At 45.6% G+C, this 144179-nt stretch overlaps 1 protein-coding gene across 2 annotated transcripts; it reads right to left on the reverse strand.

Annotated features, from left to right (window-relative positions):
* Positions 1 to 25168: 25168 nt before the first annotated feature.
* On the reverse strand, positions 25169 to 92146 carry lrfn1 (leucine rich repeat and fibronectin type III domain containing 1). 2 transcript variants are annotated; one of them, XM_029001664.1, is made up of 4 exons: positions 91769 to 92146; positions 57596 to 57649; positions 28551 to 29937; positions 25169 to 26767 (listed from the first exon to the last, which is right to left on the reverse strand). In XM_029001664.1, the coding sequence occupies exons 3-4, from the start codon at positions 29915 to 29917 to the stop codon at positions 25912 to 25914; spliced, it is 2223 nt and encodes a 740-aa protein (XP_028857497.1). In that variant the 5' UTR covers positions 29918 to 29937; positions 57596 to 57649; positions 91769 to 92146; the 3' UTR covers positions 25169 to 25911. The 2 variants fall into 2 exon arrangements, with proteins under 2 accessions (XP_028857497.1, XP_028857498.1); XM_029001665.1 differs by lacking the exon at positions 91769 to 92146 and adding an exon at positions 84265 to 84357.
* Positions 92147 to 144179: the final 52033 nt, after the last annotated feature.

The raw sequence follows: 144179 nt of genomic DNA on the forward strand, positions 1-144179 counted from the left end.
GGTGGCTGTATTCAGCATTATGATGAAGATGATGATGATGACGATTAGTGATGTCATGCTGCCTTTTCCAAAAGCCCTGATGTCTGAGGTTCGTTGGTATTCCAGGTGTCTTGGTCTCCATCCTCCCACACATCTGCCGTTGCCCGAGGCGGATTTCGGTGTAGCTGCTGCGTTGTGGACGTCATATTTAACCTTTTTTTTTGTTATTATGAGCTTGAGGTCACGACTCGGACCGGGCCGCCCTTTTTCTTCTCGAGATGCTCCACGTTCTGGCAGAATTTTACTGATTTAACAAGCCGCCCAGGCTCTTCTGATTAAATGCAGCCCGGCACGGGTGTCAGGTCTGTGGTTCCCTTTAGATGAAATCCAATTCCATGTGCAGGTAAAAGGTTTCGTGGCCATAAAAGCAGAAGTCTGGGCTTATTAGAAAAAATACAGAGCAGCGTGTGACACATCAAGCCACCGTCCCATCATCATGCTGCTGGGTGGCTTTCATCTCCCAGGCTGACCATCTGAACTTGAAAGGCAGTAATATGATGGAAAGGGACGCGCTGGAAATTTGCCATTCGTTCAGGACAGAAAGGACAGCGGTGGCAGCGGTGACACGCTGATCAAGATGCAGCTGAGGACGTCGAGGCCTCCAGAACCTTCCAGGCTCACCGCCATCCATCAGGATAACGAAGGCGCAGATGTTCAGATGTTGTAGCTGTGTGGTAGGAGCTCATGCATGTTGAGCGTTGTGTGTCTCTCGTTCGTCACTGTTATTATCATATTATACATCATGCAGGGTTTCTGCTGGAATGGATGTAGACGGGTCTGGCTGTCGTCCTTCATATCCGATGGAGGTCCTGACTCTCTGATCTCAGGATGTCCCCTCCACCTCCTCTTAGATCTTGCTGCTCTCACATCAGCCACATCAGTGGGGTTTGAGGGTCTATGAGCAAATTGTACTGAATTCATCAAACAGATTCATTAAAGTGGAAACATTTGATGCTAATACAAGATCATTCCAATCGTTCTCTGGTCTTCTGTAATTACAGATCTGTTCAGAACAAACAGGCATTTAATGCTGATCTAGGTTCATCATTATGACGTCACCAGTCACACACACGCGAAGTCACTTCAGATGTTCTTATTGTCCTGGTTTTCTGTGAAAATGGAGCAAAACTTCATTTCTCATTTCTCACTCTTTGCTGGGCTGGAACGGAAGATCTGGAAAAGCCCCAGGGAGTCGGGAATCAAAGGAAGTGAGACTGGAAAGGAAAGGGAACTGGCAGCCGTGCGATGTTTAGAAAATGTCCGACTTCCAAACCTCCCAGGGCTCCGTGCACACATCCCGTTTGTTTTAATGAGAGCGCATCTCTGTGTGCTGGATGTGGTGGGAGGTTCATTAACATTCGTTGACTAGAGGCTCTTTTGCCAGGAAACAGAACCTAAATTAGTTCTAAAGCCTCGGTCATAATTCTCAGACATCAAATGGCCAAAAGCACCGGCTCTCATGCAAACTGTTGTGTGCAGTGTCCCAACTGTACAACCGTTTTTTTTTTTAAGTTCTTCAAGGCTCCCACGCGTCCTGGAGAATATTTCTGACTGGATTTCCAGTTATGGAGATTGAGAGAAAACATGAAATGTTGTAAGATTGGAGAGTCCAGGTCCATGACCTCAACCCTGTGAGAAGACCCCCCAAACAAACAAGGACAGCACATGGCCTGAGTGTTGTTGGGGTGGATGATCACTGTATTCCAGTATCAGGGCACAAACATCTGATCTGAAGGACACTCTGATTGGTCTGTGGCAACCTTTTTGGGAGTCACATGTCCAGTATAAATGAGCTGGTTCTTCTCCCGGCTTCTGGGCTCTGAAATAGTGAAGTGATTGTCATTGTGAAACACAACGAAATGTGTCCTCTGCTCGCAACCCATTACCAGTGTGTGGGGACGGGGAGCAGTATGTGGACCTTGGCAGATCGGGATTCGAACCGGCAACCTTCCGATTACTGGGCCGCTTCCTTAATCGCTAGGCCACCACTGCCCCAGGGGTACAATAAATGGAGTCAGATTAACAAGGTCAGCGCAATCTCTGATGTCCCTTCTTCATCGCTGAGTTGCATTACGTTCCCGTGTTTTTTACAACGTCATAAAAAATTCATGTGATGTTCTGGCAGATTGATTTCGTCTCATATTTTCATTCAACTGAGAACAAACCACAGAGTGGGAGTTGATCAGCTGGTTGTGAAATTTTTTATTAAACAAGGTTTATTTTCGGAAATCAGCCATGTTACCGTTGTCTCTTGTACCAGTTCTAAGGCTGGAGAAGAGTTGAACTCTGACAGAACTCAGACCTCAGCCATTCATCTCACGTCTAAAGAAGCTGGAAATTTCCTCCTAGGTCCTCTCGAGTGCAAATTAAAATGCTGCAGAAGAGATTTAACTTTACAAAAATCCTGATGTAAGCCAGTTCTCATTCCTGTAAATGTAAAATTCATCCGTGTTGTCATTTTTTGTGCTATTTTACTCCATTGTCCAGCTTTTTGGGGAAGTGTCATGCAGGTGGTGGTGGTGGCTTTTTTTTTTTTTTTTTTGGCAATGATGAACATACATCTTACATACATGTCTTTTCTCACATATTCTCACATTCCAAACACAGATTTGAAGAATGTGTGAGGAATGCTGGGGTGCTGGGAGAGTAGTGATGTCAGTGGAGAATGCAGCATATGTTTCATAATTCATGTTATGTAAAAAAAAAACTATATTCTGCTTTGTCTATTATGGCTTGATTAGCATGAAAGCGAAGTGAAGTGATTGTGAAACACTGCACTACAGCACACAGTGACGCAACGAAATGTGTCCTCTGCATTTAACCATCACCCTGAGTGAGCAGTGGGCTCCATGACAGGCGCCCGGGGAGCAGTGTGTGGGGACGGTGCTTTGCTCAGTGGCACCTCAGTGGCACGTTGGCGGATCGGGATTCGAACCGGCAACCTTCTGATTACAGGGCCGCTTCCTTAACCGCTAGGCCACCACTGTCCCAATGCAACTCAAGTTTTCTGCTTTTGGAACGCATGATCACATTAGCATGTGTTCTGCATTCTGCTGGTGTTTGCAATTAACTTCTTAGCCTTGATTTTTGGAGAAAAAAAATCCAATTAACGGCATCGTTGTATGAAGTGGAATTGTGCTGCATAAAAATGTCCAGAAAAGGTCTGAGTTGAGATGCGCTGGCTCCCTCACCACCTATCATCCTGATCAAACTAATTATCATCGGACCATTAATGTACAATCATGGAGCAGCAGGTATGAGGGTATCATGCATTAAACCAGGGTGGTGAAAAGGGAGTCGGGTTTTGGGGACCAAAGCTGGTTTGATGAAATTATGCAGGTGATGCAGGATGTAGAGGCTAAGAGGGGCAACTTCATCTTCCCTCACCTCACCTTTCCTCCATAGAACATGGATGTTGGAGAAACATGGGCAAAGATTTACATTTACAGTATTCACCAGACGCCCTTATCCAGAGCGCCTTACAGTCAGTAGTTATGTGGACAGTCCCCCCCTGGAGACACTCAGGGTTAAGTGTCTTGCTCAGCGACGCGATGGTAGTAAGTGGGATTTGAACCTGGGTCTTCTGGTTCACTAGGCTACCACCACCAGGCGTTTTGTGGAGCAGGGTGTCTGTCTGCCTTCTCTGTAACGGTCAGTAACGGTGGCGTGAAAGAAGAGCGGCTGCTCAGAAGGAATAAAATAATCCAGACACAAGGCACGACTCTCCAAGAAAGGCTCCACGAGTGGAATGACAATTGGGATGATGGAGTAGGCGTTGGGGGAACCGGGTTCTGCCACGTGTCGCACGCGCGTGTCGATAGATCCCGGGTATAGGTTTCAGGGCCACGGTGTCGGTGAACAGCACTTCTCAGGAGGGTATTAAAGGATTTCCACACCGATTTCAAAATTTGTTACATCGTCTTACCCATAGGTAATCCTGTAATCCACCATTTCTCTTCATTTACTGCGAGTTTAACACGTTTGAGCGGAGATGCTGGGTGGCCGGGGGAGTGGATTAAAAATCCCCTAATTGAAAATGTAAAAAGTGAATTACAAATTAAATTCACTAATTAAAAAAGAGAATTATGAATCTGGACATGGAAAGGGGCCTGCAGATTCGTATGTACGGGTCTTTACACTGACCGTTTACACCAAAGTGTAAAGTCTATTTAGCACGATGAAAGGGAGCTTTTATGTGACGCTGTGAAGTGAGTGAAATCCTTTACACTTGAATTCTTCCACTTTTTCTGGAGAGTTCGGCTCCATTTCATTGACGCTGAAATCCTGACTCAAACAGAAATGTTGTGTGTGCGGTGTGTGTGCGGTGCAGGGTCGTGTTGTGTATGGAGACGATCGGATCAGCTGATAAATGAAATTCAAATTCAAATTCAAATTTTATTTGTCACATACACAGTCATACACGTATGATGTGCAGTGAAATGCTTTCTGCAACTGCTACAGACCACAGTATTGCAAATGTTGCAAGTAAACAATGAACCAATATGCAAATATTGCAAACATAACCAAGTATTACACTTTTACGTCTTTAACATAAAATATGTGTAACTGGTAGGGTGAAGGTGTGCAAATGAGTTACAGTTTTTACAATGTTTAAAGAAAGAGAGAAAGAGCCATAAAAGAAAGAGCAGTCAACATTGTCAACATTCTGTCAACATGATTGTTAAATTCCATCCGACACCATGGTGGACTGCCGGATTATTTTAATAAAAGCAATAAAACACTTTCTGTATTCAGGCCACCATGTTGGAAATGGTAATTGCTCTGAGAAAGTATTCTAGGTGACCTTTTTATTTTTGTGGAATGCTACCTCTGACATGGTTGTGCACGTATTTTACTTTTTATTTGAATATGTTTGTAACTTTGAGTTTAAGATCCAGATATCAGTGTGTTTTCATTCAGATGTGTAAATGTATAAATTTGGGGAAATCTGGGGAAATTAATCATTAAAAATTTGCTATAAATCGTTTAAGAAATAATCGTTTTTGCCCAGCCCTAATCTTAATGCTGCAGTAGAAGTCACCTGATGGTGCAGATGTTAAATGAAACCTCGAGTTCTGTGTAATGGACTAGTCTGGCAGTAGAACTGGGTAATTTGGTGAACTGACTGGGTTCTAATTAGTCCGGGTAATTAATCACTTGTCGGTGGCACTAAGCCTTTCTGTCACTCTTCCATCATTCAGAACTCATGTCATTTGTCACGTCTGATGACCCGTGGGAAATCTCTTGTCTGAACCCAGCTGATAAGTATTTTTATTTGGGCTTCGTTAATCGTTCTGCACCAATAAAATGATGCTATCAGAATGTCTATTATTAAAATATTAAATAGTGAAGCACTAAATGAACAACAGTAATTAATTAAAGGCAGTTTATATTGCTGATGCAGAATTTTAAATCTTAAATATGACCACTGTCAAGACAGTGACAGTGGTCGAGCACAACTTTATTAAAAAACAAAACGAATTAAATTGAAAAGGGGACTGTGGTCAACATTCAGAGTAAGAGTTCCAAGTCAGTCTTCCGAGTCAGTGTCAGAGTACCAAGTCAGACTCCCAAATCAGAGTTCCAAGTCAGTCAGAGTACCAAATCAGAGTTCTAAGTCAGAGTTCCAAGTCAGTCTTCCGAGTCAGTGTCAGAGTACCAAGTCAGACTCCCAAATCAGAGTTCCAAGTCAGTCAGAGTACCAAATCAGAGTTCTAAGTCAGAGTTCCAAGTCAGACGTCCGAGTCAGTGTCAGAGAACCAAGTCAGACTTCCAAATCAGAGTTCCAAGTCAGAGTTCCAAGTCAGACTTCAGAGTCAGTGTCAGAGTAAGAAGTCAGAGTACCAAATCAGAGTTCTAAGTCAGAGTTCCAAGTCAGAATTCCGAGTCAGACTTCAGAGTCAGTGTCAGAGTAAGAATTCCGAGTCAGAGTTCTAAGTCAGAGTTCCGAGTCAGAGTTCCGAGTTAGAGCACCGAGTCAGAGTTCCAAGTCAGAGTTCTGAGTAAGAATTCCGAGTCAGAGTTCCAAGTCAGAGTCCCGAGTAAGAATTCTGAGTCAGAGTTCTGAGTCAGAGTTCCGAGTCAGAGCACTGAGTCAGAGTTCCAAGTCAGAGTTCCGAGTAAGAATTCCGAGTCAGAGTTCTGACTCAGAGCACCGAGTCAGATAACTGATATGAAGCACAGACTCAGGTGGAGGTGAAGGGTATTGCTGGGGGCTGATATGGTCAAGTGATGTTTGCGTATTAGGAGCCAAGTCAAAAGACAGGCCTGACAACCTCTGCAACATCTATATTAATACAGTTATCACAGCACTTTAAAATAGAAATAAGTGTAGAGAAAAAAGCAGGCAGGGAAATAAAGACCAGATCCTTTAGGCCACCTTCCTTCTTTATGATAAATGAACTTATCTGGGATTTTTTTTTAATCTAGGGATTGATTCTCGGCTCTGAATGTCACACTGAACTGAATTTGGTGGTAGAAGGTCATGAAGCAGACTTTCAGAAATTAAACCATCAATATACCTTTGGCTTGGCCACGGCACTGAACACAGGGTCAAAGGTTAAATCTGTGTGTGGGTTGGGTCAGAGCCAGGGGTTAAATCCAGAGTTCTGCTCTGAAAACAGCAGCCGACTGATCGCTCTGCAGGGTGGCAGTAGCCTAGTGGGTACGAACCAGAAGCGTTCAAACCCCACTTACTACCATCATGTCCCTGAGCAGGACACTTAACCCTGAGTGTCTCCAGGGGGGGGACTGTCCCTGTAACTACTGACTGTAAGTCGCTCTGGATAAGGGCGTCTGGTAAATGCTGTAAATGTAAAATTTAAAAAGCTCCTGCTGCTCACAGCTTACGATAACAGAACACTCTGGGCGGACTTTGCATAAGCGGCGTAAAGGTAAAGTAGAAAAGTTCCACCTGACCTGGGAACTCCGCCGCTGTACGGCTTCACGCGGCTTTACCTGCTGCGGGCACCGGATTCTGCGTTGTGCTCCAGTGGACATGACTTTAATTATAACAACATCCTGCCTTCTGATTTGCATGGGAACCGTTCACCTGGCAACTTTTCATTCCCAGGTTAAAGCCAGTTGGGTCTGAAAAGGACAGAAGAGAAAAAAGCTGAAAAAAGCCTCGTCAGTACTGACCAGGGGATCCAGACGCATGATTCCCATACAGGACAGAAATGTTTAGGCAGTGGCATCCCAGCATTAAAGAAAGTGTACCCGTAATTGGAAGGTTGCCAGGTTCGAATCCCGAACCACCAAGGTGCCACTGAGGTCCCCTTGATGAAGGTACGGTCCCCACACACTGCTCCCCGGGTGCCTGTCATCGCTGCCCACTGCTCACCAAGGGTGATGGTTTAATGCAGGGGACACATTTCACCGTGTCACCGTGTGCTGTGCAGCAGTGTTTAACAACAATAATCACTTTACATTTTCATTTACATTTACGGCATTTACCAGACGCCCTTTTCCAGAGCGACTTACAGTCAGTAGTTACAGGGACAGTCCCCCCCTGGAGACACTCAGGGTTAAGTGTCCTACTCAGGGACACGATGGTAGTAGGTGGGGTTCGAACCTGGGTCTTCTGGTCCATTTACAGCATTTACCAGACGCCCTTATCCAGAGCGACTTATAATCAGTAGTTACAGGGGACCGTCCCCCCCTGGAGACATTCAGGGTTAAGTGTACTGCTCAGGGACACGATGGTAGTAAGTGGGGTTTGAACCTGGACCTTCTGGTTCATAGGCGAGTGTGTTACCCGCTAGGCTACTACCAGCCTTTCACTTTGTAGATACCAGTGTGGTTTCTGCATTTTTGAACGTCGTCTCTGGTCTCATTCTACCTCCTGTGACAGGGGGTTCCCAGCTAAACCAGTGAAATCGGGCTGTCAGACCTCAGGGGCTGTCGAGGTGCTGACTGTCGGCTGCCCGTCACATTTTAATTTGGGTCCGCGGAGACGTCCGGATTCTGCCGCGGCGTAATGAAGCCTCTGGAGGAGAGACGGTGGTGGTGGTGGTGACAGGCCTGGAATGCAGCGGTCACGCTCCTGCTCCACCACCACCAGTAACTGTTAGCAGCGGTTCCTGCTCAGCGCTGCTTTATGAATCCTAATCGTTAGGAGAGATGAGGGATACGGGCAGATATGAAATGTCATCTCATTCTCGGGGTCAAATAAACAAACATGGCAACGGTGCAGAAATGTGGCCGCCTTAATTAGACGCGGGTGTTGGACGGGTGGTCTCTGCCTGCATGCGTTAGGTGTGAATGTTTCAGTAAGTGGGCAGCGACGGGGTTATTATCGGCACAGAGGGGAGTGCAGTGTGTAAAACTCACGTCATCGTCATCGCCATCATCAGCAGCAGCATTTTCACCACAGCCACCACCGCCGTAACAACTGCAGCTTCGGGATCTTCAACTGACCATCCACCAGTCACTCTGTGCAGCTTTGGTCTGCCATCTACCTCACTTGTCACTTTGTCAATTTAAACTTACCTCTGTTGCACTACATGGGTTTGCACTCTCCACCATGTGCCCTTATTTGTATATGGTGTTTTAAAAATTGTATATTGTGTTTTTTTTTTTATTGTATTTATACCTTTGTATTCAATGTTACTGTTTTGTATTTAATGTTACTTGTATGGGTCTGAGAGTAACGTAATTTCAATTCTCTGCATGTCCTGTACATGTGGCAGAATTGACAATAAAGCTGACTTTGACTTTGACTTGACTTTGAAGTGGACCAGTAATGTCCACCATGACACTGGACTACACTCTGGACTTCTCCACCTCGACAACTGTAGGACTTATTTTTTTCTTATGGTACAAATCGTCACCAGCCCTGCGCCGACACCATTTGCTGGCTCACTCTACCCTGGAAGGGGGTCCCTCTCCGTAACTACTCCGGTCTGCTCAAAAGGACTTCACGCTTCGTACTGATATCCACTGACGTTTATTTCTTTAATACGGGTCATGAAACGCTGATGGAACACCGTGAAAACTAAAATAAACAAAGTCAATATTTCAAATTCACATTCATCACAAAAATAAACAAAAACTGCACATTCCAGATGTAACAAGGCAACAATAGCTTCGTAAAATAATATTTACCGTGTGCGCCTGTTTGACCAGTACTAGAATGAACGTTCGTTTCTTTATCGTTCCTCTCTCGTATTTCTCTGACTTCTCGCGCTGTCACGTAACTCGTACAGCTATAACTTTATCTAAAGCACAGGTCATTTTACAAACAAACACTTTTAATTACGATGCCATGTTGCTCATTGCGTTAAATGATTGTGCAATAATTAATCCAAATCAACAAAAGAAATGGCATAGCTTACTGACTTCCTTCTATGGTCCATTATAGCATCACTCCTTCCCAACGTTTCTTCCTTTCTTTCTTTCTTTCTTTCTTTCTTTCTTTCTTTCTTTCTTTCTTTCTTTCTCTCTCCTAGAGGTTTTTTTCCTGTGGAGTTTTTCCTTGGGGTCAAGTGTAGGGTCTGTCGAAGCCCATTGAGACATACTGTATGTGGTTATGGGCTTTATGAGAAATAAATGTTGTTGTTGTTTTACGTCCCAACTTCCCACGTCTAGATGGCGCGTCTAGATGGCGCGTCTCCTCTGGCGCGTCTCCTCTGGCGCGTCCTCTGCTCCACGGCCCCTGGTTTGTCAAGGCCCATTAATACCCCCCCGTGACACTGATGAATATTCCATCAGGCTTGTTTATTATGCATCAAGCGGCGCGGCGCTGCTAATCAGGCCGAGCCAGTTATCCTAATCAAGGCCTAATTGACAGGACATGGACTGTGCGGAGAGACCTTCTCCGGGCTCCGCTGCAATCAATACCACTTTACGGCAGGAAGATCAAAAGATCATGTGGAAGGCACGAGGCGGGATGGCGGCTCGGACCCGGCGGTGGGAGTTGGAGACGTTACTCGCCTGGACAGAGGCGTCCACTTCTCAACTGACCGGAGAGGCCTGTTTGTACGCCATCTGGTCCTTCTGGCCGTAACTAAATCGCTCCACGCCGTGAGCAACATGGCTGATTAAAAATGAGAATGGCCGCGTTCACGCTTCCGCCCCGGGACACGGGACACCTCGCCAGGACACCTCGCTCAGCCTCTGCTGAGAGCACCACGGACCTCCGGCGTGGGCGGCTCTTTCATCCTGACTGCTGGAGACGAGCAGCCCTGCATTGTTCTGGAGACGAGAACCTGCATGGGCGGTTTTAATTGATAGGTGATGACTAGCTGCCATGCAGTGACAGTAATGCCCAGCCTTGAAGGAGCTGTGATGAATGTCCTTTTAAATGGTCTACTTGGAGCTTGATTCCCAGGAACCATTGGTTAGCCTCATTGTGGAACCTTTTTATGGATATTTACCCGTATGGATAAGTTGTATTTGCAGCATTTCTATTCAGACTTTTATTGTATGGAGCTTCTGCTGTGTTAGAAATTGTAGATATGAAGCTGAGTTTGAACCTGCATGATTCTCCTCAGTCTCTCTCCAGTCTTCTGATTATTGTCCAGAGCTTATTCTGCATGTAATTGATTCTTCAGTTGGAGCCTGAATTTCATGTCTCTGCTTAGAAAGACCATCATGTGTTACTTGGGGGAGTCTGGTCTAGAGCTGACACCCCAGAGCACCATGGGTGTCAATCAGATGGAGACCATCAGGTATCATCATGATTTGTAAATAAATAAAATATGGCAGTGATAAGAGGAAGGTGGACTTCTGGGTACCGCTGGGTTTGGTCATCTCATAATTCTTCTGGAGTTTCTGTGAATTCTTAATATGACTGTACGGATTTGTCATGGGCTGAAAATGGCTGAAACAGTCATGATCCTGCACGGCACCACAACATTTTTTAAATTAACCAATTACTTTGTCTGTAAATCAGCAGGTAGCCTAGATGGAATAAAATATCTTCAATCCGTTCGAACAGTAAAGGAAGGAAAAACATCAAAAACCTCTCAGTTGATTGAACCAACCTGATACCATGAATAAAACATAACAGGAAAGAAAGAATTGCGAAACCGGGACCTTCTGTGCTCCTCACACTCTAACACTTTGAAAGTGATTGTCACATGTGATACACAGCAGCACAGCACACGGTGCACACAGTGAAATGTGTCCTCTGTATTTAACCATCACCCTTGGTGAGCAGTGGGCGGCCATGACAGGTGCCCAGGGAGCAGTGTGTGGGGACGGTGACTTGCTCAGTGGCACCTTGGCAGATCGGGATTTGAACCGGCAACCTTCTCCTTAACCGCTAGGCCACCACTTTGTGTGTTTTGGTCGAGTCACATGCTGGTTCTAAAAAATAAAAAAAATGTTTTAAGACGATGAAGACAAGACACATTATAAAATATTATTCACCTCTGGTTCTGAGAAACATCAGACCCTCCAATCACAGCCTCAGAGGGTCATGGGAGGATCCTCCCGATGTTGTACTTTCTGCTGCTTCTCATTGCTGTATGTCGATTAACACACTTAACGGGAGCAGAATTAAGCATCATATACTCCAATTCCCAGATCCTACTGCCACAGCTGTCAGTTTGATGCTGACTGACTGCTGCTGTTTAAGCTCCTCCATTTTTACACACCGTGTCCAGAGACGCAGCCAATCAGCACCAGCATCTCAGTGCACTGAATGTATGTTGAGAAGCTCATTTATATTCCTCACACTCCTCTCCTACTGAAGAATCTTTTTTTTTCCTGCTTTCTTCCCGAGGTTGAGACATTCTAATTTATATGCAAAAAAAAAATGTTTGCATTTCATACAGTGCGTGGAAATCCAGGAGGGAAAAAGGCCCAATTTTCACCTTTATTTAAGCTGAAGTTGTTTAAAGAGAGAAAACGGAGGTCCTCTTCCTGGTAAATCGGCGTTTTATCTGAAGATTAGTGATCAGGCAGGTCTGAGTGGCCTGCAGAATGCCCTCAGAATCGCGCTGCTCATCTGTACGTTTGAAGTACTGCAGGCTGCGGGGAAACGGAAGCGTGACCCACTTTTCTGTAACACAAAATCCACCGTGACAAGTCTCCGAAGTCTGGAGGACTTTAGGAATTAGAAATGTTTCATGTGTGAAAATTAACCTCTTCCTTTTGGCGCCGTGACTTTAATTGGGAAATAATTTCCTAATAAAGCATGACTTCTGCTCGCCTTCCCAGCACTTCCCTCAAAGGTGCGCGTCTTTTGGCAGAACAAAGATACTGTGTGCGGAAAAGGGTTTTATCCATTTAGTTCAAAGATACTTATGAAGCTGCACATGGACTTGAAGGAGCTGCCTTTAAAATATCTACAAAGAAAATCATTCAGGTCGTCATTTCGCCAATAATAATGGTGCTCCATGGCCTGGAGACTCCACAGACGGGTGGGTTATTTATCCAGCATACGTATTTCGAGAGCCTCCCTTTCCGGTTTTCTGGAACAGGAATCTGCAGCTCGTAATGAGAAAGACTTTGTGAGTGAAAACGAGTGTGAAGCCATTAAAACGAAGCACTTGTCTTATCCCTGGGCTCAGCGATTATCTTCGCAAACGGCCACCATTTACAGAAACACTGAGATCTGGGGCCAAACGAGCTGCAGTACAAATAGACTGTGAATGACCATGGCTGAACAAATCAAATTTCCATATTCAAATTGAAAAGAAAAGAGTTCAGTGGAGAAACCATCCAGATGGAGACCATCAGGGATCATCATGGTTGCTAAATAAATAAACTATGGCAGTGACAAGAGCAAGGTGGACTTCTGGATCCAGCTGGGAGTTTCTGTGGATTGTTAATATGACTGTATGGATTTCTCATGGGCTGAAAATGGCTGAAACAGTCGATGCATGGCACCACAACATTTTTTAAATAAACCAATCACTTTGTCTGTAAATCAGCAGGTAGCCTAGATGGAATAAAATATCTTCAATCCGTTCGAACAGTAAAGGAAGGAAAAACGTCAAAAACCTCTCAGTTGATTGAACCAACCTGATGAATAAAACATAACAGGAAAGAAAGAATTGCTAAAATGGGACCTTCTCTGCTCCTCACACACCTTGTATGTTTGGGTCCAGTCACATGCTGGTTCTAAAACCATTGTTACACCATTACATGGTGAAAACGGACACCATTACAGAAACGCTGAGATCTGGGGCCAAGCGAGCTGGAATACAACTTAAATTTCTATAATCAAGTAACAATTCATATGGGAATTACGGCACGTACGGCTCGTGATGAAGGTGATCTGGAGATCTAGGGATCTGCTCCTCTCATCGTGCTATAAGATGGCCGCTGTCAGGAGCATGACTGGCTCTCTGAGAAGCCCCGGCGGAGCCCGGCTGAAACAGGAATTACAGGCGTGCCGTGATCACGTGACGGCGGATTAAAACCCCGCATGCTTTGGTAATGACGGCTCTCCTTGATCACATTAGAGCAGGGGGCTCAATTTCACACCGCCGCCTCCCTATCGATCGCAGCACAGCGCCATGCGGCGAGCGGAAATGACTCCGCGTGTAGCGGAATGGCAGGTGACCGCCTCTGGCATGAATAATGAACGAGTCCTGGGCCGGCCGGTTCCGCTCCAGACCTCCGTCACTGGAGAAGAGGGGGGGAAGGTGCCACCTCGCCATGACGGGGTGTTCATCAGCAACCCCATCAAGAATTATGCATGAAGCCAGATCACTCCCACGTGCGGCTAACGACACCGTGGTTAACGCCGCGGAATAATCAGCGCTCGCCACCATCAAGGGCGATTACCATCCAATCGAGTAGATACAGGACACGTCTCCACCCTGCTGCTCCACAAACAAACCTCAGGTCCAATAAACCACTTCGGGACCGTTTCCTCTCTGGAACATGCAAACAGCTGCAGACGTCCCATTTCGGCCTGCGTGGACGGAACGTGGTTGCCATCAGGAGAAGGTGAGTGTTGGACGTGGACAAGCAGATCGATTTGTTGACAGTGAGATCCCCTCCTGAGGCCCGGATTTAATATGGACGACCAATTAAGATTCAATTAGCAACTCGGTAATTATGCAAAGAGTGTCTGGCACTTCGTTCTCAAGTGAGTGAAAGTGAAAGTGAAGTGATTGTCACATGTGATACACAGCAGCACAGCACACTGTGCACACAGTGAAATTTGTCCTCTGCATTTAACCATCACCCTGAGTGAGCAGTGGGCGGCCATGACAGGCGCCCGGGGAGCAGTGTGTGGGGACGGTGCTTTGCTCAGTGGCACTTTGGCAGATCGGGATTCGAACCAGCAACCTCCTGATTACGGGGCCGATTCCTTAACCGCTAGGCCACCACTGCCCCGACTCAACAACATTACAGATACGTTCATGGTTCTAAAAGTTCTATGTTGAGCCAATTCAGTAGATCAGTGATATCGAGCAGCTTAAAGAGAATTAAGGAATGCTAAATATGCTTCTGGACTGGTATTTATCTCTTGGTTTTCTGCCTGTTCCTCATAATACCTCACAGAGAGGAGGGATAATGGCCGGTCCTTCTCCTCTGTGGAGTGACTCTGTAATATTGGTGCGATTAAGCTGCTTATCTAAATTGAAATGATGCAAGATCCGGCAGAGGAGCTGAACATGACAGGGGGAGGAGAGAGGATTTCTGCCGTGGACGATAACCGGAGAAGAAGCTCCACAGCGGCCCTCCCTTCCATCAACTTCGTTTTGATTTGAGAACACAGAGATGCAAATCAGCACATGTTAAAAGGAACTTAATTAATTAAAGACATCTGACTCGTCCCAGAAACGATCTTGAAAACTTCCAAACTGAACAGTTCAAATATATTTAATTTCACACCCTTAACAGTACATGGAAGACAGAGGTCTGAGAGGAAGTATGGAGGAAGACGCTCATTGTCCGAGATGGATGTCAAATGTAATGGCGAGACGATTTTCACATTTCACTCTGAGTCTCATGTGAGTGAGAAGATGAAGGCGAATTCAGTTGCTTCTCTGCTCCAGCAGCTGCAGAGTGTCATATTTATATATTTACATTTACAGTATTTATCCAGAGCGAATTACAGTCAGTAGTTACGGGGACAGTCCCCCCCTGGAGACACTCAGGGTGTCTTGCTCAGGGACACAATGGTAGCAAGTGGGGTTTAAACCTGGGACTTTGGGGTCTTCAGAGGTACCCACCATTGGTGGAAATGCAGTAAATGTTCTGGTATTCATTTAGGTCTCCTTGTCTTCATGTTGGTCTCCTTGTCTTCATGTGGGTCTCTTGGTATTCATTTAGGTCTCCTTGTCTTCATGTGGGACTCCTGGTGTTCATGTGGGTCTCCTGGTGTTCATGTAGGTCTCCTTGTCTTCATGTTGGTTACCTCCCGATGATTAATAATAAATTAAAGAAATTCTGCTCAAGTCTACAGAACACCAGAACCTCCACATGAATTCATATCAGAAGCTCTTCCTGTTGACTAGTTTGGATCGTGTGTGTGAGTGTGTGCTTGCTGTGTTTTGATCCAAACAAAAGGTCCATGTTCCTGAAGATTGCTGGGATATCTCCAGCTGCTCTGGTGTGGGTGAGTGGGTTAGAAAATGAGCAGGGATGTTCAGTACGTTCTGCCTTGTGAGGTTCCATGGACCAGAATGAATAAAATCTGAAAACAGCGTAACGTCTGGTGGTTTGATGATCTCATTGGATTTCAATCTTTACAGCAGCAAACATTCTGAAGATCTAATCTGACTTGCAGACCAGATGCAATGCTTTGCTGGCCCATCAGAAACTTGTCATCAGCGTTACCTATTAGAAAGCACCTTCATTAATTCAGTGCATGTGATTTTGATTCTAATGAAGATGAATTAAGTGCTTTTAGCAGGAAAGTAAAAGGTGGAATCAGATTGATTTCAATCAAAGACCCAGACGACCCTGTCCCATGGTACCTGATCAATGTCAACAGAGATGAAGTGTCTCACCCAGCTCTGAGATGCCATGGAAGGGTCAGGAAAGGGATTTGAAGGTGTCTTTTAACACCAGCTTTAATTTTAAATACTGCAGTGCTGCTTGTGTGTTAGAAGGGCTGAGCAGGAGATGGATATCTCAACGCTGCTGAATGGACTTTTCAGCAGAAAACAACCAGCCTGTGGTGACAGAGGAACATCTGATAGATGGCAGTGGTGTGTGACATTAATGGGCTGCAGCGAGCCTCGTGTTTTCTCAGATTTGTCCATCAATCACCATCTCCAGTCATGTCATTACCACAGGCTCAGGGGATTGTGTTTTACAGCACGTTCTGGCCCCTGACTGGTCAGGGTTCTTCTCACATCAGACAGCAGCGAGATGACAGTAAATCCTGAACCAGGAGCTAAAATTAAACTTGAAATGTGATTCATGTTCCAGCCGTTAACAGAGCAGCAGGAATCAGAAACAGCACTAATGGACATTACAAGCTTTTAGGAGAAAAGCAAAACCAGGATGAACACAACTGAAGCCTCCTTTTCATTCCTCCTCCTGCATTCAACACCGGAGTTTTACAGGTTCATGTTCTTTTTTCTTCTTAAAATCGCTTCTTAAGAGTTCCAAGTGCTTGAACCATCATCTCATCCTGATGATCTGTTTGCTGCTGGCTGTTGCTGAAAGGAAGTGTAACGGAAGCTAGTTTCTGCCGATTCTATTCTGGTTGCAATGAGGTGAGGAAAACTTTATTATAAATGAGTTGTAACGAATGAAGCATGTTGGTGCAGTCATGTTGGCCATGCACTTCCAAACATACAGGAATATTGGGACCACGGCCCCTCAGAGGCGGGCCCCGCCCTCCACAATCTCTGATTGGTTTAGACTATGACATGTTCCTAATTTGTCTCTGTTGCTTGAACCACAGGGAGCTTATGGAGAATTATTTTCCACCGATTTTTTTCAGTTGCACCATTCATAAATGAAGTGGCCTTCCAGACAGTAAAGTGCAAATGAAACATCACACGTGGGGGTTTAACACCGAACAAAGTCATGCAAGCTACGCTCCTACAAAGGGCCCACACTGGCACGTTTCCCATGACCTCTGACCTCCCTGTTCATATACATAACGGTATAAATATACACCAGCAAAGCGTGTGCAAATTGAAAAGTTATTCTATCTTAGTAGAATTATGCCAGACGTGGTTCGGTTTCATAATGACCTGGATAATAAACTGTGTTCCGAAGGAGAAGACAGAGACGCTGCTTTGTTGTTCTGTGCTGTAAACAGGAACACTTCTCATGAGGGTTTAAATGAACAGAAAACTGTGAAACTGTGTGTGTGTGAGTGTGTTCCCATTGTCTTGGAAAGGAAAATATAAAAATCAACAGTCTGTAATTATCAGAGACTCCAGATAGTTTTGTTCTGTGTACGTAGTTTCCAGTGGAGAGTAAATACTCAATAATTCATCAGATCATATGGATTTAGCAGATTGTGGGGAGCAGAAGGCCAGAGCAGATCTCTCGTGAAGGAAAAGCTCCGTTATTATGGAGCCGAAGTTCGGCTGCTGCAGGAGGAACTCGGCACCTCCCCACGGCTCCTCGCGGTTTGGCAGTGCTACGTGGTTCAGAAACAGGATTTGTTCCGGCTCCGTCTGGGAACTAAACGAGGCACCAGACACCAGCAGAGCACTTTCCACACTCTGAGGAAGGTTCCGTCCCCACAGCTGTTGAGCTGATGAAGTGTGAACGGTTCCTCAGACGAGAAGAGAGAGAAACAGACAACATTTTATTGTAAATTTCAGTTTATTGTAAATTTCAGTATCGGTCGTACGATGCCACCGTCTGCCGCTGCTTCTGTTTGTTTTCTCTGAGACACTGAATCAGGCGTCCAGACTACTGGCAGACCCCAGTGAAGAGACCAGGAGATACATCCTGGTTCCTGACAACTGCTAAACAAGGACATACCATGAAACAAACCAGAGGGTCACCACAGCCACCACCACCGTTACAACTACAGCTTCAGGGATCTTCAAATGGACCAGTAACATCATTATGGACACGTAATCTAGACCATGACACTGAATACATCCTGGACTTCTCCAACCCTACACTGTAGGACTTATTATTATATTGTACAAATCATCACCAGACCTGCACTGACACCATTTGCAGGCTCACTCTACCCTGGAAGGGGGTCCCTCTCTGTATCACTCCTTGAAAAATTCACCAGTTTTCTGAACAGGTCCACCAGCTACACCAGCATCCTGCTGGTAAAGTCCTCAAAATCAGTTGTGAAAATTTGTAACTTCACATCTCAATAATTCATGCGATATTATTACTGCATATATTCAGATCCGACATCACTTCACCTCATGGGATGGCCGCCCAAACAAACACACATGAGATGGTTTCATCAGGACATTTCCAGACTGGAGAGAACGCGACGTTTATTCCTTCTGATCATCCCGAGAACAAATCCTACTTCCTGAGTGGATGTGTGGAACGCCGCCCAGTATATATTTTTATTTGTCTTAATCTGTCTAATTATGGACTGGTTTTGTAATTATGCCTCAGAGGGATCGAAGAAAATGATGAAAATGTTAATTGACAGTTAACGACCATCGGAGGAGGTCGATCGCAGCATGTCTCTGAGAGTCTGTGAATTATAATGAGAACAAAGCGTGTCAGACTAAGATGTTTATTTTTGCTGCAGTAATTATGAGCGTAATCCCTGCAAATCTGATCATTTTGGTCACCCCTTTATCCCACACATATATATATATATATAAATATATATTTAAAACTCCGTCCTGGTGCAATAACAACGGCATTAAAAGTGTATGAGCGCTAATTCTGTGTGTGTGTGTGTGTGTGTGTGTGTGGAGCAGTTCTGCTTCCAGCATAAACACCATGTTTATGGCCATTATCCACCACTCACATGGCGGCGCTCTACAGAACGTCTGAACGTCCCAGACAGTGGGACGCTTCATCCCCAGCTTCATGGGACAGTGGTGGCCTGGCGGTTAAGGAAGTGGCCCCGGAATCTGAAGGTTGCCGGTACCGATCTGCTGAGGTGCCACCGAGCAAAGCACCGTCCCCACAACCTGCTGTCATGGTGCCCACTGCTCACCAAGGGTGATGGTTAAATACAGAGGACACATTTCGTTGTGTCACCGTGTGCTGTGCTGCTGTGTTTCACAATGACAATCACTTCACTTTCATCTCTCTGCTCCTGTTTCAGGATATTAAGCGCCGCTGTTTGGTTTCATTTGCAGTCTGGAAAGTTCTTGAGCTCAGGACACACGTTCCTCGTGAAGCTCAGTAAACACGTTCCTCTCTCACCTTCACATGTGTGTTTGTCTTCAGCTTCTGTTGGACTTGGTTTGTGCCTCAGCTCTTTTATTAGAAATCCGACCGAGTGATCGGCGTTTCCTTCTCCTCCCTCAGTATCCCACAAGGTGCTCAGCCCCCTCGTTCATCAGCCATTTTGGACAAGTGCACTTTGCTCCATGAACAAAACGTCAATGCTGATGACAACCTCTGAATTTTGCCGATGCTTCTTTGAAATTCCTGAGGCTCTTTTGTCTGCAATCTAAAGGCTTTTACTAAATCTGTTCATCTCTGCCTCACCTCTCGGTGAAAGCATTCAGAGCGAAGCTCCGAATTGCCAATAACCCTGAGTCGGGGAGTCATGTGGTTTTTTTGTTGATGTTGCTGTAATCTGTGACCCACCATTCCAGCATCCAGTCGCTTCAAACCTCTGGAGTATTTACAGGAGCCCAAAATCAATCTGAAGACCTCATGCACGTCCACAGATTTTAGTTCTAGTTCTGGGAAGTTCTGTTAAACCCCCACATTGTTCTGTATTATATAATCTCGCTGTCAATCGGACAAATTGAGCCCAGTCAGTTCCTCCGGCCTGCTTGGTTTAGAAACGAAGGACGGTATTTAAAGAGAGCTGCACGTGTCTCCCTTTCGCCCTACTGACTCCTGGCAACCAGCAGGACTGCTGAGGCTCTCATCCAGGTTCCTTCCTTTTAGTTCAGAGCTTCTCGTGCCACGGGTGCCCTGGGCCTGCTGGGGGCTACAAGTAGAATTCGGCTCTCCCACATTTGCCTCAGCTGGATTCATCCTAAAAGGCGTTCTGTAATCTTCCAGACGTGGATCTGCTTTTCGTAGAATATTACGCAAATAAAGACGTCCAGGGGAACATGTCGAGGTTAAATTCGATTTTATCACCGTTTTATAAGATGTTATGGTTGTAGCTTTTAATTTCTCACAGACACATAATGCCGCCGTACTGTAATTAGTTTATTTTAAATCTGTTTATTTGCACAGTGTCTGTGGTCCACGCTCATCAGTATTCGCTGTGCTGTGTCACTTCTGAGAGTCTTTTTTTACTTTTCACAACCTCGAGATGAATTTCAACGTGCAGAATGTGAGGTTTAATGAAACAGGTGAAATTCTGGTTAAAAAAACAAGAGCAGGAATCAATCATTCGCCATCGTTCACTGGCTCTCACTCATCAGCGTCACCCAGGAATAGACAAAGAGGATCAGACGTTACCAACGCGAACCAGGAGAAGGTCTCCAGCCCGGAAATTAAAATTCCGTCCGGACAGCGTCTGCAGCGATGCCAGACGGAAACCGTGGGGACGCTACAGCAAGACAGGAGGGTGGACAGTCGAATGAACATGTTCCTGGCGGTGAAGTGTCAGATCTGCTGCCATCTCAGCTGCAGGATTCATCTGCTGGTTCATGTAGGCGCTAGAAAAGTGTAGAGGATACACATTAATAAGAGCTAAAACTGATGAAGTACACAGCAGCACAGCACACGGTAAAATGTGTCCTCTGCATTTAACCATCACCCTTGGCGAGCAGTGGGCGGCCATGACAGGCGTTCAAGAACAAATACAAAATGTATAAATACATTATAATTTTTCTTAGTCTAGCACCCAACACTCTCCGAGCATGTTCTTCAATGACAAGTCTAAGCCTTATCAGGGCTCTTAGTTTGTATACTTGATATTCTATAGAAATCGAATGAGAATTGCTGGTGTCTTCCCATTGTAAGTCGCTTTGGATAAAAGCGTCTGCCAAATAAAGTAAAGTAAAGTAAGAACCTGATAGAACTCAGTGAAAATTATGAAGAGCCATTTCTCTGAGGTGGGATCTAGTGTTCACAATGCCACACTGTGTGTGTGTGTTTAAAAAAATATCTGTCTGTGATCTTCCGTTTGGTGGGCTCAGGGTTTCGTTTTTTTTTAAACAGAGTCCAGTTTTATGTGGGAAAGAGGCGTGAACTTGTCGTAAAGTCCTGGAAACCCTTACAGGCTGAAAAGGGCTGAAAAAGCCTCGTGTTAAATCCAGTTCCAGTGTGCAGTCGGCTTTATCAGGGACGCCATTCAGAGCTCTCCGGTGTGTGTGTGTGTGTGTGTGTGTGTGTGTGTGTGTGTGTGTGTGCTGGAGAATTGACTCTCTGTGTTGAATGTCTGTGCTGGGGATAAGAGTGGCAGTAACAGGCAGCTGTGCTCCACTTCAGATACGACTGCCACTGTGGGGACATGAAAGTGGCAAATGGCCCAAGAAACAGGTTTTTGTGCACAAGCATGAAATATTGAAGAAGACGGAACGTTTTTTTTTCCACAACTGGGAGTTCATTATTAATGGATTATAATACATTTCTAATATTTTGAAACGCCGTGAAACTGTGTGCATGGAAATTCAATCGGGTGTTTTCTGACTGAAGTTAAAATCTTTCATCGGCCAATTACTCTCATCAGCTACCAAGTCCTATTGATTTTTCTATCTGCAGAAAACTGCAGGGCCGGAGAGGCGCTGCCGACTGACCGGAGCCCCGCCCGGTGAAGTGACCCGCAGTCCAGCTCCATCAATCCTTCATGCATCCATTTATGGACGACTTGCTGTGCCATTTTTTCAGGGTTGAATGACAGAAAATAATATTTTACACGCGTCTGGAGTGTCCAGGTTGGATCTGGTCTTCATTTGAACATTGTGACTTTAATTGGTTCACTAGTTCACTTGTGGCAGGAATAAAAAGCCCAAATAGCCCAATTCTAGCCCAATTCTATTTCATGATTATGATTATTAGACGTTTTGCAGGGAAAGTTGGGAACCCTTCTTTGTGTGATGGATGTTGGGGTTAAAGAACCGAGCCTCTTCCCACTCTGCAGCTCCGCAGATCCTGGATCTAATAACGGTCCGCAGCCGCGACTCCGGCACCTTCCCCCGTAATTACACGGCCAGCAGCACAACAAATATAACCAATATAATGACATTTACTGGCCTGCACGCAGATACATCAAGTGCAGCAGAGCGCATTTTGGGGGCAGTCGCATGGAAGAGCGCGCCGGTCAGACCAAAACGTCCGACTAATTGACATGCGTCACTGAAACGAACACAACATCGTGAAGACTGGAGCTTTGCGAGGAGGAGGACCGTGAGTCCATCAGGCAACATGGACCTCCATCCTGTCTGGCCTTCAGCTCCACCATGTTCTGCCATAATCATTAGAAATTTACAGCCTTTAAGTATTTAATTTTAAGGAGCTGCTAGGGTGCTAGTAGCCTAGAGGGTGACACACTCCATAAGACCCAGGTTCAAACCCCACAAAGATAAAGTAAAGATAAAGTGAAGTCATTGTCACATGTGATACACAGCAGAACAGCACATGTAGCACACAGTGAAATGTGTCCTCTGCATTTAACCATCACCCTGAGTGAGCAGTGGGCACCATGACCGGCGCCCGGGGAGCAGTGTGTGGGGACGGTGCTTCGCTCAGTGGCACCTCAGTGGCACCTTGACGGATCAGGATTTGAACGGGCAACCTTCTGATTACGGGGCCGCTTCCTTAACCGCTAGGCCACCATTGCCCCTTACTACCACTTACTACCATTGTGTCCCTGAGCAAGACACTTAACCCTGAGTGTCTCCAGGGGGGGACTGTCCCTGTAACTACTGACTGTAAGTCGCTCTGGATAAGGGTGTCTAATAAATGCTGTAAAGGCTACAAGAAGGTTGCACGTCTTATGCACCTTCCCAAGTTCTCCCACACCGCCCCTCTGCTACGTTCCCTCCAACGACTCCCAGTAGCTGCACGCATCAGGTTCAAAATACTGATGCTGGCCTACAAAGCCAAACATGGAGTAGCACCATCCTACCTCACAGCCCTTATTACACCTCGCACTGCACCTCGTATACTCCGAGCCTCCAGTACTGCTCGCCTGGTCCCTCCATCTCTGGAGGTAAAAGGAAGACGCTCATCTAGACTCTTCTCCGTCTTGGCCCCTCGGTGGTCGAATGAACTTCCCCTCAAGGTCAGAACAGCTCAGTCACTGAGCACCTTCACACGGCAGCTCAAGACCTTCCTCTTTAGAGAATATTTAGATGAACTTATAACCTTCTTCTTGTCTGACGTCTGTATAGAAACTAGAACAGAGTGAATAAAAAGGTTGTATTCATAGTTGGGGGTCCTAGTGAACCAGAACTGATCACTTCATCCATGGTAACATGGAACCACATTGTAAGTCGTTCTGGATAAGGGCGTCTGCCAAATGCCTTAAATGTAAATGTTAAATGTTATAAGAAATGAGAAGGAACAGGAAGAGCTGTAACTGCAGCAGGATTCCAGTGGAAATATGTAGGAGACGCAGTAGACATGCTGAATTTGAAGGATCCATTTTAATGCTTTACATGTCGTCTACTCTTTATTTCACAAATGTGTCTACAGAATAACATCTCCGCTCGACCTGAACTTGCCCTTTCTTTTATAAGAATCTACGTTCAGTTTCTGACGCACGGCGCATGAACGTGACAGGCTGAAGGACAATTAGAAGATGACCTTTAGTTGTCAGAGTGAATCAGAATTCTGCGTATTATTAAGGCGACACATTCAGCATTGTTCAGCAGGCCAGGCCCCCGTTTCAACACCAGGAGAATTCACGTGTTGATGCACTGTGGAGAACACCGTGTCCCCGAGCGAGACTCCTGGGGGACTGTCCCTGTAACTACTGAGTTTAAGGCGCCCTGGTCAATGCTGTAAATGTAAATGGCATGAAGGGATGGAGCTGCATCATCTGCCTGCCTGCCTGCCTGCGCCCAGCCCCATCGATCGAGTCTCCTGCAGGGAGAACAGTGACTGACATTCAGGTTGTGCCAATTGAAACCTGAACTGGCAGATAATTCAATGAATCTCAGTTCGGGCGGCGGAGGAAAAGAGCGAAACCTGACCCGAGAAACGCAGAAGCGAGGCCCATCAGTCCGGGACGTTCTCAGGCCTGCACGTTTCATCTCCAGAAACGTCAAAAGCCCGAGCAGAGAGGAGAGGGATGCAGTCAGATGATAAGATGGAGGGAGGCCTGTGGGCTTTTTAACTTCAGGACGCCTGGTGGCTCTTTCAGCTACAGCTTTATAACCGCAGTGACAAGAAGATGCTGGAGGATCGAACTTCAAAATACTTTTGGGTAAAACGTTGATGATATAAATGTCAATGAAGAGGGTTGAGCACATGATATGAAATATAAAGAATCTTGCAGATTGTGAAGCTGCATTTTCTGAATCCAGACCATGACATTTTACATTAATATTATGAGCCGAAATACTGTGGACCAAATACAATTCATATAAACATCTTTTTTATGTGTGACTTTGATGATGATAGCTTATGAGTATGAAGGTTATTATTGATTATTGAACAAGCAGATCAACAGAACAGGAAGTCCATATATGGTCCAGTGAGTGGGGGGCATCAACAAGGGGAGGAGTCAGAGTGCTACTAACATTAATTAGTGCTTGATATGAAATATAATCCTTTTTTTTCTTAGTTACTCAAGGTTTACTGGCTGGATTTGGAAATGTTACTGCTGGTGAGTCAGACGTTCATGTTAATTGACCCTGAAAATGCCGAAATCCGTGTGAGCAGCACATTTATTTAAAAATAAAAATACTTTTCTGTATTGTACAGAAGTCTGTGTGCAGATGCCAGATGTGCTCAGCGGCTGTGAATAAACGCGTCCGTTCGATTAGAGAATAAAAGGACCGTGGCGAGATGCGGCACCGGGACCAGTCATTAAGATGGCTGATGTTATTTTCTCCACCTTCTGCTTTTATGATAACTGTGGGCCTGAAATGACCCATAATGCAGCTGAAAAGGAGCTGCAGACCTGAAAGAAATGTATTAGGAGACGGAGGAAAGGAAGCACGCGGTACGGTTAACCCACACAAAAATCTTTAATACCCTTACATAAGGGATAAGTGGTCCAAACGTTGATTTACTAAATTGGGGGAAATGTGATGACACGGGTTTTTAATATAAAAACCTGCGGCCAACACTAGAATATTCTGTAAAAAGTCATATAACATATGACTAACATATTTAGTACACGTACACTGATAGCTTTAATATATTTATATATGTAGTTCTTCTTGTCGTCGTCTTTTTTCTTTTTTTATCTAGACCAGCCAGATACGATACCAGTTAATATCATACAGTCACATCAGAAACGATACCTATGATTAGCGTACTGCCCCGCCACCGTCGTGGAGTCCAGCAGGTCTCACGTGTGCATTCATTTATTGTTTTTTTTATTAAGTTCTCAGCATTATATAGAGACTGTGGTGATACTGGTCCTTTCGTATCTCGTGTCGTCTGTGCAAAAGTCTGTGAAATGATCCGACAAACAGGAACAGGATGCACATGAACGCGGCGTTTCTTCTCGTTTCTTTTCTTTTTTGATTTGTTAATGAGATCTAAAAGAAATGGAAAAGTCGGCCCCACCCGTTCACCCCTTGGCATCACATGTATAAAAAAAAAAAATAAAAAAAAGAGTTGTGGTGGGGCAGGGAACAGAGAGTACAGAACCGCCGTTAGCAGCTTCCTCCATTGGTACTTAAAATAAGGCACCGCTGCGTGCGAGCTGGCCCCGCCCCTTCCTGCTTGGGAGACGAGGTGGCCTCACACCGTGCTCTCCAGCATCCACTCGGTGCTGCTGAACGTGACCCTGCGGCTGGCCGGCGGCGACGAGTCCACGTTGATCTGATTGGACGACTTGTGCCGCCTCGTCCGGGCCCGGCGCGGGTAACTGTGGCTCTGAAACAGCGCGTAGTCGCCGTCGAAGGAGAAGCGGTGCCGAGTCCGCGCCAGCTCGCCGGGCAGCAGCCCCACGTTGGCCAGCGCCCCCTTCCTGTCCTCCTTGGGGCCGATGAGGCAGAGTGACATGGTGGAGCCGGTCAGGCTGCTGTCCGTCTGCGTGTCCTCGGAGAACAGGCTGGACTGCTGAGCGTCTAGACTGGCGCGGCGCGTCGTCGGCGCCGCCTTCTCCAGCGCCAGCGGGGGCAGCTCCACCTCCAGGATGGCCGTGGTGACGGAGGGATCCTCCCTTTTCACTTTCAGCACCAGGGCCATACTGTCTTTGGTCACCTGGGACTCCGCCCCCTGGCCGTCCTCCGGCTGCAACTTGGAGGCGGAGCGTCCGAGCCGGGAGTGCGGAGCGCTGGCGCCATGCTTGGGCTTCCCGCCATCTGAGCCGCTGTAGGCCTTGTAGCGAATCATCAGGATGATGATGAAGACCAGGACGGAGGCCACAATGATCCCACCGATGATGATGATCATGGTGCCGCCCAGGAACTGGCTGTGGATGAAGCGGCACTGGCTGGTCTCCGCCGCCGTGTGGAACTGGACGCAGCCCACAACGCGCGTGGCGGTGAGCGAGGTGATGCCGTCATCGTAGACGGCGAGGACGCACAGTTCGTACTCGCGTCCTGCGGCCAGGTCGTTAATCAGAAACGTCTTGCTGGTGGACGGGATCATCCTGCGGAGGGACGCAGGAAAACTCGTTATTACAGACATTATTACAGGAAACCAGCCCCTTATTACTGTTTATTATTTCACTGTTCCTATATATATATGGATTGCAACATGAAAATTTTGTTAATTATATTTACATTTACAGCATTTACCAGACGCCCTTATCCAGAGTGACTTAGAATCAGTAGTTACAGGGACAGTCCCCCCCTGGAGACACTCAGGGTTAAGTGTCTTGCTCAGGGACACGATGGTAGTAAGTGGGGTTTGAACCTGGGTCTTCTGGTTCATAAGCGAGTGTGTTACTAGGCTACTACCACCCTAATTGGTACTTATTGATTAATAATCTGGTACTAATTGCATGTCCCAGGTTTTCTTATTATGTGAGTTTACTGTAAATTAAACTGAGTTCCTGTTTATGTATACTGTTTATTACATCTGAAGTGAAGTGATTGTCATTGTGAAACACTGCAGCACAGCACACAGTCTCACGGTGAAATGTGTCCTCTGTATTGCAGTGGGCTGCCATGACAGGCACCCGGGGATCTCGCTCAGTGGCACCTCAGTGGCACCTTGGCGGACCGGGATTCGAACCGGCAACCTTCTGATTACGGGGCCGCCTCCTTAACCGCTAGGCCATTCGATCTTGTTTGGCAGAGACGTGTGTTTTTAACCATGAATCGAAAAGAAATCTCGTAATGAACGCCGCATTCTCTCCGCTGCCTGAAACTAATTGAATGAGAGAAAACGGCGCAGAGAGGAGATTGATATGAAACGTTTGAAGTGTCGGATCCGGTAAAGCAACATTTCCACGAACATGCCTGCTTGAACTGATTCATGGTCCAGATCCAGGCAGACACACACCTGCTGCACGCATTCTCTCCATATTGTTCATGAAATTTGCATACCGCCGCATGTACGCTGCAGGCGGCAGCTGCCACTTACAGGCGTCCTGTAAGACGTCCCTGGCATCTGTGGACTTCTCGAACGGCACCACAATGGCAGCACCCACGCTAGACTAGCGAGATTAGGGGCCGCGACAGTCACGAGTCCGCAGGCAGGAAGTGGCGTGGGCGGAGGAGGGTCCAGGTGGCGAGATCGCCGCTCTCTGCCGGTCGTTAAAAGTTGATATTTTCACCCTCGTGAATCATCCGCGCTCCCTGCCGATGGAGCCGCTTCCATCCCCTGCAGCCATTTTATTGCGCCGCCTAATCTTTATTTGTTCTGGTATCCCTCATACGATTCACACATCAGGACTAACGCCGCCATGGCGTCTCCACGGAAAGGGCCTTTTCGTCCTCTTACCATTTCTCAGCCGCGAGATCTAAATGATACAGAACATTACAGGGAGAACGGCGGCAGAACATTACCCGGCTTATTTTTAGACGAGTGATTTGATCAGAGCCGAATTATTCCCCCGACCAAGAGCCTTGCTACGTTCCTCTGAAGGAAGCCAAGTGATTGTCACATGTGATACACAGCATCACAGCCCACGGTGCACAAAGTGAAATGTGTCCTCTGCATTTAACCCATCACCCTGAGTGAGCAGTGGGCGGCCATGACAGGCGCCCGGGGAGCAGTGTGTGGGGACGGTGCTTTGCTCTGTGGCACCTCAGTGGCACCTCGGCGGGTCGGGATTCAAACCGGCAACCTTCTGATTACGGGGCCGATTCCTTAACCGCTAGGCCACCGCTGCCCCGCTAGGCCACCGCTAGGCCATCCCTTTCTGTGTGATATTAAACGTCAGATGGTGCAGCTCTGAGGGAATATGGGGACATGTCTGCGGTTACCTGTACACCAGCGTGTCGTCAGCCGTGCTGTTGTACTGGATCTGGTACATGCGGATCCCCGGAATGTGGCGCTCCGAGGGCCAGTGGATGACCGCCGAAGACGACGTCACGTCCGCCACCAGCACCCGCTTGTCCTGGTTCTTGGTGTCGTTGGACTTGGAAGAGGTGGTGATGTCGGACAGGCCTGGGTCGGCCTCCCTCATGTGGCCGGTGTTGTTGATGAAGAGCGGCAGCGGCACCATGTTGATCTCCACGGCGGCCGTGGCGATGCCGGCCGCGTTGGACGCCACGCAGTTGAAGGCGCCGCTGTCCTTGAGCGTGGTGATGAGGATGTCCAGCGTCCCGTTCTCGTGAAGTATCGTGCGGGAGTTGTTGTGCACTAGCTTGCCGTCGGGGAAGCGCCAGTGGATGTCTGGCTCGGGGTCACCCATGGCTTTGCATTTGAGGGTGACACCCTGTCCCTCCATGACGTAGGGCTTTGTGACAAGATACTTGGTGATGAGTGGCGGCTCACAGATGAACTCCTCTTCCTGGATGGACCAAAAGTATTTGTCCATGAGGTGCTCTGGAGAAGCGCAGGTCTCCAGGTCGTCTTCTCGGGTCAGCCGGCGAAGCCACAGAAGCTCGCAGTTGCAGTGCAGAGGGTTCCCGCCAAAGCTGACGGCCAGGCTGGTCGGGTTTGAGTTCTTGGGGTCCGACAACACCTGCGCGTGCTGGAACAGGCTGTCCGGCGGAAGCTTCTGCAGCCTGTTGGACGTCATGTCCAGCCGGACCAGCTTGGTGAGGAGGGTGAAGGTCCCGGCCTCAATGTGGTCGATCAGGTTGTGGTCCAGCGTGAGGGTGTTGATGTTGATCATGCGGCCGATGGCCTCCCAGGGCAGGGTCTTCAGGTTGTTGTAGGAGAGGTCCAGATCTTCAACGGTGGACACGAACTCATCGAACGAAGTTGGAGCAACATTGTGGATCTGGTTGTTCCCCAGAATGAGGTGGCGCAGGTTGACCAGTCCCTTTAAATGTTCGCTTTTGATGGCTGTCAACCGGTTGCCGTCCATGTGCAGCGCCCGTAGCGCCCGCAGGCCCATGAACGCGTGCGGCGTGATCTGGCTGATGGTGTTGCGTGACAGCGTGAGGTGGACCAGGCTGGTCATGTTGAAGAAGTCTTTGCGGCGCACGACGGTGATGAAATTGTCGGTCAGCCGCAGCTCCACGGTCTTGCGGTCGATGGTCGGCGGTACGAAGAGAAGGCCAGTCTTGGCGCACAGCAGCGTGAGCGTCGGCGAGATGGTCTGGCAGATGCAGCGACCGGGGCACTGCTGTCCTTTGGCCAAAACGCCGAACACCAACACGCACAAAACCAGCCTCTCCATGGTCTATCAGCTAGCGGGACCTGCGAGGAGGGACGAGAGACAGAGAGGGACATGGTTTCAGCTTCGATTCACCACTGAAACTCTTGCAGATGTCTAACCGGCCGGCTCTCTGCTGGAACCCGTCTACAAAGTGACAGATTGGAGCCTCATGGGGACGAAATTCTTCCAGTCGAGGAAGTGGCTTCTCTGTATGAGACGTTTTTCTCCGCAGGCCAGATTACGAGGTGGCGTTCATAAAGTCGACGCGTTCCAAAATTACGCCGCTAATCCGTAATCGTTTGTTCTTTAATTTACATATGAACACCGCGGTTCACCCACGCGTTCCAGGCCCCAGCGTGAGGTACGAAATCAGCACAGACCAATAAACGGTGAAAGATGTGGGGAGTCTGCATCTGTGTGTTTTACACAAGGCAGATGGTGACGGGGGGAAAACATTTTCAAAGCCCCCTTTTGCACGAATGAAAATTGCAGCCTGAAAATGTCCTCGTCTAGGAGAGACATTTTGCCCGAATAACGTATTAGATGGCACCATCCAAACATTAACATGAAATTTACATACTAATGGCTTTCCAGATCATTTGACAGATTTTATTGTACTGCTACTGAAGAATGAACAATCAAGTTTGTAATTTAGAATAATCTAATTCATTAATCTAGATTATTACAAGATTACTTGATGTACCCGACGCTAATATATGAATATCGTAAAATGCAGAGCAGACGCAGGGCAGACATTTAAGACGCACGAAACAGAAACTGCACGAAGGTAAATCGCACGATTAAAAAAAAAAAAAAAACCTGCACACAAGCAAAATGGCAACAACAAGGGTCAAAATCTATCAGGCGGTGATGTTATGTGATGAATCCTCAGCGTTGAGGGAAACGTTCAGAATCCATGGTGCCCGTTTATTCCCATCGATTTCTGTTTGGAAGCAGCGTAAGTCTGCAGTGACAGGCACCCTGAGAAATCCGTGGGTGTAATAACCACAAATCCCGCTGGAAACTGATCTGACATAGACGCCGTTTTTTTTTTTTTTCTCCTGCCCTTTGGCATCCAACTTGGCCGCTGCCTATCGCCTCTTATCTGGGGTGGCCGGGAGGCTGTCAGGTGATCCGATATGACGACTCACTTTGCAGACAATCCCCTGTTGAGTATCTGTACTACTGTGAGTGTCTCAGCGTCCATTTCTATCTACAGCACCATTCCATAATCTAAACATAGTTCTGTGAACCTGGTCGTATAAATTGAATTTTAGGGCCTGTCTGGAATAGATTAACCCCACATATCAGATCCATCTTCCTGCTGATCGCCTCCACCGTCTTGATTTACGGCCCCTGGGTGGTATTTCCACCTTCTCCTGGACATGAGTGTTCATTCTGCTCAGACTCGTGTGATGGGACTGTGGCCATGATCAAAATGCAGGAACCAGCAGAACAAATGTTCCCCGGATCCGCCAGAAGAAACTTCTTTTTGCCGGGGAAACACTGCGGACCAGAGCAGCCACGTTCCCATGAGGAACGCCGCCTTGTTCCTTCGCGTGATTCGTCACTAAACATGTTTGTGTAATAAATAATCCGGCGTGCCCCTTCAAAGCCTCCACTCAATAAAGCTCAATCCACTTTGAATTGATTTTGATGTGTATACTGTCCTCTAAATCCGCCATTGATTGTAGAATAATTGTGATGGTTGTTCTTTTGCTAACTGAGCCGCAGAGCATATTTTCTCACGGACCATCTGTGCTCGTCCACGTCCCACTAACACTGTGGAGGAATCTCTATTGATCTGCGTGCACCTCCAGTAATGAAAGAAGGACAGAAAACATAGTTTCCACGGCAACTCAGTATTTAGGCCTTTGAATAGCAGGAGCTCCAGGAGAAGGAGGTCTTTCTACAGGAAACGAGCATCATGAACTGGCCCATAATACACATCTTCACACGTCATTCTTCACTACAGCAGAGGAGATGTGGCGGCTGTTCTTCAATCCCCAGTTTACTATACTATATTTATTATGATTTATTAAACAACTAAAAATAACCAAAACACACACAGAATCCCAGAATCCAGATTTGGGTTGTGGAGAGGAGCGGTGGGCGTGGCACCATTCTTCATGCCAGCTGTCACATGAACTCTGAGGAGCGCTGTGTGCAGCTGTAACGATGACAGTTCTTTACAAAACACACACACACACACACACACACACACGCCTCAATTAGACACGTTGGCTAATTAACGAGGAAGAATTTCATATCCAGTTCCTGATTAGATGTGTTTTCTGCTAATTAAGCAGAAAGGAATGAGACGTTGTATAGAAATTAATGAGCTCTGAGCTCGTCCCCGAGCCTGGAACTTAGTGGACAGACACACGTTTATTTAACCCAGTGGTTCATACAGGCTTTAGAGGTCAGAGGTCAGAAGAACCGGCAAGTGTGGGGAACTCAGGAACTTGTTGGAACGTTTCAATTATCGGCGGCTGTAGAAAGTGCGGGGCTATTTGGTGAGTTCGTGTCCGTAAGTGAAAAACACAGTTTGGTTTGGGTGTGGTGGCGGAGAGCGGAGAACCTTTCATGTCGCTGGTGTCTGCCGGCGTCGAGGTTCCCCGGTCGCGGCAAATTCCTACAGCTTTTTACAGTTCAAATGTCACCGCAGTAATTGCACAATTACACGAATGCGAAGACTTTTGGCTGAAGAACAGTTTCTGTTCCTGTGAAATTCGACATGCAAACTCGTGTCCAAATGAAAGAAAGATTTCACACTTATTTCCAGACAAATGTAATCCTGCCGATTCGGCAGTGCAACTTCTTCCGGTGCTCTTTGGAGGGAAAATTAACTCCCCCTCCCGCGGCGGCGCCCTTAATTACTGTAATAATCAATTCTGAGCACCGTCCTCATACTTGCGACCGGCAGCCGCGCATTTTTTCCCTCTTTAAAGACATTTGTTAGAAAGGAAATATTGTGGTCTTTACGTTAATAAGATGAAAAAACAGGCTGAAGTGATGAAGTGGCTACACACACACACACACACACACACACACACCGTATTCCTTCTAAAACCAGGAGGAGCACAACACAGTGGTAGATCATTGCTGGGCTGGATATCTCACGAAATCGTCGCAGCTAAAACACGCTAATTTACAAGAGACTGTCACATGATTCCATCATGTGACCGGGAGTAACACGGAAACGAGGTAACGTGACTCCTATATATTAGGCTGGAGAGCAGCTGCCAACTGCTCAGTCATTGAATGACGCACGCCATTCGACTCGGCCCCGAAAACCTTCAACCGAGTAAGACCGTACCTGTCCTCTCTGTTCTCCTGATCCACGAACTCCTTCCTGTCACCCTGTCCTGCCCTGTCTTGTGTCTTAAAACGCGAACGACAACATCAGTGTGGTCCACGTTCGCAGATTAACGCGGAGGAACTTACCTGCCTCCCTGCGTCCCGCCGCACCGAGGTTTCTCGTCTCCTCCTACACGTCTCTCTCGTTCTGGTCCCGGTTCGCGTGTCAGAGACAGCATTTACTTCCACGCGTTTGCGGCGCGAGAACAAGGACAGGAGGAAATAAAGACCTTAAAGAGTTAAATCTACAATTGGGGCTGATCAGTAATGGCGACGGCCCATAGTGAGAATTTTTCCCATCTGGCCGTGCAGCGTTCATAATGAGAAGGAGCTCACGCCGCATACCAACACCGACCTTTCACATTTATTTACTCGTTTACTGCATTAAACATCTGGCTCCAACACACACACACACATACACACACACACACACACACACAGACATTCCCTAAAAAGACCAAATTGGCATCAGGCAATAAACAAGGCGAGAAGGCCGAGGGCGGCGGCGGTTCAACACCAGGCCTGCAGAACATGCTGCTCCTGACCAGTGCTGTTCTCCACGGTTTCTTCAGCTGCAGCAGATTCTGATGTGTTGCTACAACGCTTCAGACGTGATTTCAGAAACACAAAGCCTGAGCAGACAAGAGCCTCCAGGGCCACTCCAGTAAAATTACTGCTCACCACAACTGAGGACGTGCTGAATTCCGCAATATTGCATCGGTTCTCTGGTTCCTCTGAACGTGGTTCTGCGTGTATCCCCTGTTCTACTGTTTTTTTGCTTGCTATTGCTGGTGCCTGTCAAAGTCACTCTGTTCTTCACTTCACCTGTTCTTGGGTTTAATGTTCTGACTGATAAGGGAGTTGGTGACCTCGCGATCAGGATAATTCCACTCTTTCCATCGACGCTCATGTTCATTCAAAGGTGAAATCTGCTTTCTTCCACCTCCACAACCTCCACCACTCAGACGCCGCCTGTCAAAATCATCCACACCTTCATCTCTCGCCACCACGACTTCCGTCTACTCAGAGGAATTGCTGCCAGATCTTTTCATAAACGCCCTGCCGACTCACTCAGACACACGTCAGACCTGAGCGCTGTAGCTCCACTGATGTCTTATAAAGGAACACCTTCGGTTTTCTGTGAAATATACAGCAAACTTTCCTCAACAGTCCATCCCGTTCCTTCTCTGGTCCATACAGATGCTCATACACGTCCTCTGGACAAACCAGATGTTCCAAACCCAAACTATCGTCCTGGTCCATCACTGCCGGAGCCTTTGAATCTATGAATTGCTTTTGGATCTTGGTAAGCTTCTCTGTGATGACAAAGCTGCTAAAGAAATAAACTGTGTAGTAACTTTATGTGTGACAAATTTAATGGTGATGAAAGATCTTGATTTATTACAGCGCTGCATACATCAAACACACATTATTAAGAAAGGATTTTATGAGACAAACATTACAAAGTACAGGATCTGCCCCACATTTGCCTGTCCCACCACGAGCCAGTACAAATTAACACAACAGCTTGGACGTGCCCATAATCTCAAGTGGCAGGAGTTTGAATTGAGGCCAGCAGAGTGGCAGATGGAGGTTCTACTGCCAAAGCAGCCGGGGGGCAGACACCCTCCCACCCTGCAGGAGAACCGAACTCCATCAACTCCACCGGCTGCAGCTCAGATATACTGCAAGCTTCCAGCGCAGAACAACATGCAAGAGAACTGGACTCCATCAACTCTACTAGCTGCGGCTCAGATATACTGCAAGCTTCCAGCACAGAACAACATGCAAGAGAACCGGACTCCATCAACTCTACTAGCTGCAGATCAGAACAACATGCAAGAGAACCGGACTCCATCAACTCCACCGGCTGCAGCTCAGATATACTGCAAGTTTCCAGCGCAGAACAACATGCAAGAGAACCGGACTCCATCAACTCTACTAGCTGTGGCTCAGATATACTGCAAGCTTCCAGCGCAGAACAACATGCAAGAGAACCGGACTCCATCAACTCTACTAGCTGCGGCTCAGACCAACATGCAAGTGAAACGGACTCCATCAACTCTACTAGCTGCGGCTCAGATATACTGCAAGCTTCCAGCACAGAACAACATGCAAGAGAACAGGACTCCATCAACTCTACTAGCTGCAGATCAGAACAACATGCAAGAGAACCGGACTCCATCAAGTCTACTTGCTGCGCCTCAGATATACTGCAAGCTTCCAGCGCAGAACAACATGCAAGAGTACCGGACTCCATCAACTCTACTAGCTGCAGATCAGAACAACATGCAAGAGAACCGGACTCCATCAAGTCTACTTGCTGCGCCTCAGATATACTGCAAGCTTCCAGCGCAGAACAACATGCAAGAGTACCGGACTCCATCAACTCTACTAGCTGCAGATCAGAACAACATGCAAGAGAACCGGACTCCATCAAGTCTACTTGCTGCGCCTCAGATATACTGCAAGCTTCCAGCGCAGAACAACATGCAAGAGTACCGGACTCCATCAACTCTACTAGCTGCGACTCAGATATACTGCAAGCTTCCTGCGCAGAACAACATGCAAGAGAACCGGACTCCATCAACTCTACTAGCTGCGGCTCAGATATACTGCAAGCTTCCAGCACAGAACAACATGCAAGAGAACAGGACTCCATCAACTCTACTAGCTGCAGATCAGAACAACATGCAAGAGAACCGGACTCCATCAACTCTACTAGCTGCGACTCAGATATACTGCAAGCTTCCTGCGCAGAACAACATGCAAGAGAACCGGACTCCATCAACTCTACTAGCTGCAGATCAGAACAACATGCAAGAGAACCGGACTCCATCAAGTCTACTTGCTGCGCCTCAGATATACTGCAAGCTTCCAGCGCAGAACAACATGCAAGAGTACCGGACTCCATCAACTCTACTAGCTGCAGCGCAGAACAACATGCAAGAGAACCGGACTCCATCAACTCCACCTGCTGCAGCTCAGATATACAGTGGTCCTCAACCACAGAACAACGCAGAACCTCATGCAGGAGATCCGATCACCATCTACTCCACCAGCTGCAGCTCAGATATACAGTGGTCCTCAACCACAGAACAACGCAGAACCTCATGCAGGAGATCCGATCACCATCTACTCCACCAGCTGCAGCTCAGATATACAGTGGTCCTCCACCACAGAACAACACTGTCACGTCCCCGTCTAGGAGTTGGGAAAAATGACAACAAACAAGGGGAATGTGTGCGGTGGGAATACACAGATCCCAGGCCCAAGTGAAATATTGTGCTTTTATTTACAGTGAGTAGTGAACAATCAACCAAACCTAAAGTGCTATATACAACAACACAACAACACACCACGAAAGGAGAGACATAACACACAAAACACACAAAAAGCCACGGCTAAACACATTAATCACTCTAACACGCAACAAAGGCTTATCTGCAACAATCCAAAACTCCAAAACTCTCCTCTCGCTTCCTCCACCTCCACAACAATGAGCCTCAAATGGTGCCTGGAATGGTCCTTAAGTAGTTCTCTGTCCTGTGCGTTGATTGGCTGCCAGCTTATGAGGGAATTGGTGGGCAGAACAATACGCCCCATATCCGGCCAGCAGACAGCTTAAAAGAGAACACGCACAACACAGAGCACCCCAAGCCATTCTACAGCCCAAAGGATGTAACAAACGCAGAACAACATGCAGGAGATCCGAGCTCCATCAATTCTACCAGCTGCAGCTCAAATATACAGTGGTCCTCCACCACAGAACAACGCAAAACATCATGCAGGAGAACTGAGCTCCATTAACTCCACCAGCTGCAGCTCAGACACTCAGCACCAACAAACCGCAATCCTCCACCACAGATCAACATGCAGGGGAACCAAACTCCACCAACTCCAAGTGCTGCAGCTCAGAACAACATGCAGGAGAACCCAACTCCACCAACTCCACCAGCTGCAGCTCAGAACAATATGCAGGAGAACCCAACTCCACCAACTCCACCAGCTGCAGCTCAGAACAACATGCAGGAGAACCCAACTCCACCAACTCCACCAGCTGCAGTGCAGAACAACATGCAGGAGAACCCAACTCCACCAACTGTAGCTCAGAACCACATGCAAGTAAAGTAAGCGAAGTGATTGTCACTTGTGATACACAGCAGCCCAGCACACGGTGCACACGTGCAAGAGAACCAAACTCCCCCAACTCCACCAGCTGCAGCTCAGAACATCTTGCAGAAGAACCAAACTCCACCAACTCCACCGGCTGCAGCTCAGACACTCACCACCAAAGAATGCAGAAGATGTGTTGGGTGAAGAACACACCCCCATAGAACTGACATCCAGAACTGCTGCTACATCCCCTCATTAGTGCCACGGCTACCAAAACACATCATGGGCGCCCATCAAGCTTTCCTCATCATCAAAAACTATGCTAATTATCAAATGTGCTGGATTTTGATTTGTTCATTATTTATAAAAAAAAGTCTTAATTAGGGCATCAAAGTCAAGGAGTGGGAATGTAATTAATGCATGTATTTTAATGATAAAGATTAAATTTATTAGCATTCCCATTAGGTTTAGTTTGCTGTTAAGCACACACACACTTGATTTGTTCCAAATCTTCCTTTTCTGCTCCTTTCATGTTCGAGAGCCTCGGTCTGGGTTGACCTCCACCTCCAGCTCCAGCTCCACCTCCACCCTGCAGAGAGGCAGCAGGTTACTTATGAAGAGTTTGGTGGGCCTCAGGACAAGGTGAGACGACTCCTGAAAGAGTCAGAGGTTGCGGCGCAGCAGGATCTTTTTCCGCTGCGTGTATTAAAGGGAACAGAACCAGCTCCATTCCGGAAATTAGCCGGATTACAGCCGCAACATCCAATTAATTCATCAGGCTCATGAAGTTGGGAGTATATCTTGCAGTGATGTTTTTTTTTTCCCCCATTAATATTAATAGATACAATGATGTTGGACTAATTAATGATGCTGATGATTTAATTGGACTCTGGCTGCCTCTAATCAAGGAGAGAAACAAGCCATGTTCTGGCCATGCCTTCAACCTGCGCTCAGATGTTTAACTCATCACCACGAGGCGTATTTGTGTGCCTGTGTTTCTCAAGTTTCACTAATTTTATACCATTTGCCTGCGAATGAATATAATAGAGAGTGAATGTGAGCGGGGTTATTTGCGAAGGTAATTTGAATTTAACGGGGGCGGCATGTTTCCTGTGGAATTTATTTTAGTTCAATTGTCCTGCGTCCGGGGCGAGGATTAGCCAGTCTTATCACACGGAGGAAGGTTGGCAGCAGAAACCAGGATTTTATTTTCAGGAGCGCCTTGCCCAGTGCATTTCGTTCAAATTGTTCTGGAGGAGCTGATGAACAGCGCCAGCGCATGAAAATACAATGCGTTTTCATGCTAATTCCTGCTGTTGTTCTTCCAGATCTGCGCTCGCATCCCTGACGAGAGTGACCGGAATGCTCAGAATTCCCTGCGCTATAAAAGTTTTTCTGGTACAGGAACTGGCACACGATTCTTCAACCGAACTATGACGTGTGAAGGGAGACGCTGTTATTGTCTTTGTGGTTCCAGGTTGATTGTCATGGTCTGAGTCTGTTTTCAAAGCGAACTGATTGTCACATGTGATACACAGCAGCACAGCACATGGTGCACACAGTGAAATTTGTCCTCTGCATTTAACCCATCACCCTGAGTGAGCAGTGGGCGGCCATGACAGGCACCCGGGGAGCAGTGTGTGGGGACAGTGCTTTGCTCAGTGCTACCTCAGTGGCACCTCGGCGGATCAGGATTCGAACCGACAACCTTCTGGCCGCTTCCTTAACCGCTAGTCCACCGCCGCCCCTTTTGTATTTCAGGTGGTGTGTCCCCGTTTCCTTTTCTTGAAGTAGAGCCCTTTGTGTTTGTCCAGTTTAAGTTTTCAATAGAGGTTTGTGGAATCTATCTCCTCCCTGGGTCCTCCCCTTTCCGTGCTCCTCAACTGTCTATCAGGGCTCACCGGAGCAGAGCACCGGTCTCAATAGATTTACTCTCACAGCACAAACATTTCATCCAGGTTCAAATAAAAAAAAAGCTACTGAAAAAACACTGAAATGCTCTCAAAAGCTCCTGCTTGGCCCAAAACACCCAGAAAATGGGCGTCCCCCAGGGCACGGCCATGTACTTCCACCTTCAACCCAAAGCTGGAGCCGCTGGCTGAGTTTCAAATCGCTGAGAACATCTGAAGTTCTGCTCAGCGCCAGGAGATGTTCTCCTCTCGGCACGAGTCAAAGACGCCGCGGGAGTGCTGGGCGTCTCTCGCTCTCCAGCAACGAAAGGAGGAGAATCATCTCACGCTGGAGCAAAACAAACACAAAAACAAATCTTTGACCAAAACTGGGGCAAAGTTTATATTTAATCTACGCGGTTTAATATGCTGGAAATAGAATGAATGGAATTTGCTGGAAATGAAAGTAAAAAAAAATACGGGCACGACTGGAATATGATGATTCATGACCAATAACCCATCCGACGTGGACGCAGGTGTTGGTGTGGATGGGGAGGGTCAGTTGTGTGGCCACCAGGCCGGTTGATCCCCTGTGGTGAAGGGAGATGACGTCAGGTGAAGATAATACCCAGTCCTCCGAGCACAATTATCTCGGTTCTTCTGCAGTTATTTTGGACTGGCATCAAGCCTTTAATGGCTTCTCGATACGCGGCGGCGTGCTGGAGTGGTGAGACGTGATGCGCCAGAGAGCGCTGCTAATGGCCGCCGGTTTCATCATCCACGGTAAAGTATCTCTGCCCGCTTTCTGTCGGGCGGAGCTTCGTGGGGACCGTGGTAGGAACGTCTCAGGCCTGCCCACTGCTGAGTGGCTAATAATGAGATCATGTGTCCTCTTATGGATCGCCGTAACACCACAGGGATCCTGTTCCGGCTTTGTTTATGTGGCTTTATTTTTCCCGGAGAAAAGAAAATGCTGTGCGGTCGCGACACGGAGCTGGAAAACATGCGGCTATATCGCCTGGCTTCGGCTAAAGAGTGCAGACCAATTACGGCAGAGCAGACAGGCAGCCGGTCGGAGGGATTCGAAGGTGTCCTCACATGTGCAGTTAGAAGAAGCTGCGCTGTGTCCTTCGGAGCCCCGTTAATTACTCGCTCACAGGAGAGCAAGTTCTGTTTCCATTAAGGCCAGATGGTGAAATAATAAATTATTCCTAATGTATCCCAGTTAAAGAAGCTGTTTTTAGAAGGAGACCACGATCCTCTCCTGGTCAAACATCTCAGATACATGCTTCGTCATCACTACAGAAGATGTGAGAGAACCTTGACAGCACAGAAAGCATCTAACTCCGTACCACAGCAGCTTCTGTATTCTGATCGGCTGAGAGGCGAGACGCCGCCAATTCTACCTTCCCATCATGTTTACAGCCACAAGGTCACATGGCATCACTGTCACCAATCCCCATCACCACCAGGCTCGGCAGATCTTACAGAAGCACCATAGCTGCAGGACTGATGTAAAAATTATATTGGAAATCATGTCTGACACTGTGCCTTGGAAGCTATTTTTTTTCATCCATGTTAGATCGTAATATTTGAGTCCAACAAAGAAGACCCACCAGATTGTAGCGATGATTAAATGTCAGGTGGAGCAGAGGGTGGGGACATCTGACCACTTCCATGACAGGCAGGTGTGTCTGCTTCTTCTCACCAATTAAAACTTCTCGAATGCAATCAGCGAGGGTCTAGCATCATCTCAGGCTTACCATGCTGCAGCTCCATCATGGTCCAGGCGTCCCTGAATTGTGATGCAATAGCAGCTTAATGCGCAACTTCATCCTGATAATTAATCTCTCCAAGTATACGACAAACTGCTCCCTGAAACGAGCTGACACTGGTCTTCACTGCTGACAGCCTGAACACCTTCTGTCCCACTTCCACCATCAAGCAGCAGCAGCACCAGTGACGGAGCTGCAAACAGGCCTGTCTGACAGAACTTCTCCTGGACAGATGGACACCTCCAGCTGATATAATTGGTGCAGGCTGGTCAGGGCTTCAGGAAGGGTGGAGTAATGGGTGTGGATGCAGCTAATGAGCGGCTCCTGGTCTGATCCTGGTCCACTTGGCAACAGAAAACCAGGATGAACTGCAGTGAGTGTCCCGATAAAGTCAGGGCTTCCAGCAAAGAGTAAAATTATTCTGACCATAGCAAATAAGTAGAGCAGGATCTAGTCAGTGAGAGTTCCACTAGCAACAAAACGACTAAAATCCACTAGCTGACAGATTTCTCTACTCTAGACGAGATGCCGGAGATCAGCCTTTTCAACCTCCACACTCCACACAGACCAAATGCACGAAAAAATTGCATAAACGTATTTACTCCACAGTAGCAACACAACACTAATATTGGCTGTCATCAGAGGAGTGAGACGTCTGCAGATTTAGGACTTCAGGGTGGAGGACTGCGCCAAAGTGTGGAAGGCTGCACGGAAGCTGTCTCTGATCGCCATGTTCTTCTGATTTCTCTCATGACAAGCCTGCTGCCGTGTGCACTGTATCCACTATTATATTCATCTGTTTATTTATTTATGCAACAATGCAGAAAGAGACCATTTTCTTGAAAGATGCACCGCTGCGCTTCATTTCCCTTCAGTAGAAGAACCTCAGCAACTTCTGCTTGTCTCTAGCACTGCGGTGGCAATTATATTATTGTGATGCATAAAACAAATTCCATTTTACACATTTTACACCTAGGGTGGTAGTAGCCTAGTGGGTAACACACTCGCCTATGAACCAGAAGACCCAGGTTCAAACCCCACTTACTACCATTGTGTCCCTGAGCAAGACAATTAACCCTAAATTGCTCCGGGGGACTGTCCCTGTAAATACTGATTGTAAGTCGCTCTGGATAAGGGCGTCTGATAAATGCTGTAAATGTAAATGTAAATGTAAATGTACACCTGATCTGTGGGTGGGTGAGTGAGTGAGTGAGTGAGTGAGTGAGTGAGTGAGTGAGTGAGTTTATAATTTTGACGTGTGACGTGTCCAGGATCTGCTCTCCCCTGTTCCAGAACAGAAGAAAACAAACATCTCCAGCCCCACGCAATCAGCAGAAGCCTTCAGCACGTCACCGTGAGTCAGTGGTGAACCAGCTGAAGGTCTGACCGCGCCGAGAGGGGCTGCCCAAGCAAAACGTCCCTCGTGACTCACACACGCCGCGTCTGAAGCGGCTTCTTCTCTCATTACGGCATAATCAGCGATGGAGTCAGAGGCCCAACGTCTCATTTTTAACATCCCGCAGCGGCGGGGCTTTAATTAGAGAAGCGACATTAAACCAACACGCACGTCTCCTAAGTCACTCTGCCGTGTTGTGACATTCCAGCCATGCTGTTAGACAATAACTGACATTCTTGCCTTAATAATCCTATTATTTGCATTTTGTGTGAAATTTGATGGAATTTGATTCTTTTGTCTGCGGAGTTTACAACATGCAGCACATCCGATGTGCAGAACCCTGCAGAACCCTAAACTGCACACGGTTCTCGTCCCTGCTGGGGGGTCTCCTGATGGACGGATCTTCATTTAGAGCATTTACACTCAGGGTTAAGTACCAGGGACACGATGGTAGTAAGTGGGGTTTGAACCTGGTACTTTGTGGCCGTTCCAGAGGTGGGTGTACTACCACCCTACTACAGAAACTCTTCCGTACCTCAGGTCGCGCTCTTCTCAAGCTGACCTGCTCCTGCCCACATTTTATTCAAAATATTCACTAAATGATGCCTGACTGATTTATATACTTATACTTAAATGAATTTACATCAGCGTTCGCTGTTTAAAGTCCATTTCACACATTAAACTCCGTACCGTAATACAGGGTGGGCCGTTTATATACACCTTAATAAAATGGGAATGGTTGGGGACAATGAACACATTTTATAAGTGGTCAGAAACTTGTAAATAACTTGTAAATAAGATAAAACCAAGCACACCATTGTTTTTCCTGTGAAATTAGGAATAAATTTGATGTGTCACATGACCCTCTTCCTATTGAAAAAACAAAAGTTGAATCCAAGATGGCCGACTTCAAAATTGCCACTATGGTCACCACCCATCTTGAAAATTTTGCCCCCTCACATATACTAATGTAGATGTTAATATCACCACCCATTCCCATTTTACTAAGGTGTATCCATATAAATGGCCCACCCTGTACAATTAGGAAAGGTTTTGGACATTAAGATTAAATGTTCCTTTCCCCCTACACATCACAGTTGATTATGGGACTGAAAGTCGCGTGAGATCATTTTTCGTTCCTCACTTCTCTTCCAGAACAGGGCCCTCCTCCTCTTGTTTTCCGGCGTTGCTGTAATTGGCAGAGACTGTAATTCAAATCACAGCTGGGAACAGCGCAGTACAAGTTCAAACATTCATCTACACATGGTTACAATCAAACAAACATCCCACTGCTAACTAAAGCCCCTCCCTAAATTTGCTAAGCCCCTCCCTAAATTGCCCACCGGCCAATCCTGCATCAGAGTGTTGAACGAGTGAAGCGTGCGTGTAAACCGTACGGCCCTCTACTCATACAGAACTCTGAAGGCATCTGGAGTCGCTGCTCATGAGAACAGAGCCCAGCTTGAAACCTCGAAATGGAGTGGATTTGAATAAAGCGGATAGAAAGCCGACAGAGGGGATAAATAATTGATATCCGCGGAGAAGATCCACAAAACAGCCGAGTCGGTCTTCTTCTAGTCCCCCTCACGGGGTAGGATGATGGGAGCTTTGATTTTGGCCAAGCTTCTTTAGCAGAAGCTCAAGGGTCTCCTGCCGTCCTGATCCAAACCAAGGGGCTCAGCACCATGCCCTGCTGCCGCTGCTACCGTGAAGATAAGGGCGAAGTGGCACTTAGTGTGAACCGCGTAGCCACACCTGATAAACGGCGGCATGCGCCGTGGGACGGAATCGCTCACACTAGTCATCTCCACACTAAACAGTTTGTTTTATGGCAGATAAAAGCCTTTTTGATAAGCTACTGAACGCCGTGGTTTTATGGAATATGGTTCACTTTAGGTCACAGATACATACACACAGTGAGAAATAGTTCTATACTAAATGATGACTGGTATTTAACTCAAGATTGGCAGGGTGGTAGTAGCCTAGTGGGTACCACACTCGCCTATGAACCAGAAGACCCAGGTTCAAACCCCACTTACTACCATTGTGTCCCTGAGCAAGACACTTAACCCTAAATTGCTCCAGGGGGGGGACTCTGGATAAGGGCGTCTGGTAAATGCCTTAAATGTAAGATTGCACACAAAAAATGCAGATGCTTGAGGGAGGGTCTGCCGGACCTACCTGACTGGCTCTAATTTGGAAAATCGATTTTTAAATGGCATGATATAACCAACTTTGCGTAACACAGTGTGGATGGAGGGAGGTATACGCGTTGCTTTTGCCGGCCTTGGCAGCGAAACAAAAAAGCTTTTAGGCACGACGAGGCAACGGCGCCCGCTTGGCCTCGCTGGCCCTGCCAATCGCAGGCTGAGTGGAGCACAATGGAGGGAGCGGTGCAGCGGCGGGCCCTTCAACGTTCAGCAAAGGGACCCAAACGGCACCCTTTCTGAGGCCCAGCGGAGCGCCGGCCCATTCAGCTGCCGCCTGCGCCGAGGACGAAGCCGACAAGGACGAGAAACTGTCGGTGACGGGTGCGATGGAGAGAGGGGCCACATGACAATGAGATGGAGGAGGTGACTGACAACCATTTCTGCTGCAGAAGAAGATTTTTATCAGACGCGCTTATCCAGTAGTCACAGTCCCCTTGGAGACACTCAGGGAGACAGTAAGTGGGGTTTGAACATGGGAATTTGTGATCCACAAGGCTACTACCACCCATTTAAACCACAAAAACCACATGAGCTTGGGTGCAGAGGTCCTATCACGATCTCCAAAGCCATAATAGAAACTCATAATCAAGAATCATCAAGGCGAGGACAGATCTGCTGAAGACCAGATCTGCTGAACATCCAAATCCGCAACATCTACCACTTTACAGGCTGGATATAGAAGATAATGGTCCTAACTGTGACACCCGACAAGACCCAGGCCTCCAGAACGGAGTCCTGCTCTCATCAGCCCCGCTGCAGACCACAGGCCCTGGGGATGTGGAGGAGCAGACGCTGCAGCTCAACACGATTTGCACCGACTCAGAAACACATAAGAGGGTAAAAGCGGGAACACGAGAAGGCGCTCGCCGCCACTCTCCACCTGAACGCACGCCGGCGCAGGAGAAGAAGGATTTTCGGCCTTTATTTGCATGAGGGGCAACTGGAGAGATTTGGTTTAAAGTGGCCCTTGTGTTCCTGTCATCGCCGTAGTGGAGTCTTTTAACCTGAAGTAGGAGCGCCGCTCCTGTGCGGAGATTATGGAGGTTCACCAGACGGGGGCGGAGTTCAGCACTCTGTCCACTTTGTCATTTTATGCCACACTTCATCTGCTTCACGTTCATTTATTATCGTGACATTTTAGATCAATCACCTCTGACCCGGCTGTTGCTAAGCAACGTCATTCAGCGACAGCTGGTCACATGACCTCACAATTACGCAGGTGAAATCTCAGCCAATCAGAAAGGTGGTAGAATAGAAAACATCTTTACACCTGGATTAATATATAACATGCAGTGATATACATATTTCATATTTCAGAGGTGGTAGTAGCCTAGTGGGTAACACACTCGCCTATGAACCAGAAGACCCAGGTTCAAACTACCATGGTGTCCCTGAGAAAGACACATTTACTTTAAGTGTATCCAGGGGGGGACTGTCCCTGTAACTACCGTTATGGATAAGGGCGTCTGATAAATACCGTAAATGTAAATGTAAATGTAAATATTTCATCGTGGCTTTGAAAGATTTTACAAGCAGCGGTTTTATAATTTGGGAATGAAATGATAACTGGGTTCCCCATCTAATTCATTATATAAACGATGGCCTGTGCTGACAGGGAGGAGGAGAGAAAAAAAGGAAGAAAAAGCGTCTGAGACTGAAGGTCACTTGAGTCACCGGCTTTCTTTCACTCACATTTAAAATTCAAGCAGCGCTGCAAAACATGTCAGAGTCCCGGCGTCGGCAGGCACATGCAGCGCTGGCGAGATTAGCATACCGCATGCCGCACGCACGAATGCCACATCCCAGCAGCAATTTGTAATTCAGACCGGCTCTTACACCGGCAACAGGAGAATGGCACCGCGGTTAACTGCCTTCAACGCTTTTCTGAGGCACTTGGTACGTCCCACCTCCCTCCCCTCCTGTCATAGTCACTGTTTTCACCTCTGGAACTGGTGAGCTGCAGCAAGAAGTTTATAAAACTCTATTCAAACCAAGAATTCAGGTTTGATCTAGACTTCACCTTAACTGTTGCAGATGGTGGTAATGGATGAGGGTGGATGAAGATAAGGGTGGATGTTGTTGATGATGGTAATGGATGAGGGTGGATGAAGATAAGGGTGGATGTTGTTGATGATGGTAATGGATAAGGGTGGATGAAGATGAGGGTGGATGTTGCAGATGGTGGTAATTGATGAGGGTGGATGTTGCTGATGGTGGTAATGGATAAGGGTGGATGAAGATGAGGGTGGATGTTACTGAATGGTGGTAATGGATGAGGGTGGATAAACATGAGGGTGGATGTTGCTGATGGTGGAAATTGATGAGGGTGAAGATGAGGGTGGATGTTACTGAATGTCATGGCTGCCCACTGCTCACTCAGGGCGATGGGTTAAATGCAGAGGACAAATTTCACTGTGTGCACCGTGTGCTGTGCTGCTGTGTATCACAAGTGACAATCACTTCTCACTTCACATGTAAGGCATTTTTTTTTAACAATTCTCTGAGTGTATTTTGAATATCTTGTTAGGCCATCAGTCGGAGATCAATCACATCCCAGTGTCCCTGTTGAACTGGGCCAGTCAAGATGATGGAGGTGAAGCTCTGCTATCTCACCTCTGTCACAGTAAACAAGGTGACGAGCTGATGAGCAGTTTTCCTAATTCTGTTACGGTACAGAGTGTAAGGTGTAAAATTGACAAAATGTCATAGTGATGGCAATGCTGGCACCAGCGTGCGTGTTTCCTGATAAATAAATTCTGTCTTTCCATGTCTTCTCAAAATGCGACCATGTCAAGAGTTCAAACCAGGAACAGAAGGCCACACTGAACCCAGTGTCACGTCCTTTCATCCCCATTCACCCTGACATAGCCAGTCAAACCGCCAGCCGACGGGTCTGCTGAGCTTTGGAACAGGACGACGATGGTCATTCTTCCTCATGTTGTTACTCCCTGCACAATAACAGGTGCAGCCTGATGCATCTCCTGATCGATATTAAGGCGGCTCTCACCCCCAGTCCAGCTTCCAAGATGAGAAACAAACGAAAACTTTCACAAAGGAATCATTAGACAGGAGAATGTTGAGGAACGTGTCGAGGAGCGTGTCGAGGGGCATGTCCAGGAGCATGTTGATGAATGTGTTGAGGAACGTGTCAAGGAGCATTCCGAGGAGTGTGTTGATGAATGTGTTAAAGAACGTTTTGAGGACCATGTTGAGGAGCGTGTCGAGGAGTGTGTCCAGAAGTGTGTCGAGGAGCATGTTGAGGAGCGTGTTGATGAATGTGTTAAGGAACCTGCCAAGGAGCGTGTTAAAGAACATGTTGATGAGCCTGACCAGGAGCATGTTCAGGAGTGTCAAGGAGCATGTTGAGGAACATGTCATGGAGCGTGAGACTAGCATGTCCATCAGATGGCCAATCCGTCCACAGCTCAGCTCCAGGTGGAGGTCCTGACGAATGGAGATGAGCAGAACAGCGTGAAAGGACACTTCCAATGCCACTGTGACTCAGAAGTCGCAGATCAAAGGACATCAGGTGAGAGAACGACCTTTATTCCGCAGTGACCAGCTTCGGACGGGCTGGATTTAAATGGGAATCAGATCTTGGAAACCTACAAAAGGTTCAACTGCAGTAAAGAACATTTCAAATGAACGTGCTCCATACATCAAGTCCTCGCCACAATGTCGCTTGAGGAATTACCAAACGCTGTATCAGCGGTCGGAGAGGCATCTCCTCACCTTTACCCGCTCTGTGACTCTGGGCCACGTTCATTCAAACGTCTGGCTAAATGCAGCGCATTCTTAATCACAAAGTGTGTGTGTGTGTGTGTGTGTGTGTGTGTGCGAGCGTGTATGCGGTGGCACCTGGACGCCGTGATGGTGCTGATTCCGTATTTATTTATTACCCAGAAACAGCTGGTGCGCAGCTCAGGCGGGAGGATTCGGGTGATGATGGTGCGGCCAGAGGAATCCTCTCAGCCAATCGCGGCGCAGAATGAATTATTTATGACCTTTATAATCATCATGGACGCCAGACCGAAGTGAAAAGAAAATGTTATGCAATATGTGGCCATTAGCAAAAAAAAAAAAAAAAAAAAAAAGAAAAAGATGCATTTAATGAAAGAGTCTTGGAGGAATAATCCAGGAAGGAGTTCATGACCGGAGTGTCGAGGAGAGGGGCGGTTTCTCCCTGGTGGCTGGAAAATTACTCTGTTTGGATAATTAATACGAAGCTCAGTTTTCCTGGAAGGAGGAAATGTGCCGGAGAGGATTACGACTGACGTTAGTGTAACTCCCAAAAGACGTTTTTTGTAATTTCTGACAGATTATGCATGTAATCTTCCAGGGTGAGACGTGAGGCGGGGTGGAACGCTGACTGGTCGCCGTGGTAGCGTCGCCACGGTAATGAACCCTGCCTGCTGCACGGCAGGTTTATTAATTATTGCCATGCGCCGCGATCATTTTAATCGTGTTTATTCTCCGGCAGATCTGGTTCTCAGCCTCTAAGAATAGTAGTCTGCTTGCTTTTTAATGGAACCTCGTCAGCAGAACGTGTCTTCAGAGTCCGTATCTTCAGAGCAGCAGGAGTCCCAACGCTGCATGAAATCAGGCCCGCTGTGTTTCTCCATTTTCTGCCCCAGCAGATGTCCTCATGACACAGAACGTCAGACGCGGAGCTATTCTGGAGACCTCCTGAGCACCTGCTCATCTGCTGCGTGACCGGGCCTCAGAAGACCACGGTGAATCTTCTCAAAGCAAGCACCCGCTCATTATAACAGATGCCGTTCATCTTTTCTTATTCCTGAAATCTGTTCATCAGCCTGAGGACACAGGACGGCCTCTGCTGTTGTTTACTACATGCAGACATTACACCATTTCATTCTCATATATCAGGAAAAGAATTTAATATCCTCCTGTCGGTGGTTTCAGAAGACCACACACACACACACACGAGATGCTCCTGAATCAACCTTCTGCACGTTTCCGCTTTTAAGTGTGATCTGTAGAGTAGCGGCTCAGGAATTTCCGTACGTTCTGCTTTGAATGAGTGAAACTGCACTGTACATTCTGCAGTCCTCCACAGATGTGCATGATGCATGTATAGTACGGCCTGCTAATCCCTCTTCTGGATTAATCTTGTGTCATAGAGCCAGATGGAACGTGTAACTACATCTCAGAGATAAAAATCTTTCACATGAGCATCGACATTTACCCACATGAATATTACATCTCCACGCTGATTTTACAACCTACAGATCAGGATCATGTCACTTCGGACACTTCAGATCACCACCCACCGCTGAGACATAAGTGAAAGTGAAGTCACATGTGATACACAGCAGCACAGCAAATGGTGCACACAGTGAAATTTATCCCATCACCCTGAGTGAGCAGTGGGCAGCCATGACAGGAGCGCGGGGACCAGTGTGTGAGGACGGTGCTTTACTCAGTGGCACCTTGATGGATCAGGATTCGAACCGGCAACCTTCTGATTACGGGGCCGCTTCCTTAACCGCTAGGCCGCCACTGCCCATGTACATGTACACGTTGGAAACTCCAGATGGATTATAGTGACGGTTCCTCACTGACCTCTAAAGCGGTACGCTCCGCCCCCGGCCTCTTAACAATCACTTTCCACAAACCACAATTATACAGACCATTTTTTCTGTTTATCACTTCCACACTCCCACCCACACAAACTGGAGTTTATCTGGATCCTCATCTACTCTGCGAGCTGGTCTCAGATGTCCTGACTGATCCTCCACCCAACGGCACCATTGTGCCTGAGCCTGAGGACAACCTGGAAGTGACAATCTGCCCGTACACTGCAGCGTCAGCACGCCGCCAATCAGGTCACGTACCAGAGAGGACCGGAAATGTAAAAATGAGAAAGAAAGACGAGTCCTGGCGGCGCCATCGTTTCATCACCGCGGTTCAGCAGGAACTTTCACTGCCACTTTTATTTCATTTCAGGCAAACCGCGGAGAGAGAAGAGGGACGACCAATGCAGAATCCGATTTGCCGTCATGTCTACCTGTCCCCCTCTCACACACACGGTGTGATGGAGTGGCAGTGGACGTTTAATGAGTTCTTTCCTCATTATCACAATTTCTCTGAAAATAACGGCAACAATCTCATTAAGTCATTAACAGCTATATTTTTTCCAATTATACTTCCTTCTATTGTTTGGCTACTTTGTTCAAATACAATTGAGAATCATTTGAAATGTAATTTATTTTCAGATCGTAATTGAGGAGAGAAATTACTGCATTCATCTTAACAGAAAATGCAAACGTTCTTTCATCTTCATCGCGATCTCCACTCGGATTCTGTAACCATCATGAAAAGACCTTAATTCTCCGTCCAGACCACTGTGGGTTCTTCATGGAAGATCTGCTGGACCTGAGAACCCAACACAGCAGGAGATTCCAGTCTAGACTCTCTTTATTCTCGGTTCTCGTTCGCTGTTAGGAACCGTAGCACTTTTACTGTCTTCCCTACTCCTCTGCCAAATGAACGAAATGTCCAAATATGTGGTAAAGAATTATGTTAGTTGAGAAGTTATAACATTTTAGGAATATGAAAGAAAAAAAGGATGAAATAAAAGCCTCTTCATGCAATAATTTCATTATAAAAGGAAAGGTTCTGAGAGGAAGTGAAAGCGTCTAATATTTTCTATATCAATCACCATCAGAGACGCTGTTCTCTAATGATTCGAGTAATTATGACATCTGATGTCACATGATATATCAGTGTGAAAAGAAGCGTCAGAAGTGTTTAGATCTCATGACACTTGATGGGATGTCAGTGGAGCAGCGCTGTGGTCTGAGATCCACGTCTTCTGCTCAATCAGTGCTCTGTAGGCTGTGCCGTATTTTACGCCAAAGTTGCCATGGTAATCAGAGAAGAGATGAAAAGTGAGCCGGGCTGCTGTGAGCAGAGGATAAAAACACAGTGAACCTGTGAAAATGATGTGAAGTGATGTTGCATGCTGCGTTCCTCCCACCACCAGCCTCACACTTCCATGGGACAGGCAGGGTGCATGCTGGGAGCACCAGTTCCTGCTCTGGCTGACCTCCGCTGATGTTTTATTGAAACCTTCCAAACATCAGGCCTTCGCCGGGGACGCCCTGCCGGAACGTTTGAACCGCCGTAAACACAGACGCCATTCATAATGCACAGCAGCCGGGAGGAAGGTGATGTGGCACCTTCGCAAACACGGAGCCAACGACAAACCTCCTCGAAATATTTACCCGCTTTCTAAGAACGCGATACAGACGTGTCAAAAATTAGAAAAGGAGAAGATGTGCTACACCCCTCTCCCATCCTGAGAACAAATGGATCTACCTTCTAAAACTGCAGCAAGCTATCTGCAGTGTGATCTATTATAACAAATACGGTGCGGCCTGAATAAAATAACGATGTAAAGATTTTTATTTCTGAAATGAAGGAGCGAGCAGGCCGCAGAGAGTGCGTGTCGCTGCCGTATTTGCATTTTTACCGCAGTAATCGCCGCTTTTGCTGCCTTGCCCCCGCGGTCTTCTGTCGTATCCTCGGTCACGTGACCATCGGGGGTGGGCAGCGCTCGCTCGCATTTTTTGCTGCCATTTTGAAGCTGTCGGCTCACAGAGGAGTGAAACCGTACAAATGTGTCCAGCCACGCGGGCGCAGAGGACTGCAAATGGGCAGCCAATCAGGGGGCTGCTGAATCATTTATGAGCTCATCTCATGTCTGAGGAACGCTCTCCTGATGTAATATGTTTCTACATGCTTTTCGCCAGCGAGAGAGAGTTCTTTGTTCGGGGTGTTGGATCTGAAAGCGCCCTGGCATCATCAGTCCATTACGGCAGTCAGAAAGTTACAGGATCATTTGGCTCCATACGCAGCGCCGTATAATGACCAGGCTAATGCACCGTAATGGAGGATAAATCTCTGAGCGCCCTGTAGACTAAACACAAGTTTTATTCGCCGCTCACACAGGCCACACTGAGCCAGGTAATGAACAGGGCGGGGCTAAATATCCCACGTAGATGCGTGGAATAGGATTTTACAGACGGGAATACCACGCCAGAGGCTAAACTTCACTGATCAGACATTCAATATATGCAATAAAAAATGCAATAATCAGAATTTTCATATTATTGCAGTGTTACAAAAAACAATACACAAAGTGTTACAAAAGTTTTATGAAATTGTAAATCTGCAGCATTTGGGACATTCATGTATCATGCTTTCATAAAAGAATGGTCAATAACATCATTCTCCATTTAAAATCAAATAAAACTGACATCTCCTGAGTCAAGAAAAATGTACATTCGATTACAGCACTATCCCAGTCCGCAGCGATATTATATACTTCACATCGGCCCTTCAAATTCGAGTTCTACCTAAATTATTTGAAAGTGTTTTTTTTTTTTTATGTGATGTGGAATTTAGCCTTCGTAAGCACTTCATAAGCACTCGTTAGCACAGAATTAGGGCTGGTGACATAACCGTCTATTTATGTCCTTGGGTAAAGTGTGAATATGGGTCACTTTAATCACTACAGACTACAGCATGTGGCCAATAGTTATAACGTCCTCCTACATTTACATTTACAGCATTTACCAGACGCTCTAATCCAGAGTGCTTTACAGACAGTGGTGACAGGGACAGTCCCCTTCTGCAAACATACAATATCACTAAGTGGGGTTTGAACCTGGGACTCTTTGGTCGTCCAGGTTCACTAGGCTACTACAACAATTCGGATGGCCAGCAGAAGTCCTCTTCTGAAAGTGAAGTGATTGTCATTGTGATAAACAGCAGCACAGCACACTGTGACACGGTGAAATGTGTCCTCTGTATTTAACTCAAATTCTATAGAAATCGAACGAGAAAAGCGTCAGCTAAATAAAGTAAAGTAAAGTAACCATCACCCTTTGCTCAGCGGCACCCTGGTGGATCGGGATTCGAAACGACAACCTTCTGATTACGGGACCGCTTCTTTAACCGCTAGGCTACCACTGCCCCATGATGAGAAGTGGGGGCTGTCCCCTAATATCAATAATAGTCCATCTGTCTGTCCAGGCCAAGGTCTGTCCCAGACATCTTTACTGCCAACTCTCCATCGTATGAACATGGTAACAACTGTTTAAAAAATGTTCATGAAGGTATAAGGTATAATACTAAACCATAACTGTATCCACCATTCTGCTTCATTAATAGTTATTTATTATCTCTGCTCAATCAATTCAATATTTCAACCATATATTTACATATTTATAAATTGACACATTGTGTTCCTACTGAAGACCCCCAACCACACCCACCCACCCACACACATACACACGCACATATACGATTTGCTTTAACACATCCAGTTCACATGACCTGCGGTACGTAGAACATGGAGCACATGGAGATGAAAGGGGTGTGTAATGGTGCAGGGGGAACACACAGGGAAGTCAGGGAACACACATTGTGTAGCGTGTAAAAATATTGAGAATGCGAACCTTTCTTCACACGATTTAATTAACTGCGAGCCCCAGGTGATGCTGAATCATGGCGAAGGCTTGTCAACACTTTGCCTAATTTAATGAACATTATTTCAGTTATTTGTCCTGCAAGCGTGAGAATGCAGCATCTAAATAGCAGCATGACCTTCTGGTCCTGTCCTTCGTGCAAACACCTTCAGGGCATTTTAAAGCCAACTTGGACTGGAAATCAACACAAAAGTACAGCAGCACTTTGCAGCAACTCAAGAGCAAACTCTGAACAGAAAATCAGCTGTCATCTAAACAATTAGTGTCGTTCAATCACACTGATACCAAGTAGAGAAGCTCAGATGTTTTATTCAGAGCACTTGTCCAATGAAGCCTGCATAATACATGATAAAAGCATTCATAATCCATTATAAATTATTCCCAACTGCTGTTTAAATCCAGGGGCTACGCTTCAACCTCAACCTCAAGCCTGCGCCGACAAACGCTTTTACAGATCAATGCACATCCAGACCGAGGCTCATAGCAGCGTTCCTCAGTCCTGCACCCACAGTGTTCTAATGATGAGGATCCAGCAGGATCTCCAGGAGCAGGACTGTGCAACACTTTTTTTTTTACACCCATACAGAATCACACGAGACAAGGATGAAAGGTGAAAAGAAGATTAAAGAACATTTGCAGGATCTAAACAGCTTCAGGTTATCACGGTTACTTCCTGGGACACAGGAGGAGAGAAAGCACTGAAGCACTGAAGAAGTCCATCAGGCCTGCACTCATCTGACAAGAATCCATCACTAAAGCGGGATAAATGCACTTACTCGGGAAAAGGTCAGACAAGGTGGAAAGAAACCGCGGTGCGTATCTTAATAAAGATCTCGTCATCTTATCAACACCGAGCTAATGGCTCAATAAAAGAAAGACGTACTGATGATCTGGACCTTCACCTCCAGAGCAGATCCCACCAGCCTCTCTTCACCGTTAACTAGAATATTACCTGCTCCTTCTGGAATGTTCTCCTTTGAAAGGATTTAAATTCACCTTTCTGTAATACATCCCATAATGCTCAGTTCCACCTGCAGAGAATCCAGTGTGTAGCCAGGTTATCTTCAACATGGAATAGCGACAGGCGGACGTGTTTAGGCAATACTGGAGATGGGATTTCTCCAACCAGGCAGGAGATTCACTCCATTCACCAAGAGCTTGATGGATTTCGCTTTCTGTTGAGAACTTCCGGAGACCATGCCAGAAGAAGTAAATATCCATCACCCTGTGTGCTGCCGTGCCGCCATCGCGTGCGTCTGCAACACCGTTGCCAGGGAAGCTCCGTGCAAACCCACTTCCAAATATGGCGACTCCAGCAGAACGCCGTGAGTCATGTCACTTACGAGTCCGAGATCATTCCAGCTCTGCTGTGGCTGCTGCAGACTGGCTGTAATTCATTCCAACAGCACGTCCTACTGCTCTACCACTGGAATGTTCTGGCAAGCTGGTGGGGACGAAAGGCTTTGTGTGGATCCACACACAGATGCTCACCCTGCTGGACGGTTTCAAGCCGTCACATCCCAGACAAGCACCGGGGCAGTGGTGGTCTAAAAACAGTTCTGCTGTGCCAATATTCAACCCAAAAATAAATAGGAGTTCAACCCATCATATTTTCCCACAAATATTCAAAAGCAGCTTCATGGGACAGAGATCAAACAATCTATGAGATCTTAACTTAAACAAGATAGCTTGTTTAAGTGGGCAGTGGTGGCCACTGAGGTGCCACTGAGCAAAGCACCGTCCCCACACACTGCTCCCCGGGCGACTGTCATGGCTGCCCACTGCTCACCCAGGGTGATGGTTAAAACGCAGAGGACAAATTTCACTGTGTGCACCGTGTGCTGTGCTGCTGTGTAACACATCTGACAATCACTACACTTTACTTTATTTGTTTATGATGGACTGAGTCAGTGGTTCTTAATTGTTCTCCTGATGGAACCAAGCCAAGCTGCCACGTTCATTTTTATGTTGAAAGTTTGAGTTGGAGACTCGGAGATCTCAGAGAGCTTGACCAGAACAACCTGGACAAGGTTCTTTTCCAGGAAAAATGCTGCTGATGGTATGATGGTCACATCAAACAGTGTTCCACTTGAAAAGCGGAGAACCTGCAGACCCCTGGCTAGACGATGAACCAGAATTAACAAGGTGAGAAGCTCAGCTTCAGGAGATAATGGTCCTAATGGCAGGTAAATAATGCTGATGTGATTGAATGGACGCTTGATGCCCTCCAGCAGTCATAACACTAAACGCGTCGCGGGGAGCGATATTAACGGCGGATCGTTTAAAAAGGCGAGCGGGGTTTAAGGGTGTGATTTGTGGAGCGTATGATAAGAGCTCAATAAAAGAAGCTGAAAGATGTTCTTCAACATAAAGCCGCTATAAACCCAGCCCACGCAGGATCAGAACCTCCACAGGCCCGACCGCTCACCACGTGAATGGCGGATGAATCCGAAACAATCGCGTTTCTCCAGAATCCCATTTGGAGTCACGGGGAAGGAGAGGTGCTCCTCACACAGCAGATGAAGGGCTCGGGGCGGAGCCTGCAGAAGAAAGAACGAAGGTGGGGGGGATCACTGGTGCTAATCCCGAGCGAAAGCGAGGCTGTGATCGATAGCGGCTCCTCTTCCTGATACTCATCTACCCAGCGTCCTATTTATGGATGCAGGATGTCATCGGGCTGTTCTGAAGCACCGCTCCCCGCGAGTTCTCCGGAGAACCGGATTAATGCTCAGCTGCGCTTTTTATCTATCAGGCACTGTGTGTGTGTGTGTGTGTGTGTCCTGAACACGTTTCTGAGAGGGACGCGCCTCCCCACTCCCAGCTTTATCAGTCCATCAGAGAGAACGTTCCGCGTTCCTGCGCGAGATCCCTTGATCAGAGAGGCGGGGTCTACCCCGGGGGACAACAAGAACTCAGCATCCTCAGGAGCGGAGGATGCTGGGAACACATACGGCCCTGATCCTGCAGCACAGATAACGTCTGTTGCAGGGACCGACGGCAGTAAAGCGAGCGAGGGCGTGTGCGGGTTCCCTTCGTGGTGAATATCAGCGATGACTCACGCCGCAGAACCAATAGTCTGTGCAGGACCGACGGATTTGCTCATATCGAATCCAATATGTGCAGTTTGCTGTTTACACGGTCATTACTCGAACCGGGGATCAGTTGTTCATCACTGTTCAGCAAATCAGACGCTCATTAGCGTCCTTTACGGGGTTTTTTTTTTGACGGAACGTTCCTACGCGCCACTTTCAAAGGCCGGAAATGGTTTCCGTGGTGCTTGTTAATAGTGTGACGTGTTGTATGATGTGTAACCGATCCACCCCCATCCAAGCCAGTCCAGGGGTAGACAGGTTCTAGCAGGAGCCATAACTGGGGCAGAAAGCGAGGGAACGTGTCGACCCAAGCAGAACATCAGCGGCTGGAGCTGCGTCATCTTACCAGGATCCGCCGTTTTCTCCTTCACCCGCGAGTCTAAATGAAGCAGAAAACAACCTGCAAAAAGAGAACAGATTCGGGTTAAAAACGGAACATTAACACACCCACCGTCTATACGACCACACCCACCATCTACACGACCACACCCACTGGCTATATGACCACACCCACCGTATACACGACCACACCCACTGGCTACACAACCACACCCACCGGCTACACAACCACACCCACCATCTACATGACCACACTCACCTGTTACACAACCACACCCACCTGCTACACGACTACACCCACTGGCTACACGACCACACCCACCGGCTACACAACCACACCCACCATCTACACGACCACACTCACCTGTTACACAACCACACCCACCTGCTACACGACTACACCCACCGGCTACACAACCACACCCACCTGCTACACAACTACACCCACCGCTTACACAACCACACCCACCTGTTAAACCACTACACCCACCGGCTATATGACCACACCCACCTGCTACACCACAACACCCACCGGCTATATGGCCACACCCACCGTCTAGACGACCACACCCATCTGCTACACCACTACACCCAACAGAATTTACACCCACCCGCTACACAACCACACCCACCCACTACACAATCACACCCAACAGAACTTACACCCACCCGCTACACAACCACACCCATCCACTACACCACCACACGCATCAGAACTCACACCCACCCACTACATGACCACACACATCAGAACTCAAACCCACCTTCTACAGAGTACATGACCACACAAACTTGGTAAGTATCAAATAACAAAGCAGCGTCCTAAAATAAAAAAAATTTATTCTGGGTCATTTCTGTCTTTTAAACTCACACCTAACTTCACAACCAGCACAGACAGATGATTAATTTGTGAGATTTGAAAGAATGGATTAATTTAAATGGTCCTATCACTCCAGGACTGTGATTACAGAAGCATCACAGCTATTCCCCTCCGTCTGCAGCAGCCATCTTGATTAGCATCTCGACTGGGTGCTTATCACCCCCCTGCCATATTACACCGGGGTCTGTGACCAATTCATCCTGAATCTGCCGCATCCATCCTGACACGTCTGATTAAATCCGCTAAAACAAGCTGCTCACGCTGAAGCAGCTTCTCCGTCCATGATGATCCGAATCCGAATTAAAGCCTTCAGCAAGACAAGGTCGTCCTAAATCTCCAATCCTCAACTGAGGAGGTTTATCTGGTGGACCAGCTAGTTTGGCCTGGTTAATGTTCAGTTTCACACTGGTCATGACAGATAAAACCAACTTTGACAAACATGTCAGACCAGTTTAGGTCTTCATGCGGATCCACGTCAGTATGGGCACTTTGACAATAAACAGGACTTGTTTAGATCTGTAAGGACCTTAATTCCAACTCTTCTATGTTCAGCATGGTCAGTCATGGACACGACCCAGAAAATGCTCAAGCAGAACGGAATTATTTCTCCACTGAGTGGAGGAGATGGAAACCAGCAGCATGTTAAACTTGCTGGTGTTCAGCAGCTTTTTTTTCTGCAGGGTGCTGATCTGTACCTTGCTTTTCTACCCTACTGAATTCTGCTTCTGAATCTCTGATGTTTGTAACAGAAAACCAGAAGCGACGGGAAACAAACAGGAAATGGCTCAAACGGAATATTACAAACTGACAGGGGCTGCAAAAACATCCCGTTCCAGCGAACCACGCACTCATTAGCAGCCTGCAATTAATACCCTGCTCTGTTTTGCAGGCAGCGCCGCTGTTTGTTTTTCCTGGTGAAGTAGCATGTGCCCAGGATGGGCTCCCTGCCATCGCATGCGTCCAATCGGGGCCCCGAAGGGCTCCGGCGCCAAATGCGGCAATCTAATTACCCTCATATATCCTGCCCGCGCCGAAAGCCAATTCCGTCTCACCCGCAAATTTGTTTACTGATGGGCCGGCAGCACGATGGTTCTGGGTATGGATGCTGCTTTCTGTGAGGATGGAGATGGAGCAGAACCGAGCGATTTCTGCTAATAACGGAGTCATCAGCTGGAGACAAACCCCAACAGCATTATTAGCAGCTTTTCCAGATATTAACAGACCTGGATTCTCTGTTCACTTTTAGTGGCTGTTCAACTGGGTGGTAGTAGCCTAGTGGGTAACACACTATGGCCTATGGACCAGAAGACCCAGGTTCAAACCCCACTTACTACCATCGTGTCCCTGAGCAAGACACTTAACCCTGAGTTTCTCCAGGGGGGACAGTCCCTGTAACTACTAGTTGCTCTGGATAAGGGCGTCTGGTAAATGTAAGTGCAGAACAGCCTATCACCATGTCAGAACTGCGTAGAACCCCGTATCTAGCGACGCCAGTCAATAACATGTTTTATTCCTGAATCCTCTGTTCGATAATAGATTATATGATAAATATTTCGGCAGCATATTATGACAGATAGGCAGTTATTAAAAATGCTTGAAGTGCATTTCATAAACAGTGACTCAGTCTAATGAACAGCAATTACGAATCATATTGCTTTTTGCAGGGCTCTCCTTCAGGAGTTTCTCCAGAATTAGACATGAAATATGCATGTGGCATCCTCAGAAAAGGCCTTTAATTTCTACATTGTTTTGTCCCTTTCCATTTTCCTCACATGAGTGGCTCCATAACAGAAGTAGACAAGCAAGATGCAGCAGTAATTAGGCAAACCCATCAGCGGCAGCCCCGCCCGGGACATGTGGCTTCTCCCTACATGACACGGCAGGCTGCGGCAGGCGAGGAACGTCCAGAGAGGCCAGACACCCAAGTGGCCGTGACCTGCACTCACAGGTCAGGGGACTTAGAAAATGTTACTCTTATTAGACCCTGCCGGGAAAAGAATGATGGTCTGAATCTGCGGTGTGAGATTCTGCTGCCAGTCGTGAAATCAGCGGCCCCGGAGGTTCTTTTTTAAATAATACTAATTTCAGGTTCATTGTCAGTGTTTGCTTTGGTGCCGTTTCTGCCCTCTCAGAGACTTCCCCCTGGAAGCGGCAGCGCTGGCAGCAGTCAGGGTGGCACATGTGGAGCCCGGAGATGGCAGTCAGCCGGCAGATAGCGATCTCATTAAATTAATCACCCCTGACAGGCCGCTGCTCACTTGCGGATGTTCCTGTTGGGCTCAAGCTAAAACCAATATGCCAAGTCCATCCAAATACACTACTCACAATAAGTTAAGGATATTATACCCACAGAATGTTAAAATTGACGCCACATTGAGAAAGGTTGTCTCTTTGTATTGGCCCCAATATATGGCCCACCTGTACACAATGAGACCATTACATAGGAAACACAAAAAAGGCGTGTCTATCACCCCAATACAATTGCCTCCATATCTTAAAAATGTCTGAAGTGAAACAAACACCTTATGTATGACATCCACTAAGTCTCTCACAATATCCCTAACTTATTCTGAGTAGTGTAAATGGCACCACAAACCTTTCAAATAATAATAATTTTAACTAATAAGTGCTATTATTTTTTATGTATATAGCCTGTATTTATTTATTTATGATGGTCTTCATGGGACTCAACTGGACTCTGGGATTTAATAAATATTAATGCCGCATGTGAGCCCTCATACAGCCCTCTTACAACGACTGACTGGGAATGTCTGGGATCATGACAAACTCTGAATCTCCATCCATGGTACGAAGCTGTCTGGACATGACAGAGTGTCCACATGATGGAACTGTGGTAGTATGGGTTGTGGCCACCATCTGGGTTGACTCCTGGGCTGACCACTCTCCAGAAAGACACTCCGTCATAAAAGCCTGAAAACACTCCCCCAATGAAGCCACAAAACCTGACTTTGCATGTCGTCCACATGCGTTCTGTGAAGGTTGACGATGTGTTCAATCCTGCATGAGTTTACTTTTACTGGGCTGCAAAGCTAAACTGATCTTAGTTTTAAAGGGATATGAACCGTTTGCAAGAGGAGTTACTACGTTCCTCTCTGCTGCCTCTCCTCCCTTTGTGCAAGTAGTTAATACGTTGCTCTCTGACACTTTGCGCGAGTAGTTACTACGTTCCTCTCTGCTGCCTTTCCTCCCTTTGTGCAAGTAGTTAATACGTTGCTCTCTGACACTTTGCGCGAGTAGTTACTACGTTCCTCTCTGCTGCCTTTCCTCCCTTTGTGCAAGTAGTTACTACGCTGCTCTCGGACACTTTGCGCGAGTAGTTACTGCGTTCCTCTCTGCTGCCTTTCCTTACTTTGTGCAAGGAGCTACTACGCTGCTCTCTGCTGCCTTTCCTCCCTTTGTGCAAGTAGTTAATACGTTGCTCTCTGACACTTTGCGCGAGTAGTTGCTACGTTGCCCTCTGCTGCCTTTCCTCCCTTTGTGCAAGTAGTTAATACGTTGCTCTCTGACACTTTGCGCGAGTAGTTACTACGTTCCTCTCTGCTGCCTTTCCTCCCTTTGTGCAAGTAGTTAATACGTTGCTCTCTGACACTTTGCGCGAGTAGTTACTACGTTCCTCTCTGCTGCCTTTCCTCACTTTGTGCAAGTAGTTACTACGCTGCTCTCGGACACTTTGCGCGAGTAGTTACTGCGTTCCTCTCTGCTGCCTTTCCATACTTTGTGCAAGGAGCTACTACGCTGCTCTCGGATGTTTTGCGCGAGTAGTTACTACGTTCCTCTCTGCTGCCTTTCCTCACTTTGTGCAAGTAGTTACTACGCTGCTCTCGGACACTTTGCGCGAGTAGTTACTGCATTCCTCTCTGCTGCCTTTCCTTACTTTGTGCAAGGAGCTACTACGCTGCTCTCGGATGTTTTGCGCGAGTAGTTACTACGTTCCTCTCTGCTGCCTTTCCTCACTTTGTGCAAGTAGTTACTACGCTGCTCTCGGACGCTTTGTGCAAGGTTCTACTACGTTCCTCTCTGCTGCCTTTCCTCACTTTGTGCAAGTAGTTACTACGCTGCTCTCGGACGCTTTGTGCAAGGTGCTACTACGTTCCTCTCTGCTGCCTTTCCTCACTTTGTGCAAGGAGCTACTACGTTGCTCTCGGACACTTTGCGCGAGTAGTTACTACGTTCCTCTCTGCTACCTTTCCTCACTTTGTGCAAGGAGCTACTACGTTCCTCTCTGCTGCCTTTCCTCCCTTTGTGCAAGTAGTTACTACGCTGCTCTCGGACACTTTGCGCGAGTAGTTACTACGTTCCTCTCTGCTACCTTTCCTCACTTTGTGCAAGGAGCTACTACGTTCCTCTGTGCTGCCTTTCCTCCCTTCGTGCAAGTAGTTACTACGCTGCTCTCGGACACTTTGCGCGAGTAGTTACTGCGTTCCTCTCTGCTGCCTTTCCTCACTTTGTGCAAGTAGTTACTACGTTGCTCTCGGACACTTCGTGCCAGGAGTTACTACGTTCCTCTCTGCTACCTTTCCTCACTTTGTGCAAGGAGCTACTACGCTGCTCTCGGACGTTTTGCGCGAGTAGTTACTACGTTCCTCTCTGCTGCCTTTCCTCACTTTGTGCAAGGAGTTACTAGGTTGCTCTCTGCCGCTTTGTGTACTACGCTGCTCTCGGACGCTTCTTGCCAGGAGTTACTACGTTCCTCTCTGCTGCCTTTCCTCACTTTGTGCAAGTAGTTATTACGTTGCTCTCGGACGCTTTGCGCGAGTAGTTACTACGTTCCTCTCTGTTGCCTTTCCTCCCTTTGTGCATGGAGCTACTACGTTGCTCTCAGATGCTTTGCGCGAATAGTTACTACGTTCCTCTCTGCTGCCTTTCCTCACTTTGTGCAAGTAGTTACTACGCTGCTCTCGGACGCTTCATGCCAGGAGTTACTACGTTCCTCTCTGCTGTCTTTCCTCACTTTGTGCAAGGAGCTACTACGTTGCTCTCGGACGCTTTGTGCGAGTTGCTACTACTTTGCTCTCTGCCACTTTGCACGATGAGTTACTAACTTGCTCTCTGCTGCCTTTCCTCACTTTGTGCGAGGTGCTACTACATTGCTCTCTGCCGCTTTGTGCGAGGTGCTACTACATTGCTCTCTGCAACTTTGCGCGACACGCGCAACATGCTACTACGTAGGCAACACCAACACGTGACCCTTTGCGGCCTGCGACAGAACAATTAAAAAATAACTTGGTGAATTCATTTGGAGTGTAAAGTTGATGCAAAGTCGGTGTAATAGTTTAAAATAATCATTTTCGACAGGCATTTTCCTCCTCCTCACCCATTAGCAGAATCGATGCTGAGAGTCCACGGATAACACACACACACATACAGATACACCCAGAAAGATGATATTTTCACCAAATGAAGAGATGTGAGATAGAAATTAGCTGTTTTATGCAGTTTATGAAAATGAAGCTGAGGTTTTCATAAATTAATTATTTTAATTAGCTCTGATTATGTGCATCTTAAGTGCAATATGGAATTTCAAGACAGATATTACATTTATGCACCAGTAAGTGCTCCAATTACTCACTCTTGTTTTGCCATTAACTTGTCTGTCTGTGTGTGTGTGTGTGTGTGTGTGTGTGTGTGTGTGTGTGTGTGTGTGTGTGTGTGTGTCTGTATGTGGGCATGATTTATTTTGGGCATTATTTAAGTGAGCACGCAGTAATGTGTTTATTGATGAGAAATATGGCAGCCTGGGTTCCCCAGAACTAGAACTGATAAATCCACCTGCAGGCTGAGCATTAAGAATGAATTTAGGACCGTGAAAATGAAATATTGATTTATGATCTCTGTTTTCATTCGTTTGCTTTATCGGTTGATCACCAGGTAGAGGTGCTGTAAAAAGTCCCAACTTTGCGGTAAAATACAGCAAATATATATAATAATAATAATATCATATTCTGTATTCTGTGTCGCTTATTTTTCATCAACATACACATTCATGTTCATCATTCGTTTACCATGTAATCTCACTTCACAGACACCAGCAGGACTCCATTTTTGTCCCAGACAAAAAAAGTCCACAGGCTGAAGGATGTAAAAAGCATTTTTCTGAACTGAGCTGCTTCTCTTTCTAGGTTCTTAAAAATGATCGATCAAGTAAAATTGATGGTTAAAGGAGTGAATTGTTTTGAACCATTTTATGAATAGTAATTGTTATTGTTGGTGCAGTGCAGCGCAGGTTCTCTTCGCCCGTCTCTCTCGCGTGTTCCTGTGCGCATGGCGACCGGATGATCAAAGTTGTCCTGTATCTGGGCGAGTCACATGATCTGCTGGTAATCAGCCCCCCCCCCGCCTCTCGCCGCCCGTGAGGCTGCAGCTTTTGATGACCACGCTCCTATTTTTATTCTCTCTTCTGCTCAGCACATTTGCAGGCACCGCATAAATAATCGTCAGACAAGAACGTCCACCAGGGATGGATTATTTCAGCGCAGCGTTTCTTCTCCTCCGCTCCTATCTCCCGGCTACATCCCACTTATGTCACCGCAGCACTTTGCTAATGTCAAGTCCAGGAGGTGTGGGCTTTGTTCCTAGGCGTGCAGAACCATGAAAGCCGCTGCTTTGACGGGTATTTTGGGCTGTGAGACGGGCTCTGACCCGGCCGCCTGGCGCGTTACTGTCTGCTGATCCGCCTTGTCGGCCCGTATTTCAATTCGCATCCGCAGGGGCGGGATGAACGGAGCCAGGAATTGGTACGGAAGAGGAAGTGGAGCTCAGCAGTGCGGAGGCCGGATGGTCTGCGGGTGCAGCGCAGTGACAGCCTAACGCCAGCCTGACGAGCATCGCACTGTAACGCCACCTTATGGCAATATGGCTGCTCCTCATCCTCGACCCCGGAGTGATGATGAGGCGGAGCCTGATCAGGACCTCCTCCTCTCCCTCCACCACTGGCATTTTTTACTCAGATTGGAGGGGATTACGAGTCTTAAGACAACACGCCGCCCGCCTGGAGAAGATGACATCTGCAAAAACAGGCCGCCTGAGTAGAACAGGATCAGGACCAAATTTTTTTTTTCTGCAATCCGATTCCATTACAATTAATGCAAATAGCTAATGCACCTAAACAGAATAAAATACCCGAGCAGAGCGGATTTCACACGTAGAGCACGCTGCATGTCTTCAGCTATAGTGAGGCTATACTGGTTAGCGGTGCTGGATCACCGTCCCTGATTACACATCTTTCGACCCGCTGGGTTCCTTCAGAACATTTCCAAAAATTCCATTAATTCCAGGCACATTGTGCCACGCTGGAGGAATTTTCCATTACTGTGCAGCTTCTAAAGTATTATTATTAATTCTTTATCTGTGCCGTTTACAGCACAAAGGCCCGTTCTGTTCAACACATTGAGCACTTTAGAAGTCCCTTAAAGAATAAAAGTCCTAGTTTTAATGGAAAATATCAGGAACGATCAGGAACAATCCCGGACCGGTTGAGCCACTGCAGAACCCCTTATCTGAATTAAAACACATTGCTGGGGTTTGAGCAGAAAGGTCCCTTTGATATTGGCTGGATTAAATGATTAAGAACATCGGTTACAGGCCGTTAGGAAAGGAGCAGATACGCTTTTCTCCGCCGCTTCCTGTTGTTCCCGCCTTCGCTCAGGACAATCGACCCATATTCCGGTTTTGTTCTCGGCACGCCGGCCCGTGGAGCAGTTAATTAAAAGAGCTCCTGTGAAATGTATGTGTTTCCCTCAATGCACAGCAATGAGGCAGTTTATAAGAAATGCATGAGATGCGGAATTACAAAGCACCATCTCGCTCGCGCCCTTTGTTCTCATTAGGGCGTCGGTCCACAGGATTTTCTCTGGAAGCGGATCTCGATTCGGGGGAGCAGCGTGGCACACTTCACCATGAATACAGCAGGGTAAATGGCCACACGAGGACACTTTTCTCTAAAAAGGACAGGTCCTTAGAACAAGCATGGCAAGCATTTACACAGTGCAGGAGGTCGGAATCCCTCACTGATTACTGCTGGCCTGCAAATGACATTTTCGTCACAAGCCCTCTGAATACGACGTGGCCGACCTGGTGGTGAAAGCCTCTGCAGGTCCCTGTTTGTCACACGTGGTCATTTTTGTGTACGTTTGACTGTGATGCCAGGGGGCAGTGGTGGCCTGGCGATTGAGGAAGGGGCCCCGTAATCTGAAGGTTGCCGGTTCGAATCCCAAGACAGCAAGGTGCCACCGAGCAAAGCAGTGTCCCCACACACTGCTCCCCAGGCGCCTGTCATGGCTACCCACTGCTCACTAAGAGTGATGGTTAAATGCAGAGGACACATTTCACTGTGTGCACCGTGTGCTGTGCTGGTGTGTATCACAATGACAATCACTTCAGTTTATTTCTTTAAGTGGCACTTTTTACATTGACTCATTAATTAGGACATCTTTTTCATGGGTGACTGTGTTCTTTGAGAGTGGTTTCATGGCACAATAAATTAAGTGTTTTTTACAGTAATTTTCATGTTCATGCATATTAAAAGGCAGATGCCACTTTAACCATCTGTGTAATGATATATAAGTCCCTGTTTGCATTTGGAGGTGTCGAGACACCTTATGAATCATGACTCCACCTGGAGAAATTTATAATGAAGCAGGTCATTCATCTGCGGGTAAACGGCAGCGCAGAATATCAGGACGCGTCTGAAACACTCGGTTTAGCCGCTCAATAACAAAGCCCCGATTAGGTGAAACGGGAACGCCATTCAATCAGCCACACTGGCAGCCAAAAGCCATGTGGTTGGGGGCAGAGCGAGCCGGGGAATGTGCTGCAGGTCCCCAGAGCAGGATTTAGGCACGGTGCGAGATGAATGCACCTTCACAGTCAACAGTTCTGCGGTAATTAGAATCAACAATTGCCCACACAGTCGGGATATCCAAGGAAGTGCATGTGGATGAGTTCTGCTTCTTAATCACAGCAGCTTGGTGCTCAGTCGCCTGGGCTTGCACTGGAGGGACTTTAATAGCTATGCAGTTGTGAGCTTTTCTCATTCTAACGGCAACCAAAATGAAGCCACTTTTTAAATAAATAAGTGACAGATAATTGCATGCGTGACTAATGCAGATGAAACTAATCCTCCATATGAAACTGAGACCTTGTTTTATATGAGAATATGTAATTTTTCGTGACACATCTGGTCTTGTTCATTATATGAGATGTAAGTCATAGCCTTGTAGCGTTTAATCACATTTAATGCACAACCTGCCTGCACTCTGCTATTGATTCTGCCCAGAGTCGGTGGCCGTCCCTTGTTCATTTGCAGAACAAGCCTCAATAAGACAATTCACCAAAATCTGATGAAAAGAATGAAATAAAAGCAGCATTCATCCCACTGTTTCTCATAACTGAGCATGGTAAATACTGAAAATCAGAATGCAGCTTCAACAAATACCTCCGAGAGAGAAGAGTCACGCCGTGCTGGTAATCATGAGAATCAGTTGACTACAATATAATTATAATATCTTCATAACTAAACAATAAAATGCTACACTAAGAAACAATGCATATAAAACATTATCACATTACAAAAAATTACCTTCAGTACCAACTTGTTTATGCTGCCAAAGCACACATAATTGCCAACAAGTAATTAACAAAACCATTTTAGTCTCTATACTAGACTCCATCTTATTAATAATGTGTTGGAGAATCACAACATAGAGCCCTATTGATATTTTTGTCAGTGCGATAGACGATCATTCAGACTCCAATTATTCACCACGATCTGATGAACGAGAAGAGAAATCAGACTCACTGCACACTATTCTGGTCTTCTTTATTGGACCTGGTGGTATTATAACATTCAGATCCTTCATTTAGAGCATCATGAATTCTTGCAAACATCTCACCCTGCCGAGTGAAGGTCAGGCCAGGTTCTACGTATAGTAAAGTGAAAGTGAAGTGAATGTCATTGTGATAAACAGCAAGCACAGCACATGGTGACACAACGGAATGTGTCCTCTGCATTTAACCATCACCCTCAGTGAGCAGGCGCCCGGGGAGCAGTGTGTGAGGATTGAACCTTCATCAAGGGGACCTCAGTGGCACCTTACCAGTTCAGGATTTGAACCAACAACCTTTTGAGTCCATACTCAAACCATACTTCCATACCCCCTAGGCCACTGCAGGGTAGGCTAGGAGACCAAGCAGAGTCAAGCGTAAGATGCTTGACCTTCACAGTGCATAGAACTGGAACCCATCTCCTGCAGAGCCACTTTCAGTCTCCAACGGCAAAACCATTTACCCAAAATGCCACTCATGTCCCCAGTGGAATGCAGGGATGTGACACAGGCCTGTCCAATCACGATGGACGCAGGACAACAGATCGGATAGGATGTGTCAACGTGAACCTGCAGTCGGTCGCAAAATAACCTGCCCAAGGGGTGGAGGTGGGAGAAGATACGGTGTGATGAGCTGCAGAGACAGTGCTGCTGCTGTCAGCATTCTCTGGGGTGGTGGACCAGGACTGATGCTTCAGACAAGAGAAGGAACCCGTTCTCCTGCTCCCAGAAGCAGACAGGCCGGAGCCTCCATCCCAGACCTGGCGCCAGCCTCACCACCATCAAGCTTCGTGCATCTCAGGCCATCAGCAGCAATCAGGAAACCGTGCTGATTACGGAGCAAAGATGGGGGCTTCACGGTGTGATACTGTTCAGTAAAACAGAGGTTTAGTGGTAGAAAAAGGTGGTTGCTATGGTGTTGGTTATTATTGATGGTTGTGGTATGCAATTTTTTTTTATAGTATTGATTCATGTCATTAGAAAGGCTGCAGACTATAAAATCTGAGCAGAACTACAGATCCTCAGGACAGACGTCCTCAATAGAACCAGCACAGAATAAAAATAAGATCTGAAAAAAGCAGAAATTCGTAGAGCGAAGCCTCATACGTTTCGGAATGATAGCCACATGACCCTGTGTTTGAACTTTAGGTCTCCTTCACTCCCCATTCGACCAAAAATCTTCTGCCTTTTTTCTGTATCTCAACACTCTGCCATCCTTTGGTTACCATCCTCTCTGAACCTTCAGCTACCACTGTCGGAAATTTGGTCAAATATAGAAGAGCCGAACTGTTCACCTGGTGGAATGACATAAGAACCCAACACACACCAGCAGATACTTTCTGCTGTTTATGAAACTCAGATCATTAAGATTCCAACGAAACTGTGCAGTCTGACATAGACCTCATTCACCATGTTATGCTGAGAAGAAGAGAAGTAGTTTCCAGGATTCTGAATGGATTTTTTTCTTTGCATCCAACGCATAAGGATGAAGGTCTTCTGCTGACCTAGGTGTAAAAAGTGGTTCTCGTGTCATGTCCACCAAGCTGTCAGAACACACATGTTCCTCAACCATGTCTAAAGGACAGATTTCCCCAGTGATAGCTGCCACCCAGCAGCATTAGTCCCCTCGCCGAGCGCGACGGCAGCGGCTCCAACTCGTTCTTCAGGGAGATCTCCAGCACAGGCCAGTCGCTCAGCATGTTTTCAATTAGCGACACGAGCGCCGCAGAACAACACTGGAGCGTTTGGCAGCAGCCAGTTCTGAGCGAGGGCTGTCCAACCTGCAAAACGTCCAGGGAGGGAGCACTGCTTGTCCCACCGGCCCAATTCCAGCCTGCCGCCCCCTCACCTTTTCCACAGGAGAGAAGGTCTGAAGGTCACTCAGCAAAGGCCAGGTGAAGGAGGACCAGTCCAATCTTCGTTTCATTTCCTATAAGTTAATCAGGTCATGAGTGCAAAAAGCTCACAGTTGCTTCAGCTGAACCTGATATCTTCCATCAATCCAGGGCTAAAAAAATCATTTCTGATGTTTCTCTATGCGTGAGATTTGCATGATCAAACCAAGTGTCTTGGTTTGATTTTAAAAGCCATGATTATGAGACACTTTTAAATCATATCTTCTTGTCTCTATGTCATAAATGAATTTTCAGCAAAGTGAAGACGTGCTGCACATGGATTCGTTTTACTTTAGTCCCAGTTAACCTCCTCCTGGGGTCAACATCTTACCCTGTCGCCTCTACTCATTACAGCAGGAAAAACCTTTCAAATCCCTCGTGTTTAATAAAGTATTAATTCAGAAAGTGAAGAGCATTGCAGAGCAGGGTTAAGTGGAGCTGTGAGCCTCAGTCTGAATGAAGTTCAGGTAGCAGGAGGTTTAATTCCCTCACAATCCAGAAAACACAGCAGCTAATAAGACCAAACTTCTTTACATCAATATTTCATCTAATCCTGCTCCTGCTACATCACCTCCAGAAATTTCACTCCAAATCTTCCCAGCTCTGAGCTGTATGCTAGCACATTTGACAAGCTGTTGAGGTCAACCTGGAGGGATCCAGTGGCCTTTTAAATACAGCTTACAACCTAAATAATGATGAAGGAATAGAGGTAGAATAATGAAAAATAAAAGAATGAGTACCAGGCTGGGCGTGCCTCCAGCATCAGCTGGATTGAAGTGTTGAGCTTTTTTATGATGAGTTATTTTCAGCAGCTCCACGTTGGGCTAGAAACAGTGAAAACTCTCTCCAGTTGGTGTTTAAAGTCATGATGTCCTGGCATTTTTTTTGTTCATTTTTATTTGATTAAGCGCATATGAATTGTGATGTATCTGTATCAAGTTTTTTTTTAGGTTATTTAAAACTGCAAAACTACATGAATGTATTTTACAGCTCTACTGGGAGGCAGCATTCGTTACTTTCAGTGTATTTTGTGGGCCACACATTGTGAACCCCCTTTCATTTACATATACAGCATTTACCAGACGCCCATATCCAGAGCGACTTACAATCAGTAGTGACAAGGACAGTCCCCCCCTGAAGACACTCAGGGTTAAGTGTCTTGCTCAGGGACACAATGGTAGTAAGTGGGATTTGAACCTGGGTCTTCTGGTTCATAGAAGAGTGTGTTACCCGCTAGGCTACTACCACCCTTCACTAACCCATGAGAAATGATGAATTTGTGTCCCATGTTTGCACTCTGGGACAGTAGTGAGCTAGCATGTTGCAAAGCGGACTCGTAATTGCAAGGTTGCCAGTTCGTTCAAGACCCCGAACCGCCAAGGCGCCACTTAGGTCCCCTTGATGAAGGTACCGTCCCCACACACTGCTCCCCGGGCGCCTGTCATGGCGCCCACTGCTCACCAAGGGTTATGGTTAAATGCAGAGGACACTGCGTACTGTGCTTCATTTCTACTTTATGTAGGTTCCGGATTTACGTTTTTTCGTTTCTGTAATGATTAGCATGTATGTCATGGCATTCATTATGCCACCACACCAGCAGGGGGCAGACACTTCATCTGACACCCGATCCACATCCAGGAGAAGAAGTAGGATAAAAATGGCGATATCTCATGTGGTATTCGATCCCTATGGAGACGTGCTACTGATTTAATTTTTGTGTACAACACGTTTTGTTTTTTGACTGCCCCTCTTTTCTTTCCCGACTTTGACCCTCAGTCCTGGAACCTGCCTGGCACGATCAGCCCCCTTTTCTGCACGACCCCTAGGATGAACGGATCATACGGATTCTAGACTTTGCCGACTTCACACCCTGCACGTCCCCTGAACTGTAAACACGGTCACTACACTTCACATTCTGCTGTGCACCAGAAGCCTCTTTCCCTTCACGCCCCCTTGCCCCAAACTTGACCCCTGCTGCTCACCCCGTCCAAGGCCTGCACATTCACCCCCCGACCACGGCCCTGATGGTGTATGTACCTGAAATGACATTAAAGTCACTTTGAATTTGAATAAGTAAATGTAATAATTGTAATAGATGATTATGATGATGATGGAGCCTTCACAGGGCATCAAACGCACTCGTACCAAGCCGCTGTGATTGATCTGAAGCTGTTTTACTCACATTTTGGTCCAGTTAAATGCTAAATATGTATATATAAAAATATATTTTTATTTGTAAATGATTTGTTATAAACTGTAACTTTTATAAAATTGGAAATTGAAGATGCATTTCTTTTCGTTTGTTGTACTAGTCACCGTCAGTCTCTGAATTAGCCCATTTGTCTGGATTACCGACATTAGCAGATTAATGGACCCGGAACTGTTTAATCTGTTTAATTTGAACTGATTTGTTTAGTCATAGGCGCTGCTCTCCTGAATCGGTAGGAGTCGGGGGAGGCAGGAAAAGATTCACTTCACTCGCGGCTCGCAGATTTCGTTTGATGCAAGCCTGATGTAAACCGTTGGCCCACTTTCTACTCGGCCCCCGGGGAACAGTCCCCGTCCACGGCAGCCGGCGGAAAAACAGCGCCAAGCCCAGCAGAGAGGGAGGCTTACGGTTACCATGGGAACCGTACTGCGGCATCACTGCCTGCTGAATATCATTTTTTTTTGCACTTGACCCAGAAAAAAATAATAATATCAATTATAAAAACGGGGCCGTGACTCTGTCTCAACCCCGAGAATGTGAGGTGATGAACGTGAGATGAGGGAGAAGGGCAGGCAGGGTGGTCCACGGTACGAAGGACACAGAGTCAGCATTAATGACATTAATCATGAGTCATTCTGGGCCGCCCTAATAATGTTGATGGGGAACCGCCACTTCAGGAACAAGGGGAATATTATAGTCTATTACAATGGTCAATATTATGATTAATCTTGGTGGAATGAAGGTTATTTTTAGTGCATAACGGAATTCAATGACAAATGATTTATTCTGAACATTGTTACTTCTGTAATTAAAAGTTTTAATGATATTATGTTCATATTAGATAATACGGCACAGTACAGTATAACAGATCTTTCTCGTCTGTATTTTAGACCCATAGCAAGTGTCTGGTGCAGCAGATATTTATTAAGCTAAATAAGAAGACAAGCCAACCTTCAAGCATCTTCAGCATCGCCTGAAATCCGTGCTGCATACTAACCATCTGCTAAGTGTTCGTACTGCACCCTGTCTGCACGCATCAGCCGGAAAAACAGATGATAGCCGCACGTAAGAAATGCAAGATTTGTAGCTACATCTTCCCCCAGCGTGCACCAGCTGACACACGCACACACACACACACACACACACACACACACACACACACACGTGGCAAGATGAAAGACGTCTGTCACTCATCCTAAATTAATCAGAAAACAAGAGCGGGAGAGGGGAGGGGCCCGGAACACAATGCGGCCATTAGAACATCTGAATGAGAATCGATTTCACCAGGACTAGTTCAAAGGCAGGAAGTGCAGCGACCGCGGTGGCATCCAAATGAAGCCGTCGCTGGGGATCTCCTTCAGGTTCCATCGTGTCTGAGGTCAACTTCTTCACACTCCCCTGCACAAACACCGGATGGGCTCACGCCGCCAGGCCATGGATGATAACTAGAAGCGGATTAGCAGCCATTACCGTCTTTAATGGGCCGCACCTCCAGTGTCAGGACAATCAGCCTAAAACTCGGAAAAGCAGCAGCGGAGAAACGGTGCCCAGAGGAGCTGAGCAGGCGTTCTGATTCCGCCACATTCTGCATTCTGGGCGTTAATTGTATCTCACTGGCAGAGAACACAGATTTAGTGCTAATAGTGTTCAGAGTGAAACGATAAAGAAAGGAAGACTGCGGCTGAGCTCTCACTGAGCAGAGAGAAATGACTCTTCAGATCCACTGAGATGGTGGATCCCAGTGAGGGGCGGGTTCAGGGGCGGCTGAAGAACATCCACTACCACAGACACCAAGTAATCCCCTGCAGCGGGATGGTATGGGACTGCAGCCAAAGACGTTCACAACAGAGAATAGCATAGTGTAGTATAGTACATTATATTCTAATGCAATGTAGTATAGTACAGAATAGTACAAGATGGTGTAGTGTAGTACATCACATGAGAATATAATGTAGTGTAATACAGAATAGTACAAGATGGTGTAGTGTAGTGCATTACATTAGAATAGAATGTAGTATAGTGCAGAATAGTACAAGATAGTGTAGTTTAGTGCATTACATTAGAATAGAATGTAGTATAGTGCAGAATAGTACAAGATAGTGTAGTTTAGTGCATTACATTAGAATATAATGTAGTGTAATACAGAATAGTACAAGATGGTGTAGTGTAGTGCATTACATTAGAATAGAATGTAATATAGTGCAGAATAGTACAAGATAGTGTAGTTTAGTGCATTACATTAGAATAGAATGTAGTATAGTGCAGAATAGTACAAGATAGTGTAGTTTAGTGCATTACATTAGAATATAATGTAGTGTAATACAGAATAGTACAAGATAGTTTAGTTTAGTACATTACATTAGAATAGAATGTAGTATAGTGCAGAATAGTACAAGATAGTGTAGTTTAGTGCATTACATTAGAATATAATGTAGTGTAATACAGAATAGTACAAGATAGTTTAGTTTAGTACATTACATTAGAATAGAATGTAGTATAGTGCAGAAAAGTACAAGATAGTGTAGTTTAGTGCATTACATTAGAATATAATGTAGTGTAATACAGAATAGTACAAGATGGTGTAGTGTAGTGCATTACATTAGAATAGAATGTAATATAGTGCAGAATAGTACAAGATAGTGTAGTTTAGTGCATTACATTAGAATATAATGTAGTGTAATACAGAATAGTACAAGATAGTTTAGTTTAGTACATTACATTAGAATAGAATGTAGTATAGTGCAGAATAGTACAAGATAGTGTAGTTTAGTGCATTACATTAGAATATAATGTAGTGTAATACAGAATAGTACAAGATAGTGTAGTTTAGTGCATTACATTAGAATAGAATGTAGTATAGTGCAGAATAGTACAAGATAGTGTAGTTTAGTGCATTACATTAGAATATAATGTAGTGTAATACAGAATAGTACAAGATAGTGTAGTTTAGTGCATTACATTAGAATAGAATGAAGTATAGTGCAGAATAGTACAAGATAGTGTAGTTTAGTGCATTACATTAGAATAGAATGAAGTATAGTGCAGAATAGTACAAGATAGTGTAGTTTAGTGCATTACATTAGAATATAATGTAGTGTAATACAGAATAGTACAAGATAGTGTAGTTTAGTGCATTACATTAGAATAGAATGTAGTATAGTGCAGAATAGTACAAGATAGTGTAGTTTAGTGCATTACATTAGAATATAATGTAGTGTAATACAGAATAGTACAAGATAGTGTAGTTTAGTGCATTACATTAGAATATAATGTAGTGTAATACAGAATAGTACAAGATGGTGTAGTGTAGTGCATTACATTAGAATAGAATGTAGTATAGTGCAGAATAGTACAAGATGGTGTAGTGTAGTGCATTACATTAGAATAGAATGTAGTATAGTGCAGAATAGTACAAGATAGTGTAGTTTAGTGCATTACATTAGAATAGAATGTAGTATAGTGCAGAATAGTACAAGATAGTGTAGTTTAGTGCATTACATTAGAATATAATGTAGTGTAATACAGAATAGTACAAGATGGTGTAGTGTAGTGCATTACATTAGAATAGAATGTAATATAGTGCAGAATAGTACAAGATAGTGTAGTTTAGTGCATTACATTAGAATAGAATGTAGTATAGTGCAGAATAGTACAAGATAGTGTAGTTTAGTGCATTACATTAGAATATAATGTAGTGTAATACAGAATAGTACAAGATAGTTTAGTTTAGTACATTACATTAGAATAGAATGTAGTATAGTGCAGAATAGTACAAGATAGTGTAGTTTAGTGCATTACATTAGAATATAATGTAGTGTAATACAGAATAGTACAAGATAGTTTAGTTAAGTACATTACATTAGAATAGAATGTAGTATAGTGCAGAATAGTACAAGATAGTGTAGTTTAGTGCATTACATTAGAATATAATGTAGTGTAATACAGAATAGTACAAGATGGTGTAGTGTAGTGCATTACATTAGAATAGAATGTAATATAGTGCAGAATAGTACAAGATAGTGTAGTTTAGTGCATTACATTAGAATAGAATGTAGTATAGTGCAGAATAGTACAAGATAGTGTAGTTTAGTGCATTACATTAGAATATAATGTAGTGTAATACAGAATAGTACAAGATAGTTTAGTTTAGTACATTACATTAGAATAGAATGTAGTATAGTGCAGAATAGTACAAGATAGTGTAGTTTAGTGCATTACATTAGAATATAATGTAGTGTAATACAGAATAGTACAAGATAGTGTAGTTTAGTGCATTACATTAGAATAGAATGTAGTATAGTGCAGAATAGTACAAGATAGTGTAGTTTAGTGCATTACATTAGAATATAATGTAGTGTAATACAGAATAGTACAAGATAGTGTAGTTTAGTGCATTACATTAGAATAGAATGAAGTATAGTGCAGAATAGTACAAGATAGTGTAGTTTAGTGCATTACATTAGAATATAATGTAGTGTAATACAGAATAGTACAAGATAGTGTAGTTTAGTGCATTACATTAGAATAGAATGTAGTATAGTGCAGAATAGTACAAGATAGTGTAGTTTAGTGCATTACATTAGAATATAATGTAGTGTAATACAGAATAGTACAAGATAGTGTAGTTTAGTGCATTACATTAGAATATAATGTAGTGTAATACAGAATAGTACAAGATGGTGTAGTGTAGTGCATTACATTAGAATAGAATATAGTATAGTGCAGAATAGTACAAGATAGTGTAGTTTAGTGCATTACATTAGAATAGAATGTAGTGTAGTGCAGAATAGTACAAGATAGTGTAGTTTAGTGCATTACATTAGAATAGAATGTAGTATAGTGCAGAATAGTACAAGATAGTGTAGTTTAGTGCATTACATTAGAATATAATGTAGTGTAATACAGAATAGTACAAGATGGTGTAGTGTAGTGCATTACATTAGAATAGAATGTAATATAGTGCAGAATAGTACAAGATAGTGTAGTTTAGTGCATTACATTAGAATAGAATGTAGTATAGTGCAGAATAGTACAAGATAGTGTAGTTTAGTGCATTACATTAGAATATAATGTAGTGTAATACAGAATAGTACAAGATAGTTTAGTTTAGTACATTACATTAGAATAGAATGTAGTATAGTGCAGAATAGTACAAGATAGTGTAGTTTAGTGCATTACATTAGAATATAATGTAGTGTAATACAGAATAGTACAAGATAGTTTAGTTTAGTACATTACATTAGAATAGAATGTAGTATAGTGCAGAATAGTACAAGATAGTGTAGTTTAGTGCATTACATTAGAATATAATGTAGTGTAATACAGAATAGTACAAGATGGTGTAGTGTAGTGCATTACATTAGAATAGAATGTAATATAGTGCAGAATAGTACAAGATAGTGTAGTTTAGTGCATTACATTAGAATAGAATGTAGTATAGTGCAGAATAGTACAAGATAGTGTAGTTTAGTGCATTACATTAGAATATAATGTAGTGTAATACAGAATAGTACAAGATAGTTTAGTTTAGTACATTACATTAGAATAGAATGTAGTATAGTGCAGAATAGTACAAGATAGTGTAGTTTAGTGCATTACATTAGAATATAATGTAGTGTAATACAGAATAGTACAAGATAGTGTAGTTTAGTGCATTACATTAGAATAGAATGTAGTATAGTGCAGAATAGTACAAGATAGTGTAGTTTAGTGCATTACATTAGAATATAATGTAGTGTAATACAGAATAGTACAAGATAGTGTAGTTTAGTGCATTACATTAGAATAGAATGAAGTATAGTGCAGAATAGTACAAGATAGTGTAGTTTAGTGCATTACATTAGAATATAATGTAGTGTAATACAGAATAGTACAAGATAGTGTAGTTTAGTGCATTACATTAGAATAGAATGTAGTATAGTGCAGAATAGTACAAGATAGTGTAGTTTAGTGCATTACATTTGAATATAATGTAGTGTAATACAGAACAGTACAAGATAGTGTAGTTTAGTGCATTACATTAGAATATAATGTAGTATAGTGCAGAATAGTACAAGATAGTGTAGTTTAGTGCATTACATTAGAATATAATTTAGTATTGTACAGAATACTACAAGATAGTGTAGTACATTACATGAGAATATAATGTAGTATAGTACAGAATTCAAGAAAGTAGTGCCATAAATCACAAGATCTGATCTGGTCACATTCATTCAGAGGACGAAGCCACTGTTAAAATCCAGATGGTTTAAGTTTAGGTTGAAATTTTGCGTTTTAGATTAAATACGTGGCCAGTGAGATGTTGGGAGATGATCAGACCCACAGATCAAAACGTGAATTTCATTAATGAGGTCTACGCTGCTCTGACCTTTATGCCTTTTCTGCACTTGGACTCTTTTATATTCATCGGGATCTGACCGGTAGCCCTGAGCTCAACCTTTCAAAGACAAAATTCAAACACTAAGCTCGTGATGCCACATCTTAAGGAGGCCAACATTCCAGTGTTTCTGATGTCAGGAGAAGACCTCAAGAGTTCTGCAATACTCCCATGATCACATCTTCAAACATCCAGTGGAACAGCCAGGATTTAATTAGAACTAATTAGAATGGTGTTTCAGCACAAAATTAATTACAACCAGACAACCAGTCTCAGGCAATCTGCTCTAAATATAGAATTCAGAGTACGTAGACACAGAGTACGTATTTTATGGAAACTATGGTAAGGGTTCAGAATCAAGAGGGTCTTGCTACATGGTCTTTTTCAAGATGGACATAAAGGAAAAAATATATCACTCTCAGATTGCTTTCTGTAAAAGGAAAAACAGATGGGTTTTGCAGATTTCTGGCAATACAATAACAACAACATTTATTTCTTATATAGTCCAAAATCACATACAGTATGTGTCAATGGGCTTAAATGCATTTGATGTACATTCTGTTAGAAACTGTTTGCATGAAAACAAATGGATGGATGTTCTGGGTTTGAAATGACCTGAGCTCCACATGAAACATTCTTGTCCCTGGAAGACGATCGGATGGAAAATGATCCGTAAACCTCAGCATGACTGCTCTTTAACAGTGAGGCCTAGAAACTGATTCCAAATTCAGCTTTTGTTAAATGCATCCTCCATGGAGCAGGGTGCAGGAATTCCATGGAATCTGATCATGCAGAAATAGCTTCTGCCTCAGATGCAGTGAGCAGATACTATTTGTGGCAGCTCTTCTCGAAAACCAATTCTCCAGGGAGATAAAAAAAAATACAGAGAGAATAAGAGAAAAGTAAGAAATATCACTTACGAAAGGAGCAGGTGAAAAGAGAAAATGTCACCTTCTGAAGCATCATTGAAAAATGTATTGTATTTTAATTATAGACGATGCAGCATTTGTATTGTTTTTTACTGTATTGTATTGTAACTCCAGAAGATGCAGCATCAGTGTAAATAGGATAATATACAGACAGTATACATACTTCAATTTGTATTGTATTATATTGTACTGTATTTTATTGTAACTATAGATGATGCAGCATCAGTGTAAATAGAGTAATATACAGATAGTATAAATACATTCATTTGTATTGTTTTTATTGTATTGTATTTAACTCCAGAAGATGCAGCATCAGTGTAAATAGAATAATATACGGTGAGTATACATACTTCAATTTGTATTGTATTGTATTCTATTGTACTGTTTTTTATTGTAACTATACATGATGCAGCATCAGTGTAAATAGAGTAATAAACAGATAGTATAAATACATTAATTTGTATTTTTTATTGTATTATATTGTAACTCTAGAAGATGCAGCATCAGTGTAAACAGAATAATATACAGACAGTATACATACTATACATATGTACTGTATATCTTATGTAACTAATGAAGATGCAGCATGTCTTATTCAGCAGATATGTAGCTCTGAGCTTCAGTCCTTCAGTCGGGTTTAGAAGATGTGAGGCACTTAAGAATTGGACCTTCCACAATCTCCCACTTTATGAAGCAAATGGAATGGAGCTTTGGCAAGAAGCGATTATTTTTTTAATTATGGAAGATACAAACAGTATACATACTTTAATTTGTACTGTGGCATTTTGTGCTTTTGTTTTTCCTGAAGGTCCCCCACCTGTATCTTCGTGAAGATGCGACGCCCCCCAAGCAAGTGGTTTCAGAAGTCAACAAATGGCTTAAGGTGTCAAGACAAGAAAGACAAGACAGGGACATCAAAGGAGAAAATCCTGATTGGTCTGTGGGAAATTTTAATGAGTCAAATGTATAAAAGATTTTTCTCTTATGGGCTGAGTCTTCTTTCACTTCCTGCTCCATCTGAAGCTGGGGGGTTCTCCCCCAGTGCATGCATCTTTTTTACATAACTAATGAAGATGCAGCACGTCATGTTTTTTTCAGGCTCTGAGCTTCAGTCCTCAGGTTAAAAGATGTGAGGTGCTGAAGAATTGGACCTTCCACAAATCTTCCACTTCATGAAGCAAATGGAATGCAGCTTTTGGCGAGAGGCGATGATCTTGTGAAAAGCGCCTCTAACCGTCTGCTTCTCACCCCAGTTGTGTCCATCCCTCAAACGTAATGGCTTGGAAAATCTGGATGTCTTTAAAAGGCAACGAGGCCACAGCCTTTGAGGGGCATTCTGCAGCTTCTTTATCAAATACAGCATTTAAACTGGACATTCTTCTTTATAGCATTTTTACATTTACAGCATTTACCAGACGCCCTTATCCCAATCAGCAGTGTCCCCCTGGAGACACTCAGGGTCTTCAACCTGTGTTGTCCACTAGACTACTACCATTCTGAGAAACAGCAAGGGGGAATTCATGGAATTCAGATCAGTGCCATTAATCAGACGAGAACAAACCAACATTCACAAATGTGTCCTGTGGTCACACACGCACAGAAATGTGTTTCGTGCCCAAAAATGGTGTAAATGAAAAACTTGTGTGAATGTTGCTTTATTTGTAGATTGTTGAATTTGTATTTAAACTTTGCTGGATTGGCTTGCGTGGTTTTTGGTGGTTAGTGTCACAAATGCACTGATCACTCTGAGGTGAATCCTTTTACCCAATCAGAACAAGGCTTTTCACGGGCATTGTGTCTGCGCATCATCTGCACAATAACTTTATAGGCGTTAAGGAACATGGCCTTCATTAAAGGGTGTCCTCTTGTCCCTGATTTATTTAGCTGCCCGTGTCGGATATAAACCTAATGAACCTGTATTCTTACGCTTGAAAAATATACAATTTTACAGCTTATTGCTACTTCACTGGTTCTCCTTCCTTGGACCACAGTTGGTAGAGCTTTAGTTCTGGAGATGCTGTCATCCAGCTCAGTCTCCATCACAGCGGGAAGTGGCTCAAATCCCCATCAAAGTCGCTCAAATCCTCACACAAGATGTGGTTTGTGTACCCAAACAAATATCAACATGAATAGAACTTCTTTCACAAATATATAATTTATGCTTAACAATTCACAGCGCACTGTTAGCTAAGTGTAGCTCCAAAGAAAAGCCAGAAGGTGCCACCAGTGGAGAAAAGGTGAGCATGATGATCCGTACATATTTGATGTAATTGTAGTGGATACATACCCAGTAAATTATGTGTATACGAGAAACATTTTTTAAAAATACTATAATTATCTGTAACGGAGCTTCTGCTGAGTTTTGGTCTCACCCTGCGGCGCCCGGTCTGTATCAATAATGCACGTCGCATGCCGCCTTGTCACTACAACTCAAGGACGTGTTAAACAGGGCTGACTGATGGTGAAATGTGTTGACATCATAAGATGGTGACATTTAAAATTCCTCCAGCAGCTGCAGTCTTCCTGGCCGGGGCTGCAGGGACCCCGAACCCACCAGTCAGATGGGTTCAAATCAGGGACCCGCCGCGCCCTGCCAGTTCAGCTCAGTGGAATAAAACGGGAATTTTAAATGCCACGCTCACATTTCACTTTTATTCCTACGACTTTATTCAACCTCAGGCATGCGGAGTCATTCATTTAAATAGTTAATATGAAATTTTGAAATATATATATTTTCCCTGCTGCACAGCAGCATGGTGATAATCCCAAAGCAGGCCACTTAGGAGCAGTGGTGGCCCAGCGGGTAAGGAAGCGGACCCGTAATCGGAAAGTTTCAGGTTCAAATCCCGAGTGGTAGTAGCCTAGCGGGTAACACACTCTCCTATGAACCAGAAGACCCAGGTTCAAATCCCACTTACTACCAATGTGTCCCTGAGCAAGACACTTAACCCTGAGTGTCTCCGGGGGGGAACTGTCCCTCTCACTACTGATTGTAAGTCGCTATGGATAAGGCGTCTGGTAAATTTAAATCCAGAACCACCAAGGTTCCACTGAGGTCACCCTGATGAAGGTAGCGTCCCCACACACTGCTGCCCACAGCTCTTCTCTCTTCTGCTCTTCTCTCTCTCCAAGACGAGCTGGACTCAGGACTGAGTCTCCTGAATCAGCACAGACCTCAGACCTCGCATCTGAACGGATGCAAATCTACTCAAAATATTCAACAGAAGTTTTGGGCCTAATTGTAAACAGTTGTTGAGCGGTGACGGTGTGTTAAATGTAATCTGGCCACACGATCCTCGCTGGGGAAATTCTGCCATCAATCATGATTTCCATCAGCGAGAGGCGAGGCTGGAAAACAAATCGCTGCCCTCCTCTCCGCGTCATGTATCAACACCTCCACTGTCAAAGCTCGCATTTCTCCACCGGGAGGAGAATCTTCATAACAATAATAATCACTCTGCTGCCCACGCACCGCCGCCGCCGCCGTATTTTTATTTCCCTAAATCACATCGTGTCAGAGCGTCCAGACGTGTCCGGGCGCTTCACTGCGGGGCGCTGAACCCCTCATTTGGGGCGGCGTGGGATGAAAGGTGTTTCTGAAAGCAGCACCTGGGCTCATGGAGACCAGAGTCAGTTTAACCCGCAGCTTCTGTGAAGGATCGACGGAGGAAAGACACTGTAAATCAGGACGAGGAGAGATGACCAGTTCTCGGATTAAACCTAATCTAAAACCAACTTACCCTCTTAAAGGGACAGTCTGTTTTTTTTTTCTTTGGCCCTTTAAGAAGGGATTATTTCTCAGATTAGATGTATTCTGGGTCTCTGGAAACATCTATTTACATTTACATATCCAGAAATTAACCACCGACTTCTGATTGGAGAAGAGAGGGAGAACAAGCCCCTCCCCCCACCTCTGCCTCGGCCGGGTTTCCGCAGAGTGCCACCGTGTCAGCTGGCGCAGGCCAAACCGCACACCAGTGCCAGCCTCCCAGTCACATGTGACAGATGGCCGCTCATCGTGACCCTGAGGGACCCTGCTTTAGCACCCACAGACAGAGTCCCTCCGCCAGACTAAACCACGGTCCGCGCCACACCCGTGGGAGCTGGATGGACGCCGGCCACCGCGATGCCATTATTGTTGTGTCTAAAAATACTGCGACCTTGCAGGGCGCCCTGCTGCTCGGCTGCTGACATCAAATACAAATGGTTACACTTGTTATGCAAATTCTGGGGTGACGGTAATATTTAATGGGCTGAAGTGTTCATATATTGGGGTTCTGAATAAGCCGGCCTCTCCAGGCCTGCACTATCCACGCGAATCACGGCTCTGGGCACGAGACAGAGGAGAGCGGCGGCTCGATGTGAAAAGACAAATTGAAATGCTGCTCAGGACTCCGGCAACTCCTCAGACCTTGGAGGTCAATTTAATCAGGCAACTCTGCTGCTAAATGCCACCCAGCCCTAATGGTGTTTGGTGGCAAAATTGCCTGGTGAGTGACTCCTTTTGGAATAAATCATATTTGACTCAGTAAATTAATGAATTACCTGGGTATTTGTTGAAATCAACTTTTCAAATATGTTTCTGTGAACTCGCCGCACGAGTTCGGTTCTCCTGCCTGGTGCAGCGGGCGGGAAGCGTTATGATGCTGGTGACGACAGTTAATGGCCACGCTCCCATTACAGGATTCTGTGGCTATTATCTTTTTATCCTGCAAAAAAAAAGACAGAAAGGGGCTTACAGTGTGCCCCGATACATCATCATCCAATCAGTGGAGCTACAAGAACCGCACAGAATGGGGAGAGGAGGCCAAATGTTGGTCGTAATGAGCAGTGGCGGAGCGCCCGTCCACTGTTTACTCCCACTTTCCCTTTCAGGCTGATGAATGCTCAACTTTAGGGGTTTTATGAAGGGCAAATGCAATAAAGACGGGTCCAGCAAAGTAATTGAATTCCTTACGTGAGCCAGGTCACTTCCAGGCCGTGGAATATCGATCGGTGCTGGTTTGTTCTACATGCCAATGGAGGGAGGAACATTCTCACAGTGGACAACAAAAGCAGAGAAACAGGAAGTAGCAACTGTCAAAGCCAGCAAGAGTTCATTACTGTTCATTCCATAAAGTCCCTCTAAAGATGGTCCCTGTAAAACACGGGCACCTGAATCAAATCAAGTCTCAAAATGTTGGAATTAACGTTTTGCAGGAAAAACTGCATTGGTGTGACAGTGACGTGATTGTGAGACACTGCAGCACAGCACGCGGTGAAATGTGTCCTCTGCTTTTAACCCATCACCCTTGGTGAGCAGCGGGCACCATGGGGAGCAGTGTGTGGGGACAGGACCTCAGTGGCACCTTGGCGCATCGGGATTCGAACCGGCGACCTTCTGATTACGGGGCCGCCTCCTTAACCGCTAGGTTAGATAGACCAGATAATCTATTATTATATACAGCATCAAAATTTCACAAAAGCTGCTGTTGGTTGTGTTGCTGCAATATTTTTCAGACCATGCTGCAGTAGAACCTGCTGAGGGGTCAATATTTTTAGTGCATTCCTTTTATTGCATTTATTTTTTTTACATTTTTCTATAAACATTATTATTATTGTTATTATTATATTTGATCATATCCATCAGGGTACACTATGAACTTTTAAAGATTTTAAAGAAAATTTTGAAATCCACAAAACCTAAACGGCTCAGACTCTATTCGACTCAGTGCGTGTGACGTGCGTATTATCAGCGAGGGAAGATACATCAGCTGGTTTTCCCATAATGCTCGGCAACACGTTGGAAAAACTGGAATGAATGAAATAAACGTAACAGTGTTTCATGTCATTCTTATGAAGGAGCTGGTCTCATGCTTGGCAGTCTGAATATTTTTGTTCAAGCCTAGAAGTATAAAAGTCATTGTTTGTGAGACTTAAGTGCGACTTGAGTCTGAGTCTCAAACCTGAGTCCCCATCTCCGGTCTGTATGTCCATTAAAGGCCGATTTTCTCGGATTTTCCTGAACTTTCCATCTGGCAGCGAGTCACGAGTGGGCTTTCAATTAATCTGACAACATTCAAAACTGGACGAGTAGCTCTTTACAAAACACAGTACAGCAGTCAATTATCATCAAGCCTGGAAAAGGCCTCGCAGTGGTTGGCCATGCCAGCGCTTCATAGGAAGTGTTCTGACAGGCAGAGAGCCACTGGAGCCTGAGGGGGACGCCACTTAACCCCCACCAGCTCGACTGGTGGCCCTACCCTGCAGCAATTTCACCAGCAAGCAGAGGGTCAATCAGCCATAAATCCAAGCCTCTTTTTGGAGGGTCTGGTTCCCACAAAAATCAGGCTGGAGAGAATGTGACTGAATCATCATGGCCCGGGATGATACAGCAGATACTTCTCCATGTCATGCCACACAGGTGAAGAAAGGATGAGGCACAAATGCTCAACATTGTGAGATAAATGGCAATGTTTAAAGGTCGCCTGACATTAATTTTCTGGTCCCTTAATACTGTATCTGGAATTCAGCCGTGGTGCAGAATTATCTGGTCCCACAATGAGATTTCCCAGGACGCACCGTTTCAGTGTCTGTAGCTTTAAATGCTAATGAGGAGGAGAGAGGGCGGGGCTAGGAGGAGAGCGGCCAATAGAAGTTGAAATTACGTCATCTCCACCAGCCACCATGTTTGGCGCAGAAAGGAAGTTGTGTCTGTGTTTATCTAGATAGAAATTAAATGAACCCGCTGGTTCTTCAGAGTCTCGCGTGACAGAACTAAATACGTTTGCAACTGCAACGCTTTGTATGTTTGGAAGCCATGATGGTCGGTTGAGATCATGTTTTAGGGGAGGGTCGGAAAATTCTCTGGGCGCATTAGAAACTTTCCACTTATGACATCATAATTTGAATTTTCAAATTCAAATTTTATTTGTCATGTACACAGTCATACGCGGTATGATATGCAGTTAAATGCTTTTGCGACTGCTATTGTATTCAAGTGGAACCAATATGCAAATATAACCAAATATTACAATTTTATGTTTTTAAACATAAAATATGTGTAACGGGTAGGGTGAAGGTGTGCAAATGTGTAAAGTAAAGAGAAAATTTGTGCAAAATTCTGGGGGGATTGAGTCCAGAAGTGATTGAAAGTGATTCCAGACCTGACTGTCTGAGCTGCCGTTCTATGAACGGCGAAGCAGAACGACCAAAGCACTCTTTACACATATCGCCATTTCTGGTCACCGCAGGACCGTAGACAGGCTGGGGGAACTCGTATTAATGTTAAATCATCTCACAAAGTCACATGTTCAGAATAGGGGACCTTTAATAAGTGAAATGGCAGGAGGGCTGGAAACATACTAACAATCAGCTGAAAAGACTCCTAGCGTTAAGAAAAGAGCATTAATGCGGGACGTTCTATTCAGCCACACCTATCTGGCATCACCTGTGGGTGATTAGAACCCAGCACACGTGAATGGGTGGCACCACACTTTCCGTTTTAATGGTGATAATCTAGCCCATTTTGTTTATTAGTATTTAAGAACAGACGCTTCCCTTGGGCGAAATGTTCATGAGAACCGTGACGGGGATTTCAGAAAAAGAATGAGGTGTGTGGTATAAACCGGCTTTAGAACAGATTCACGTTCCGCTGTACAAAATAAATCCCTTGTTATCGGCGTTTTGCCAAATTCCATGTAGATGAGATTAGCATGTTGCGAAGGAGATGCAAAAAGCTGCGTTTCCAAATGTCACTCAGGATGAGACTGAACATAAATAGCACGACTTTAGCGTTTTACCTAATTAGCAGAACATGCCGAAGGACCGACAGAACCATGACGTGTACAAAGCCTCCACTTCCCATCTGTGGTTGATGCTGCACGATCGGACGAGACCAGTTGCAGCCCTGTCCTGACCTGAGGTGACCGTCCCGAGCCTGGACAAGCGCCCGCAAATCGGTCCTGACACTGTTAGTATGAGCTTTTATTCGGTAATAAATCACCTGCGAATTTGACTGCTTAAATCAAGTTTAAACCAACCTTAGAGACATGCCGGCCCGACCAGAATCCATTTGCTAAATTATACATGACAAGTACATAATAACCATCGCCGGGCCAAATATGCTCATGAAGCCAGGGGCGGTTTATTTTCCTCAGCGGATTTTTACAGGCTTAAAGCATCTGATTTATCAGCCGAGCAGATCTCATTTGCATGTTAAAATAACCTACAGCACCTACGTACAGCGTCTCCACCGTCACAGTTAGGATCTGAACACTTCCACATGATTCTTTTTAATTTAGGCGGTCCTAATTCCATTCCATTGTTCCAAATATTAACATATGAAGTTGTAAGGATGGACATCACGGGAGCATGCCTTTTGTGTTGCAAAACAGCTGTCTGCAGGGGGAGGTGTGTCATTCCTGTGTGGATGGTTGTGCGTGAAGATTCAGCACCTCTGTTTTACATGCCTTTTGTCTGACGGCAACGTGTGAAGTGTCAGCCGTCAGGACCGCCCACCCTCTTTGTCTTCCCCAAATGGGAGGCACCGGGGGCGTGACATCAGAAACAACAGGTTCTGATTGGTCAGTGACAACTTCCTGTAGGCCAGGGGTATAAAGGTCTGCTCACATGTGGAAAAGGGACTCTGAGCTTTTTTGCTCAGGGGGTTTTCCATCGGAAGCCGGAAGGCTTCTGAGTCTTTCTCTCCCCCTCTTTTTCTCTTCTCCCTCTTTACTTTTTCTTCTCATTTTTATTTTCTCTGTAACCTTGGTACCTTTTTACATTCAATATTCACATGTAACTACAATAATTATTTACCGGTGTTAATAAATTAGAAACTGTTCATTTTTAACCTCTATTGTGCCATGCCTCTTTCTGCCAGGTAACATCAAATTGGAGTGGTTGAATACAGTGCTTTGTGTGGAGGGAGAAAGAGTTTTTCTACACACTCTATTCTCTCTCACACCACATGGTCTTTTTTACAAAGTTAATTCATCTTGATGAACGATCTTCAAATTATACATGTTATTCTCAAACTGTTGAAAACATTACAGTATTGAGTCGAGTCCATGTTCATTTAAAAAGGGAACGTTGCTGTTAAAACTCACTAACCTCCACTGGCACAGAAGGAGGAAATAAGGAAATGGAGTTATGAAGGTGTATCCTGTCCACGCGGCGACGGCTGTGAAAAGTGTGAGTTTCCATGATGGATGAAACATAAAACATCCATTTGCACACGGCGCTGTCGCCATTATGTAATTCCACAAAAAAAAGAATCATTTCACACGGCCATCGATTTGCTTCTTCAGAATTCATCTCCTGTTTAAAGGCTAGCGAGAGATTATCCCTCCTCCACCGCAGAGGTGTCTGAGATGATGAACGTTTCAGCCCATAAAAGCCGCGGTGGCTGAAGTGCAATGAGAGGCGGCGGGAGAACCTCTCGATGGAGGAGATGGAACGGCGCGATCTCCTGCGTCAGTCGGGGAGGGTGAGAACCTCCCACCATGTCCTGCCGACTGGCAGTGGAGGAAAGTTCTGACAGCAGGAGTGCACCTCAACCTCCCAGCAAAGGAACCAGTTACCTTCAGGCAGGAGATGGGCCGCGGCTGACAGTGATGTCACCACGGAGGTAATTAGTCTTCAAGCTGAACTCGACCCAGTCTAGTGTCAGGAGATACCTGACTATTTAGTAATGCTTCTGGTGTAACCTCAACCATCACATGAGCACACAGGGTGGGGACAAAAATCAACATTTTATATCAGGAGAACAGGATCCAACTTCAGAGAGATAAGGAATAAAATACAGATGTGGGTGACAATGTTCATGTTGATATGCCTTGTGCCTTTATTAGGTGGCACTTCCCGTATTTTGGGGGACAATTACGCCATCTAACATCAATCTGTGACAGAGAACCAGGAATGTTCTGGTGGCTCATGGTGCCCAACAACAAAGCAACATTTCTTTTTTTGGCCAGATCTTGTAATCACGTTGTGTTCACTGGTCACCAAAATTCTCTCAGATTCAGTTGAGACAGGACCAAGAGAGGACCAATTCTACCCAACAAATCAATCAATCATCTATCTATATATCTATCTATCTATCTGAAAGTGAAGTGATTGTCACTTGTGATACACAGCAGCACAGCCTAGTGGTTAAGGAAGCGGCCCCGTAATCAGAAGGTTGCTGGTTCGAATCCCGATCTGCTAAGGTACCACTGAGGTGCCACTGAGCAAAGCACCGTCCCCACACACTGCTCCCCGGGCGCCTGTCATGGCTGCCCACTGCTCACTCAGGGTGATGGTTAAGTGCAGAGGATAAATTTTCACAAATTTCTATCTATCTATCTATCTATCTATCTATCTATCTATCTATCTGTCTATCTATTGGAACACACACACACAAAATCAGAAGTGTCTGAATAGAAAACCAAACTTCCTGAAACGTGGCTGAGATCTGGAAGTATGTGTGCATGTGTGTGTGTGAGAGAGAGAATGAGACTGTGTGTGTGTGAGAGAGAGAGAGTGTGTGTGTGTGTGGGAGAGAGAGAGTGTGTGTGTATGTGTGTGTGAGAGAGAGAAAGTGTGTGAGTGTGTGTGAGAGGGTGTGTGTGTGTGTACGTGACTGTGTGTGAGAGAGAGAGTGTGTGAGTGTGTGTGTGTGTCTGAGAGAGAGTGTGTGAGGGTGTGTGTGTGTATGTGACTGTGTGTGTGAGAGAGAGAATGTGCGTGTGAGAGAGAGTGTGTGTGTGTGTTTGAGAGAGAGAGTGTGTGTGTGTGTGTACATGACTGTGTGTGTGTGTGTCTGAGAGAGAGTGTGTGAAGGTGTGTGTGTGTGTGTGTATGTGACTGTGTGTGTGAGAGAGAGAATGTGCGTGTGAGAGTGTGTGTGTGTTTGAGAGAGAGAGTGTGTGTGAGAGAGAGTGTGTGTGTGTGTACATGACTGTGTGTGTGTGTGAGTGTGTGTGTGTGTCTGACTAAATGGTTCTCACGTTGCTGGGTGAAGGCTCTTCAGATAATGCAACAACAAGGAGAATGTGTCGGCCAATCACAGAGCCTGCAGTTTATAGTAGCATGTTGTGGGGTATCGGCAACAAGACAATGAAATGGTAAAAATGAGAATCGATTAGCAATATAAATACACTAAAATGGTGGCAGAACGGTTCAATAATCTGTAAAAATACAGGCAGGCGCTGCATTACCATAACCATAACCAAGTGTCCATGAGTGTACTCATAACTACATATTTTAGACATAATAATGTAAGAAAATGTATGATTCTGTGGATCCTCACAGAGCTGCTTTTAAACATCTGAAGAGCTCCAGGACACTGGTCTGGTGGGTAACGTTCAGGAGGATCCTGATCGCCACCGATCTTCTCCTGCTGCACAGAATAATGGCCATGATGTCAGCAAAAGCACTTTAAAGGAAGGAACGTTAGTCACGGAAGGCCACCTACAGCGCGCTGCCACCGTGCCACGTCTGGTTCCTCAGGGAGATGCTCAAGATGCTCTTTATTCACCGGTCTCATGTGCCGTTCTAATGACAGGTCAGACGGACTGAAACAGGGTTCCATTAAGGAACTGACAGGCTGTACAGCTCAGGATTGATGGCCTTGGTTCTGCTATTGACCTGAGCTCGGGCTGCTTTCTGCTTTTCTGCCGCGGCCAATAAGCTTCATTAGAACATGGTGCTCCAGAGCAAGTGGAAGAAGCAGAAGAGCCGCTTCTCATGAACACGGACACGGTCGGAATTCCTCCGCTGCGCGCCGTGCGCGATCGGCCAGTGTCCCCCAGTGGCCGCGCAGCTCTCCAGCCCCGAAGCTGCTGCAGACACGCCCGGGCAGGGCGGGCAGGGACGGTCCGCAGCCCCCCGTCCGATCCCGCAGCTCCGCGCATCGCGTCCACGGATGGAGGGAAGCGGAGAAAGAGAATAAAATAAAATAAAAAACGACACGACGCGACGCGCAGCGAACCGCTGGACGCGCAGAAGGTCAAGCAGAAGAAGCGCCAATGTCACACACCGACACGACTTTCTACACACGGCCTTCATCACCATCGTCGGGAATTACCTTCCTCCAGCCGCATCAATGCCCCTCCGGAGTGGAGCGGGTGGCGGGTCTCCACGCTGCAGACTAGATCCCCGCAGGCTGCGCTCCGCTCCGTCCGCTCCAGCCGCGGCGCGCAACTGCGCCCAAATCCCAACGCGAGCAGAATAAAATCCCCCCGAGCCGGGATCCGGACGGGGACGGGGACGGGGACGGGGACGGGACGCCGAGCGAGGAGGAAAAAGTTGATGCCGCAGAGGCAGGAGAGGAGCGGGACCGGGGCGCGTCCACGGGATCCGGATCCCACCCACGCGCGCGCGCATCGGAGCCGAGACCAGACTCGCTGGACGGTCCCCTCTCCTCACTGGCTCGCCTTTCCCATCATCCCGTGCGGCGGGGATGAGCTGCGGAGTGACATCAGAGGGACACACACACACACACGCACCTGCTCTGTCTGCTTTTCGGGATAAGGGGTTGGGATTGATAGATTGGCTCTGGATAAGGGGTTGGGATTGATAGATTGATTTGCGATTAGGGATTTATAGGTTGATTCGGGATTAGGGTTGTGATTGATAGATTTGTTTGGTAATGGGTGTTGATAGATTGATTCAGGATTAGGGATTGGGATTTTTAGGTTGGTTTGGGATTAGGGATTGGGATTGACTGATTGATTTGCGATTAGGGATTGATAAATTGATTCAGGTTTAGGGGTTGGGATTGATTGGTTGGTTTGCGATTAAATATTGGGATTTATAGATCGATTAGTGATTGGGATTTATATATGAATTCGAGATTATGGGTTGGGATTGATAGATTGACTCGGGATTAGGGGTTGGGATTGATAGATTGATTTGGGATTAGCGGTTGGGATTGATAGATTGATTCAGGATTAGGGATTGTTTTCACTTCATTACCGACTGGGAAAATTCACAACCTCGGTTTACTCTCCATTCATTTCTCTGATGGTGTATTGTGTTACACAGTCAAGTAAGTTAATATTTCTGGAGTATTGTCATCGCCTGTAGTTTGTTTCCATGTCTTGTGTATTAAACCCCTGTTTCGATCCTGAGTCGTGTGTCTGCGTCCTTTACTCATAACGCTTCTTCACTCATAAAATCATCTTCAGCCCGACGGCCTTCAAATACCAATTCAGATGCTGAAGAGGCAGGTGAGATGCAGTGGGTGGAGTTTCACCCGTCATCACGTAACGTGAAGATAAAGAGATGAGATGAAGAGGCTGGAATATTCCACCTGAAAGAATTCGAAGCAGCTGGGATAAGCATGAGAAGGACCTGTGATGAGGAGGCCAGTGGCTCCTGGTCCAGCATTATTTCGCTAAGGTGAAGACACCCAGCAGGGTCCAGACCTGACGGAGCGGATAATACGAGGTTAAACGCAGCCACACCCACGGCACGAGACCAGGGGTCGGTGATCAATCTTCCGTATCGATCCAGTCCTTCTCCGCCGGAAAACGCCTGTCCCCGGAGTAGATGGGGCTCCGCCCCGGCCTCATAATCCCCGACATTCCACAAATCTCCCAGCATTCCCTCTAAATCAGCACACGGGAGTCATTCATCAGGAACGCGGACTGCTGAAGACTTTATGGTGAAGTCCTTTCTTTATTAAGTGCCGCTGTCATTATTAGAGAGGCGGAGCCTGGCAAGGAGGACGTCTCATTCGAGACACACAGTCAGACACACAGAAATGTGAGGACTCTGGACACACGAACGCTGAGATGAAGCTCCGTCACTGTCATGGCACAATGTTGTCAGCTGGTCATTAACACACACACACACACACACACTTATTACTGTAAGTCATTTGCAGGAGCTGCAGCGTCATATAGATATTTCTCAAGATGGTAAGATCTTGTTCAGGTCATGTTCAAATCATGGATGGTGAAATCCAGAGCTGAAGGTTCATGATTTTAGTGTAGTTACCTCACACCGTCCACCTGGCCACTGAGGACTTCAGGACCGAGGCAGGAGGATTTAAAGGTCAAACGCTACAACGGAGACGCCATCGTCACCTCAACCTCCGCATCACGCTTCATCGGCTCATTTTCATACGTCTGCTGACACACAGTGACACCAGGTGGTTGCCTCACAAAGTGCTAATCTATGTTCTCCTCGCAGTTGGTGATCACGTCTTCTCATTTCTGAGGTATATTTTTATCATCAAATCCTTACTGTGAACGAGGCGATTAATCAGATCCGAGGTGTTTATTAGTGGAGGACGGCGGCACAGGGCGAGAACCAGAGAAGAAGTCAGAATCCTTATCTGAGGGGGAAATCTCAGCAGAAGATTTTCCACGCTGCCATGGCAACCAGGCATTCAAAAGAATTCTGATGAGGGCAGCAGGGAAGGAGTATCTGATGACAAGGGAGACAATTTGTTATCTTAACACACACACACATAGACATGCACACACACACATAGACACACACACACACACACGCAGACATAGACACACAAATAGGCGCACACACACACACACACATAGACACGCGCGCGCACACACACACACACATATAGACACACAAAAACACACATGCACAAACACACACACATAGACACACATATAGACACAAATGCACAAACACACACAAATAGACAAAAACACACAAACACACACACACATAGACACAAAAGCACAAACACACACATAGACACACATATAGACACAAACGCCCCAACACACACAAATAGACAAAAACGCACAAACACACACAAACACACATGCAGAAACACACACACAGACAGACACACATAGACATGCACTCACACACACAACCTCGCACAAAAGGTCACACAAACTCACATTCACACACACACACACACACACAAGCATGTGACACCTGTTACCACACAAAGCCATCAGAGCAGCCCTGAACCTGATGAAGCGCAGGAGCACATGAAATAACAGAGCAGATGAGGTCCTGCAGCGGAGCTTCATAGAGAAAAATTACTTCACTTTTCATGTATTTCATATTTGTTGAACTGGGGGAAGTTCTGCTGAAAGTTGCTTATTGATGGAATGGCTGAATAAAAAAGTAAATTACAGAAAACTAGTAAATGTGGATTTTATATACATTTCACACTGCACACCCTCAGGATGTTCCACAGGGTTCTAAAGGTGCTTAAAACTCCATGCAATCAGGGAAAACGTCCTATACAGAACTACGTTCATAATGAAGCTGCTGAAGTAACACACAGTGGACTGGAATACCGCAATGTTCTGTGGTCTGGATCGTGTTGTGGATATAATTGAATTCCAGGATAGATTGTGTGTGTGTGTGTGTGTGTGTGTGTACAGTATATTTATGTGTGAGGACACCGCAGTGCAGGGGTGTTAAAGTGATTAGTAGAGCTGCAGCCTCCATCTGATCGACTGGAGGATCGAGGGTCACTGCTGCTAGACTGTTACTTCATATGGAGGTCAGAAGAATCACACTCTGAACACACACAGCATACGATGAACGTGATGAATAGGAGCATCACACTGATGCCACGCCTACCTCAGACAGCCCTACTTCCTGCTGAATTCCAGATGTGAGGGATTGAAGCCACATGCTCATTCAAGTTCGTTCAGGGAAAACTTTACGCTCATGTTGGGGTACTTATCTTGCTTACATGTGTAAATCCTAATCTATTCATTTATTTCTGAGCGCAGGGAAGATCCAACAAAAGTTGTGGTAAACAGGAAGAACTGTACCTCATCTAGGATCATTAGATGCATACAGAACGAGTCTATCAGCCAATATTCACAACAATTTCACATTTAAAAAAACACACATTTCTCCAAGTAAACAGCTAAACTGAAGGGGCTCCATCAGCTGGGCCATGTTTGGCCTCCAGCTCCATTCCATTACTGCGCCCTTCATTATTAACAGCGCGATACTCATGGTCCCTGCGCTGTAACACGCCATTAATTTCCCCAGGCGCCCATTTCTCAATATTCAATAGCTACTGTTCCAGACAGCAGGCAGCAGTGGATCAGCACGTTCAGTCAGGAGCTCTTACAGGAACACCTCAGAACTTAACACCCTCCACTCCATATTGAACCACAAAGCTGAATGCCAATAAAACATCGACATTACCCATGTGTTCAGTAAAATATAGTGATCAATTACAGAGTACTTCTTGAAGAAGAAACAGTTTCCTGATTGCTATGAAAACACAACAAGCCTAATCATCATCACCTTCAAAACCTACATCACCTTCTTCATCATCATCATCACCTTCAAAACCTACATCACCTTCTTCATCATCATCATCACCTTCAAAACCTACATCACCTTTAACATCTCTATCAACTCCATCACCATCATAACCTTCAAAACTTATATCGCCTACATCACCTTCTTCATCATCATCACCTTCAAAACCTCCATCACCTTCAACACCTCCATCACCTTCAACATCAGTTTCCTGATTGCTATGAAAACACAACAAGCCTCATCATCATCACCTTCAAAACCTACATCACCTTCTTCATCATCATCATCACCTTCAAAACCTACATCACCTTCTTCATCATCATCATCACCTTCAAAACCTACATCACCTTTAACATCTCTATCAACTCCATCACCATCATAACCTTCAAAACTTATATCGCCTACATCACCTTCTTCATCATCATCACCTTCAAAACCTCCATCACCTTCAACACCTCCATCACCTTCAACATCTCCATCACCTCCATCACCATGATCACCTTCAGCACCTACATCACCATCATCACCTACATCACCTTCATCACTACATCATCTTCTTCATCATCATCACCTTCAAAACCTACATCACCTAATCACCTTCAACATCTCCATCACCTCCATCACCATCATCACCTTCAACACCTACATCACCATCATCACCTATATCACCTTCATCACTACATCACCTTCTTTATCATCATCACTTTCAAAACATACATCACCTTCAACACCTCCATCACCTCCATCACCATCATAGACTTAAAAACCTACATCAGCTTCATCTTCAGGTTTATTGAACGGAGTGAAAGTGAAGTAATTGTCATTGTGAAACTATGAAGGAAACGTGTCCTCTGTATTTAACCAATCACCCTTGGCAGGCGCCCAGGAAACAGTGTGTGGGGACGGGACCTTCATCAAGTGGACCTCAGTGGCACCTTGGCGGGGTTTCCTTACCTGATAGGCCACCACTGCCCCATCATCATCCCCACCATCCCCCACCTTCAACATATACACCACCTTCATCATCCTGATCTCCTTCACCATCTACACCACCTTCATCATCCTCATCACCTTCAACATCTACACCACCTTCATCATCATCATCATCTCCTATACTTACATTTACAGTTTACATTTACAGCATTTACCAGACGCCCTTATCCAGAGCAACTTAAAATCAGTAGTTACAGGGACAGTCCCCCCCTGGAGACACTCAGGGTTAAGTGTCTTGCTCAGGGACACGATGGTAGTAAGTGGGATTTGAACCTGGGTCCTCTGGTTCATAGGTGAGTGTGTTACTACCACCCAACTGGTGTAACTGGTGTCTCTCCACACAAACTGATTAACTGGTTGATCCAAAATGCATGTAATTGATTGCTTCAGACTATCTATGTGTTGTTATGATATTCACCAGTTCTCTGATACCCACCATGATGTCCTGAAGTGGAGCTTCTGGAAAAGAAAATAGATAGACGAGGGTTGGGTAATCCTGTAGAATCAGAAGAACCCAGACCAGCAGCTCTGGAGAATGTAGCACCACCATCTGCTGCCATCAGTATTCAGAGTGCATGTCTGGAGAGTATTTCTGGTCATGGTTATTATTAAAATCTTTGCTAGTATTTAATCAATAACTGTGCGGCGTGCTTCCATGCTGTCATTTTTATGAGTTTCAGAAGATCCCCTCCTGTTCCAGACAGGACACTGGGGTTGACTGACTTTGTTCCCAGCGAGGGGCCAGTGAAGGGACCACACCCAGCAGTCGAAGAAGAAGGCCCACCACCTCCACCCTGCTGAACGTTAGCTGAAATCACCAGCTCAACCTGCTGAACTCATCCTAACGCCGAAAACCAGTTCACTGCGGCGAGCAGCAGGTGGAGACGTTACTAATGACCAGCAGATGATGACCCTCTCAGCCCATCCAACCCCATGTTCTCCTGTTAGCAGCTAATAAAAAAGACATTCATTCTACAGCAGCGGTTCCTCTGTGTTCCTCTGGGCGAGACCACATCCAGCCATGGACGAGACTGCAGGGCCATTAGGAGTTTATTTGTCCTGCACTTCATGAATTATTCATCTGAACGCCCCTTTCTGTTGCCAGATTGAATTTCGATTAGACTCCAGTGTTGAAATTCTTTATGGAGTATATTTATATTAACATGGTGCGAGGCGAATCTGCCGGAAACGAACCGATGAGGAGATGTGTGCTCCAGCGGGACATTTCCATGCAGCACATACCCGTCCTCTAAGCAGAAATAAAGCCTGTTTGGGTGTGGGCCACCTCGGGGAAGGTGCTCCTGCGGCGCAGCGATAGAAGCGGATTCAATTCAGCCCGAGTGGCGGCCGCTGTACACCCGCCTCACAAAAGCCCCTTTCAGCGTCTCCGGCCCTCTTCAGGCACCGCGCCTCCCGGGGCTTTCAAAGAGCCGAGGGCCGCTTGGCGGAGAATGGGCCCTGGCGAGGGGCCGAGCGTTTCCGAGCTCCTTCTCCGGTCAATAATCTCGCGAGGGCAGGTGCTAAAGGCCACGGCCGGCCCATTATTCCCCAAAATAACCCTAATCTGCACCGCGCCACTGCAGAGCTGGAGATGATGATGATGATGATGATGATGATGCGCGGGTCCCTGAAGGCGCGTCGCAGCCGGAAAAAAAAAAAAAACGGGAACCAAAGCGGCGAGTGCGGTGCAAAAAAATGCCGCGACTCCCACGTTCCTGCTCGCGGTGGAGAGCAGCGGCCTGGGCCCTCGCGCGCCAGTCGCTCCTCGTCAACGCGCTAAATTTGCCCGAACATGCAGACAGCGACGTCAAGCAGTCGAGAGCCGGCGCGCAATTATCCGTCCAAAACGTGACAAGGCTATTTATAAGTGCCAAAGCGGACGCCATAAGAGCAGGCGCGAGGAGAGGCAGCAGCTTCCACAGAGAGCGACTCGTATTATTCCCGTTTTCCCCCCCGAGCCCAGTTCAGAAGGTCACGGGACGAGCGGCCCGGCCCCAATACTTTTGTCGGTTGGAGCAGCGTGATGGAAGAAAATGACGACAGGAAGTGGAGATGAAAAAATCTGCCGTTTGAGAGCAGAACCAGGCGAGGAGCCGAGAGGCGCTTCACCCGTTATTTCAGAGCGGACGCTGGCGGTTTGCGGGGGGGATGAAATTCGCGAGGTATTTTGCACTAATGCTGACAGAGCCGGTGAAAGCGGTCCGTAGTGGGCTGAAATGACTTACTTCCTGTTTTCTCCGGCATGTCCTGACGAGATCAACATGACAACATGATATCCTGACGGCGAATGAAAGATAGATCTGAGCACCTCCCCATCATTTTTCATTATGATGTTTCTTTTTGCAATGTGGACAGGAGAGACCGCAATATCTCACCCACAACGTGGACACAACGCTGAACTAACGCTTTCCAAATGTCGCACATTTAATGTGATCTTCAACAAGAAGCTTACATAACTCATAACTCTTAATGGCCAATGTTATAATAAGAACGTCAAAAAGGCCCAGTGGCGGCCTAGCGGCTAAGGAAATGGCCGTAATCAGGTTGCCGGTTCGAATACCGATGGCACTGAGCGAAGCACCGTCCCCACACACTGCTCCCCGGGTGCCTGTCATGGCTGCCCACTGCTCACTTAGGGTGATGGTTAAATGCAGAGGACAAATTTCACTGTGTGCACCGTGTGCTGTGCTGCTGTGTATCACATGTGACAATCACTTCACTTTTAAAAAAAGAGCTAAAATGGTGGGACACATGGGTAGGGGCCATGAAACAACGGTACACAACCGGCCTGAGGAGACTCGACATTGTTCTGCATTTCTTGAACGGAGTTATTGATTACAAGCTTCATGATTAAGATCCGGTCACTTCTGAGGTTCAGTTCAACCTTTCGGTGCTTGAAGATGAATTAAAGAAGATGATGGTATAAGGAAGGGAAGGAGCCGCGTGGGTTCTTCTTTAGCGCGGCCGAGTGGAGCACATTGTGTTTGGAGATCGTAATGCGAGGCACGGACTGGCAGTAGCAGACAAAATGTTCTCCACACACCTGGTGCTGCTCAGCGTCATGTGACACCGCAGCACTCAGCCAACGTTGCAGAAACGTTCTCCACGGGGGTCGAGCTGAGGTGTTGGTAAATTTGCCGGTAATGGAGGAGGAAGGTGCTGCATTGATGGATTAGAGTTGGGAAATTGAGGATTTTTCGTGACGTGTGTAATTTCTGAGGACTTTCTTCTTCTCCAGCTGTTTCCACACGGCATCCCATTAACCTGTAGTTTTAATGGACTCCGCTCAACACCGCAGAGAAATGAGCCATTTGGTGGCGTGACGCGCGTCACTCGGGACTGGATGCGACGGAGCAGCGGTGACGGGTCATTTCAATCGGAATTGGAAAAAGGAGCCCACATGGCTGAAATGTGAGAAGACCTGCTTGCACCGCGAGACAATCTGGGCATTCGGCAGCAGGTGAAACCGGGACCAGGATTTTCACAGAACACTTCTGACCTTGTGCGGCTGCATTCGAGATTAAAAGGCCCGTGATTTCACCACCGTCAGTTACTATTGATGAATGAGCGGGAATAAATCAGGAAGTGGCTGCTACAGAACCTGCTGAAATAAGCACCTCCGCCGCCATTTCAACCCAGGCGTCAATATTTCACCCCGACCCGCGTGCACAATAGAGGAACAATGAGCACCACATGCTTCAGAAATCATTCTGACCACTTCCTGCTGGAACTGAACAGGTCCTAGCGGTTAAGGAAGCGGCCCCGTAATCAGAAGGTTGCAGGTTCGAATTCGGATCCGCAAAGGTGCCACCGTCCCCACACACTGCTCCCCGGGCGCCTGTCATGGCTGCCCTCTGCTCACCAAGGGTGGTGGTTAAAAGCAGAGGACACGTTTCGTTGTGTCACCGTGTGCTGTGCTGCAGTGTTTCACAATGACAATCACTTCAGGAATCTTCGATTGTACAGGACTTCGATATTACAGGCCTTCATACTTCCTGTTTCTGGATCTGTCCACACTCTGCAAGTGCTCCACTTTCACCCTTTCACTCCGAAACACATTTACATTTAATCTTTCAGCTGGAACTTTTATTTAATGTGACTTCCAAAGAGCACAGATTTGGGCCGAGTCAGGGCGTATCATCGTTCCAAGTGGCTGTTCCTCCAACTTTCTTCTGGAAATGGATATTATGAGTTATGCTTTGAGTTCTCCTCTCAACTCCGCAGTTTGGAGAAGATATCTGCGTGTGCTCAGAAGGCTTGTTTAATGGTGAAATAGGGCAGAACGACAGTATATTCCTCCCGATAGGAGGATACAGAGGAGTGTAGCATCACGTCTTACACGTTTTATAGTCATCAGTTAGTTTAAACGTGCATGGGACCTCACAAGAATGATTTAAACGTCCCGAGATGTTCAGTTGGTGTAGATGTGAGATACATCCACCTTATGGAACCAGCCATCCAATCAGGCTGAACTAAATGATTTCATGCTTTTGGGGTAATTGAAATTGTGTTAGAGATGACAAATCGGATGCAAAGTTAAAGATCTAATTCCACCTGGCAATTCAATAAATACAGACTCAGTAAATTGCCTTTGGGAATCATTTTCATAAAAGATTCATGCAACATTCGGACTTATTTATTCAGCAGTACCTGTGCATGTTCACGGCTCTTTAGGAAAGTGGATTGATATGCCAGACTCCCGTTTGGATTTTGCTGAAGCGAGACCCTTGGCCACATCTGATGTCCACCCACACGCAGCAACTCAAATTGGGGCTTTAATAACAGCGTTTGTTTTTTGACTCTGTTATATGGAGAAGGCCACTTTCTGGTTAAGGGTTAATATAGCACCTCTGTGAAGCTCAAATTCGTGTTTTAATGAATATTTTGAGGCCGTCCCACACTCTTTTAAACAAAGTCAGTCCTAAAATACATGCAGGTCAGGAACGGATTATGGCATTTTGAACGCATTATGTCAAATCAGAACAAACAGAGAGTAAAAAAACAGGCGCGCAGAAGGTGAATGGAATCCCCACTCCAGTGGCTCATAATGAAGCGTCGGGACCGTCATCGCACCTGACAGGTGTCACAGGCGATGCGTCAGCGAAAGGTCTGGCTTCACGCGAGCCTGCTGGGTTTCAGAGATGCAGGACTGACCGGAAGTGGTCCGTAAACTTGTTTTGGATGAACGTGGCTGAGTTGCTCCGGCAAAGACTCCGGCATTCCACCTGAGTGCAACAGGATGATTAACTTTAAAATGCGTCCGTTTCACACGCGTCCCCTCTAACGCCCAGGACGTGATCAGGGTAGAACCCACACGTGCCACAACAGCAACACATTTTTCAATGTGATAAGAGTTTGAAAAAGCAAGAGAACGGTGTCTGGAGTAAAAATAAAAGCAACATTCTAGCTCATGAATAAACCAACAGCTCTCCTGTCACAGTTCTCCCGTCTGGCCTCAGAGGCGAGCGGAATCCACCTTCTCTGCTCTGCCTGTTGGAAATGGTTCGGATGCCTCTCGTTTTTTTTTTATGATTGTTTCATTTGTTTCGACTGCTTTGATGAGGACCAGATGAACAGACGTTGCCTTGGGCAGATGGTTTCAGCCAAGAATCACACTAACACAAGCGATGCTGCATAAAACCAGTCCTCCACTTCTAATGTGTGCTCAGCCAGCAGGAATCTACAGCAGGACCATCAGGAAAACCAACAAACGTTCCGAGGAAACGGATTTCTGGCCTGCATGAGCTGTTTAATGGAGATGCAGTGTGATTTCTGGTAACGTTCCAGAAGGTCGACGATTGGCCGGTCCTTTTGGATCCACAAGAAGAAATTGCCCTTGTGCAGAACTCGGATCTCATTCCTCTCGGACAGGGGAAATTGAATAGAGAAATCCCGTATCCTTGCTCTAATTGGTTCAATAGCCGAGTCCTTTGTGGAGGCTGATTTAAATTCAAACGGCTCCCACTGTGCCCGTTCATGGATGAGTGAAGGTAAAACCACTTGAGCCGCCGTTGCATATCTAAATACGGTGCAGAGCTGGAACCTGATATTAGCATGGCAGCTCCTGTCTAACTGGATCTCAGGCCCCAGCCAGAAGTTCATATGGCGCTCATCCACATCTTGATCTGCTCATTATTCATCAAGGCCCCTGCCAGGTTAATCAGCTCCTCCCACGGATGAAGTGCCGTGCAGCAGCGATCATCTGGTGGCCCAGAGACACCTCACACTCCCCTCGGATTTGTAATTAGAAATAAAGTTTTTGTTTAATTGTTCCTCTGTCAGTGCAGGATTTTTTTTTTTTTTTGGTTCTGGTGCAGATTGCCTGTTCAGATCTGTGGAGTGAGAACTTATCTGGCTGATAAAAAAATTAAAGATTCTTAAAAGGGCCACGCCATTCAGTGGCCAAAAATGCAGTCATCAATGATCAGCCAGTGAAGATGAAGCCTTCAGACACCGAGATGAAGGGAGATAATTTCTCCCATTTCTCATGATACCTTGACAAGCATTCAGCACTTCTCATACTCGAACCCCTTGACCTTTGGCTGAGGTTATCGACACAACTCTCAGCCCAGGCGTTTAATACCTGCCAGTTCAGGTGAGGAGTGGTTTTGAGGAAAAGGAGAAGAGATTCCTGACATGTTGGTTCAGCCAGGTCCACTGCTGATCTAATAAACTTGCTGTAATTTTGTTATTGATCACACGGTTGCATGAAATCTCTGTCTTTCTCAGGACACCTACTTCAATATCCCATGACTAAAAAATTCCCAGGTTCAAACCCCACTTACAACCATTGTGTCCCTGAGCAAGACATTTAACCCTGAGTGTCTCCAGGGGGGGACTGTCCCTGTCACTACTGAGTTTAATTCACACTGGATAAGGGCGTCTGATAAATGGCAGAAATGTAAATGTCCTTTAGTTCATGAGTCTACAATGGGTTCCCTGTAAGCCTGGACAGGATGGCCCAGTATAGGTTCCTTGGTAGATCTCAGCAACATTGTGGATTACTGCACTGTTCTAAGGCCCTGCTGGGACTGTCGCTGCTCTCTTTTCTCCATGGGCCTGTGGGAGCTCGTTGTGACCCCCATTCTGGTCTCAGAGTGCTTCTATCCCAGGCGGACCATTGGAACCACTGTAGGCTACAGAAATCCCATTTGGGCTCAATAATAAACCATCATACTGGGCCCACAGGACTTTTGTCCCTCATGCACTGGTGCGGGTTTTCCTCCGTGTGTGTGTGTGTGTGTGTGTGTGTGTGTGTGTGTGATGTGCAGCACATGGCTAGTCCAGGATTGCTTTGGCATCACAGACGGCAATCCACATACATGTACATGAGCTAGTACATGAACCAGTACAGACATTCTGAATTAATACATGACCCAGTACTTGACCCAGTACATGAGCTACTACATGAACCAGTACAGACATTCTGAATTAACAGATAAACCAGTACATGAAATTACATGTTGGTTCATCTTTAAATTTAATTAATCAGCCTGTTTACACTGATCCATAAACATGGATTCCCTTCCCTGATGCATGATGTTTCCACCATTTCTGAAATAAAAACACATTTAATTAAATTTGATTAATGGTCCTGCCTGTTACATAAACTATGATACTGTGTAGGTTATAGGGATGGGGGATGCCAAATAAAGAGCCTTCTAAAGAGGGAGAAGGGCCTTAATCCCACCCATAAATAATAGATGAACCAGTACATGAAACAGTACATAAACCAGTATATGAACTAGTACATGACCCAGTACATGAACCAGTACATGAACCAGAAAATGAGCTAGTACATGAAATAGTGCATAAACCAGTATTTGAACTAGTACATGACCCAGTACATGAACCAGTATATGAGCTACCACATGAACCAGTACAGACATTCTGAATTAATAGATGAACCAGTACATGAAAGAGTACATAAACCAGTATATGAACTAGTACATGACCCAGTGCAGCCATTCTGAACTAGTACATTAAGAAGTACATGAATCAGTAAGGAACCAGTAAATGAATCAGGACATGAACTGGTAATGGAGCAGTACGGGCATTCTAAACCAGAAGCTCAATCCCCCTCTTGATCTTTCTAACTGATTTCACATTTCCAGGGCTTCTAACAATATCTGGCAACCGTAGAAATTACATGTTGGTTCATCTTTAAATTTAATTAATCAGCCTGTTTACACTGAATTAGAATATGTCCCATAAACATGGATTCCCTTTAATTAAAATTGATTAATGGTCCTGCCTGTTAAATACGCTGTGATACTGTGTTGGTTATAGAGATGGGGGACGCCAAATAAAGATCCTTCTAAAGAGGGAGAAGGGCCTTAATCCCACCCATAAATAATTACATGGGCGTTGTAGGAAAAGGGCAATGAAGACCTCAGAGCTGTTGGGGGCCTTTTTTACTGATTTGATCTGACTGAATCACCTTTCCACGCTGATGTTGATGGAAAGCCGTGGCATTCTGTACACACACACAGAACTGTAGGTAGGTTTTTGATAATGTTGTGGATATTAATCTCTCATCGTGAGGTTATTGTCCACCATGGGTTCACCGAGCAGTTCCTATCATTGTCAACAGGTTGTGAGGTTCTGAGCAGGAGTTTCAGCTGGTACCGCCTGATCATATCGCCATGCTGGCAACTAACTGGTTAGTTACGGCTTCCTTGGTGAAGTTCTGGACATGGAGGTGAATGAAACAAAGAATATCTGTGATTAGACAGGAAAGTCAGTCTCTGCAGATGTCTCTAGATGTTGAAATATGGTGTCACTTATTCATTCTGTTTGCTGCAGAAGAAAAGAGTTCTGGTGCATCATGGGCAAATGTGTTTCTTTAACAAGCGGCAGGAACAAGTTCCAGCTCCTCTAAATTCATTAGTTTGGGTTGGTCTGTGTGATCTGGGAAATAACGGCGGCTTTTTCTGCTTTCGAAGTCGGGTCTCGTCACTATGGTGATTTCCACAGGTGTCCAGCAGATCTCACAGACGACTAGAGTCTTTTTTGGCGGCCTGTCTTCATTTTAGGTTTAGTCTAGCATCAAGCTGTCTTTTTAGTCTTTGCTAGTCTTAACTCTAGTCAAGTTTCAATCGACTAAAAGTCTGAGAATTTGACTCAAATATTAGTCAGAATTATTCATGACCGTTTTAGTCTACAATAATTTTTGTCTAATTTGATTTTAATCTCTTTTGTTTGTAGTAATGCAATTATTTTTAACCCAGTCAATATAGTAGGACCTGGAAGCAAACAAGACCACGTTTAACGACCCAGTGGCCATCTTGTTTGGCCATCAGCCTTGCAACCACTCAACCACCATTGTTGTTGCCAACCCACGCCGCCCGACCATTCTTCAGCCTGCCTCTTTCTACCATGGGTACACCACGGTAACCGAGAACTCCGGTCCCTTTATGGAGTGCTTCTCTATTTAGACGGTGCTTTGCTCAGTGGCACCCCAGTGGCACCTTTGCCGGATCGGGATTCGAACCGGCCGCTTCCTTAACCGCTAGGCCACCACAGCCCAGTACCTCCTCCCACCAAGAAGCACTCTTACGTCCACTTCTCTTCTCTCACTTCCTGCCTGCATCATTCCCATCAGTCACGTCCTGTCACATGAACTCTCCCTGCATCTCGCCGTCCGCTCACACGCCTCCCGGCTCTGGCCCTGACAAGAACAGACAAAGAAGCCAAACCCATATCATAATTAAAGCAATTTTATCGTATTATTATGTTATTGTTACAAATAGCCTAAATAATTCTCTGTGTTTTTTAACTTCATCTTAAAGAAAGTGCGCCCAAAGATTGTTTGTATTTTTCCTCCAGCCATCTGCTTACCCATCTGAAGTATCCTAAAATCGAATTAATGCTGCGATTGCGTGTTGTTTCAGCGACGTCATCTGTGAGACCAGACAAATCTGTCAACACCAGCCACCCAGATCCTGGTTCAGTCCTTAGTAATCTCACAACTGGATTACTGTAACTCTTTACTGGTCTACCTCTACGTACCATCAGACCTCTACAACTCATACAAAATGCAGCAGCACGACTGATCTTCAACCTTCCCAACTTCTACCACACCTCCCCTCTGCTACGTTCCCTCCACTGGCTCCCAGTAGCTGCACGCATCAGGTTCAAAATACTGACGCTGGCCTACAAAGCCAAACATGGAGTAGCACCATCCTACCTCACAGCCCTTATTACACCTCACACTGCACCTCGTATACTCCGAGCCTCCAGTACTGCTCGCCTGGTCCCTCCATCTCTCATCTAGACTCTTCTCCGTCTTGGCCCCTCGGTGGTGGAATGAACTTCCAGCTCAGTCACTGAGTATCTTCAAACGACAGCTCAAGACCTTCCTCTTTAGGGAATATTTAGATGAACTTGTAACCTTCTTCTTGTCTGACTTCTGTATAGAAACTAGAACAGAGTGAATAAAAATGTTGTATTCATAGTTGGGGGTCCTAGTGAACCAGAACTGATCACTTCATCCATGGTGACATGGAAGCACGTTGTAAATCGTTCTGGATAAGGACGTCTGCCAAATGCCTTAAATGTAAATGTAATGTCAGGTCAACAAAAATGAAGAGACATTTTTGTCTAGTTTTTTTCTTGTAAACCATCATTAGTCTTGTTCTTATTCGTCAACAATATTACAGGATAGATTTAGTTATAGTTATCGTAACGTACGTGGAGCTGGTACCCACGACTTGTGGCTGTGAGGCAGCAGCTAACAAACTCGCACATGAATCAGATCAATCATCGGAGAGGCTTTGGTGGAGCCGGACCAAATCCAGAGAAAATAAACTCCCCCTGGTCCAGTCTGGACATCATTTCCGGCGTGTCTTCTCTCGACTGAAGTAGGACTCTTCTCCCGGCTGTGGCCTCCGGCTTCTTCTGCTCTGTTCACAGCAACCTGTCAGCTAATAAGCAGCTTTCTACCTTCCAGCAGCACTGCAGGGACCAAAATCACGTCCCTGACCTGAAACTGAAAACGTGACAAGGGGGGACAAAAATAAACCCCGAACCTCCGGGTGCAGCGGTCAGCCCGAGCAGAGAAACGTCTGAGATCTATATTTTATAGCTGAAAATGTTCCCCTCCTCTCAACAACACTGAGACATTTCGCCAGGTCAAATCCCCAAATTACACCAACATCCAACCAACAAACGCGGCCGTCATTACATTTCCCGCTTAGTAGGGACAACACACACACACACACACACACACACACACTCATACAGCGTTCCAGCCTGGTGACACTGATTCAGTGTCTGTTCTCCATGTTCTTCAGGTTCTTTGTTCTCCTCAAGTCCTGACAGCTCCATGTTTGTTCGGGGGGAGGGGCCAATGGAATCGAACACACGCAGGTAGAAGGTGTGGTCATAGAAAAGCCAGTCCTCCTGATTGGCTGGAATTTAGATTGTTTCTATTTACCACACACACACACACACACACACCGTGAGGATAGCCAGAAGGTTCCTGTTGTTTCGACTTGGTTGGACCCGCCTTCCTGGGGGTCTCCTCACAAGCGCCATCACAAGGCACTTCATCGCCGCCATTACGGCTCGGGCTCTGGGCAGCAGAGTCTCTTCTCTGATGTCTCCTCCACCGCGGACGTGATCCCTGTCTGCCAGGAGCCTGATGCATGATGTTTCCACCACGTTTATCCTTCCAATGTGTGTTTGTTCAGCTCTGTTCAGCAAACCAGACGAATGGCTGCACGTTGTCACCGCTGGAGGACTTGACTCTGACTGCTGTGTTCATTAATGAGTAGGACGCGTCAGCATGAGCAGGATGTCATGTCAGGAGCTCATTAGCACATAATGAAGCTCCCCTCTGATACCTGACTCTCCGTACAGAAAAAGGACGGTACGCTTCATCAAAGTCACAAAAGAGAGAGGAGGAGGTGAGGCGCGGCGTCAGGAGCGAATTCCGGAAAAGCGTCCAGGGTCACCGTGTTCGTTATCTGATTGATCGGCCCTTCCCGCTCGCCATCCAGAGCTCGGTTCCTCAACGTTACGTACATCCACCGCTGAGATTCCACTTCTCACTGTCACACTGCGCTGAAAATGAGTCTAATTTCCGTATGACAAAGTGAAACCTTTTACTGTTATCACCTCATCCGACATCCTCTCATCCGCCGCTCATTTTCCCGCAGGCAGGTACCCAAAATAATGATTTCATTCAGCTGTAATATCATTCAATACACCGTTTTTAATGTTCATCTCACTCTCCGTCATTTTCCTCCAAATCCCGATAATTCCAATAAGCCAAGTCCCGAAGGTGGAACGACGAGCTTCACATGAAAAGGTTATCCAGAGGCACCTGCACCCACCACCCATACATTCACCATCAAAACAGAACAAGACAACAACGCAGAGTACAATCTGTCAAGGAGGGTTGCCAGATTGGTTAAAAACAACACATTTCATTTGCATAGATTTCAATTTAACAAATTCATCTAAAAAAAGATTTCATTTCAATGATTTAAATAACTAGAGCGTGTCTTTCAGTAAAATGATTTTTACATCAAAACAAGATTTGAGGTGGGTCGGGCGTGGCATCACATATGAATATGATTTGGTGCCCTCGTTGCACGGCCAGTCTGATCCTTTAATTAGTAAAGTAGGTGAGAAAATTGCGAAAGCTCTTAATGTGTAAAAGCTTGTGCTGTCTTGAGCAGTCAAAAAATAAAATACTTGGCACTGCTTGTATTGGTGTTTCTCATGTTTTCCACAGTTGTCACAGATTCTCTGCTGATGCTCCAACTGGAGGGGGGCAGTGGCTACAACCTAAGTGCTGCACAGTGACGCAAATGGGCCTAGAAGGGTCAGCGCTGGATGACCTTTAATTGTGAAGGCCTCCTGACGCCTCAGGACCCAACCTTCCAAACACCATCAAAAGCCCTGGAAACGGCCGGAGCGCCCGGAGAGTGCAGCCTCACTGCTTTCCCGGTGGATGTTGATCCCCTTGATCAGTCGTTGATGCGTTCAGGCACTCGGCTGCCGGCTCTGCATGGAGAATGTGGCTCTGCGCAGCTGTGGCTTCACATTGAGAAGAGATCACGAACAAAACATTTCAAATGATAAAAATCATGCAGATCAAGGACGGGATGATTTGCCTGAACAGGAGAAACATCTTCACAGGCTTTTTTTTATTGTTGTGTGTGTGTACTTGGTATTGGTGTTTCTTAAACTATAGCATAACTGTGTGTCCCTGGGGAGAAATAATAATAAAATTATGCATTTTATATAAAAAGAGACCTTATTTCATGTTTTTTTTTCTACATTTCTGTCAAATTGAATAAGATAATGTTCAAATGCAATTTTGATTTAATAAAGCTGGTATTAACAGGGTAACAATATTGTCAAGCAACTCAATTTCTTTTATTAAAATTGAAAGTAAATAAAAGGGTACATCAAGTGCTTGAGAAGAAGGAAGGTCCTGCCATCATGGCCAGAAACATCTCTGTCGGTCTGAAATCATATGAATCACATTTCTAAAAGAAACGACCATCTTCTGTGTAGTAATTACTGTAGTTGAATATGTGAATTTGATAAATGGCATCCGTGACAGGAATAACGAACCCGGCGGTAGACCAGCCGAGTCTGGCATCCCTCACTGGGCTTCAGTTTGTGACCAGAGCGAGAAAAGCCAATTATTTCTCCTCCTGCCCAGCCTCTGGCTGCTCCCAGGGCAGCCACTCCGGAGTGACAGCTTCTCCGCACCCTTATCAGCCCAAACGCCTCTCCTCCCCCCTGTCCATCCCGTCTTATCGTCTATATGAGATTCCATGTCCCCCCGAGATGCGGGACGCGGAGACGGCGCGCGGGACACCTGAGTGGACTGAAGTGGCCACGCTTTCTTCTTTCAAAAAAATGTAATAACGCTGGAGCCAAATGAACTTCTCAGCAAACAAGGGAATTAATTTGATTCTCAAGAACGCCTGGCAGAATCCGGAATGGGAATTTGTTTGCAAGTCGATTTTGCCGGAATTCAATTGATTCAAGATGATGTGATGCCCAGTTACACTTGAAATGCGATTCACCAGCTGATGTAAACATGGTTTCCAGGGTTTTTACACCTTTTCCTGGGAATCGTTCTACGTTCCTTTATTACTGCGTTCACCTTTTCATATCTGTCTTTACTGTACTGTAGGCAGGGCAATAATTCTCCTTAATACCTAACGTCTTCCACAGAACCTCCAGACCTGGGTCACAGTCGTTCTTACACACCAGGCCAGGCGAGTGTGTGTGTTACCTGCCAGTTTCATTGTTTTTAGACTGCGGCTCGTTGCGGTTTATTGGAATTAATGCATGTTACCATGGTAATCCAGGAGCTAATAGGTTTTTTTCTTCTTTCAACTGTAGAGCTAATAAAACCGGAGCCACCTGCCCCCTGAACTCAGGCTGGTTTTTCATCATTTGATTACTTTCTATCTTTATTATTTTTTGACCTTACGAAATGCCCAAGGGGCGGCGTGGAGTTGAAAATGATGCCCAGATAGGCCAGCAATATTTCAGACGTGAAGAGAATTATGAATTAATTATCTAATTGCCTTCAGTATGCTCAGAAAAAGGTTTAGAGGAAATGTCGACTTAAAACAGAGCATCTCACTGAAGGTCGAACGTGTTGATTGGTCGTTAAAGGCCAGAACTAAATATGGACGAGAACACAACTGCGGTGGAAAACATATTTCAGCTAAATGTTTCTCCAGGGAGGTTCTGACCGCCAGGGGTCAGGGGGCGGAAACCCGTCAAAGGCGCCAATCAAGGCGGGTGATGCAGTTTCATTCAAAAACCATTTCCAGCGCTCAACAACCCCATTAATGGAGTTTTGTTTGTTTTATTTTAGTCTTTAATCTGATCTTATTATTAATAATGGGGCAGTGGTGGCCTAGCGGTTAAGGAAGCGGCCCCATAATCAGAAGGTTGCCGGTTCAAATCCCGATCCGCCAAGGTGCCACTGAGGTGCCACTGACTAAAGCACCGTCCCCACACACTGCTCCCCGGGTGCCAGGGTGATGGGATAAATGCAGAGGACAAATTTCACTGTGTGCACCGTGTGCTGTGCTGCTGTGTATCACATGTGACAATCACTTCTCGTTTTATTTATTTATTATAAGTGAAAGTGATTGTCATTGTGAAACACGGCAGCACAGCACACTGTGTTACAGTGAAATGTGTCCTCTGTATTTAACCATCACCTGGGGAGAGGTGCTACAAAACAAATGTGTAGCACTGAACGAGTCTAGTCCTCCTGGATACAGCTATGTACACCAACCTCGCTTAACTGGAAGAGGAGGTGGCGTCGCAGTAATTTATAAGGATAACCTCGGTATTACTCATAAACCCGGAAATGGATTTAACTCTTTTGAGATTCTACATACCAATATAACTCATGTAGTCTCACAAAATAAAAATCCTAAATTAATTCCATTGATTATTATTTATAGACCCCCTGGACCTTATTCTGAGTTTCTTAGTGAATTTACAGATTTTGTCTCCAACTTAGTTGTATCTGTGGATAAAGCCCTAATTGTCGGCGACTTTAACATCCACTGTGATAAATTAGAAGACTCACTAAGAACAGCATTCCTGTCTTTATTAGACTCAGTTGGAGTTAACCAACATGTAACAGGACCTACTCACGAAGGTGGTCACACGCTCGATCTCGTACTGACCTTCGGTTTAAATATAGAAGATATAGTTACTCTTCCGCAATCTGAAATGGTCTCAGATCATTTCCTCATCGCTTTTAAAATATGTCACAGACACAACAAACTCAATCCCCCTCGTTATAGAGACAAACGGACAATTACATCAAGTACTTTACTTTACTTTACTTTATTTTGGCAGACGCTTTTATCCAAGCGACAAGTACAGCACAGAGGTTAATTAATACCTTACCAGATTTATCAACGCTGATAAACTCACCGTCAGACCCCGCTGAACTCGACCAAGCGACCAAATGTCTAGAATTAACACTGCGTAGTACGTTAGATAAAGTCGCTCCCCTCAAAAGGAAGATAGTAAGAGATAAAAACTTAATTCCTTGGTATAATGATCACACGCACTTGCTTAAGAAGACCGCCCGGAAATTAGAACGCAAATGGCGTCAAAGTAAATTAAACGTATTCCGAATAGCTTGGAAGGAGAGCCTACTTAACTATAAGAAGGCTCTTAGCGCGGCTCAATCAACGAATCTGTCCTCGTTAATAGACAAAAAAATAAAAAATCCCGGATTCCTGTTTAAAACTATAGCTGGATACTACCACTCAATATCATCATAGTAGCGCTGATTTTATGAATTTCTTTAATACTAAAATAGTCGCAAATAGAGATAAGATTAAAAGCACAACAAATAGCTCCGCCGATATTTCCATGGAGAATAATCTTCTAATAGACGACCACCGATTAGAACAATTCAAGCTTTCAAATTATAGACCGATATCCAACCTTCCGTTTATATAAAAAATCTTAGAAAAAGTCGTAGCCCAGCAGCTGAGCGCATACCTAGACTGTAACAATATCCACGAAGAATATCAATCAGGATTTAGACCTCATCATAGCACTGAGACAGCGCTGGTTAAAGTGGTTATTGACCTACTGTTGGTTCTAACTAGAACCAGGAAATTTGACCACATCACCCCAGTCTTACAATCAGTGCACTGGTTACCCATCAAATTTAGGTTTGACTACAAAATCTTACTTTAGACCTATAAAGCTCTAAATGGTCTCGCCCCGCAATACCTGAGCGAAATTTTAGTTCTTTACGAACTGCCACGTGCCCTTCGATCAATGGGTGCGGGGTCACTACTGGTACCAAAAGTACAGAAGGTCACAGCTGGAAGCAGATCCTTCTCCTATAGAGCTCCGCAGTTGTGGAACGGCTTGCCTGTCAGTGTCCAGGACTCAGACACAGTCTCAGTGTTTAAATCCAATCTCAAAACCTATCTGTTTTCTCTGGCTTTTTGTTAAAGTCCTAGACACTCATTTCACTTCACTTTGACACAGTGTCAATTATAAAGTCCAGTTTATCACAGAGTCCCCCTGTTAGACACAGACAGTGTTAAATTCACCAGTTAGGCTGTCCTAGTTAGGGTACCGGGCCACTGTAGCACCAATATACCACTATCACCACGTATTTCAGTATCGGTCGTACAGTGCAACCGTCTGCCGCTGCTTCTGTTTGTTTTCTCCGAGACACGGAATCAAGCGTGTCACGTAATCTAGACCATGACACTGACTACATCCTGGACTTCTCCAACCCTACAACTGTAGGACTTATTATTATATCATCCCCAACCCTGCACTGACACCATTTGCAGGCTCACTCTACCCTGGAAGGGGGTCCCTCTCTGTATCACTCCTTCCCAACGTTTCTTCCTTTCTTTTTTTCTCTTTTTTTTCCTTGTGTGCAGAAGGGTCAAGTGTGGGGGGTGTCAACTGTAGGGCCCAAAGCCCATTGATACATACTGTATGTGTTTTGGGCTATATAAGAAATAAATGTTGTTGTTGTTGTTGTTGTTGTTGTTGTGTGTGGGACGGTACCTTCATCAAGGGGACCTCAGTGGCACCCTGGCGGCTTGGTATTTAAACCTTCGACCTTCTGATTACGGGGCTGCTTCCTTACCCGCAGGGCTCTGCATTTAAAGACATTTCTTAAAGACCCCAGCAAAGAGTGACAATACAGAAGAGCAGCTGTCATTCCGTCCCCTGCCCAATTTCAAAAAGCAGAAATGTATCTGCATTTTATCCCCAATAAACCCAGCGAGGAGAACAGAGCGTGGCCTCGATGTGCCGCTTTCCTGCCTGTTTAATTGTTTTCAGCATTCCAGGCTGTGGTGACACTCGTTGCCGTTTTGGATCACTGTGATATTAAGTAGATTGATGAGATGAACAATCACAGACGATAAAATCGGATGTTGCAGATTTGGAAAAAACCAAGGAACAACACAAAGGAAAAGTCTCCATTTTCACAGAGCACATGCATACACACTGCACAAAATAAATTTTTAAAAATTAATTTCTTCGTCTAGCACTTAACAATTTCCAAGCATGTTCTTTTTCTAACAAATTCGGCCTTATCAGGGCTCTTAGTTTTATAAACTCAAAATCTAGAGAAAAACCGAATGAGAATTGCTGGTGTCTTCCTCCTGTAAGTCGCTTTGGATAAAAGCGTCTGTAAAATAAAGTAAAGAGTGGTGGGTGGAGCTACAGGGATTAGAGGCGGAGACACTTTTTGGAGCCGCCGTCCACGGTACCAGCTGTTTACGTTCCACAACGATGAGAATGTTCTGTAGCCTGACGGTCGTCTTTGTGATGTTTGCCGTGATGATCACCTCTGACCCGTCATCTGTGATGTTAGACATCTTCATTCTATCTAATCATGATCAGTTTCTTTCTTCTGGGTTTGGTGCAGGAGGTGGCACCACCCCGCCCATCTCGTTATTTGTGGTGATGAAAGGTTTGTGGCTGGCTGCTGAGCTCTGAGGTATCGACTACAGCACTGGAACACCAAAACTCAGACCAACGGCACACACAGCAGACTTAAACCCATCAGCTGGACGTCCTGCTACTGGAGTGGAGATTCACACTCATTACTGCACACCCCGACCTGTTCCAGAAGATCTGAGCTTCTCAGAGACTGCTCTGTGATGTGATGTGTGTGCTGTGATGTCTTCATGCCGTCTTGATGGGAGACGTGAGGATGATGGTACAACCCTGTTCTCTGTGTGTTGTGGAATATCCACAGCTCCACAAACCAGTGTAATTAGTCCAAGAATCTAAATGAATATTGTTCTTGTTTATTTGTTTCCCATGGATCAAATGTATTGATCCTGATTAGCAGAGCAGGCAGCAGGAGCACGGTCCAATAGAAAGGTTCCGTTTAGCACCAAGGCATTTTTATTTTCCAGTGACCTCAATTTGTCGGAAGTGATTGTGGAAGTGTCCCCATGAAGTCCTGTCAGGACGCCGCGTTCTACATGCTGCGCGAGGAACACGGTGAGGAAGCACATCTTGTATATTTCTCAGCCAGATTGTAGACTTTGGGCTTTCTCTGCGGCCTGTGCGAGCCTGACCTTTCACCTGTTTAGTGCGGTGTGGTTCCGCCCGCTGGCTGGTTGTTTGTGTTACCTGCGCATTGCAATAAAACTTCTGCCTGCATAATTTAATAATCAATCAGTGTCATACAGTGTACATACACCCTACAGGGTGGTAGTAGCCTAGTGGGTAACACACTCGCCTATGAACCAGAAGACCCGGGTTCAAATCCCACTTACTACCCTGAGTGTCCCTGAGCAGGACACTTAACCCTAAATTGTTCCAGGGGGGAACTGTCCCTGTAACTACTGATTGTAAGTCGCTCTGGATAAGGACGTCTGATAAATGCTGTAAATGTAAAAATGATAAAGAATCCCGCCTACTCTTGTGCTGCCTGTGAAGCCCCGCCCCCTCCCGCTCCGCATCAGTGTTTCAGAAATCCTTTCAGAAAGACAGTCCTTATTGAAACTTTACTTCCAGGTTAGGAAGACTGATGCCCGCCAGATTAAAAACGAGAGAAAAACACACTAACACGTGTTTTTAATTGTATTCTTTCCAGAGAAAATGGGCCGCTGTCCCGTGAAAAGGTCACACTGCCTCAAAACACTCCTTCTTAAGGTGGTACTTTTAACACATTCACTGCGTAAATCTAACATTACTGGCTTCAAAAAAAGGAACAGGAACGTTGGTTGCCAGGTAACAGACATAATAACCGATGCTGGATTGAGTATTTATGATCAGAAAATAAGGTTTTTAATGCAGGTCACGGTTTGCTGTTTTTGTAACGCAGCCACAAATGCTGGAAAACCTGCAGTTTCTCGCAGCTCACATGACTGGGAGACACTTCGCAGTAATATTCATCTGTTCCATATATCAGTGTTCAGACAGAAATGATCATTTCGTCCATACTGAACAGCCTGAGGGTAGGGAGGATGACTGATAAAGGGCTGCTGATATGATGGAGAGAAGTAAGGTTTATGTTTGTGCAGTAAGACCAGGTGTATTGGAGGAGGTTCTACCATGGGGTGAAATGGGGCAGGTGTTCTTGTGAAGGAAGTCCATGTTAAGTGTGTTCTTGAAATTGAAGGGGAGAATGTGGAAAAAGCCCCTCAGGTGGGGTGTGAAAGATCAGATCTGGAGTGAGATGGAGCAGACTTCAGTAGACATGTTGTTGAAGGAAACACAGGTGATGAGGAGGTGATGGTGGGCTACAGTTTAAAAGGGAGGATACTGGATGGAAATGGCTGTGATTATGTAAGTGAACAGGTTCCTGAGTGAAAGTCCTGAGTCAAACTACCAGTGGAATAAAGGGAGTAAATGGAGTAAAAGGAGTTCGACTCAGTGACCAGCTCATCCGTCTTCAGGTCAAGAGAGGTGGGAAGCAAGGTGGTGGTCAGTCACCAGCACAATCTTACAATGAATATATGGGCATGAGGCACAGTTTCAATACTTAATTGTCAAGAATCCATCAGGGATCCATCAAGGATCCATCAGGGATCCATCAGGGATCCGTCAGGGATCGTCAGGTCTTGACCGCTGTAACCGCTGAGGACAGCAACAGACGATGGCTGGACAAGGACGAGACACAACCAGGTACATTTATGCACAATCAGGAATACACACAACGAACATCAAACTCCGGCCACCCAAAAAAAGGTCCGGTTACAACATTTAACTATAGAACTTATATTATATTCCTGCTCACATCTACTGATCTGCTGATCCCTGCCTAACACTTGGATCTCCTGAATCTGCAGTATACTGTTCATAACCATGGTTATGAACATCCCAGGGAATCCAGTGCTGACCAGAGGTGGATGGGATCTCCTCTCAGATCCTTGGGTCCTCTCAAGGTTTCCTTGTCACTAAAAATCTACAATGGTGTTAAATTAAACAGTATTATTTCATTAATTAAATGTATTCCGAGCCGTGTGGTGGTTCGCACCTGCAAGAGAGATGGAATGCAACAGTCCATAGAGATGGGCTTTCCTCAGCCTCCACTGAGGAAGTGGAGACATGGGGCAGTGGTGGCTTAGCGTTTAAGGAAGCAACCCCGTAAGGTTGCCGGTTCGAATCCCAATCCGCCAAAGGGGCCACTGAGGTCCCCTTGATGAAGGCACCGTCCCCACACACTGCTCCCCGGGTGCCTGTCATGGCTGCCCACTGCTCACCAAGGGTTCGGGTTAAATACAGAGGACACATTTTGTTGTGTCACCATGGGCTGTGCTGCAGTGTTTCACAATCACTTTCACTGCTGGGATTTCTTGGCTGTTGAGGTGGTGTTGAGAGCCCAGGAGAGGTTCTCCTCTAGATGAACACAGAGTAACTTTTTTGACGATCTCCACATAAGATCTGTTGATGTGGAGAGTGTGAAAAATAACACAAAAACAATATTATTTGTTCATCGTGTCTCATTTCTGAAAAGGTTTTCTAGAATGGAGAAACATACCACAGGAGTTGAATTTTATTTCCCAGAATTAGCCACGAAATACAGTGGAATCTAATTTTTCACTGAAGAGAAACCACAAGACTACACACGGGTGTAGGATGAGATGTGCGGCGCTTAACAGGCCGGTAAATTGGAGGAATTGATTGTTCATCTGAGATGGAGGTGGCGGGGTTATGGGCCTGTGAATGAGTTCTGAAGATGCCTCAGCACTTTTTCTCTGGTCATTAACAGAGACGAAATCATGTCTGAAAGACAAAGTACTGCAATGGCGTTTTTTTTTAATAAACATTGAGCAAATGGCGTGTCAGATGGAGCGCAGAATCGACGGCGCTGCTCTTCATCTGGGCGGGACTGGTGGGGTTTTTCCGGGCGCCAGACGCGTGCAATTCCCTAAGAAATCAAACGGCAAACAGTAGATGTGACAAGTGAGATTACGCCGAGCCCTAAGTGCCAGTTTGCCCGGCAGACAGCACCAACACAACGGTAGAGGCGTGGTGGCTCCATCCAGGACTCATTATCTAAAGCAATCAGCCACCCTGCCGGCGGTAATCAGTGGTGACGGGAGCATATGGACTCTTCTCCGCCGGTCCAGGGCCGGCGCCAGTTGAAGATGTCAGATTGTTTCTGGGCCGCCGACGTGTAATGACAAGCAGAGATATGTTCCGAGCTGAAGTTCAGACAGCTCTGGACTGCTGATGAGGAATCCTGTTTTCCCCTCCTTCCGAGCTCAAGGTTCCAGAAGTGGAGACCAGGCTATGAAATCTGAACTCGTGCATTATTAACGTTGCTTCCTGACCTCCATCTGTCTCATGTTCTGACATTATCACACTCTGGACCCAGTCAAACGGACGGCGGGTTCATCTGGAGTTGCTGCACGGAACATTAAATCAAGGCGGAGTTCTGCACAGAAGCACAACAGGGGAAGGTCCTGATGAAACCTGGTGTCCATCTGCTCACCGGTTCCTCTCTTTGTGCGGAGTTGAAAGCGAGTGACGCTCATTGTGGCTTCTTACATTTCAAACGGAGAGGCTTTCAATGCGGAACGTGAAACCGCCTGAAATGTGGCAGTGTGTTGGGCGTTTTGATGCTTGTGACTGTAACCCAATTTCACCTCAACCCATATCTGTCCTGCTGATGAAATCTGCTTGATGCAGCAAATGAGGATTTAGCGAGCGATCAGTCAGAACATTCACGGCACGGTAGAGAGGCGACGCTTCACGTCTCCTGCCCAGAAACACACCCACTCGGAGGCATGTCTGGCATTTCAGGACGCCCTGCTACCTGCTCACTCCTTCCCGGACAAGGGTGTCTTATTAAGGAGATTAGGGGATGAGCCAGTTATCTTGCGCCTCCATGTCTGCACCAGGAGCGGCAGCAGAATTCCAATCGTCCTCGGCGCTTCCACGGACACAAGCTCCAACCACCAGGACATGCTTATTACGGAGCGTGGACGTGAAATGAAGAGGATTAAAGAGCAGCGCAGACCTGGGTGCTTCTCGCTCCAGAGGGGAGCAGATGAATTCTGACATTAATTAAGATTAATGGTGGCGACCAAAAAAAATAAAGTGCAGGTCAAGTTTCATCTTTCATGCAATATCTGCAGCTCAGCCTTAGATTTGCAGATGAATTCAATCAAAAATAACTGTTATAATGTATAATTAATGGAGTAGGATGTCATTTTAATCAGTCAACATGATGAAAGTGATTGTCATTGTGAAGCACTGCGGCACAGTATACGGTGACACAACGAAATGTGTCCATCACCGCAGGGACCAGCCTTCCGATTACGAGTCCGCCTCCTTACCCACTAGGCCATCACTGCCCCAGAAATATGGAATGCTTCATGAATTTGCATGTGATGACTTGTAACTAAAAGCCTGCAAAGGAAAAAAAAAGTAAATGGTGCAAAAAAATACAAATAAAACCCAATTTAAAAAATTTAAATAGAACTTTGGAAGACCTCATTCTGCTGGTCCTCAGATGTTGATCACCTGAGAGATGGTGAGACTGGGGACACAACATTGTTCGTAAGTGTGTGTGTAAGAAAAGTGTAGTGATTGTCACATGTGATACACAGCAGCACAGCACACGGTGCACACAGTGAAATTTGTCTGCATTCAACCCATCACCCTGAGTGAGCAGTGGGCAGCCATGACACGCGCCCAGGGACCAGTGTGTGGGGACGGTGCCTTGCTCAGTGGCACCTTGGCAGATTGGGATTCGAACCTTCTGATTACGGGGGTGCTTCCTTAACTACTAGGCCACCACTGCCCCATAGGAGTGGGAAGGAGTGCAGCTCCACTTCAGACACCCCACCATGAAACTGATGGGTTTATTTCAAATTCAGAAATAATGTTTTAAACGAACAAATGATGGATGACAGGGGAGTCACAAAGAGCAAAACCGACAACATTCAGTATGTGTGTCAATGGGCTTTAACAGACCCTACAGTTGACACACCCCACACTTGACCCTTCTGCACACAAGGAAAAACTCCCACACCAAAAAAGAAAGGAAAGGAACCTTGGGAAGGAGTGATGCAGAGAGGACGTCCTTCCAGGGTAGAGGGAGCTTGCAATTGGTGTCAGTGCGGGGTTGGTGATGGTTTGTCCAAGCAAACAAATACGCACTCGTACTCATAATGCAAATGTGCCTCAAGCTTGTATTGTGACTTGTGACTGTACATTCTCACTGTTTCCTGTGTAATGTTCCCTAATTGTTTTCACCTGTGTCGAATGTATAAAGCTGCCCTGTTCGTTTCTGTTCACTGTCAGGTCTTTGATGTTATGTTCACCAGTGTCTTTGGATGTCTCCCCTGTCCTGTGCTTCACCATTAAACCCTGGTTTCGTGACATCGCGCGATTGCGTCCTCGTCGTCATCTCGTCACCTCCTTGTCATCACTTCTGTTCACCTGCCTCATCATGCCAACATGGTTGTGACAACTGTCTGTTAACCACATGTGATTTTTGCTATGAATAATGAATAAAGAGTCTGGAAACAGTATCAAGATATTTTATTAAAATAAATCCGTGTTCTTCTGATAATGTGTATTAACTAGAAGCATTTCTGTAAATCCGCTGTAAATCCACATATTAGTCAAAACCTCCCTGTTTACTATGGCAGCATCCACCTGGTGCTTGTGTTGATTCACATTTACATTTTACAGCATTTGTCAGACGCCTTTATCCAGAGCGGCTGACAGTCAGTAGAGACAGGGACAGTCCCCCCTGGAGACACTCGGGGTTCAGTGTCCTGCTCTGGGGTTGGAACCTGGGACTTCTGGTTCATAGCTGAGTGTCTTACATAATAGCTTACTACACTACTTCTGTTACTTACTAAACCACTACTGATACTGCAGCTAATACTGGTGGTGGAGCTGATGCTGAAGCTGGAGTTGATGGTGGAGTTCATGCTAATGCTGGAGTTGATTTGGAGTTCATGGTGGAGTTGATGCTGATGCTGACGCTGGAGATGTTTGTGGAGATGACGCTGATGCTGATGGACTAGTGGATGTTGATGCTGGTGCTGGAGTTGTTGGTGGAGTCGATGCTGACTCTGTAGTTGCTGGAGTTGATGCTGATTCTGGAGTATGATGGAGTAATGCCGAAGCTCATGCTGGAGTTGTTGGTGGAGTTGATGAACGAGTGGATGTTGATGATGGTGCTAACACTGGAGTTGTTGGTGGAGTTGATGCTGATGCTGGAGGTGTTGTTGGAGTTGATGGTGGAGTTGATGCTGATGCTGGAGATGTTTGTGGAGATGATGCTGATGCTGATGGACTAGCGGATGTTGATGCTGGTGCTGGAGTTGTTGTTGGAGTTGATGCTGATTCTGGATTTGATGATGGAGTAATGTTGAAGCTGATGCTGGAGTTGTTGGTGGAGTTGATGCTCCAGTTGTTGTTCGAGTTGATGGTGAAGTTGATGCTGAAGTTGTTGGAATTGATGCTGAAACTGGTGCTGACGGCAGAGTTGTTTGTGGAGTTGATGGTGGAATTGATGCTGATGCTGGAGTTGATGCTAATTCATCAACACCATGGCTGCTCATCCTCAGTCACCCCACTCCAGGCTCTGCAGGTGAGTTGATTTAGTCTGGTGACTGTGAGCCTCTGGCTCTGGAGGAGCTGGAGATCAAAGCACCAGCATCACTGCAGTGGTTCTGGATCAGTGCATCTGTGAGACAGCAGTGTGACCATCTGATGTATCTAATAAATTACCCATTGCACAAATGAAAGGCAACTCGGTGGAATTCAATTAGCCCCAGTTTAACCTAATCCAACAAGTGCAACCCCTGTTGAATTCCAATTAAATTTTCCTTCTGAGAACCACTTCCACATATCACAGAACATTCATCTCCATTGTTTCTTCTTCACAGGCCATTACTGGCATGACCCTTATCTTCGGCTCCACATGATATGTCAGGCAATTAAAAACATCATGTTCTCGTATTAAAGTAATGCAGTTTTCTGCAGTATTTCTGTGATCCAATGAGGAGATGGAGAACATGGAAAGAAAAGGAAGCATGACCTGCATGGCTGATGAACTGTTATAATAGAAATGTCACTGCCTGAGTTCAGGGGCACACGGGCAGACATTGCGGGTTCTGAACCGTTGGCTGGGAAGGAGATGAGCTCTGTGGATGCAGGGGTGGTGGCTGGCTGGTGTGGGCCATGGAGGGAACAGGAGCGTGGCTTGTTTGCGTATGGTCCGGGACTGAGGGGAAGTTGCAGGGCTGGGGTGGTAGGGTGACGGGTTCGAGGACATACAAAACATCAGGATGCCGAACAGAGCAGGAAAGTCTCGTGGTTGTTGGTTCGGACAAAGGGTCATAAATCATGAAGTCAGCTACTCAGTATAAAGGCTAGCGTCAATGAATTCAACTCAAAGAGCTTTTATTCAGCGTGTTGTCCCGGTCCTCCTTCACTTCCAGGTCGCAGTCGTCTGTCATTGTCACATGCCCCCAGGGGGCCTGATGGTGGGACGGCACCCCTGACAGAATAGGAAACACTGATGTCATCATTTTGGATTTACAGCATTGCGCAAGTAATATACAAAATTTTGAATAAAAAGGGCCAACCAGCAAGTAAATGGTGATCTGGCTGGAAGGAAACACCAGCGTTCAGCAGCTCGGGTTCCATCCGATGGATTCTCTTCAAGAACCTCTTTTGTTCTTGTGTGCAGAGGTGGTGAAAGGCAATATCGAGTTCCTGGAAGCGGATTGGACAGGATTAGGAATGGTTCCTGTAGAGGATATAATGATGCATTTGTGTTGGGGGAGGTGGGAACAAGGCACCGACATCTCCTCAGAGTGCAGTATTTCTCTCGAACTGATTGACAGCTATATATCATGGGGACAGGTATACATTTACATTTACATTTACAATGTACATATAAATGTGCATATAAATGTGCATATAAATGTACATCAAGTGTATTATTATGGGATGGAGCCAAATGTTCCAAATCAGGTTTGAAAGGACAGCACCTGGCAACATGTGGAGTTTTTTGTTGATGGCAGGTTAATTACAGTGATGGTGTTGGAGTCGCGGTGCTCTTTCTGGTGGTTTGACTCCATTCAACTTAACCAGAACATGAGCCACAACCCAAGATGCAATTATATTTGCCCCAAAAAACCTCTACCTGCTGCTGAGACATGACCTCAGTCAGAGAAGAATCTCATCTTCTCTTTAGTTAGTAGGAATAGAGGTCTGAAAACAGAAAATTGGCATAATAAGTAGATCATTGTGGCTGCAGCTGCACAACAGGGCCAGAACTGACACTTTTCCACTATCCTCCACTCCAGCACCACAGTCTCCAGTTACATTTTCCTGTTCAGGTGCGGCCAGAACTTGGTTATGAAATGTAAAGCACTTTAAGCGGGTAGTTTAGATGATCGTTTCTGTTAAACAGGAGCTGTTGATTAAATCCAGCTATACAGGTATAAAGATCAGATATGGAAAACTAAGTGGTAACCTGGGGGGTAAGACACTCACCTAAGAACCAAAAGACCACAGAGGTCAAGGTTCAAACCCCACTTAATTACTTTTACTGCACAGTGACAGGGCACGAGGAAGTGGCATCGAGGCTTTACATTTACAGCATTTACCAGACGTCTTCCAATCAGTAGTGGTAGGGACAGATGGTGATAGTAGCCTATTGGATAACACACTCGCCTATGAACCAGAAGACCCAGGTTCAAATACTACTTACTACCATCATGTCCCTGAGCAGGACACTTAACCCAGAGTGTCTCCAGGGGGGAACTGTCCCTGTAACTACTGACTTTAAGTCACTCTGGATAAGGGCGTCTGGTAATTGTGTCATAAAATGCAAAAAAAAAAAAAAAACGGATTCCCCACTAGGTTACTACCATTACGCATTTCTACTCTACAAAAGTGTTCAGAGATAATCTGGAACACCAACAATCGATGGGCAAGTAGCCCAGAGTTAATTAGATTAATCTCCCTGTGGTAAGTGTCACGATCCGGACGTTATCCGGTATTCCGGACCGGGATTTCATTTTGCCCTGCCTTGTGTCTCTGATTGCTCTGATTGTTAGTATAAATGTATCCTGGTTGTGTCGTGTCCTCATGCGGTCATCGTCATTGTCTTCTACGCCTTGTTCCCACATGTGATGTGTTTTATGTTATTTTGTAGTAAACCGCCCATACGAATGTGTCCTCCCCTGCACTGCCGCGCGGTCCGAAGACTGAAAAAGATTCAATAGCTGAGTGCCGTGCTGAGGGAATCACTTACCTCCACTTACCTCCACCTTTCTGTTAGGGTCACGTGACTGAGACATGTGACACATACAGCTGCATCTTCCTGGGGGCAGTGGTGGCCTAGCGGTTAAGGAAGCGGCCCCGTAATCAGAAGGTTGCCGGTTCGAATCCCAATCCGCCAAGGTACCACTGAGGTGCCACTGAGCAAAGCACCGTCCCCACACACTGCTCCCCGGGCGCCGGTCATGGCTGCCCACTGCTCACTCAGGGTGATGGGTTAAATGCAGAGGACAAATTTCACTGTGTGCACTGTGTGCTGTGCTGCTGTGTATCACATGTGACAATCACTTCACTTTTCTTTTTTTTTTTTTTTTTTCTGTTTTTCTCTGGCTTTTTATGTAAATCCCGAGGACCTCATTTACCTGACAGTAGTGAAAAACCCCACATGCTACATCTACAAAAGAGCTTCTAAAGTATCTCCAGCATCTGCACACAGAGTTGGCGAATTTCTGGTGAATTTTAGATGCTGCTATTGTGAAGGCCCTGAGGACCGCTCCTCCGCTTCAGTTTCCTTCTGCTTAACCCGCCTTCTCATTGCTCCATAACTCAGGATGAAAAACAGCATGTTCTGCATTTTGAAGGAATGGAGTCCCTCTGCCAGAGACAGAGCAGAAGAAAGAGTCAGGACCTCTCACTGCAGGCTGGAAGAAAAGCGCCATTCAATTACGCTTCATTTGCTGAGCTGCTACAACCCCATTTTCACTTTAACTCCATTGATATTCATTTAAATCATAACACTCTTTTTTCTTTGTGTTTATAGGGAACATGCAATCTGTCTGTAATTTCAAATTAATCAAATTCAAATAAAAACAATAATAATTAACAATTAAAAACTATTATTATGCTGTATATTGATGCAGCAGAGTTGAATATTGGACCTAATGAATAAGCCTTTCATAATTTACCATGAAGTTATTTCAAATTTACCAAACAGGGCATTTCTTCACGTATGAGATGTAGAAATCCAACCCAGAGTAATGTCATTCTTCTGAAGGACTCATCCATCACCTCACCGCCCCCACATTTCTGTAAAGTCTTGGAAAGTCAGGTAGACTCGCATTTGAAAAGTGCTTTGCTTTTTAAGTTATAGTGAAATTCTTTTGAAAATGGAAGATGTCTGATATAAAATTTAATACATTATTATGATATATGACTTCTGTCATTTTGCAGCTGTAACACAGTACGATGGTTTGTTCTCCATGGAACCATGATTATTCACTTCTACAAACCTGCTGGTCATCTGGTGGACTCTTCACTGCCGTCTGACCAGAGGGCAACTCCCTATGAAAGGCGACGATTGGCTGCTGGACCCAGGGGCGGAAAACACAAGCAGCTGGACAGAAGGGACTTTGCTGCAGTAATAACCCATGGTAGCAAAAAAAACCCACTGACCTTCATTATTTACCCCCTCGGCCATCACCTCCTGCCCCAGACGATGAAGATGCAGCATCCACACACCCGTGTATCTACTGCGGTCTGAGCCGGTACGATCACTGGCCAGTTTATTGGAGATGCTGAATGTGGAATTAGAGGCTGTAGCTACACGACTAGATGCTTTTCAGGCAGTGGCACCTAGGAGCACTGCTGCTTCAGTGGAATCTTTTTGTACTCCTTGCCTTATGGTTCGGTTATGCTTTATTCTTTGTTTTTCGGTCCGGTCTTCTGTCCCTGATTTGTTTTGTCTCACCATTGTATAGCGCCTTGTGACTTTTTGTCTGTGATAAGCACTTAGCTGCTTAGTTGAGTGTGCTGGTCACGTTCACTGTCAAAATCCAGTTTCTGCTGTCCCACCACCAGCGTGGAGTCAGATAACGGCCGTCCTGAAACATAAAAATGTCATTTCTCAACAACGGTTCATCTAACCAAGGACTGTTTCCATGGTTACAACAACATTTTAAGTGAGTGTGTTACCCACGAGGCAGCTACCAGCCTGAATTAAAGGTCATAATGTAAATGTTAATGTGCTTTATGTCTTAGTCCACGTCGGTAACAAGCAACTCAAACCTGACGAAGCTCTTCTCAGCGTCTCTCGCTTCATCAAGACTAGCAGCCAAGAAGTAACTAGTAAGTACAACAAATTCCTCTTTAAAATAATGTCCCCCATGCTGCCCACCACCACCCCAGAATCCCAGGAACAGGGCAAAGGAAGCTGGAGGTGCAAGGAAGCTGAAGATGATGAAGTGAAGGTTCATCTTGATTTTAATCTGGAGAGATTAAACATGTAGAATTTATTCCCATGACACCCTGAAATGCCGAACTTCCTCCCTCAGTCTGACATTAAATAAATCTTTAAAGTTGAGAGAAGTGAGCAACTAGCAGCGAAATTAAAACTCAACCTTAATCTTGTCTTTTCAAGTTGATGTAAAGTTGATTACTCGCGAGCCATCGTTTCATCGTGACGGGGGTGGTTGGAGACGCTCTGCTGATTTACAACGATAACCACAGACTTTGATAAGTCCGTTTCAGATCTATGAGGCCAAGTGATCTTCCAAATGATCCAATTTCAGATACCGGATCCAGGGCTGCAAATATGCATCGATTGTGATGTGGGAAACTAGAAAGTATCTTGCATAAATGAAGGAGGAGTTGAGAAGAAGAGGGGGTGGTATCACCGTCATTTTACTCAAGATCCATGTAGAAGAGCGCTTGCTGTGTGTGTGGAGTCAGCTTTCTGAAAACAAGATAAATCAATAGCCGCTCCAAGCAGACACAGCTGCACGTCCAGCCATTAACCTGGTTCCATCTGGCCGTCCATAACGCCATTCCACACCTCATATTAGATCAACTACTGAAGAGAGGAACATTCGAGCTTGGAGAAGGAATAACATCTGCTTGCTGCTTGTAGTTGGGATGTTGCAGGAGAACTAGTGGAGGAAGAAGCTTCTTTGTTTGTCCATCACACTGTTTTCCATCTGGATGAGCAGGTTTTGTAGACCGGGTGGGGGGTATCAAAACTACAGCAGATACCAGGTAAACTAGTTTACAGACTGGCAGCTCCATCTGGTGGATCTTCCTTAAGTCACACTGAATATGTGTGGAAAAAAGAATCATTGTAGATAAACATGTTTTCTATCTGTAGAAAGAAGTCACATTTATTAACATTTACATCATTTGTCAGGCTCTCTTGAATAAAATAAGTGCCTTATGATGTTTGTCCTTTTGGTGAGGGGTGAAGACACAGGCGCTCAACATTCTGAACATAAAAGGGTTTTAATAAAGAGAAGATGAATACGGCTCGATGGCCTGAAGACATGTAAAGTTCGTCAGGGTAATGCGGGCCCAAATCACCCTGCTAATCACCCAACACAAATGCCAGTGGCACAGTTCACTCCACTAGCTGGGGGCCAAGACACAGGTCACAGGTCACAGGTCAGGCCTTCCAAGAAAATTCCCTAATGGGACTTCACCAGCAGACACCATGAAAATGGCGGCCTGAAACCGAGCAGGTCACATGCAGTTTGTTCTAGAGATTAATTACCACCTTACTTCAGAATTTCCTCCATGTCTCTACTTATCAGTTGATAAGTAGAGGCTGATGGGAATTTGTTGGTGTGGGTCTGCAGGACGCTGGCCACCTCCCGCCCTAGGAGTTAAATATTCATTACATGCTAATTACTACGTTGGTGCAGCGTAATTGCAGTACAGGAGGACAAAGTGACATTGAGCGCATGTGATCCTCAACTTTGCCGTCAGTAATTAGTCAATATCATAAATCCAGTCGGAGTCTGGACTCCGTTACACACCGCAGTGGGAACCTGATCTCCAGACGGAGCGTCCCACAGTCAGACGGGTAAAAATAGGCATCAAAGCGCTTCTCACGGCCTCATCTCATCTGATGTAAACACGTTATGACGCATCAGGCGCGGGGAGCCACGCAGCAGGATCTTGTTTAATAAGATATTTTGAGAACTGATTATTGATTTAATGACGATGCGGTATTTGGGTGCAGAGTTTATTTTCCTTAGATCATAAGAACCCTCATGACCTTCAGTGCAGCCGTGGCTCTCAGTTATATATAAAAAATATAAAATTACTTTCTGTGGATTCAGTCTGTATGTAATATCGTTTGGGCTGTATGTAATATCTGAATAATTAATGCGTTCTACTTAACTCATCGCTTTCTGCATTATATGCGTTTTATTACTGTTGTTGTGGTTTGACCTCAGTTTTACTCCAACATGGCATCAGTTTTTTGTTTAATTAACTTTATACTGGAGGCGCTGGGTCCACAGGCCTCATGGGAAAAGAATAAATGTGAGGAGGATTTGGATGGAGTCCAGATTTTTAAAAAGTAATAACAATAAACATATTTTCTCCTTAAATGCATTGATCCCAGAGTTCCTTCATCAGAATTTTTGCAACATGGTTCTCATACAAATGTCCAATAGATGCCTCAGGTGAAAGTGAAGTGATTGTCACATGTGATACACAGCAGCACAGCACACGGTGCACACAGTGAAATTTGTCCTCTGCATTTAACCCATCACCCTGAGTGAGCAGTGGGCCGCCATGACAGGCGCCCGGGGAGCAGTGTGTGGGGTGCTTTTGCTCAGTGGCACCTCAGTGGCACCTCGGCAACCTTCTGATTACGGGGCCGCTTCCTTAACCGCTAGGCCACCACTGCCCCAGGTTCTGAATTTCCGCATGCAATGGAAACAACGGAAAAGTCTGATGTGTTTGTGCATATGTGTGCGTGCGATTGACTCTCCTGTAGCCACCCTGAGTCCCATCTCCAGGGAACACAGCGGAGGACTCGATCTGATCCGATTTTATGAATAATCACACTTTGGGTCTCAGACACCATTAACAACACTGGATACTCCGACTGCATTTTACAAAGTGGACCTCCTTGCATAAATAATGCATAGCAAGACCAATTTAATGAGTCCCATCGCTACACTAAGGAGCCGGAGAAAAGGCAGGAGCAAACATTACATTCACTTATGAATAATAAATAGTGTGTGCTTAGTCTTCATTTACAGCCCGGTAATGAAAACACACAAAAAGTAACAGCACCATTTTGTCCCCAAAGAGATCCGTCATACATTTAAACATCACATTATGGTCCTCTCTAAAACACTCGACATGTTTACCGGCTTTCATTCATTCTGTTTCCTGTTCTGCTGAACTCACCAGGTCATCACCTGTAGCCTCCAGTCCTGGAAGTCGCTTCATATCATCTCTTCACCGTCTCCACTGGTGTTCCAGACGCTGCGTGTGTGTTCTGCACGTCTTACTGCGCCGTCCAAATGAAAATGCAACTGCATTGCGCTGTAGGTTCTGCAGATGGAGATTCCTTATTTCTTCATTTATGCAAATGCCGAACACCTCATGGGAACTATCTGGAAAGGCCTGTCATTCACACTCAGACTGAAGACGCGAAGTGTCGAGAGAACCTAGGTTCTACAGAGGTGCTGCCAGATCTGGTTCTGAAGCGGTACCTGAGGTACATTATTCACGTCCTGCACGGTGTCTGACAGTCAAGTCAGGTGGACTTTTTCATTCTGGGCGAGTGTAATTGAGGACCAGCAGCATTTTAACTCCGGTCTTGGTTCTGCAGACTAGTTCTCGGAACTTGCCAGCAGTTTGCTGGCTGACTGAAACCATCCCACGTGGAGGCACCGCACTAAATAGTCGATTCACACAACCGAGTGTTTTACGCATGAATTATGAATAAAGCCCAGATAGCAGGAATATCATGTCAGGTTTTTGATGAGCTCCATTTTCCCACCCACCGGCATTTCCTGTTTAATCCCCTTTAATCCTGTATTTTTTTACGGGTAAAATGAAAACCAACAAAAGTGAGCTGCTGCACCAGAGACCAGAACTGCTACTCTGCTACTTCAGGGGTCAGGGGTCGTTTCTAATCTGCATATTCCTCCTGAGTCATCGTGTTGTGTGGAGTGCGACTGTAAAAGTGTCCCGTTTGGGATGAAATGATTGATTCGCTCCATGCTCTCTCTGACGTTTGATCTGCACTCATTGCTGCTCGTGTTGCCATTATCATGCAGGTCACAACTACGGGTCACATCAGCGTCTATGAGCATGAACAGCATAAATCATCTGGACTTTCTTCCTTCTGAAGCGGCTCTTCTTCTGGCTGAAAATGAGAAGATAAAAGGAGAGCGGCGCCCATTAAGGAGCGCGCTCACGCAGGCTGCAGAAACCCTGCACTGCAGCTCTGGGCTCATTTGCAGCCGTGCAGCCAGATGAAAGGCGGCTCAGTTGGGCGAACACAGGCGGGCTCACACCGGCCACCACCACCTGCTGGGCCGCAGCCCCCAGCTGAAAAACCTCCTTGTTCGCCCCGGGCTTTCGCTTTTGCTCTTCCCGCCGCCCCACCCTTCTAAGCTCCTCGTGAACCAGTGGTGGACAAATGCCTGGAGACGGGCGTGGCCCGGCACAACCCACTCGAACTCGGAATTATTCTGTCTCAGCTCATTAATCTTCGATGTAGAGGAACAGAATTGAAACACTCCAGATTAGATTTGTAGATGACGTCGGTACATTTTACTCAAGTCCATCTGCCTGAAGCATAACATCCAAGACCGTTTGATGAAACACTGATTTTATTTAAGTACGATTTATGTTTATTATGTCTACATGAAGAAGATTTCATTTTAGATCATCATCCTTCTGTGCAGAATCTCTCCTTTCATCCAGAGTTGACATTTTTGGCTGGAGTGAGATGTTCCTCATGTCTTCCTACAGGTATTGCTACACTCTTATTGGACTATAACCATAATTCTCCCCAGTGCTCTGCCTCTATCTTCAGGTTTTGGCTCCATACGCCACCACAAAGGAGACACTTAACCCTCCATATCGCTCCCAAAACTGTTCACGCATGCTTCAAAAACTAGATTCCTTTCTCAGTACCATCAAATGTTCATAGATCTTTCTCAATTGCACTCACATAGTGTTTTTGCCAAAATAACCTGGTTGGTTCAGCACGACACCATGGATCACCTGCAAAAGCTCATATCTCTCCAAATTTTACTGTGTGCACCGTGTGCTGTGCTGCTGTGTGTCACATCACAATCACTTCACTTTAAAAACGTTTACCCAAAACTCCATTCCTTTCTCATGTAAATAGTCAGTGTCCCCAAAATGTAGTGTCCCGTTGGCATTGTGCAAGCACGGCTAGTAAAAATGTTTTGTCGCTGTGGAAGAAGACTAACAGGATACAATGTATAAAACTGCTCCCTCAGGGGATGGTTTACAGTAAATGCAGAGGACACATTTCACTGTGTGCACTGGGTGCTGGGCTGTGGTGTGTCACATATGACAACTAATCACTTTCAAGCAGCACCCAAAGTTTTGAATTTGTCATGAATTTATGAATTGTCATACATCTATCAAATATTCAAAGAAATTCATATATTGTGTTCATGGGATTATGTTATTGACAAAATTTGAAAATTGAACAGACTATTCTGCATATGACGACTTGCACAATGAAATCATGTTTGACATGTTTTGGAGAAAACAACAATTAGACGGAGAAGGAACTAATCAGTTTAGATCAGCAAGATCTATTAATTTGGAAAATGTGCTAAATGTGGGCTCATTGTGCCAACTGTTCATAACCATTTGCAAAGATGAACTGAGACACTTGAGACATGTACTAAGACATTTGCAATTTGATGAAATCAATGAGAAATGCCATTCTGCTGTGAACAATTGCAAGGTGGTTCGGAGATTTGTCCATGTTATTTTGAAAATGTCTTTTCTGTTTCAAGAAATGAGCCAGACCAATGTAAGTTAGTGGTTTATTTAAATTTGTTTTATTAACTTTATTTAAGAGCGCCGTATTCTGTTACATTTACAGCATTTACCAGACGCCCTTATCCAGAGCACCTCACAATCAGTAGTTGCAAGGACAGTCCCCTGAAGTGTCTTGCTCAGGGTGGTCTTCAAAGCTGTGTTACCCACCAGGCTACGACCACTACAACCGCAGTTTCAGTGCTGATGGTCAGTGTGGCGGTGAAATGTGTTCTGACCAGTGGGGGGACACATTAGTGCTGATCTCTGCAGAACAGGCGTTTTTAAAACTCCCCGTATTCATGAGCACCTGCGCGTCCAACAGCAGTGAATGAAGACATGACAGGGGGGATGTCCTGCCTGGTCAACTCCACACCAGCTGCTACCTGTTTACACAAACTTTACAGTCTGCAGCGGGAAACTCTTCATGCATGGATAAACAGACAGATGGATAGATGGATGCACATATGGATGGATGGACGAATATATGATGGACAGATGGATGGTTGGATGAACGGATGGACAGATGTATGGAATGATGGATAGATTGCACACAGTGAAATTTGTCCTCTGCATTTAACCCATCAGCCTGAGTGAGCAGTGGGCAGCCATGACAGGCGCCCGGGGAGCAGTGTGTGGGGACGGTGCTTTGCTCAGTGGCACCTTGGCGGATCGGGATTCGAACCGGCAACCTTCTGATTACAGGGCCGCTTCCTTAACCACTAGGCCACCACTGCCCCAGCGACCTGCCCCAGAATGGATGGACAGATGGATGGATGGAAGTACTCACAGTCATTGGTTTGTGTTTGGACATAAAAAATGATACAGCAGATAGTAAGTAAAGAATATTAATTAGGCTTCTAGGCTCCAGGAATACTGAGAAAAATTAGGAACCTCCTTAGATACATGTGACCCTTGAAATTACAGGATTATCTTTATTTTGTGATTATGGTAACATGACAAAAACTGTGAATAAATTTGTCATTTTCATAAACTCTTAAATGGAATGTTAAGTATATTGGATGCTGCAGTAGAATAACATGGAGAGAATATACATAATGATGAACTCATGAAATATAAAGGAGGAATTTCATCTGGTGGCAGAACTGGTGGCAGTTCTGAGGCAAAAAGTACCAAGGGAGTCCAACAAATGTGAGTCTGATAAAAAATAGTGCATTTTAAAAAAAGAAAGAAGCAGAAAATGTCACCTTGTTTGCCAGAAGTCATGTGGGAAACTCTGAGACATGTGAAAGACAGCTGTTGGCTCATGTACAGAAGAACAGAACGTTCTGAACCCAGTACTAGGCCCTGTGTTTGGCACGAGGCAGGAATCTCCCTGAGATAAGCAGCATTCGATATGAACACCTGGGAGAAGCAGAGAAGGTGGGCTGATACTGCCTGTACAGAAATCTGGGAGGAGAACAACATGTATAAAATCCACCAGGCGCCAAAAACCACCACAGCAAATCATGGTGTCTTCAAAACAACAGAAGCTACATGACAGAAGTTTCATTCTGAGAAAGGATGAAGTGTGTTCTCATGATGCTGTTCATGTTCACATAGATCATGAAATAACTTAACAAAAATGTTACATTTGTATTAAAATACCTGAATGTACAATGTTGGTGCTGACTGGTTGTTAAGTGTGTGTGGTATTTGGTTCAATATGTAAAGCAGGTTCTGTGTCTTCAGGTGGTTTCATTGGAGCTGGGACCACTGAGGTCATTTTTACACGATGTGAAACCTATGTCTGCTATTTTGAGGTCTAACTATGACCCAACTTGGACTTCAATATGCGGTCAATCACAGACTTGGTACATTTTTTGGATGCCACACGGACGTCTAACACAGGTGCAAGAAATTGACGTTATTAATGAACACACCCACTACGCAAAGACGTGTTGAAGCGATGTCTTGAAGCAACGTCCACGGTTGATCCTCTGAAGGTGCAGACTGTGACCCCAGATGACGTGTTTTTTTACATCTTCTCAACGACCAACGACTGTAGGGCATCCGTCTAATTTAGTCCAAATGAGGTAGTTTTGAACTTTAAATTTACATTTTAAATCATTCTAGATTTGTATGACAAATGTATGACAATGTGTATGACAATTATCTACATTGTTAATATTATTAATTTTTACTTTTACTGCATTTATCAGACACCCTTATCCAGAGCGACTTATAATCAGTAGTTACAGGGACAGTCCCCCCTCGGAGACACTCAGGGTTAAGTGTCCTGCTCAGGGACACAATGGTAGTAAGTGGAATTTGAACGATGATAAAGGTGGTATTAAAACATTTGGTTTTAATACCAAAAAGGGGTCATGTAATAGAAAAAATATTTAGGATGAAAAGTGGTACAAAAAAATTACATGGGACAAAAAGAATTTGGTGAGGTTGTAGAAAAAAATGAGGTGATATCAAAAACAATTGGCAAAGTCGTAGAAAAAATCATTAGATGAGGTGGTTAGATGAACCTGTTGTTGCTTTCTAATATGGGGACTTGGTGTAAGACTGCAGATTACCTTCATATTACTAATCACTTGTGTTTGTCTACTTGTGCAGATGGAGTCATGGAGTTTGATGGGACATCCACATAGGGCTTATAAGCTTCAGAGCATTTGAAGCATGCACCACAGCCATACTTTAACTCATCACATAGGAGCTTCTGCTGCGTGTGCTTGAACTGTATTTAGATGATCACCTCTGGTTCATAGGCGAGTGTGTTACCCACTAGGCTACTACCACCCCATAATTTTACACAGTCACTTTTTAGGCCTGGTTTATGAAGAAATGGAGTTCATTATAGTTGTTGTGGTCCTCACAGGAGTAACTGTGCTCCTGGGAATAAAGAACAAAGAGAATTAGTTCATCTTCCACTGTGCAGTAGAAAATACAAAAAGAACAAGCTGAAGTTGTCTTAATGTAACAGGTTTTTTAATAGAATCTTTAAACTTTTTCCTTTTTTCTGAAACTTTTTCCTTTTTTCCCTGTCTGACGCTAAAATGAAGTGACTTGCGGATTTGGTAAAAAAGTGAAAGTGATTGTTTTTGTCATTGTGAAACATATGGTGACACAGTGAAATGTGTCCTCTGTATTTAATCATCACCCCGGTACTTTGGTCAAGGGGACCTCAGTGGCACCTTGGCGGCTCGGGATTCCAATTACGGGTCCACTTCCCTACCCGCGAGGCTACCACTGTCCAATTCCATAAAATCATTTAAAAACTCAACAGAAGAGATTTCAGGCAGCAGAACCTCCACATGGTTCCACATGAAGAAATCCTCGACCCACCACAGAACCGTCCGTTCTCCAGGCTCTCTTCACAAATGAAGACACTTTCATGCTCGTTGAGCCCAAAGAGATAAATATTTTCAACGCTCATTTTGTGTTGTTTGGCAGTTTAGTCGTTCCCACGGCAACAGCAGCCTCCCTGGTTTCCAGGGAGATCGAGAATAACTTTCATAAATCCCCTGGAGCCACCACCTGTGTGGGGTAATGACTTCCTGCGCCGGCCAGCAGAGGACAGGGTGACATCTGACACGATGCCACCTGAGCTGAATGTAAACAAACCTGTCAGCAGCAAAAGTTTACCGGAATTCACCAATTCTTCAACAAGGAAGATTTACGTATCGCCATACCATCATCATCTTCACCAAGCTCATCATCTTTATATCATTATAATATAGTAGTCTTCCTCATATTCATCACGGCCATCCTCTTCCTCCTCCTGCTCATCATCACTATATCATTATACCATCATAGTCTTCCTCTTCTTCATCACGACCATCCTCTTCCTCCTCCTGCTCATCATCATTATAGCATTATACTATCATAGTCTTCCTCATCTTCATCACGGCCATCCTCTTCCTCCTCCTGCTCATCATCATTATATCATTATACTATCATAGTCTTCCTCATCTTCATCACGGCCATCCTCTTCCTCCTCCTGCTCGTCGTCATCATACCATTAGACCAATAAAGTCTTCCTCCTCTTCATCGCAGCCATCCTCTTCCTCCTCCTGCTCATCAGCGTTATATCCTCATACCATCATAGTCTTCCTCTTCTTCATCACGACCATCCTCTTCCTCCTCCTGCTCATCATCATTATATCATTATACTATCATAGTCTTCCTCATCTTCATCACGGCCATCCTCTTCCTCCTCCTGCTCGTCGTCATCATATCATTATACCATCATAGTCTTCCTCCTCTTCATCACAGCCATCCTCTTCCTCCTCCTGCTCATCTGCATTATATCATTATAACTTTTTTGTCATCATCGCCATCATCGCCATCATCAAACAACAGCTCAAGACCTTCCTCTTTAAAGAATATTTAGATGAAATTGTCATTTTCTTGTTGTTGAACTTCTTGTTGTGTACAGAATCTACAACAGAGTGAATAAAATAGATGTATTCATAGTTGGGGTCCTAGTGAACCGGAATTGATCTCTTCATCGATGGTAACTTGAAAGCACGTTGTAAGTCGCTCTGGATAAGGGCGTCTGCCAAATGCCGTAAATGTAAATGTAAATGTCATGATGTTACTGCTGCTGTAATGATACAGAATGAGGGATTTGAGTACAGATGCTGCCGCCGCCGCTGCTGCTGCCGGGTCGCCGACGCCGCTGACATTTCAAGGGGACACGACAACAGGCGGCACCACAAACACAACATTACTCACCGCTTTGGGCCAAGCGCTAATGCAGCGGCGGCAGAGATGAATAGCTCAATCTTTTCCGGTCTGAAAAGCCGTCTACACCTGAAGCTGCGCCGAGGCCCGCCCACAGGGCCGCATCACGGGGAACCGCGGGACGCCCAATTTCAGCAGACGTTTCCAAAGGTCACCCGCAGAACACCAGTTCTAGGTAATATAGTGAGAAGAACATCAAATGTTGATAAAACTATTAATAATCAATAAAGAAATACATTCTTAATTTAGTGTAGGTAGGAGGGGCTTCTATAAAAAGCTGCTTTTATTGCTGTTATTATTGATGCCAAATACGTTTTTGTTTGACTGAAGCGTTGTGTTTCATGTTTCAGACTCATCACCCTGTTCATCAAAGAGGCCACTGGGGCAGTGGTGGCCTAGCGGTTAAGGAAGCGGCCCCGTAATCACAAGGTTGCCGGTTCGAATCCCGATCTGCCAAGGTGTCACTGAGGTGCCACTGAGCAAAGCACCGTCCCCACACACTGCTCCCCGGGCGCCTGTCATGGCTGCCCACTGCTCACTCAGGGTGATGGGTTAAGCAGAGGACAAATTTCACTGTGTGCACCGTGTGCTGTGCTGCTGTGTATCACATGTGACAATCACTTTCACTTTCACACTGGAACTGGTCCTGGTTCCTGCTAATGTTCCAAACTCAGATACAGTGTCAAATGTTTAAGTCCAGGCTAAAGACACGTCTTTTTGGCCAAACATTCCATAACAGTTAACCCACACGTATAGTATCTCACCGAGGCTGTTGCACTCGACACAGACCACCCACGTTTAATCTGTCTCTCTCTGAGTTACTGTCCTGGTTCCTGGTAATGAGCTTCTGACAGGAGGACCAAGCATGAAATGCACCAGAGGGTCACCACAGCCACCATCGCTACAACAGCTAAAACTCTAGGGATCTTCAAATCAGTAGCATCATAATGGACGTGCAATGTACACCATGACACTGGACTAAAACCTACTCTGCAGGTTTTTCCAAGACAAATCATCATCGCAACCCTGCGCTGACACCACTTGCAGGCTCACTCTTCCCTGGAAGGGTGTCCCTCTCTGTACCACTCCATCCCAAGGTTTCTTCCTTTCTTTTTTTGTGTGGAGTTTTTCCTTGTGTGCAGAAGGGTCAAGTGTGGGGGGTGTCAACTGCAGGGCCTGTCAAAGCCCATAGAGACATAGTGTATGTGATTATGGGCCATATAAGAAATAAATGTTGTTGTTGTTGTGGCTCGTTGGCGTACCAATTTCACCCTGTGGTGTGGATCGTCAGACACTGAGTTGTGTAAGATGACTGTCAGGAAAAGGAGGAGTTCAGAGCTCATTTGTCTTTAATTTAGTCTTTAGTACCAGCTGTAAGTAGCAGCTGTATTCTACATTCAATCCAAATTTCCATACATGATATCAGTGGTGGTTCCATGCTGACAGGAGAAGGTGTTACAGGTAAGGTGTTACGCTGTTTCTTCAATTTCTGCTGATTTAGTGTTTCAGTACACACCTACTCTCTCTCTCTCTCTCTCTCTCTCTCTCTCTCTCCGTGTGCTGTGCTGCTGTGTGACAATCACTTCACTTTATCACTTTATCACTTTAAAAGGACAATTCACTTCACCGAACAGCAATGGAACCTGTGCTTGTTCCCCGCACGTGATCTATTGGGGACAAACTGTCTGATTTTGGAGGCTCGGCTCCACATGTTGCGCTGCCTTTCAGTAAAGGAGTCCTTGGAAAAATAAGGCGAGGGTGAAATTATTCATAAAAATGTTCATCAAGAACCCTTCAGCTGGCATAAAATTATTCATCACAATGATTCATGCCTCGTCCTTCATTTTTCTGAAGAACGCGGGTGTGTCAATTATAAGCAACCATAGAAAATCTCATAACCATCAGACAGAGGGCGCGTTCAGGCTGGAGAGAAATGAAATGAATTTGTGCCAAACGTGACGCTAAATAAGAAGAGCGTGAAAGTTCCCCCACATCCAACAGCGTCTGGTCTCACTGCTCAACATCAAATTTTAAAAATCCAATCAAATTGCTTTCATTGTCACATCACATGACAGCAATACACAGGAACAGTGCAAGTGAGTGAAATTCTCACATAGCTTCTCATGGAAAAGACAGAAAAGCAGACATGTAAATAAAATAAATTGTAAATCAAAGATCTACACGGGAGGACAGAAGGAAGGACAGAAGGAAGATTAAGTGGACGTCCGTGTCCTGTCGGTTCTCGACGCTGGTCAGATGATTGATGAACGTTGATTCCATTAAACGCGGAAGAGCGGAAGTGCGGTGGTGTTTGCTGCTTGGCTTGTGGCTGGAAGAAGCATTTTACATGAATTACACTTCAGGAGAAGGTAGACAGATCCGGGAGATTATACTCTAACCTTGATAAAGCAGCAGCCCACAGTCCTGAGCAAATAAACACATTTATCCAGCAGGAAGAGACGCACAGCGCTGAACTAAAGGACAACGGCATAAATCAGTGCAAGGCAGCGCTTTTGAGATGGAGTAATTAGAGTGAAGCTTTCCAGAAGAGACCATTTTCTAGCTTTGCAGAGTCGTCATTTCTTCACTGTCCATGTCACCATCATCTGCAGTCTCTCAATGGATTTTAATGAAATTTCCTAAACAACCCTGAAATCCGTGAACTCCACCACACCTCTGAAGGTATCAGTAGAAGATTCTTTAAGTTGTCAAGTGGTGCCTCTGTGGTTCAGAACAACCATTTCCATTTGGTCCTTGTCAAAATGGCTCAAATGCTTCCTCTGGCCATTTTTTTTCCATCTTCAAGGACCAAATGTTCTCACTCTGCCTGAGAAGTTCCACCTACTGCCAGGTGTCCTGCAACCAGATCACAATCACTTCACCTGGCATGTTGTGGATGATCAGAATATATATTTCTGATGCGTGAATAGGAGGAAGCAGAGCAGAGAAAACAGCGTTCTTGGGGCGAGGCAGTGCGGGGAACCCCGCCCGACTCTCCATGATGTGGATCTAATTTTCAGTCACACTAAATCCATTTGCCCAAGTTCGCAATCTCATTATGAGAGTAAATCTAGGATGAGTTTGACGGATGATGGAAAACGTTATGTTTCTATATTTCAGCGATGCAGCACAGCGTTGTTCTGAAAAAGGGTGAATAGACCTTCGTCATCAATCTTCAGCCGGAGGACAATCTTCAGTGAAGCCTGCACCCGATCTCCAGGTTTGGAAACGGAACCTGCAGCCAGGACGCCTGAAATCAGAGGAAGCTGGGCTTCTGCGTTAATCTGATATCAGGACTTCCTGCAGCAGTTTACTGCAGTGTAAACATGATTTACTCCCATGGTGCACTGCGGCCAGGACAACACCGGATGGTTGGGCTTTTTAGGCAAATACAGGGACCCTTCCTTAATCAGGAAGACAGATGGTGCGATTTTCCAAACGGATTGGTTCTGCGGTTCCGCTGTTTATGGGTTTTGTTCCAGTCATAAATAAATTACAGAATGAAAAATAAAGCTGTGGGCGTGTGTTATTATTTTATTGCATATTCATATCCTCCACCCTCTCCCCGTGCTCACCAGTCACTCCAGTAATAAAGCAGATGCTCGGGGTGCCGCTCGCCCAGCATGGCAGCCGTCTGATCTTCAGGAGAGGGTGAATATTTCTCAGCGCCGGGCTGCTTGAAGGTCCACTTGATATGCCGTAGGGAGCCGCTGCTTTCTAATCCTCACTGTCAGACTCTTCTGCACGATCCGCGCTGGTCTCTGACACCGTTTTACATGGTTCTAGACGGAGAGGGAACCCTTATCGTGGTTATCAGCGGTGAAACATGCAGGGGGGTGTGATGGTGCTGCAGGAACCCGAGATGAAAGTCTGTTCTGAATAAATAAATATCTAGATATGTAAATGTCCCCCACCTGCATCTGCACCTAGAGCCATTTACTGCAGCTCAGTGGAACCGCAGCAGGGGAGCAGACATCAGAAGCTCACCACCAGCAGCTGACAAAACCTGTTTTTCACAATCGGTATACGCTGGGGCAAGAAAGTATACGGCAGCCACCAACTGTGCAAGTTGTCCCACTTAAAAAGAAGAGAGAGTTCTGTATTTTCCATCATAGGTGCACTTTAACTGTGAAAGAGAGAATGTAAAAATCCAGAAAATCCCATTGTGTGAATTTTTTAAGAATTTATTTGTATTTGGTCAGTTCACGTCAGTACCCTCCATCCCCGTGCTCCCCAGCGGGTATGGTGTTGTTGGGAAGCAACTCAGCACTTTACGGCTCTGTAGTGGCATCAGCCATCTTCTACGGTGTAGTGTGCTGGGGCAGCAGCATCTCTTCTGGGGAAGGGAAGGGGGTGAACGGGCTGATCCGGAGGGCCGGCCCTGTTCTAGGATGCCCTCTGGACCCAGTGGAGGTGGTGAGTGACAGGAGAATGGTGGCTAAGCTGTCGTCCCTGCTGGACAACGTCTGACAGCACTGAGCAGCTCCTTCAGTGGCAGGCTGCTGCACCCACGATGTGGGAAGGAGAGGTTCAGAAGGTCTTTTCTTCCAACTGCTGTCAGACTCTATAACAAAGACCTCACAGTTGGCCAGACACACACAGACAAGCAAACACACACATCAAATACACCACTGTAGTTACCAGTTGTACACGTGTAGATATCGATTATACATTGTGTAGATAAATATATATACATATTTATATTTTTGCTGCTATTACCTCTGTTTCTATCCACTTTCTGCCATGACAAATGCAGTTTCCCACTGGTGGGACTAATAAAGGTTGATCTTATCTTATCATATCTTATTCTTCCATACATTCACTTCTATTTGGTCACATCTGACGGGTTTTGGACATGTGCTGCAGGATTTTAATCCATGACGACGCATTGCGTTAATAATAGCATCCTTTGTTTCTTTTGTTCCACTGACCTGTTTTCCCTGTGTAGTTCTGGGCTGTTTACTCTCCGTTCTCAAGATCATTTGTACCCCACTAGGTGAGATCTTGCATGGAGTCCCAGGTCGAGTGTCCCATGATCCCATTTTCTAAAATTTGTTCCAATAGTTGAAACGCAGCATCTGAGCTGTTCTGACCTCGAGGGGAAGTTCATTCCACCACCGAGGGGCCAAGACGGAGAAGAGTCCTTCAGCGGTGGACGGACCAGGTGAGCAGTACTGGAGGGTCGGCGAGTGCGAGGTATAATAAGGGCTCTGAGGTAGGATGGTGCTACCCCATGTTTGGATCTGATGCAGGGGGGCAGCTACTCGGTCCAGTGGAGGTAACGTAACACTAGGGTGGTGTGGAGAATTTGAGAAGGTGCTGCTGCGTTCTGTATTAGTTGTAGAGGCCGGATGGCAGTCAGTCAGATGGCAGTGATGTGAGTTGAGAAGGAGAGTTGGTTGTCTATAGTTACTGAAAGGTTGCTTGTTGTTGCAGAAGGAGAGGTGTGAGTTGATCAGGTAGAAAGCAAGATCCTGATGTGGTAAAGAATCTGCTGGAATGAATATTAGTTTTGGTTTGGTGGGATTGAGTTTTAGATGATTGGGTGCCATCCAAGATGAAATGTCAGAAGCGGCATGTACATCTGAGGGAGGAAAAGAGAATATGAGTTGTGTGTCGTTGGCATAGCAGTGGTAGGATAACCCATGTGAGGACTCCAATGTTGGCAGGGTGGTGGTAGCCTAGTGGGTAACACACTCGCCCATGAACCAGAAGACCCAGGTTCAAATCCCACTTACTTACTGAGCAAGACACTTAACCCGAAGTGTCTCCAGGGGGGTCTCCCTGTCACTACTGATTGTAAGTTGCTCTGAGTAAGGGCCATAAATGTAAATGTTGTGGAGATGGTGAGGTTGGTGGAGAATTTGAGTCCGAGTCAATATTTACAGTCATGGGGAGGTAAGAGGACCTGGGTTCTACACTTTCTTGCATGTGATTGTGAAGTGATTGTCATTGTGATGCACAGCGCACGGTTTCACTGTGAAATTTGTCCTCTGTATTTAACCATCACCCTTGGTGACCAGTGGGCGGCCATGACAGACACTCGGGGAGCAGTGTGTGGGGACGGTACCTTCATCAAGGGCACCTCGGTGGCACCTTGGTGGCCACCACTGCCCCATCTGCCGCAAACCGAAGGCAAATTCGAGGTTTTTAATCCTTCATGTCGCTCAGGTCTGCAGCTCAGGCCGAGTCGGTGCAGGGCCACACTTGACTGACCTGGAGGGTTAATGGCTTTATTCCTGGATTTCAGCTCACACACACGAACACACACACACACACACACACACACAGCAGGCGACCACGGAACACGGCAGAATTATTTAATGAAAGTAATCAGCGTGTGGTAGCCGGAGGGGGATTCATTAGTGGAATTGGTCTGCTGAGGGGTGAGTAGCGGCTGCGCGGGTCTTCGTCCAACCGCCAGGTCCGAGACAAATGAAAAGGCTATCATCAGCGACAGCCGCGCATCATAATTACCACGG

The sequence above is a fragment of the Denticeps clupeoides genome, chromosome 13 (genome assembly GCF_900700375.1).
Source record: "Denticeps clupeoides chromosome 13, fDenClu1.1, whole genome shotgun sequence".
Classification (NCBI taxonomy): Eukaryota; Metazoa; Chordata; class Actinopteri; order Clupeiformes; family Denticipitidae; genus Denticeps; species Denticeps clupeoides.

What these genes read in the sequence shown, in the direction of transcription:
- lrfn1 (XM_029001664.1), bottom strand. Translation starts at nt 29,917, where the DNA reads ATGGAGAGGCTGGTTTTGTGCGTGTTGGTGTTCGGCGTTTTGGCCAAA. An exon ending in GACGACACGCTGGTGTACAG is followed by an intron (nt 26,768 to 28,550) that starts GTAACCGCAGAC and finishes GTCCCTCCGCAG; the next exon opens with GATGATCCCGTCCACCAGCA.